Source organism: Equus asinus, unplaced genomic scaffold (genome assembly GCF_041296235.1).
Source record: "Equus asinus isolate D_3611 breed Donkey unplaced genomic scaffold, EquAss-T2T_v2 contig_583, whole genome shotgun sequence".
NCBI classification, from domain to species: Eukaryota; Metazoa; Chordata; class Mammalia; order Perissodactyla; family Equidae; genus Equus; species Equus asinus.
In genome coordinates, this window is record NW_027225275.1 from 246,950 (window position 1) to 391,128 (window position 144,179).

At 38.9% G+C, this 144,179-nt stretch overlaps 2 pseudogenes; both read right to left on the reverse strand.

Moving 5' to 3' along the window:
- Positions 1 to 885: 885 nt before the first annotated feature.
- Positions 886 to 33,393, reverse strand: LOC139044076 (dehydrogenase/reductase SDR family member 6-like; annotated as a pseudogene).
- A 3,720-nt stretch (positions 33,394 to 37,113) lies between these two features.
- LOC139044071 (centromere-associated protein E-like) lies at positions 37,114 to 116,883 on the reverse strand (annotated as a pseudogene).
- Positions 116,884 to 144,179: the final 27,296 nt, after the last annotated feature.

Here is a 144,179-nt window from a genome sequence, read left to right on the forward strand (position 1 = left end):
GTCCCCTCGGCCGCGTGTTGGCTCGAGCCTCCCGCTGGCCCGCGTGGATGCTGCGGTGCCGGCGGCAGCCCGCGTCCCTCCCCTCCCCTCCCCTCCCTTCTGCTTCAGGTCTGCCTTCCCTGATCGACCCCGCCACCCGAGTGTGAGCCTGGGCGCGCGCCCCTTCCGGGGCATTTCCATGTCCTTCAGAAATAAAGAATTTCTTACCTGTTTTTTACTCCTTTAAGCAACTGCCAGTTTTAATCACCGCTGTTCAGGCGAGACAGACAGTGTCCAGGACCGTCCCCAGCAGACAGGAGCCGCTCCTCCTCGTCTCTCAGGTGCTCCTTTGTGGACAGGATGGAGGAACCCAAGTCCCGTCCCATGACCTGGCTCAGGCCGTCTACAATGGTTATTTTCCTACACTGACTCTTCCTCCCTAAAGCTTGAAAGGCTTCTGGTGACATCCAGCTTCCTCTTACCACAGGAGTGAAATGTATTTTTCCTTTTCTTTCAGTCATATGCTCCTCATTGATCCATCAACCTGATTAATTAACCTTACTTTAGAGAACATGAACTTTTGGGCTCCAGTTTACTTTTATTGTTGACACTGTTTTATAGTTCACAGTTAGCTCTGAGAGAACTGACCCTGAGGGTCATGTGTTAATGTTAGAATCCACTGCAATTATTATAACAAAATGTTATCCTTTCATTGTCCATTAAAAATTTCCTTGTTAATATTAATTAACATTCTAAGAGAAAAGACTGCTCATTTATTATCTATATGTGCATCATACCATTTGGTCTTTTGAGGTAGCTACAAATAAAAAACAAACACAAAACGCTAAAACTAAAAGAACAAGAAAAAACTTCCTAGTACTCTCTCATACATGAATTTACTTGAACTTTTTCTTGGAACTTTTATTTTCTTTAGTTTTGTTTCCTGTTATATGATTCATTTATATTTATTTATCCAGAGACTATTTCTAAGTTTTATATCCTCCTGTCTGTTATCCTGGAATTTGGTGAAGAAATCTATACTTAATCTAAAAAATATCCCTCAAACTGATGATACTGCTGATGCAGATCAAGGCTGCCCGCTGGAGAGAAGCCCAAGGCGTCCTGGCCTACATACCCATCTACATCATCCTCCGGGAAGCACAGGACATCCTGACCTCATTGATCTGATTCTTACCCAAAGTTCTAGGACCACCCAATAACCAGAGCCACCTGCAAAGACACCATTTTAACATTTTTTTCATGATCTTTCCTTTGTCTTGTAAAGAAATAACTCACATACCTATGCCTTATAAATTTAGCCCTACCGTCAACCCATTGCAGCCCTTCACCTCCCCTGGGTCCTGTCCCCATGCTGCAGCTCTTCACCGCCCCTGGGTCCTGTCCCCATGCCTGCAGCTCTTCACTGTCCATGGGTCCTGTCCCCATGCTACTCCATGCTATTCTCTTAATAAAAGAGCACTACTGCCAGACCTCGAGAGTCCAAGAAATCTTTCTTTTGACTCCTCGGCTCGCCAAGACTGCATCACTGCGTTAGTTAACTATTATGTTTCTTAGGCTCATGTCAAATGTCATTGTTTATTTTAATAAAGATCTTTTAGTTAGACTAAGAAAATAGTACTTAATTACAAGTGATAACATCCATTAAGTATAAACACCTGATGATTATTTTTATTTTATATAACAGACCAACATATAGTTCTGAATAGTCTATAGTTCTTTTAACATAAGTTAGTGAAGCCAAACTCCTTCCTACCTTTGCTGTTCATTTATAACGGTGTAAAAATTTTAAATTAGTATCCACATACAGACCAATGCAGACCTGAACAAAAACATCTGAATATTGGGAAATAGAAATGAATACACTTTTCTTTTAAAAAACTTACTTTTTTCCTTCATATTTTAATTTTATATGCTTACAAATTGAGGCTTATTTTAAAAACTATTCTTTTGCTGTGATGTTATTAAGCTACAATGATTTCAAAAGAGATTAATATATTTAAAGAATCAAATTCTTGTGAACAATGACATCCTTAAAAAGGGCTTGTTTTCATTAATATTCCATTAATACGAAAGAGATGATGAGTGAGTTTTCTTCATAGCCGGGTTTACAGTGTATAGGAAGGGCCTGCCTTCCCAGCAAGGAGATCCTGAATCACAAGCTCCAGCCTCCATCAATGATGACAGGATTACCTGTGATGTAGGCAGACTGTAGTGATAAACACAAGGAGACCCAACAATTAGCCAGGTTTAACACAGGTTGTGTTTCTTCAATTTTTGTATGACTGAGATAACTAAACAATTTACTCTCCTGGTAACAGGAAACTTCACTTAACAAACAGAATTTAGGAAAATTAGAATTAAGTTTCGGGTGATTTAAAACTTCTGAGTGTTCTTGTGATCCAGAGCTAAGTGGCCTCTAGCTGGTGTTTGAGCATGTATCACATTCTACGCAGGGGCTATTAGGTATTTGGTCTCAGAATCAGAAAATTAAGCAGTTTGGTGATATATACCCATTCTCCAAATTAGGATAAAGTCGAGGCTAAAATAGTACACTTTAATTTTGAGACTCAGAACTATTCTAAACTAGCTGAGTTTTATGCCACTAATAAACTTTTGAACATAATCAAGTGTGTCAGTCATAAAGTGGTGGTGTCAATTTACAAATAGAATTGTTTTAAAAGATGGTGTATATTTAGTTGGTCAACATACACAGGTAATTCCACGAACTGGAGCATGCTAAATGTGTTTTTAAAATTTATGTGAATACTAATAATTATCTATTGAACTACAAAAAAATATTCTATACTAACTTCAGACATCTAAATCTGTGTAAAACTAAAGGAGTTAAAAATATTACTGTTTTTTCCCCACAGAATTTTTCATTTTCTAAATAATTCAAGGTGAAGTGATCCTTGTGGTAGAGGTTTAACAGTCTTTTAACTTAAACATGGATAATAAAGACTCTAATTTGTGTTCTTAGTTTTAAACTCATCTAAAGCCTGAGACAATGGAAGAGGCAAGAAGGAAAGACATCATAATAGAAGAACAGAAATTTTTTTTTTTTAGGAAGAGTAGCCCTGTGCTAAGATCTACTGCCAATCGTCCTCTTTTTTTTTTTTTTTTTTTGCTGAGGAAGACTGGCCCTGAGCTAACATCCATGCCCATCTTCTTCTACTTTATATGTGGGATGCCTGCCATAGCATGGCTTGACAAGCGGTGCATAGGTCCACACCTGGGATCCAAACCAGTGAACCCCTAGCCACCAAAGTGCAGACTGCAAACTTAACTGCTGCGCCACCAGGCTGGCCCCAAGTTCAATATATGAAAACGGATCATATAAAGCAGATAAATCAGTTTATCAAGAAACAACCCCAATTCCCTCAAGTTTTTTTAAAAAGGCAAGTTCTCTGTTTTATATATGGACTCCTCTGGTCTCCTCTAAAAGGCCAATGGTCCTTTTGTTGCACATTTCAAGCCAGAACATTTCTAAATATTTGGTAACTTAAGTTCTGGCTAAACAAGGACAATTTAGCTTATCAGCAGTACCTCAAAATCAAGTGAGCTCTTCTGAAGATATAGATTCAGAGAAATCACAAAAGCCAATGTATGCTCCATTAATCAAATGCCTAGCAATTTCCCCAGCTATTAATTAACAGCTGTTGTAATAGTTCTGACAAGTAGTAACTGCTCTGTCACTAAAACATTTCAACCCTTCTATCTGCCACATTCATCAACCACCTCATGTGCACCAAATCACTGTAAAGAGGAGCTAAGTGGCCAGTGACACACCTCTCTCCTGCCTGCTCCCTTTTCCTTCTTTCTGCTCACACGTTAGTTTCCAGGGCATGTAACATTTCAAGACATAACATAGGGGGATATTCTTGTGCTCTATTCCTTATAAATGTAGTTTCTGCCTTCACAGTTGTAAGCCATTTAAAAATATACAATAGCCATTAAGGAAGAAACTGGGGGGCTGGCCCAGTGGCGCAGTGGTTAAGTTCGCACATTCCGCTTCTCAGTGGCCCGGGATTCGCTGGTTTGAATCCTGGGTGTGGACATGGTACCGCTTGGCATGCCATGCTGTGGCAGGTGTCCCACATATATAAAGTAGAGGAAGATGGGCACGGATGTTAGCTCAGGGCCAGGCTTCCTCAGCAAAAAACAGAAGGACTGGCAGTAGTTAGCTCAGGGCTAATCTTCCTCAAAAAAAAAAAAAAAGGAAGAAACTGGTTACTAAATAGATGCAAAGTGGAAAGAGACAGAATTAGGAATTTCCATATATGATGACAAACAGTAAAAATTCATAGGAAAAGAGTCAGTGGGATTCTTCTAAATAAGTTTCCAGTAAAACTAAGAACACCAGATGCCAATTCTGTGTCTCCTGGACACAATTATATCTGGTTAACTCTCTCCCCATTTCACCTGAAGCTCTCATGATTTTGGAGGTTCGTTTGATTTACACTTAATCAAGGCTTCCCCAACTGTAATTTTTGAAAGTAACTGTTTCTCATAAAATTGAGTGATTTAATTTTTTTCCATCCTCCATTTTATTTGCTACAAGATTTGGTGACATATAAACTTGAATGAGGAAGAGTTAGTGGCTCAGATCAAAGTGGTCTTTCTTTGAGCAAATTAAATCAGAACTTATCCCTACCTCGTAAATGCAGCAACTTAACGATCATATGCTGTAACTCTGTAAAATGACATTACTTGATGAGCAAAAATAGCGGGCCAATGTGATTGAGAATAATGACCTCCCTGGGAAGAATAGCGCTTACTTCATCAGAAGCCAGGTACACGCAGAGCAGGGCTATTTCTTCTGCGGTTGCAAATCTTCCCGTCCTCTGTCTCTTCAGGAAGTCGCTCCGTGCCTGTGACCAGACACCACACCAGACATCAGTGGTGTGAGCTAAAGTATGAACTCACTGGCAGCTCCTTCAGGAGGCAAAGCAAGAGAGATCTACAGAGGCCACTGGCCTGCTGCCTCGATTATTCACGCATGATACATGAGAGTATCATTAATATTATTAACTGTGGGCCACGCAGGACTATGGTGACTCCTACGCTGCTCAAACTATTTGTGTTATACTAAAACCTACAGACACTGTGACAGATCAGGAAGTTAATCTTAAAGTAGAGGGTTTTTAAATTTTTCTGAAAATGTGGTGAAATATACATAATATAAAATTTATCATCTTAACCATTTTTAAGTGTACAGTTCAGTAGCATGAAGTGCATTCACACTGTTGTGCAACCAATCTCCAGAAGTCTCTTCATCTTGCAAAGCTGAAACTCTATGCCTACTAAACACTAACTCCCCAGGCCCCTCCCCCAGGCCCGGCTACTACCCTTCTACTTTCTGTCTCTATGCATTTGTCTACTCTGCGTAAGGAAGAGGGCATTTTTTTTAACTAAAAGATTTAAACACATTTAAAATAGGAGACATACCTCTTCAGGGTTTGGTCTGGCTTGTATTCTTTCTTGCAGAGATGGGGTATCAACGGTTCCTAAATCAAAGGGTGACATTCAGCTTGGTTACTTACTTAGACTGAAAAAGAAATTGGCAACTCAACTTTAAACTTCCTTTCCGTAGGATACAGGTACCAGAGAAATCCTGTCCATAACTTGGAACAGCAATTTCACCTCTTCTGCCTGCCCTTTTATTTCAACAGCATTTCCATGATTTTTAAAAGCACAGACTACAATTCACTATGACACTAGGCAGGGACTCTGAGTGAAACACCAGCATTTTAGTCGCATTACACTGACATGATACTTTATGGACTGTATGCAGTTTTACAGGTATTATCTCAGTAATCCTCACAACAACCCTGAGGGCTAGGTAATATCACACAATTCTTTACCAGTACAAGGACCCACATTGTCTCAATGATCTCAAAACCATTCTTTGCTGTCACGTTCACTCTGAATCCTCAGGGACAGCTCCATGCTTGTCACAGTCCTTGGTTCTAAATTTTCCTCATTATCTTGCCAGTTTTCATTGGCTTCAAATTCCTATTTTAACATTGTTTCATGTTTTTCATTGAAAAATATAATTTACAATATTTTACTTAAAAAAAGAAAAATAAGAATGACACTAAAATTTTTACAACCCCACTTAGTTCACCTTCCTACAGAGCAAGTTCCCCAGACTTTTTTTGTTAACGTATGTAACCTGTAAATTCTCAGGAAGCCTCTTTCTGACTGACAGTACTCCAGGAGGCCACACGGTCTTCCTACGGTCACGGAAAATGATCTGCAGTCATCCTTCAGGTCCATCTTTAGAGCGGGCTCCTCACAGCACTGCAGATTTGAGGTCTGCTCAGAAATAATTCCTTAATTTTATGACCATTTGCCATTTCTCTGGAGAGGCTGGGAAGCTTCAAAATTTGCACTTTCTGACACTTTTCTGTCTAAGAACCCTTTCTTTAGCTTCTTTCTCCTCTCACATTTTACTCGGAGGGGCGGCACTCTCCCCACTCTGGGAGGAAATTGCCTTCGCTACATTGCCTGGTTCATTAGAAACATTTTATACCTTCCATGTCACTGCAGCCAATAGTGCTGATAAAATTTCTGAAACCACATAACAAAGACCCCCTTGTATCCAGTTTCAGACAACATTTTTTTTTTTAAAGATTTTATTTTTTTCCTTTTTCTCCCCAAAGCCCCCCGGTACATAGTTGTATATTCTTCGTTGTGGGTCCTTCTAGTTGTGGTATGTGGGACGCTGCCTCAGCGTGGTCTGATGAGCAGTGCCATGTCCGTGCCCAGGATTCGAACCAACGAAACACTGGGCCGCCTGCAGCGGAGCTCGCGAACTTAACCACTCGGCCACGGGGCCAGCCCCTCAGACAACATTTTGCTTACTTCTCTCATCAACAGCCTCCTTAAAGTCCAAAATTTCACCAGCAGTGTGCTCAAGATGCCTTGAGCTTCTCTAACACTCTCCTCAAAATCCTTACAGCTTCTACAGCTTCCTCCCACTGAGGAAAATGAGCGTCACATCTTACATGTGGCCAGTATGAATGGCCATTAAATGAGAGCTGTGGATCAAGCCTATGCCTTCTGCTTCATTCCACTGTCACCTGACTCTGCTGTGTCCATGGCACAGGCTGACACACCATGCTACTGTCTACCCAAGTCGTGCTGACCAGCTGTGACTCTACAGCCATCAGCACCATCCCACACACACTCATTCCCCATCATGTTTCCTTCTGGGACTGGCTCAGTGAGTCACAGCTAGTTCCTTGTCCCAGAGAATTTGATAACATATTTTCCAATCTTCTGAAAAGGCTAGCTGCTAAAACAATCACATTTTCCAAATCATTTTGCCATTTATTCCACCGGGTAAATGGTACCAAGAACAGATAGGCTCAGGTATCACCAGTTTGTATGTTAAAACCAAGTGAAACTGTCTCTTCTGTATCCTCCTGTTTCTTAGTGCTACCGATGTTTACCTTTTTAGTCCAAGAAAAATTATACACAACACCTCCATAAGGGGAATGCTGTAGCTTGAAAGTGACAAGAAATTTTCACATATTGAGGTATATGGGGTAGCTATTTTGGTTTAAAACTGATTTGGCTTGAACTAAAGACACCTGACTTATAGCCTATCAAACATCTGCCTTAACCATTAAAGAGGGCATTATGCATTATCTCAAAGTAAAAGAAGGCACTCTTTGAAGATAAGGATGCACACTTCCCCTCCTGTGCCCACCACTATCAGAACTCTTTAAAGATAAGTTCCCCTTCCTGACATCAGGGTCATGTTGACCTGCTTGCTAATTTGCAACTGAGTATCTCTCTGAAACTTTGATGAATATGTATCCTGGGTGTGTTTTATGGATGTTCTGTGTTCTAAAAAGGTATAAAACTGTACTGAAAACCATGCCTCTCTGGAACGCTTTCTTCCTTTGTAGAGACTGCCTGATTCAAGTAAAACGCACCTTATCTTTCTTATCTATAAAATGGTTATTGGTTATTCTGTGTCAACAAAAGGTATATAGTCGTCTTCCCTCTTTAATAAATCAGTGGTTTTCAACCTGAGGGGAGACCAGGCTGGATTACATCAGAATCTCCTGTGGGGCTGTCCAGCCTATTCCCCGTCAACTCCCCCCCAGATCCTAGCATACCCTCCAGGTCGTGAAAGGTCCCACAGGGAACTGCAATGCTTCCCCTCCTCAATCCCCACACCAGCTGTGAACTACTGAGAAAAACCTGGATCCTGGATGTTCATTTCATTTCTTTCCAGAGAGGAAGTTAGTAATTCTTCTTAGGTAGCCTATATTCATTTTGGTCAGTGGAACCAGGTGAAAGGGCATATCTAATTAATAGACACACCTACAGATATTAAGAAAATGAGAAGTCATTCCTAAGAAATAGGTTATTGAATGCTTTAGTTTGGACACATTGAATGTCCTTGCTACTAATAAGTTCTGCTTTTCTCCTTTCTTTTATGAGCGGTCAGCACATTTGGGTGAAGAGCCAAACAGTAAATATTCTTGGTGTTAAGAACCATTTGTTTTCAACTCTGCTGTTGTAGGATGAAAGCAGTCATTGCCAATACAAGAAGCAAACTGGGTGTGGATGTGTTCCAATAAAACTATATTTACAAAATAGGCGGTGGGCTGGATTTGGCCTGCAGGCCATAGTTTGCTGACTCACTTTGTATAGCATCAAGGAAGGTATTAATCCCTCCTTTTTATCCCTGGGCCAACCCAGGTGATTTCCACGGCAGAGCCCCTGTGTTCTGGGAGGCTCCTCTTACTTTCTTCCGCTGTCCTGTGAGCATGGGCTACTTTTCATCTTCCCCCCGACACAGTCATCCCTGGTCTGCTTCCAAAACAGTAAGCCCTGGTGACTCATGTCTCTTAACCCAGTGGTTTAGAATTGCCGCCACGTGCATGAGCAGCATGTAAACTGTTTGCCTCAGTGGCTTATTCCTGATGACTTAGGATCTCTCTCCCAACTGACTGTTAGACTGTTACCTTAACAGGATGGGACTCTTTCCCTTTTGAACTTGTCCCAATGACAGGCCACAGTAACAGGTAGTAAACAAGCTTATGGAGATCTCTCTCACAGTGGCAAGTGGGATGTCACAAAGGACAATTTCATAGCCCTGTGGAGCCTAACTCACCTGGACACACACAGTTGCACCTGATCCCCTGCTGGATGAAGTCTGCAGCCACGGACTTTGTGAGGCCAATCACGGCTGCCTTGGTTGTGCTGTAGACACATCTGTTCACAACTCCTGAGGATGAAGAGAAGGTTCGACAAGTGAAGGAATGAAAAACACAGTCTCCTCTAGAAAGGGAACACAAATTAGTGTCCCCAGTAACCAGTGTCATGCTTCCTCTCACCCCACTGTTTTTTAAAAATTGATATCAGGTTTTCTCCCTTAATAGGGTGAGTTTCTGAATTTAGGAAAATAGTATCATTATCGGCACAACTCAACTGAGACTCAGGTGTTGAGATGCTGCACTTAAATGACAAGTGGTTTTAGTTTTTCATCATCAGCTGGGAGAAACCTTAGGCAGATTCCAAAAGAAAATTAGGAGTGACATCGGCATCATGGTGGAGTGAGCTGTTCCCTTTGTCTCTCCCTCTTCGAACTACAACTAAATGGTCATTCATTGATCAGCAGAAGATACCCACACAGCACCTCAGGATGCCTGAGAGACCTGCGCAGCTATACATTTGAAGGGGGATGGACTACCCCTGGAGAGGTGGTGGAGATAGGTGAGTACTCTTCTGGTCCCCCAGCAGACCTGTACACGCATGCAGCTGCTCTCCCAGCTGGAGGCCCATAGTACTGCTGCAGCCCCAAGGGTGGGAGCGTGCCTCGGCGTGACCACAGGAACAGGTGATGGCAGCCCTGAGCCCCCGCACGATCACTTTCTCGTCTGGTGGGAGAGCCCAGAGCCACTGCAGTCCCAGGGAATGGCTAGGCTCAGACCCAGTGGGGAGGCCCTGCCCACAAAGCACTAATGGCTGGTGTGACCTAGGAGCAGATGGCAGTGGAGCTGTGCACCCAGGCAAACAAATTCCCAGCTGCCTTGAATGCCCATAGTACCACTGCGGCCCCAAGGGGTGGACTGCAACTCAGTGGGACTGTGGGAGCAGGCAGCAGCCCTGAGCTCCTGCATAATCGCTTTCTTGTCTGGTGGGAGAGCCCACAGGGCCTCTGCAGTCCCAACAAGTGGCCCAGGCTCGGACAAGCAGGGCTGACAGGGATCACGGTGGGCTCAGATTACACAGGTGCTGCCCCCTCTCCAGTGGTGGCAGGTGGAATGTATGACCAGATACTATCAGTATGCAAATGCACAAATCCACCCCATTGAATGGTATGAAGTATATTAATACTCCTGACCAGAAGGAAAAAGACAAATACTCAGAAAGCAATCCTGAAGGCACAGAAGTCTACAATCTAAATGACAGAGAATTCAAAATGGCCATCATAAAAAACTCAATAAGTTATGAGAACTCAGAAAGACCGTTCAATGAAATCAGGAACAAAATTAATGAACGGAGAGAATTCTTCACAAAAGAGATTGAAACTATAAAGAAAAAAACGATCAGAAATGTTGGAGATGAAAACACAATAAATGAGATAAAGAAAAATTTGGAGACCTTGAATGACAGAGCTGATATTACGGAGGATAAAATTAGCAATTTAGTGAACAGAAATACAGGTATTCCAGAGGGAGAAGAGAAGGAGAATGGAGCACAAAACTTGTTCAAAGAAATAATAGCTGAAAACTTCCCAACCCTGGGGAAAGAGCTGGAATTAGAAGTAAAAGAAGCTAAGAGAACTCCTAATTGCATCAATGTAAAAAGACTTTCTCCAAGGCATGGATTAGTAAAACTGGCAAAACTTAATGGCACGGAAAAAATACTAAGGACAGTAAAGCAGAAGAAAATCACCTACAAAGGAAACCCCACCAGGCTTTAATTGGATTTCTCAGCAGAAACCTTACAGGCTAGGAGAGACTGGAATGATATATTAAAAATTCTGAAAGACAAAAACTCTAAGCCAAGAATACTCTATCCAGCAAACATATCCTTCAGATATCATGGAGAAATAAAATCTTTCCCAGATAAACAAAAGCTCAGGGAGTTCATTGCCACAAGGCCCCCTACAAGATTTGATCAAGAAGGCCTTCATACCTGAAAAGAAGAAGAAAGGGTTTACACAGCCTTCAGCAAGGAGATAAACAGGCAGACAAAATCAGAAAACTGCAACTCTTTATCAGAACAGATTAGCATAACATTAAAGATGAAGGGAAGGAAAATATCAAGAATAAATATAGTCTCATCATTTTAACCACAAACTCACAACACAAAATGGAACAAGTTGTGACAACAATAATGCAGAAGGCGAAGGGGAAAGGGATGGAAACTGCTTAGTCAAAAGAGATAAGAGTCTATCAGAAATGGACTATCTCATCTATGAGATCTTGTACACAAAGTGCAGGTTAACCACTAAAAAAATCACAACTGAGACACAAATGATAAATAAGCAGAAAACTGAGAAAACCATCATAGAGAGCCAACAAACTGAATCATCCGTCTGAAATACACGGGATAAGAAAAAGGGAAATACAGAACAACTGGGAAACAAGTGATAAAATGGCAGCATTAAGCCCTCATATATCAGTAATCACTCTAAATGCAAATGGATTAAATTCCCCAATCAAAAGACATAGAATAGCTGGATGAATTAGAAAACAAGACCCAACAATATGCTGCCTCCAGGAAACACGTCTCAGTTCTAAAGACAAACAAGCTTAGAGTAAAAGGATGGAAGACAATACTCCAAACCAATGGCAAACAAAAGAAAGCAGGTGTTGCCATATTTACAGCAGACAAAGTAGACTTCAAGATAAAAAAGACAATGAGATGGGGCCAGCCTGGTGATGTAGTGGTTAAGTTCACGTGCTCTGATTTGGAGGCCTAGGGTTCATGGGTTCAGATCTTGGGCGTGGACCTACACATTGCCCATCAAGCCATGATGTGGTGGCATCCCATATACAAAAGAGGAAGACTGGCATGGACATTAGCTCAGGGCCAATCTTCCTCACCCAAAAAAAAAAAAAAGGCAATGGGAGACAAAGAAGGGCAGTATATAACAACAAAAGGGACACTCCACCAAAAGGATTTAACACATATGTGTATGTAACCCAGGAGCACCAAAGTACATAAAGCACCTATTAACTGACCTAAAAGGAGACATTAACAGCAACACAGTAATAGCAGGTGATGTTAACACCCCACTTTCATCAATGGATAGACCATCCAGAGAGAAGCTCAACAAGGAAATAGTGGAACTAAATGAATTACAGACCAGACAGACTTAATAGATATATATAGAACACTCCACCCAAAAGCCAGCAGAATACACATTCTTCTCAGGTGCACGTGGAACATTCTCAAAGAAGGACCACATGTTGGGAAATAAGGCAAGCCTCAATAAATTTAAGAAGATCGAAATCATATCAAGCATCTTTTCCAACCATAATACTATAAAACTAGAAATCAACTACAAGAAAAAAGCTGGGAAAGAGATAAACATGCAGAGACTAAACAACAACCTACTGAGCAACCAATGGATCATTGAAGAAATTAAAGGAGAAATCAAAAAACAACTGGAGACAAATAAAAATGAAAATACACAATACCAACTCACATGGAATGCAGCAAAAGTGGTCCTGAGAGGGAAATTCATGGCAATATAGGCCCACCTTAACCAATAAGAAAAATCTCAAATAAGCAATCAAATTACGCCTAACAGAATTAGAAAAAGAAGAACAAAAAAGGCCCAAAGTCAGCAAAAGTAGGGAAATAATAAAAATTAGAGCAGAAATAAATGAATTGAAACCAAAAAAACAGTAGACAGGATCAATGAAACTAAGACCTAGTTCTTTGAGAAGAAAAACAAAATTGACAAACCCTTGGCCAGACTCACTAATTTAAAAAAAAGAGAGAAGGCTCAAATAAAATTAGAAGTGAAAGAGGAGAAATTACAATGGATACCACAGAAATACAAAGAATTATAAGAGAATACTATGAAAAACCATATGCCAACAAATTGGACAATCTGGAAGAAATGGATAAATTCTTAGACTCATACAACCTCCCAAACTGAACCAAGAAGAAACAGAGAATCTGAATATACCAATCACAAGTAAAGAGATTGAAACAGTAATCAAAAGTCTTCCAAAAAATAAAAGTCCAGGACCAGATGGCTTCTCTGGAGAATTCTACCAAACACTCAAAGAAGATTTAATACCTATCCTTCTCAAACTATTCCAAAAAATTGAAGATGATGAAATACTTCCTAACACATTTTATGAGGCCAATATCACCCTGATCCCAAAGCCAGACAAAGACAACACAAAGAAGGAAAATTACAGGCCAATATTGCTGATGAACATAGACGAAGAATCCTCAACAAAACATTGGTAAACCAAATACAGCATCACATTAAAAGGATAATACAACATGATCAAGTGGGATTTATTCCAGGGATGCAGGGATGGTTCAACACCTGCAAATCAATCAATATGATACACATTAACAAAATGAGGAATAAAAACCACATGATCATCTCAAGAGATGCAGAGAAAGCATTTAACTAGAGCCAACATCCATTTATGATAAAAACTCTCAATAAAATGGGTAGTGAAGGAAAGTACCTCAACATAATAAAGGCCATATATGACAAACCCACAGCCAACATCATACTCAATGGGGAAAAACTGAAAGACATTCCTCTGAGAACAGGAACGAGACAATGGTGCCCACTCTCACCACTCTTATTCCACGTAGTCCTGGAGGTTTTGGCCAGAGCAATTAGGCAAGAGAAAGAAAGAAAAGGAATCCAAATTGGCAAGGAAGAAGTCAAACTCTTGCTGTTTTCAGATGATATGATTTTATATATATAAAACCCTAAAGAATCCATAGGAAAACTATTAGAAACAAGCAACAACTACAGCAAAGTTGCAGGGTACAAAGTCAGCTTACAAAAGTCAGTTGCATTTCTATACTCTAATAACAAACTAACAGAAAGAGAACTTAAGAATACAATCCCATATACAATCCCAACAAAAAGAATAAAATATCTAGGAATAAATTTAACCAAGGAGGTGAAAGACTTACACAATGAAAACTTTAAGACGTTAAATGAAAGAAATTGATGATGACATAAAGAAATGGAAAGATATTCCAGGCTCATGGACTGGAAGAATAAACATAGTTAAAACTTGCATACTACCTAAAGCAACCTACAGATTCAATGCAATCCCAATCAGAATCCCAATGATGTGGAAATAGAACAAAGAATCCTAAAATTTACATGGGGCAACAAAAGGCCCCGAATAGCCAAAACAATCTTGAGAAAAAAGAATGAAGCTGGACACATCACAATCCCTGACTTCAAAATATACTACAAAGCTGTAGTAATCAAAACAACATGGTACTGGTACAAGAACAAGCACACAGATCAATGGAACAGCACTGAAAGCCCAGAAATAAACCCACACATCTACGGACAGTTAATCTTCGACAAAGGAGGCAAGAACATACAATGGAGAACGGAAAGTCTCTTCAATAAATGGTGCTGGGAAAACTGGACAGAAATATGCAAAAGAATGAAGTTAGACCATTATCTTTTGCCACACACAAAAATTAACTCAAAACAGATTAAAGACTTGAAGCTAAGATGTGAAACCATAAAACTCCCAGAAGAAAATATAAGCAGTACACTCTTGGATATCAGTCTTAGCAGTATCTTTTCGAATACCATTTTTACTTGGACAAGGGAAACAAAAGAAAAAAATAAACAAATGGGACTTCATTGGACTAAAGAGCTTCTGCAAGGCAAAGGAAACCAGGAACAAAACAAAAAGACAACCCACCAACTGAGAGAAAATATTTGCAAATCATAAATCCAACAAGGTGTTAATTTCCAAAATAGACAAAGAACTCATACATCTCAACAACAAACAAGCTGATCCAAAAATGGGCAGAGGACACGAACAGACATTTTTCCAAAGAAGATATATAGATGGCCAACAGGCACATGAAAAGATGTTCAACATCACTAATTATTAGGGAAATGCAAATCAAAAATACAATGAGATATCACCTTTTACCTGTTAAAATGGCTATAATTACCAAGAGAAAAACCAAAAAATGTTGCAGAGGATGTGGAGAAAAGGGAAGCCTCATCCACTGCTGGTGGGAATGCAAACTGGTGTAGCCACCATGGAAAACAGTATGGAGATTCCTCAGAAAGTTAAAAATAGAAATAACCATACCACCCACCTATTCCACTACTGAGTATTTATCCAAAGATCATGAAAACATGAATGTGTAAAGATATATGCACCCCTATGTTCACTGCAGCATTATTCACAATAGCCAAGATGTGGAAGCAACCCAAGAGTCCACCGACTGATGAATGGATAAAGATGTGGTATATATACAACGGAATACTACTCAGCCATAAAAAAGACAAAATTGTCCCATTCACCACAACATGGATGGACCTGGAGGGTAATATGCTAAGCAAAATAGGCCAGATAGAGAAAGACAAACACCATATGATTTCACTCATATGTGGAAGAAAAACTAACACATGGACAAAGAAAACAGTTTAGTGGTTACCAGGGGGAAGGGGGTTAGGGTGTGGGCACAAGGGGTGAAGAGGCACCATTTATAAGGTGCACAGAGTTCATTGACCTCCCCACCTTCCAAGGATACTGGGCCTGGGCCCTACACAAAGGAATGTGTCTGGGCTCAGGGCCACTTCGGCCCTGACTCTAAGGCACAAGTTACAAAGAATGAGTCCTGTGTCATGTTCCTTGTCTGGGCTGGCCACCCTGACGGGCACCTGACAGGACTTTAGAAACATCCTATCCATGGGAACGAAAAAGATAGAAGCACCCCATCTGTGGGAACAAGAAGAAATAACTCAAAATATCCAAATGTCTAAAACCCTGAGTCAGAACCCAGAGAAACCTTAGGGTAAAAGGGAGTCACAGGCATAGAACAATTGGGAGTCTCACTGAGGAAAGGACACCTTGCCTCAGACCCGGACAATCGGCACTCCCACCCGCCGTACAAACTATTGGGACTTCCCCAGCTGATTGTGGTGTGGATGTTGTAAGTACCGATTTGTTGTTCTCCCTTATGCCCACTCCTTGTTCTGTTTCCCTTTATCCAAAACCTTTGATTGCTGAAACAACCAAATAGCCTTGGCGGTGCCTGTCATTCCTTGCCCTTTGCGGCTGCGGGCAACATATGGTGACTGAAAAATAATAATGCACAACTGAAACTTCACAGTGTTATAAACTATTATGACCTCAATAAAATAAAAAAGATAAAAAAAGAAAACTGGCGCAGTGGTTAAGTTTGCACGTTCTGCTTTGGCAGCCTGGGGTTCGCCGGTTTGGATCCCGGGTGCGGACACAGCACCGCTTATCAAGCCATGCTGTGGCAGGTGTCCCACATATAAAGTAGAGGAAGATGGACATGGATGTTAGCTCAGGGCCAGCTTTCCTCAGCAAAAAGAGGAGGATTGGCGGCAGATGTTAGCTGAGGGCTAATCTTCCTCAAAAAAAAAAAAAGAAAGAAAAGAAAAGAAAATTAGGGTAAAGCAAAGCAAAACAAAAGACCAAGAAGCTTAGGCATTTCTTTGCATTTCTCTCTCATGCAGGCTTAATGTGTGTATCCTCGCAAAGAGAAGGAATGTTCTCTCAGCAGTGGCTATTTCTTTTTTTGTTTTTTTTTTGTAACAGAGCTTTGTATGAAGTGCTGTGACAATACGGGAAGTAACTCTGCCTGTGGGCTTGGGGGGGTGCTTCACAAAGACAGTTGATCTGGGCCCTAAACGAGAAGTCAAGTTGAAGGGCCAGGATTGCAGTGCAAGATGGAGATAAGGGCACAGTCTGGCACACATGGATTTTCAAGTTTAAAATGAAATAGCTGGGGCCAGCCTGGTGGCTCAGTGGTTAAGTGCGCGTGTTCCGCTTTAGTGGAACTATCACATGGTGGAAGACGTGTGTTTGCCTGAGCCTCTCCCCGCTCCCCGTTTTGGACTGTGAACTCTCTGGGGGCAGGGGCACACAGTAGGTGTTCAATACATTTTTGATTAATCAAATGAATAAATGTTTCCTTCTCCCACTTTGATCTCCACTGCCATATCCATTAGAAGAACTAAACGGGAGAGCACAAAAAACAAACTTTCATTTAATGTCACTGGATCACATGTAAGGTGAAAGGACTGGTAGACAAGGAACTTAATACTAATTTTAAAAGAGCAGTTTTGAAGTTATGGGTAAGTTTTATCATATCTGCTATGCTTGTTTCCAAAACCCTTAGCTTGTGAAGATTATGAGTATGTTCATCACAACCCCCAGAGGAAAACAGACTTACCTTTGATGCTGGAAGCCACAGAGGACATGTTGATAATATTGCCAGATTTGTGAGCAAGCATCTGCCAAAATAAAACAAATAATAAAAAAAAAAATGCCACTCTGCAGGCTAAAAATACTACCTCTTTAAAAGATCTGCATTTACTCTGGGTTTGCAGAACCATCTTATTAGCTGTTAACATGAAGTACTATTAAGCAGTCTTAACAACCTCCTCATCACTGCTGGGAACTGATGGCAGAGTACACTCTCACTGGCAAGAACATCTCCCAGGGGGACTACCACCTTCCCTGTCACAAGAGTATCAGCAAGACCGAGGATGAACTCTAAGCCAGTGCAAATGAATGTTCATATTTACTGTGTTCCTGATGTTAGAAAACTCTTACTCCAGTGAACACATTATTTGATGAATACCTACAGTGGCTGGGTATTGTGTAGGTCCAGGAGATTCAAAGATAAGTGACACAGTCCCTGCCTATGGAGAGCTGCCAGTCTGACTGGGTGGCTGACATAATCAGCATCCAGAGACAGCATGGGCCTTCACAGAGAACAGGTGGTGGGTGGTAGGAAGGGGCCAATCCACTGTTGGACACTCAGAGGAGGGCTCCTAGGAGGAAATATGTGGGTCGATTTTTGAAAACTAGAGTATTAGTGTAACCGTGGGCCCTCCAGGACCAGTTCAACTGACCCCGTCTTACCAACAGAGTAATAAGAGTGGGTTTTCAGGAACTGAGAGTCCCCCCTTGTCCAGTTCAGGCCAGGTAAGACCACCATTCCATCAAGTGGGCCTGCGCAAATGCCTGTTAAGTAATCTTTTTGACATCAAAGGGCTGAAAACTCCACCCTCAGATCATGCCAACATCACCATTCTGTGAATATGCGTCCTATGAAGAGCCATGGAGCTGACTGCACTTGCACAGATCATCACTCACCTCATTTCTCACCTCCAAGTATCCGTCTCCACCCTTCAGACCACCCTGCCCTTCATCCCATAAATTTTGCCCCAAGTCCTTGATCAGGGAGACAGATCTGAGAGAATACGCCTCCTGTCTCTTTGCAGATCAAGCTAGCAATAAAGCTTTTTTCTTTCCCCAAATCTGATGCTGTAATTAATTGTTTTTTTTTCCACGTGCATTGGGTAGGAGAACCCCATTTTTGTGGAGTAACAGTCAGAAAAACAAAAGAGAAGCGTGTTTTAAGGAATGAGAACCATAGGTATAAAGGTTCTATTATGGAACTGGGGGGAAGGGATGGGTCTGGCTGGAAGGCAGGCCCTGGGAGGAAAGAGGCCTTAGAGGCCAACAGGGACTAAATTTAGGAATTTGGGATTTCCCCTGAAGATAAGGCAGGCCTTAGTGCAGAGGAGGAGCGGTATGTCTAGATCCGGGGATTACAGGTTCCTCTGGCAGCCTATGCTGGAGACGACTGGAAGCTGCAGTAGTGGTTCGGGAAAGGAGTGGTAAAAGCAGACACAGCAGGCAGAGCTCAGTCCATGGCCACATGCACTGATGGCAGCCTCCTGTCAAGGGCAGTGTTTCCTAAAAATACGTCCTGCAGGATTTCCCCACTCAATTGTGAACTTTGAGAGAGGAGGGTCTGGGGCTGTGTTGTCCTCCTAGACAAGGGGCACAGTAGGCGGTCAATACGTTTTGATGAATTAAGATCTCCTGAGGTGCTAGTTTAAAGTGCAGATTACTGGGCCCTGCCCCAGACCTAAAAGAATATATAATGAAACAGGCTGCTATGACTTAAAAAATGTTTTGTTTTCAATGAACTTACACTTTATTAATTATAACATATACGTATGTTTTCAAGATAATATTATGTACATGCAAGGGCATGGGTACTCATAAACGTTTTGGAGGAAGAAGCAAGAGGTTGAGAGAATGGGCCTAATGGGCACTAACTTTTCATGGAAGTCAGAGGCTGGGAGGATGACTATAGAGAACAAGGGGAGATGGTGGCCACGAGAGAGTGGGGAAGAGTTCAAATAACTGCCGGGAGGAAAAGGGAGAATATCAACTAGAGAACAGAGGAAGGAAAACCAGGATATACTCTATCATGAAAATCAAGTGAAGTTTCTAAAAGAGCAGAGTCTTGAGAGGCAGTGTAAAGGGTCTAGAGAAAAAAGTCACTTCCGTTGGGGTGAGTTTCTCCAGTAGCTTTCAGACAGAGGCAGGAATGGAGACGGTGAATGATCGAATGGATCAGGGATGAGGCTGCCAAGATTATACATCTCTTTATGGTCATCTTCCTACTTTCCGTTTTGATACTTAGCTACCAATCATACTAAAAGCAGAGAGTCTGAAACCAGCCTATGGCATGGTGCTGGAGACAGCGAAGGACACCGGGAGAGGCTGAGGTGACCCACCAAGTCAAGGAAGATGGAGGGGAGAATATATTTAACTCAACTTGTGTGTCTATAAAATAAAGAGAATCATAATGAAATGGGGTCCTCATAAAAAACACTAGGAAAATTAGTAGAGTAGAATGGTGTTGAAAACTAAGCCTTAAAATTATTCTTTCTTATCCATTTTAGCAAATAACCCATTTTACTTTATTGTTCCAGTTTTATTGAAATATAATTAACATACATAATCCATTTTTAATACATACAGCCCAACTTAATATATAAAAATGGGCTATTAAGTGAGTTCAGTCTCCAATCTTCTGAAATGCAATAATCTCTCAGGCAAACTAGAATTTCGCGCCTAGAGATGCTACTGCTGCCCCAACACTGGTACCATACATTCGGCTGGGCCTGTCTGCTGATTCTCCAGCCCAAAGTCCTTGCCTCCCTCCATGCTGCCTTCCTACCCCCAGCTCAGAACCTGCTGTCCCGTGTGATGCTCCCTCTGCCTGCCAAGCAGCAGCCCTCTGTGGCCCATAAAGTGGAGTGTCTGTACATAGTAAGGCCACATAGGACTGATCTTCCAGAAGCTCAGGCAGGGCTACAAAGGTCTCTAAAGATCTCCTCTAGCTGTATCTAGTCAGTCCCACTCTGACTCAGCTCTTCTGTCCCCATCAACCAGAACTCAGCTCCTAAACTTGGCAGACCTTGGCTCCTTGGGTCTTCAGTGATTCCATGCCTGACCCCAACCTGGACTGATAACCTAGATTCACTTACTCATTCAACCAACATTTGCTAAGCACTTCCGTGTGCTAGGGACTCTTCTACAATACAGCAAAGGAGGAAAAATCCCCAAACATCCAAGCCCTCCCCAGATCCTTGTCGTAATGGATCTTCTTTTCTAGTGGACCTTGGATTCTGCACTGACCTCTTACAGAATCTTCAATTTGTCCTCTGCCTTTTGACCGATCTTTCAGTCTTGGAATGTCTATCCATGAACAGAAATTTCCTACAAGTGTTCCTATATTTTGACCACCTGACCTTGCAGATCTGCTTGGACTCCAAATCCTGGCTTCCTCTGGAAAGTTCTAACTGGGTATATGTGTGTCATGGTTAACGAACACAAGAGGATCCTAGACAATTACTGCTGGAAGGGATTGTGTAATCTATCACCCTCATTTTAAACAGAAGAAACATGGGGCTGGCCCTGCGGTTGAGTGGTTAAGTTTGCGCATTCCGCTTCGGTGGCCCAGGCTTTTGCTGGTTTGAATCCTGGGTGTGGACATGGCACTGCTCATCAAGTCACGCTGAGGTGGCATCCCACATGCCACAACTAGAAGGACCCACAACTAAAAGTACACAACTATGTACCGGGGGGCTTTGAGGAGAAAAAGTAAAAATAAAATCTTAGAAAAAAAAAAAAGTAAATAAATAAATAGAAGAAACACATGCTGAGAGAGCCTAAGTACCATCTCCTAGGGCACCTGGCGAATTAGGGGCAGAGCTCAGGCTGTGCCGAAGGTTTTTTGACACCAGAGTCTGACCTTGGGGTCAGGTTGGTTAGGGTCACCTTAACAAGTGGCACTGACTCCTTTTGATTCCCCATCCCACTGGTTAATATTTTGGGGGATTTTTTTCTTTTCGTTTTTTACAAACGAGTGTCATTGTTTCATATGGATTATTGTTAAGGTGCTTTAAATCACAGGCAAACTCACTAATTTGCAAGTTATTGTTCGATATTTTAAAAGTTAACACTTACAAGTGTAAATTTCAGCTCCACTGTGCCTCACACCTACGTTCCTCACTGATACTCGTGAAGCACTGCAGACACGAACAAGCTCATTTTACAAATGAGTCTCACACGTCTCACCAGCTGTGACGGACGCTCTCCCCTTTTACCACAGCCTTTGCTTCTCCCCAAATCCTGTGTTAAGGACCAGCCTTCAAAAAATGCATCCAAGTTCCAAATAACAGATTTTCATCACCTCCAGATAGGTAAAAAAGGCAATTTATATTTTTAAAAAATTTGCTAGTTCAACAATCTGTGGGCCCACCCAAAGATCCCTTCTAGGCACTAAACAAATAGATTAAAAACAAATTCCTTTGTTACTAAGTCAATTTCTCTAACTTTCCTTTTAGCATTCATCTGCATCCTTCTTGACATTAGGTTGAATGTTCAGAGCAAAGTATCAGTCCTGCTGCGCCATTAAAAAGCTCTTCTCCTGCCCCGCACAGGGCAGCATTCAGTACTCCAGTCATCTCATCCAGCAGGGATGGATGGAAAGAATGGCTCTTCTGCATTTCACTAGGATTTAATTTACAACCTTGAACTGAGCTGGTTCTGTACTCAGTCAACCCGTCCATTGTCTGAGCCCGTGCTGTCTGCCACTGCTGGCTTACAAGCTCATTTGAAGTCAACATTTTTCATATTTACACCTGTCTCCCCTAGAGCACCTGGTGTGGTGCTTTGTATCAAAAGGTACTTAAAGCTTATTTGTATAACAAAATGAAAAACATTGATGAGCTGTGTGAAGGCTGGAGAATTCAAGGGTGGCAGACTCAGGAGGAATACTCTCTCTTCAGCACATGCTGTCTCTCACCTCTCTGGAACTTCAGTGGCTCAGCTAAAGACAGGAGAGTAAGGAGGGTACTCAAGGTACAGAAAAGCAGTGGGGTACATCCATCCTGAGAGCGTGTGCCTAGTCTTAGCTCTAACCACTTGCTAGTTATGTGATTTGGGCAAGTTACTTAACCTCCTAGTTTCTTTCTCTGTACAGTGAATGGGACAAAGTAGTACCTACCTCATCGGATTGTTCTGGTCCCACAGGCCTCCTGCTGTCCCTCTCCCTGGAAGCTTCTCCCCAAACACCTGAATGGTTAGCTCCGTTGCTCCATTCGGCCTCTATGAAAATCTCACCTTATCAGTGAGGCCCTCTGGGACCTCTCTAATAACTGAGCTTTTTTTCTCTTCATAGTACTTATAACTACCTCACATGTTATATGTTTATTTGATTACATATTATCCTGTCTCACCTCTCCAAAATGGAAGTTCCCTGACAGAAGGGACTTTGTTTAGTTCTCTGATTTGTCTTCTGCACCTAGAATGGAGCCTGGCATGTAGAAAGTGCTTAATAAATATTCTTTGAATGGATGAACTGGAAGGTCAGACGAATTAATTTATACTAAATGCCTTGGTATTTATGTTCACTACATGTTAGTCATTACGTTAACTACCATTACTCTTCAGCACATGTGAGGATTCTTTCTGGATGCCCAGGATGGAGACCTGGAGACTAACGTGGTGGTCATCCTGGTGGTGGTCACCTTACTTTAGGAAGAAAGGCCTTGATCATCAGGTACATGCTGCGGACGTTAAGATTCATTGAGAAGTCCCAGTCTTTCTCCTCACAGTCCAGGATGGTTCCATGATGAACAAAACTGGAAGAGTAATTAAACAATGGGGAAAAATTATCATTAAAAACGATTTCTATTCCACTTCCTTTTCATTTTTATTTTCATTTATTGACTTAGACCATTGTCCCTTCCCTAACCAAGACTTTTAACAATTCAAACATAGTATCACTTGGTACATTAGGTAAGTAAGTGTCTCAACAACTTAAGGTAAAAAATTTGTTATTTGAAAACAAGATCCTTCTTTTAAAAGAAGGCGGCAAGTGTCTGGAGCCCCCAAACATAAGAAGCTCTATACCAAATGCACAGGAAATATCAACGCCATTACAAACAACTGAGGACACTTGCCCCAGTGGACTCTGATTTCAAGAGCAGCAGTGCCCTCAGGTGGCAAGAACTTATCATTCTCAAGGGAAATCAAAGTTGCAGGGAAAACAAGTATCTCACCATCTCAGGGCAGCAAAGTAATATCGCTACTGTACAGTTCTGACATACTGAGTAAACAAAGCAGAACAAAAGAAAACCCTCAAAATAGCCTTTGCTATTTTCCAAGTCACATTTCCTCAAGGAAGCTTTATAACAATGGGGTCCTAATTGATTTCACTGTCCCCTGGACCAAAATTATGTAATTACTTATAAAATATTGTCAGTTGTGATTCCCATGTACCACTGTACTTCCAGTTCAATCAAATGACAGCAAGAACCACATGCTATATTTCTATATCCCTTACTTTGCTGAAAATTTAATAGATGCTCAAAAAATAATTTTGCTAGTTGATTTTTTCATGGTTCTGAATATATTCTTCTATGAAAGATGAGCAGATTATTTATAAAATAGATAATCATAAATTGTTGCTTTAATTTCCATACATTGTAACACATGATAAACTATGAATAGACAGACTTTTTTCATACTGAAACATGATTAGGAAGAATCATAAAAATACATAAGAAGGCTCTAGGATTTTTCTATCAATGCCACAGTATAAACGTTAACACCACACAAGAAAAGTGGAACATCAGACTCTATCTACTTAGTCCTGCGTAAGCCTCAACTGTCCTCATCTCTACTGTCATGCCTGAAAAGGGAGAGTGAGCACAAGCACTAGCTGCTCCACATGGGGCTGCTCCAGCTCCAGTCTCTCATCCTTCAAGCATGGTTCAGCAAGTTTGGTACTACTCTATCAAGTTCAATTAAGCCATTCTCTTTGTGCTGTATATAAAGCAACAGAGTGAAACTTCTTTTGCTGGGATTAATTGCCCTAATAAGAAATGCTGCGCTTGGGAGGTAGAAAGAACTTGCCAGAATGTTGTGCCAACAAATGGGGAACATTCGCATTTCAATAAACTGAGTACTCAGTTTTTGGCAGATATACTTTGCCTTAAAGACACTCCTGGAAAACAGTTTTTAATTTTATTTTATAAGTCTTAGTGGAACATCAGTGACAAGTCCACTGGTGTGAGCCTGTCCCCAGCCTTAGGTAGATCAACAGCGTTGGATTGGTAGCAGTTGTCTTGAGTATCCTTAAGTGCCTTTAGGCCCCAAGCACATGTCAACTTCTATGGCTGTTTTACTTGCTGAATCTTACTTGTAACAAAAATTCTGTCCAAAATCCAGCTTTATTTCCTAAGGAATATATTAGGGTTCACAAAGAATAATTTGGCCATATTATCAAATTTCTTTTAATAAAAGACATAGAAAACTTTCTGTGAGGAGAATGAAATTAAAAAGTTATGAATTACCCAGCAACATTAAAGAGAATGTCAACTCTCTCAATTTCATTGGCAAACTCATCAATTTGTTTTTTTTTTTGTGACATCCAGGACTCGAGTCTGAATACCTGAAACATAAAACAAGGGAAACTATTTACTTATACCCATAAAAAATGTTTAGTCTTGTAGATGTAGCTGCTTTGAAGTACAAAGATTACAGTATCTGTCCATTTTGCCTTCATAGGATTGTTGACCATTGGTAGGGTCTTAAGAATCTTAAGAATCTCATTAATAAAAATCTTAAAATCCTCCCCATCCTGAACTCCCAATAACACACCTCTCTTTCCCTCCCTTTCTCTTCACTCTCTAAATTGAATACTAAAGGCCTTTTCTGAGAAAAGACTTTACAGTGAAGTATGAATGATCTATATTAGATGCTTCTCAGTGAGCCAGCAGTAATAACAGAGCGCAGGCTTGCTCTTTCCCCAGAGGCGAGTCACTGCCCCAGGAACACTGAATCCTATCTGAGTGAGGGGTAGGGAAGGGCAGGGCAGTGAGACAGGAGACTGTTTCCATTTGTGCACTTTACCTTCATGTCAATTCCATTATTTATTGGAAACAACTTTGTCAGTCAAGGGTATAATCACTTATTTCTGCACTAAATTGCAAGGAGAAGAAATGAGGGGCCAGGAGAAGGGATGAAACACTTGAAAGCTAGACATGAGAGATCCAGCATTGGATCTCAGAGACACACTGTAATAGTTACTAAAAAACCCCAAACATTCTCTAATAAAAGAAAGTCACTATTTTAATGTTTTTAAAAAAAATATGGTTTATTATTCTTTTATAGATATAGAAAGAAAAGATTATAAACATAGAAAAGGAGAGAAAGGGGAGAAAGTTTTGGGAGGACTTTCTTCCCTTAGTACTTTTTCAATACTTTTTCAGTACAACAGCGTTTTTCTGACTTGGAGTTAAAATTCCCTATTATTAAAATTAAATAATTTTCCAATAATAAATAAACAATCCAATAATTAAAATAGCATAGTCTAATTCCGTTCATGAATTCAATGTGCTAATTTGCATTTGATTATATAACCTGTTCTATTTTGCTGGAAGAATTAACTTTCAAATGAGCTGTCTGTTCTGATTTCTTTCAGAGGAACTCTAGTTGAAGTCCTTTGATGCTGGAGTTGAGTTCAGTGTGGTGCAGTAAGGGGTGATACACAGCGAAATAATTTGCATACTCTCTTAGGGTTTCTGATCATATGTGACTTTAGGGCTGAGCTGTCTCCAATATGGTAGCCACCAGGCACATGTGGCTACTAAGCACTTGAAATGCAGCTAGTCAGAACTGAAATGCGCTGTAAGTGTACAACACACGTGAATTTAAAAGATTTAGTATGAAAAAAGAATGTAAAATATTCCATAAATTTTTTTTATATTGAGTATGTTAAAATGGTATTTTAGATATATTTAGTTAAATAAAATACATTACTAAAATTAATTTTCATCTGTTTCTTTTTACTTTTTAAATGTAGCCACAGGAAATTTAAATCACACACGTGGTTCACATCATTTTCCTACTGGACAGCACTGTGCTGAGTAGGGCACAGAAGTGAAAGTTGTCATTAAAAGTTAACGCAACAACTGTTAAATTTCACATACAACTTTGTAATTAGGTACAAAATCCTTCAACATGCTGGATAAAAAAAATTTTAAGTATACAACTTTTATATATTTAAGTATACAGATTTTTGTCTGTAGGTTCACAGAATATAGATTTGATATCAAAGAATCAGGCTCTAAGAAGAAGGCCGGTGGAGCTGACCAGCCAAGTAATTTTCTTTCAGCAGACGAGTACTGTTTTTTATAATACCTTATGGACTCTGAATCCCAAGTTCAAGCTGCTGAGTTGCTTACCCGGGTACTTTTCCAGTTCTTGAAGTTTGGACTCATTGATATCTGTGGCTATGACTTGGGCACCTTCTCTTGCAAAAGCCTGGAAGACAACACACAAATGAATCCTTTGTTTACTTGGTTAAGCTGCTCTCATGAATAGAAAATCCTTTAGCCTTTTCTCCCTTTATCTTATTTTCATTGTTTTCCTTATACATGGGTGGAATTTCAAACTATCTAGTCTCACTTAGCCCTTCCCATTGTTATTTTTATCATTAATTAGTACAACATGACATACATTGTGCTTGTCATCTGACTTTGTCCCTTTTAGTAACATCAAATACAATAGTGTTTTTAAAAAACTAGGATTCTGTTATTAACACCTCTCAAAATACTACTATTCTGTGATTTGACAGCCTTTATTCCATTTCTGAGCAGGTGACTAAACCCCAAATAATGAGAAAAATGGGTTATTTCAACACTTTTCCTCCTAAGAGTATACTAGTGTTTTCACAAATATCAAACTAATCCTACCGTTACAGTTAAGCTGCATTATTAGCTCAAGTGAGGACTATAATGTGCAAGAAGCTGCTATAAATTACAAGGTAAAGGTAACCTGATAGTCTTAGAACTCTGGAGTCCTATGTCTGAACTGAGGTGATTTCAGAGGGCTATGTACTCCTTTAGGCCCGCTGTAACAAATTTATTACAGTGCAGAGAAACTGAGGCAAAGAAATAAGTTCTCAGCGTCAAAAGTTATGAAACGTCACATAATAAATATGTGAGGTAAGCCTTGCTTCATCTGCCTGGGATCAAGAGTAGCAACTTTTATTTTTGTAACTTAAGACAACAGAAGCACAAAAGCCAATAAAAAAAAGAAGTAGAGCAGAATTAAACAGCCATGGGATCTGTCCACGTGATTCAACACCTCCAAAGGCAGGAAGCAAACAGAGATAGTAACTTTCTATGGCAGTGGCCCGGCCGATCCCCTGAGCAGCAGCTGTCAGGACGATGACCTTCCCATCAAGTCGACCCATAACGGAACCTGCGGTTTAATCTACAGACACGTGTATTTAATGGCATGCACTGTAGACATGGTCCTATGCAGTAACATCTAGAATGAATGGTTCAATGTACTCCTTTAAGAACCTGAAGATGGCACCTCAGCACAAATATTCCCACCATGAGAATTCTCCAAGAGCGCCCACTCTAGATACCTAGCTTTGTACATCAAAACCATTTGGCACAGCCCACTCAACTGATACTCAGTAAGAGACAGACATTGGACTTGACCCACCTTTCGGTTTTTTGAGAACCCAATGCTGATCCAGAAGGGGTGGAGTCCTCCCCTCCCCATCCTCCCCGCTGTGCCCGCACGCACTGCTATGCCACTGGGCATGTCCTTCCTGCTTTCTGTCCTGTAAACTTCCGTTGGGTTTGCACCATCAATCATTTCTAGTTTGTTTATTTATATTCTTATTTTTGCAGGGGAAGATTCGCCCTAAGCTAACATTGAACCAGGAGGCTGAAGTGGAGTGCACCAAACTTTAACCACTAAGCCATCAGGGCTGGCTCTCATCTGTGGTTTTTCCTTGTCCCTTGGAAAGATTTCACCATCGGCCTCAGAAAGTCACTGAACAAAAGAACCGGAAAATCAAATCATGTCCAATACCCCCATTTTACAGATGAGGAAACTGATGTGGCCTGGTCCAGGTGAGAGAGACAGACGAAACGCAGGCCTCCCCATAACGCTGCCGATCCTCTTCTCAAGCTTAAGCCGGCGGGAGTTAACGCTTTAACAGCCACAGTCAGTCACTTCTGACAGGCAGGACTGAGACACTGTGACCGGGGGAAAGGTGGCGTGCATCAGGTCTGACCAGTGCCGACTGCAGGGCGCGCGGAACGGCTAGCGCTGAGGTCGGGGTGGCGAGGAGTCAAACGATGATCAAATGAGGTGGTCTTCAAGGAGCCAGGCTCTCTCCCCCATCCTGCTGTTCTCAACGTGTGCCTCTGACCTCGCGCCAAGTCACAACATGGCTGCTATGTCCCAAGGCACCATATCTGCATCCGCCCCAAAAAACACCAAGGGAAGGAGCAAAAGCCAAAGGTCTTTCTACCCAAGAAGGAAGGCCTGCTCAGAACCCCGGCCCACGGTTCACCCGCCAGCCCTAGCAGCCGCGGGGGCCGGCATGTGGGGGCGCCGTCTTCCCCCCTCAGGATGGGAAAGGCAGGGAAACGAGCTGGGAGGGCGTTGAGCGAACGCACTCAAGCAGCACGCGCGCACACACACCGCGCCCGAGAAGGCGCAGGCGGCTTCTCCGGCCTGGGCCCCTAAGCCCTTTCCTCCTGAGCCCCACTCCGTGCTCCTCAGCCACGCGCGGCTCCGCCCGCCGGGGGCGCTCACGCGGGCAGGCGTCAGGCAAGCGGGGGCGGGGGGTGTCAGGCAGGCGGGGGCGGGCGCGCCCGGGGGGGGGCGGGGCGGGGTGGGGGGGCGTCGGGCAGGCGGGGGCGGGCGCGCCGGGGGGCGTCAGGCAGGCGGGGGCGGGCGCGCCGGGGGAGGCGGGGCGCGGGGCGAAGGCCCGAGGTGTGGCCCGGTCTCGCGCGCTCCTTCCCGCGTCCCAGCCGGCGTCGCACCCGGGCCTCCCACCAGCCGGTCCAGCGGGCCTCGTGTCGCCCGGACCCCTGCCGTCCAGCCCTCGGCCGCCCGGGGCCCGCGGCGTCCACGCGCGGACAGGAGGCGGGCGTTCCAGGGGGTGCCCCGCCGTCCCCGCCCCTGCCCGGGCGCTCGCTCCCTCTGCTCCCAGCGCTGCCCCGAGCTGCCGGCGCCCGACTCCGGGACCAGCTCGCCGCTGCCCGAGGCGCTCTGACCGCGGCCGCCCTCGCCAGCCACCAAGAAGCCCAGCCACTCTGAGGCAACGAAATTTTCACTGGTTTTCCCCCTTCTTACACGAGAGGTTCATACTCACTTTAAACTTGGGGAGAGTTGAGATATTTTCAATATGTACTTTAGGAATGAGAGACTCCAGGAACCTTTACCCACCCCCAGTCCTGAGCGTGCGGATCAAACGCTGTGACTTGAGCCCGTGCGCCCTGCGGCTCTGGGCGCCGGGCTCCGGGCGGCCTCCCCGCCTTTCTGGGCCCGGAGTTTGGAGCCGAAGGTTTACTGTTAGGTCAACTGCACTGCCACGCTAAAACAGAGTTTTTGGGAAAATGAGTTGCAAACATGGCCTGAAATGGTAAATTCCAACATGAAAAGCAAACGTGATGGCTTTCTTACTGTAAACACTGGAATCAAAGTGTTAATTTTTCGTTATCAGAGGCAGAGCATTTTCGGGAATTCTGTCTTCATGAACCCGGAAGAAAAATGTTCACTGAAAAATCCTCTCTTCTTTGGTTATTTTGAAAAACTTAAGATACCAGACTTCCAAATGCACCCTAATCCTGATCTAACTGCTAAGATTTCCTGAAATAAGTAACGTGCAGAGCAAAGCAACACATAAAAATTAAACATTTCCTTTTCCCAGTCCATTTAAAGTTTCATTGAAAAAATACCAGGAAATCTTACTTTAGAGTAGCAGCAGGTGGATGGCGTCCTCCAGGTCACTGCGCGAGCGGCAAACGGAGACCGACCTTCGTGCAGACAAGTCAGGCGCTTAATGATGAATGCTGGGATGTGTAGTTCAGGTTTCTTCCGAGTTTGCTGGTTCTGTTTCCTTGAGTTTTTAAGGATTCGCACATTGGTATACTCAATGTGTGTACGTGCTGCCGTCTAGTGGAGCTCAGGTCGAACTGCTAACTCCGAGTAAACGGTGAAAAGCGGAAAAAGCCCCCGCAGCATGCTCAGGACTGGAAACCACTCCCTTGGCTTTGACCCCTCTCAGTCCCTGTCGTTTGTGTCTACTACGTGCCGTTCTGCGGTGTTCAAGATGGAATGAGGCAGAAGTCGCATGTGGAAGACGGCAGAGCCGCGAAACAGAAGGAGCCCAGGTCACTGAAGATACTAGAGCCTTCTCTCCTGGCCCTTGACATGATTGCTGAGAGGGCAGCACACGTTCTCTCGCGTTGAAGGTATGGTTGTGGTTCTCTTGTGACGCGCCGTCTCTTCTAACACTAATACACGCTTAGTGGCGGAATGCAGGCGTCCTGACTGCACTGGCGGTGGCGTCAGGGAGCAGGTTGAGCCTCAGTGGGAGTGTGGAGGCTTCAAGGAAAGAACATGCTGGGTAAGAGCAAAAAGCCAAGTCTGGCTGAAGAGAACAGAGACACAAGAAGGAAAAGAAAGGACTGGGTCACGTGAGCCCTCTACACTAGGCTTCGTAACTCCAACTTTCTCAGGCAGGTAACTGAGCAGAGTGAGTGTGTAGGTTGTTTGTGCACGTGCTGTTTAAGTGGGTTCACTCAGCACCCACCCAACTCACTTTCCCCTGCCTCCTACACTGTAAGGGTGATAAATAAGTGACAAGCAGTAGGCTATATTGGAGGATATGAGGAAGCCATTTGGTTTGAAACTAATTTGACCTGACCTTGTTTTTCCAGAAAGGTCTGTTGAGCATGCATTGTACATCTGCTTTAAACGCTTACAATGTCCCAAAGACAAGAACAATGCCCTTAAAGATAAGGAGGTAGCTTCCCCCCACATCGGCATTTCCTTTAATATGCATCTCTCCCTAAACTAAGGATTAATTATGGACCTGCTGTGCTCACTGTGTGACCACCCACCTTGTGACCACTGACCTACTGACCTCTGACCTGCTGGGCCAGCAAAGCATCTCACGATAATTGTAAAAGGGATATTCCTGCCATATATGATGGATGCTCTTTGTTCCAAGACTGTGTATAACCACTCGGTACACCCCACTTCTTTGGTGCCCTTCCTTCCTTGGGGGAGGAAGGCCCCAGGCTAGTCCTCAGACCTGACTCATAATAAATTCACCCCAATTTTGATTTGTAGATTGATGTGGATTATTTGTGTCAAGGGGCTGAAAACAAAACTCTCAAATTGCCAGCTTCCTTTGCTGCTAGGGTTGGCCAATGAAATGTGGGCTGGAGTTTCTGAGGAGGCCTTTCTTCTTGGATAGAAAGGCCTTTGGCTTTTGCTCCTTCCTTTTTTGGGGGGGGCAGTCCTGGAACGTGGATATGATGCCTTGGGACCTAGCAGCCATTTTGTGACTTGGTCTGAGGTCAGAGGCACACACTAAGGACAATAGGGAAGAAAAGGAACCTAGTTCCTTGAAGACAGGCTTAAGACAAAATCCCTAAAGTAACTCCTCTGGACTTCTTATGTGAGAAAAATAAACTTTAGTCACTTTTCAGGTTTTTTGTTCCTGGAGCTAAGTGTATCCGTAACAGTCACAGTGGTTAAGAACAGACTGTGGAGTCAGAAAGATGCAGGTAAGTCCCACATCTTTCCCTCACCAGCTAAGTGAGTAAGTTACCCAGCTGACCAAACCTGTTTCACATCTGTAAAATGAAGGTAGGCATAGCACCTACCTCAGGGATGTTGTGAGGAGGAAGGACTTGGCATGTACAATAGTTGTTACATTTGTACTTAAAAATGTGAATGATTATTAGAAATTCAATTATAATGGATGGTAAAAATTACCCTTAAAGATTTTTTAAAACCCTGCCCTAGTTTCTGCTTGTGTTCACATAAGGTCTTTGGTAAAACTGTCTCTCATTGCCCCACTGTAGCTTCTAACACTGGGTCTAATGACTGTAATCACACGCAGCTGTGCTCCTTGTGTTCCTAACAACATCTTTCCTTTCTTTTTTTTTTATGCTTTTTTTTTGGTGAGGAAGACTGGCCCTGAGTTAACATGTTACCAATCTTCCTTTTTTTTTTTTCCTCCCCAAAGCTCCAGTACATAGGTGTATATCCTAGTTGTAGGTCATTTTAGCTCTTCTATGTGAGACACTGCTACAGCATGGCTTGATGAGCGGTGGTAGGTCCACACTCAGGATCTGAACCAGTGAACCCCACGCCACCAAAGCAGAACATGCGAACTTAACCACTTGGCCATGGGGCCAGCGCCAATACCTTTCCTTTGACTTTTGAGGATTTTGGAATAGACTTTTTATGAATATGAGAGTTCCCTAATCAAGGCCAACTCAGGTACCTCTTTCTCGATGCAGCTGTCTTCAGCCTCCCTTTATTCACAGATCTTCAACAATTATGCTTACTCTACGACCGCCTAAGTCACATGGTATTGCAGATATTTGCTTACCCCTCTGTATAGTCAGTGGACTAAATTTGTTTAAGGTTAGGGACCATATCTTTTTCACCCTTACATTGTGATCAGCTCATATTAAAAGTATGAGTTATTTGTTTTCCAGCTACATGAGTCCCACAAAGTCAGTGCCTTTCGGTGCCTAGACCAGTGATCAGCACACAGTAGAAGGTAGTTAAATATTTGAGTATGAATGGCAGGCTCTCAATAAGTTTCCTGAACATGATTCTGCTAGGCTCTCAAGAAAATGTTTCCTATGAACAATACTGTATTTTGTCTTCTCTGGTCCTGACTTGACTTTTCAGATTTTAGCGTCGTCTGACCATCTTACTGCTTTTTAACATTCTCGCAAGTTTCCATTGCTAACTTTCATCATTGTTCCTTCACAATCTTTCATCATGACACTGAAACTCAGGTCATAAGAGTTAAGCAACATTCTGAGGGAGACATCAGCAAGATGGAGGAATACAAAGTCCCAGCTCTTCTTCCCTGACAGAGACACTGTCTTAACAGCAATACATGGACCAAAGTATCTTTGTGAGAACTTCAGAAGCCAGGTAAGAAGTTGCAGTCCCCTGGGTAAGGGCAAAGCTAACAACTTCCACCCTGAAACTAGGCAGAAGAGCCCTTTCATTTTCCCTGCGACCACCTCTCCCCCAAGCCAGCACAGCTCACCCCTGCTTACAGCTCCTCCATCGTGAGGAGCAGGGGAAAGAAAAGAGAGGAAAATTCATTCACAGTTCCGTCTTTTTGGAGAGCTGCCTGAAGGACTGGTTTCTGTCTCACTTGACCCGAACTGCTGATGGAACTGGCATGGTCTGGCACCAGACAGAGACTAGCGTGGCTCAGCACCATCAGGAGTAGGTGCCCAACTCGAAGCTTCATCCTCGGGAGGGAGGGAGGGAGGAGAACAGAGCGTGTGTCTTATGTGCCAGCGTTTTGGAGGGCTGCCATTGGGACTGGTTTCTATCTCACCTGATTTGGGGTGCTGATGGGAGCTGACGTAATTTGGATGCCTGGGGGCCAATGAGAACAAAGGAGAGTGGGGTGGCTTCCTGCTGCAGCACCAAAGAAGCTGCAGTACTACAGACAGATATTAGAGGGAGCAAGAGATTATGAGCTCCTGAAAAAGAAACTGGCAAACCTCTCTAATTGGCAAATCACACACACAAGCCTAGAGAGTCACATCTGCCCAAAAGCTTTCAGAGGGCCCACAATCTATAACTGGGCTGACTGATGAAGGTCTTCCCCTGTATGAAGCAGCCCATAAAGACTGGAAGAGGTGGCTATTTTTCAAATGCATAAAAGTCAGCAAAAAAATCAAAAGGCACACAAAGAAACAGAGAAACACGATGCAATCAAAGAAACAAACTAAATCTCCAGAAACCAACTCCAAAGAAATGGTGACCTATGAATACCTGACAAACACTTGAAAATAATAGTTTTAAGGAAGCTCAATGATCTACAAGAGAACACCAATAGACAGCTAAATGAAATCAGGAAAATGATGCACAAACAAAATGAGAATATTAAAGAGATGGAAACTATAAAAAAGGACCAAACAGAAATTCTGGAGCTGAAGAATACAAATAACTAAAATGAAAAATTCACAGAGGGGTTCAATAGCAGACTTGATCAAGCAGAAGAATCAATAAGTTGAAACCAGGTCATATGAAATTACTCAGTTAGAGAAGAAAAAAGAAAAAAGAATAAAGAAAAGTGAAGAGAGCCTAAGGTACTTATGGGACATCAGCAAGTGGACCAATATATGCATCATGGAACTTCCAGAAGGAAAGAGAAAGGGACAAAAGATTTATTTGAGGAAATAATGGCCAAAAACTTCCCAAATCTGAGGAATGAAAGATATCCAAATTCAAGAGTTAAGCAACATTCTACTAGACTGGATATCTGAAGACTGATCTTATATATATATATAATTTCTATTGAGTTCATAAGAGTTGACATCATTGTGAAATTTCAGTTGTACATTGTTTCTTGTCTGTCACCACGTAAGTGTTCTCCTTCACCCCCTATGCCCACCCCTCACCCCCCTTCCCCTGGTAACCACTGAACTGTTTTCTTTGTCCATGTGTTTGTTTATATTCCACATGTGAGTGAAATCATCTGGTGTTTGTCTTTTTCAGTCTTACTTCCCTAAGCATAATTCCCTCCAGGTCCTTCCATGTTGTTGCAAATGGGATGGATCCGTCTTCTTTTAATGGCTGAGTAGTATTCCATTGTATATATACCACATCATCTTTATCCAATCATTGGTCAATGGGCACTTGGGTTGCTTCCAGGTCTTGGCTATTGTGGATAGTGCTGCTATCAACACAGGGGTGCATATGTTCTTTGGATTATTGATTGCAAGTTGTTTAGGTAGATACCCAGTAATGGAATAACTGGATATGGTATTTCTATTTTTAGTTTTCTGAGGAACCTCCATCTTGTTTTCCATAGTGGCTATACCAGTTTGCAGTCCCACCAGCAGTGTATGAGGGTTCCCTTTTCTCCACACCCTCTCCAACTTTTGTTATTTTTAGTCTTAGTGATTATAGCCATTTAAACAGGTGTAAGGTGGTATCTTAGTGTAGTTTTGATTTGCATTTCCCTGATGATTAGTGATGTTGAACATCTTTTCATGTGTTTCTTGGCCATCTGTATATCTTCTTTGGAAAAATGTTCATATCCCCTGCTCATTTTTTGATTGTGCTGTCTTTTTGTTGTTCAGTTGTGTGAATTCCTTATATATTATGGAGATTAACTCCTTGTCAGATATATGATTTGCAAATATTTTCTCCCACTTGGTGGGCTGTCTTTTTGTTTTGATCCTAGTTTCTTTTGCCTTGCAGAAGCTCTTTAGTCTGATGAAGTCCCACTTTTTTTCTTCTGTTTCCCTTGTCTGAGAAGACCTGGTATTCAAAAAGATCCTTTTAAGTTTGATGTCAGTGAGTCTACTACCTATATTTTCTTCTAGGAGTTTTATGGTTTCAGGACTTATCTTCAAGTCATTGATCCATTTTATTTTTGTGTATGGCATGAGATAATGGTCTACTTTCATTCTTTTGCATGTGGCTGTCCAGTTTTCCCAACACCATTTGTTGAAAATACTTTCCTTTCTCCATTGTATGTTCCCAGCTCCTTTGTCAAAGATTAGCTGTCCATAGATGTGTGGTTTTCCTTCTGGGCTTTCAGTTCTGTTCCACTGATCTGTGTGTCTGTTTTTGTACCAGTACCATGTCATTTTGATCACTATGGCTTTGTAGTACACTTTGAAGTCAGGGATGGTGGTACCTCCAGCTTTGTTCTTTTTTCTCAGGATTGCTTTAGCAATTTGGGGTCTTTGGTTGCCCCATATGAATTTTAGGATTCTCTGTTCTGTTTCCATGAAGAATGTCATTGGGATTCTGATTGGGATTGCATTACATCTGTAGATTGCTTTGGGTAGTATGGACATTTTAACCGTGTTTATTCTTCCAATCCATGTGCGTGGAATCTCTTTCCATCTCTTTATGTCATCATCTATTTTTAAGACTGATTATATTTTTAATGGCCTTAAAGTCGTTTTATTACCCAGGTGAACATACCTACTACTTTGCAATACTCTTATTCAGTGGAGGAGTGAACATCGTAGAGAATCAACCTGCAGCTCTGTAATCATGTCTGGTTTGGGTGCAGAGGAGAAACCAAACTCCCAAGGGACAGGCCTGAGGGACAGCGTTATAGGAAGGCACAGTTTCACTTCACCCTAGTGAACCTGTGACAGTGTGTTAAGGTAAGGGAAATAACCAATTCATAGACTTTAACAGTGATGGCTATGATATAATTAATAATCTCTCCCTTTGAATGTCTTCTTACCAAAGAGCCAAGAATGCCTTGAAATCACTAACTCTGTTCTAAACCTTATGCAACTTGCTGTTTTATATGGTTTTTCAAAGTCATATGATATAAAAGTACTATCAGATACTCTCTAAAACCACAGTTCTTAACCTCTTATAGAGTAACAGACCTCTCAGAGAGTATGTTATAAGAAAGTAGGGACCCTAGTATCCTAGAAAACTGAATCCACACACAAAAGATAAAATTTCAGAGGTTTTACAGATTGTGTGAAGCCCATCCATAGATGCTTTATGTGTTGCGGGGAGCCCAGGTTTAGGAATTTTGTTAATTAAATGATGCTTTAATTTATGTATTATCTAAGTCACATGTGGATAACGAGATTAATGAAAATGTATACATTTTATGTATACACGGAAAGACTGGAAATTTCCTTCAATAACTTTATTCTTCACAAAATATATAAATAAATAAAACAATTCAACTTCTAAAGTATTATCACATTCAGGAAGAAGGCAGTCTATCACCATTCTAAATGACTGGAATGCCTCAATTTCTAATGGCAAAGTGCAAACTGAATTGAAATTAAGTTGGACTGTGACATCATTGCCAGGGATAGAAAAATAAAGTAACAAATACAGTCATTTCTAAATAAGGAACACTAGGCCCCTAGAAAAGTGACAGCAGAGTTTACTGAGTCTTGCACTCGGGCACAGCTTGTCCTGAGGAGGCGTGCCAAGGGCCTGGCTGAGGATCCACACTCTCTGCTCCAGCAGTTTGTTCTTCTGAGAAAAAAATAGAAAGCAAAAGTCATCTTATTAAAAAACACGTTTGGTTGCAACACAACATACAGCTTATATACAGTTTACCTTACAGCTGAGGTAATGTTTTCAAATTGATAACCCATTATGTTCTCCTGCTGTTCTTTAACATCTTTCAACGGCTTCCTCTAGCATGCTCCCAGGATGAAGTAAAAATTCCTCTCCACAACCCACAAAGTCCTGCGCATCTGGCTCTTCTCTCTCTGGCTTCACCGACTTCACCCAGAGGAACCTGTGTGCACTGCGCTCTGGCCACACGTGGTTTTCCAACCCTTCCCCTGGTTACGGTCTCTCCCAGCTGGGCCGACCCTGTTCCCTCTGCCTGAATCGCCTTCCCCTCCCCTCTTTGTTAAGCTAACTCACCTTAACCTGTTAGATCTCAGTCCCCTTCTTCAAGGAAGACTTCCTTATGTTCCTAAAACAACCTATTAAAAACTCATAGGCTTTTGAACTCTAGAACTGTACCTTTTTTGACTACTTGATCACCGTCTATACCCACTAGACTGTGAACTCCAGGAAGGCAGGGGCCATATCTGGTTTGGTTATCAATGTACCATCAGGGTGCAATATGTGACACATAGGTGGAGACCAAAAATTTCTGTTCATTGAATGAATATGTAAATGATATAAGTCTATGATCTGGCTTGTGTAAAATGAATATAATGCTACTGGAAATACTGGCCCATTGAATTGATAAGAAGGTCTTTTGCAGTAAAAGTAGTTATGTTTGTAGGATGGTGTCTCTCTGTGTCCTCGAGAGCTGCTTGTCTATCTGAGGGAAAAGTTGAAGGTTCAGGAGGCAGAATAAGACTTCCCTCGGGGTAAAAAGTGATTTCACTTCAGTGCTGTGCTTTGGAGAAACTTCTCACAGAGACAGCAAATGACATCTCTGCAGTGCAGCTTCTCCATGACATCTTCTCTTGTCTAAACTTGCCCTTTGGGGCCACAGGGGACAAATGAGTTCCAACCGTTATCCCCGATCCCCAAGTAACCAGTATATTTACCCACCTGGGCGGAGGCCTAGACTTGAGTTATCAAAATAGCGAACTGGGTGAGGTGCTGGGAAAGACTTTGATCGGCCATCAAAAAACCAAGATTTCGGTGAGTCCTTTGGCACAGGATCTTGTAAATTCCGTTCCTTGCATTGAGAAGGCGTATGCTGTCTCTCTTGAGAAGCTGGTCCGGTCGCTTTAGGAGACTTTGGAGAATTCTCACAAGTCACTTCTTTGTGAGCTTCTCTTTTAAGAGTTCTCTCCTTCCACATTTTGACCTCATTGGAAAGATGATGATTATTGCTTAAATGTGGGGAAAAATAAAAGAGACTGTAAGACTGCTCAATTCCAGAAATATATTCATATTTACATAAAATTTTTTTTCTTAATTGTGGTAAAATATATGTGACATATAATTTACCATTTTATCATATTTACATTTTAATTTCAACCTAATGCTTCCTAAGTTTGGATTATTTCCACAGTTCAGAAAATGAAATGAGGTCAATATAAATTGAAAAATTGTACTAAATCTCCGTGATCACAGAATCTTGAAAAGTATGATATTAGGTTTCAAATGAATCAGTGATGTCGTCCAGCATGGTTTATCTACTGATACTCTGTGGCAATAATTTGATAAGTTAGTCTTCTGGATGGATGAATCTTTAATGTACCTTTGTTATTTTAAAAGATATATTACACTGTGCTTTTCTGGATTACTTATAGTGTTGCTTCCCACAGGAAATGCTGCCTGCATTTATTCACTCCTTCAGAGAAGCCTGGGAAGCAATCCTAGGCCCTGCTCTCCTTTCTTTGATCAGTCAGCCAAGTGTGTTGATACAACCTCACACTTTTGGGTTCCCCCCCATTCTGCTCTAGCAGCTAGAGACGCCGTATGAGCTCATTAGGCCCCAGCTTAAAATCCTCCAGTGGTGGTAATCCTCCCGTTACATTTAGGAGACCACCCCAGCTGCCTCAGAATGACCTGCAATGTGTAATCTGGACCAGTGGCCTCTGGCATCGCATCTTGCACTTACTCTGCCTCATTCTGTATGCTCTGGCCACACTGCATGTCTTTCTGTTCCACTTTCCTCTTTGACTCAAAGCCTGTGCACATGCTGTTCCCTCAGCCTAGAAGGCTTAGCCATCTCTACTGTCATCAAGCCTAACTGCTACTCATTTTCAGATCTACTCTTACATATTAGTTTCTTGATCACCGCCCCTCCCCACATCTAGATAAGGTCTGATCCCTCTGTTGGACCCTTTCATAATGTCCTGTTTGCTTTTTTTGTTGTTTAATAGCCTCACACAGAACAGTAGCTATTTGCATATTTATTTAATGCCTATTTTTCTTCTATTGCATCATTAGTAAAGATTAGCACAAGATTCTAATCTTTGGTAGAAGCCAATTAATTAAATTTTTTACAACTGTTTATAAAGGTTAATGGGCTACAATAATGGACCTGAGGGATTCTCCTTTGAGTAAAGCCTCACTGACTTGGGCATATTTGTGGCATATTTAAGCTCCCCTCAAAGATCTTGGTTTACTTTTTGGTTCTTGGCTTAGTTAAAAACAGGCTTAGCTAAAATCAGTTGATGGGCCAGCCCTGTGGCCTAGTGGTTAAGTTCCGGGCACTCCACTTTGGCAGCCTGGGTTTGGTTCTCGAGTGTGGACCCACATCACTCTGTTAGTGGCCATGCTGTGCTGGCAGCCCACATACTAAAAATAGAGGAAGATTGGCATGTTAGCTCAGGGCGAATCTTCCTCAGGAAAAAAAAAAGGTCAGTTGATGGATAGCAAACCTCTGGAATGGTGCTACCATATTCTCATTCCTTTTCAAAAAGACACATTACATGAGCTCTAAAATTTACTTCCCCTATATGTGTGAGGGGTTGCCCACTGCAAAAAATATATATGCATGTGTAGGCATCATCCTCTCCCACACATACCACCATAAGCATAATTCCTGTATCAGGTAAGCAGATCTTACCTTAACATTTCATTCCTTTGCTTTGTTAACTGTTCATTTTGCTGCTTTAACTTAGAAATTTCCTTTTCTAGCCGTATATATTCACTTTTCAAAATAAGAGCTTTTGTGCTTTGTACAATGCCGCTGCCACCCCCACAGGTTAAGGGTTTCCTTGAAGGCTGAGAATCAGTATGTTCTGATATCACTGTGGGAGGCAAACACACAGACAGGTGATAATTTTAATTATCTCCAAAGTTCACAATAAAGGAAACATTAGTAAGTTCAATAAATCACTATAAAAAACAAAACATCTCAGCACCATCTCCCTGAACGTCACCCTTGACTTCCTCCTCTTCCCTCACCTCCTATGCCAATTCCATCATGGATTCTAAGTATCTGCGGAACCCCTGCTTCTCTCCACCCACTATCTCCACCACCACCACCTGCTAGGATCACTCACGGTGACGGCAGCAGTCGGAGCTGCCCTTCACTGTCTACTCTCGACGCCAGTGGGGTCCCCTGGAGGGCTGCTTCCACCACACAGCGTGTGTGGGGTCCACCCCAAGGCAGTCAATGTGCTCCCAATACTCAACACGTATTTGTTAACTAAATAAACCTTAGACTGCTATTAAAGAATATACTATCCAGTATTTTACACCATATGTGTACAAGTAATGTAAAGAACTGTTTTGTAAATTTTAGGTAAAATTGCATAAAAGTGTGAGGTGCTTAGAAAGTGGAATGATCCACTGGGTCACTGACTGTTTACAAGGGAGGGGCAAGATGAGTGTGGGGAAGACACTCAATGTCCATTTCCTTTTGAATTATTCTGAATTCAGGTACAACACGTACCTGAAAGTCACAAATTAGAAGGAATCATCCTGACCCTTCTCTAACAACAAAAGTTCTATTTTTACCCCTTGAAGTTTTCCAGGTAGGAGCTGCAATTATCCTGCAATGGACACTAGGGCAGTTCAAACTAAACAAGCACCAGACAATGCGTGGACAATAATACACACAAACATCATCTTGCATTTGCCTGACATTTAGAATTTTCAGTGTGCTTTCACACACAACTTTTAGCCTGATCCTTACAAGTCTATATCCAATCTAGAAGGTCAGGCGTTCTCCTCATGATTTCACAGGCTGTTAAGTGAGGGCAGTCAGCTTAGAGAACTGTTCGTGACGTTATTTCGATGCTGGACCCACTACACAAAGCTGCCCCAAGTACTGTTCAGCATTCTCTCTTTTCAAATGAAACATAAGAGACAGAAATATGGGAAAAGATACAGTTTGAGGAATGTATATGCAGAAATTTGATGATTAGATTTGAAAACTGTATCTAAGATAAGTTTCAAAGAGTTTGCCAGTAAGCATCAAGTCTGTATTTTCAGTACCAACAACAAGTAGGATAATATTTACTGTATACTGACTATGTTTTTACAGTGCACATGGTTAAAATCTATTAAGATATGCTTGTGTTTTATTGGGAAGGGTATGTCTACCTTGACAGGTAAGTCATTCTTGTATACTACTGAAGGTATCTTCACTAATATGTAAAGATCTGATAGCGCACAGGTTACATTCATAGTTTTTAAGAATCTATAATGGATAAATAGTTGAGATTACAGGAAACTTAAGGAGGTATCACAGGATAAATATGATCTCAATGAATTCATTTTAAAAATAGTTCTTTATAAATTAGTGATTAACAGGTTTATTCTTGACTGTCATATATATAGTAGCAGTCTTCAAAATGTGTAAGTATACTGAGAAGTAAGATGGAAAAAGATCTGGAAATATCAGCATTTTCTACTTACTTGAAGTATCTTGGGCCTGCTGATTTCGTCTAAGATTTTCTCTCAATAGCCTTATAACTTCTTTTTGATGTTCTACAGTGGCTTTTGTACAAGTAATTCTATTAAGAATAACAACAGAAATATGTAAAAGGCCAGCAACTAATTTTTAATGGAAGAATAAACAGAACTGCTGTCAAGAATTTTCTGATAAGATACATCACATTGATATGATATGCATAAGCAGCAGTAGGTAAGCCCTCACGATACCCCCTGGTATCATGCACTTTATAGCCATAAATAACACCATCAAATTGGAAGTGTTCTGTTTGGCTGCAGGGGCAATTTTTTTTTAACATTGAGAAACCAATTCTTTTAAAATTTCTGAAAGCCCAATAGGTATCATTAACTGGATATTGAGCAAAATTACATTCAGGGGCACCATAAAACAAATAATTGGGTTGTTATCATGAGGTCCTAGAAACCTCTTGAAGGTACAACAATTACCAAAGCGTAAAACCAAAAGCACCTTCCTGTATATACTGTAAGGAAAGCACACTCGACTGCAGCTCTGATCTGAGGTGACACAGTCAGAGGTCACAGTCTGCTCATTGCACCCAGGAGAAAAAGACATTCTGTTAATTATTTGCTTGAGTGTTAATTGGCAATGCTAAATTATGAGACTTTCTGCCTTTCTTAGAGACTGAAAGTATCTGCTGATTCTATTCTATATAAAATTGCTTTGCATTTATTTAAAAAAAATTTTTTCTTTTGAGGAAGATTAGCCCTGAGCTAACATCTGCCACCAATCCTCTTTTTGCTGAGGAGGACTGGCCCTGAGCTAACATCGGTGCCCATCTTCCTCTACTTTATATGTGGGATGCCTACCACAGCATGGCTTGACAGGTGATGTGTAGGTCCACACCTAGGATGGTGAACCCTGGGCCACCGAAGCGGAATGTGCAAACTTAACCACCGTGCCACTGGGCTGGCCACTAAAATTGCCTTTTTAATGATGCTCCACTAAAACCAACAGTCCTATCAATAGAAGGCTGGTTAGAATGCATGAAGATTCAGAGTGCGACTTTTTGGGCAAAATTAGATATCATCATTAAACATTTATTAAACATTTACAGGAAGAATAAAAAGTGTGAGGAGTCAGAGGTGACATATTAATAAGTGGCAACATTATATTTCTAATTCAGTTTCCTTGACTCTCTGTTTAATGTTCTTTTCATTATGCTATACCACAAAGAACTTTAGGCATGCTATTGTATATGGTACTATACATAAATAAATCAATAAAAAGGGAATATGCTCTTGGGCACTAAGTACTACAATTTAAAAGGAAATAAAACCTTACACAAAAATACAATAGGAAGAACAAATGAAATTAAGAGAACCAACAGAAACCTTAGACAAACTGCTAAAAACACACACACGTTCTTAATATTCACTTTCAAACAAAAAAGGCCATTTTTAAGCTGTTCCTATATGATTGAACAAGAAGTATCCAAAGACATAGTATGTCAGTAATTGATCAGAATTGTGCTTGTTTTCAAAACCTTTGCATACATAATGAGAATTTAATAACTTTAAAATCTGTAGATGTTTGTATTTATTTTATAAAAAGCAATAACAATATCTTAATATATTTTAAATTTATACAGTTTAGAAAGGAAGTTTAAGCTACTAAAGTCATATTCAATTAAGACAAAGACATACTCCTTTTCAAACTCCTTGGCATTTCTCATCTTCTCTAGGTCTATTTTCACCAGCTTTGTTTTGAGCTCTTCAATTTCTTCTTTATAGGGCTTAGCTCCTAAAGCAACTTTGTCCTAAAGGTTTTAGAGAAAAGAGAAATAAAGTAATTTTAGAGCAGTTTCAAAGACTTGTTAACTACCTAATATAGTAGGAACATTTTAAAACAGCAAACTCCAAACATATGAAAAGGAGGAAAGGCACAAATTTTAACCCTAAAATGAGTAACAAATAGATATTTGATGTGAAGTACATGTGAAGCTATTGGAAGCTAATGTGTAATTAGAAAACCTATGACTTCTATTTCTTAAAACAAATATTTTTCCCAATTAAAAAACAATATACTTAAACAAAATGAAACAGAAAGGTTGAAACGAATGAAATGGGTAGATAAAGGTAAATCAGGAAAATAAGACAAGAGATGAACAGTAATATAAATATCAAAGTAGAACTGAATTCAAGGCACAAAATATTATATAACATTATTGGGGATATTCTGTACTCAAGGTTGGTTCAATCTAGCCATACATCTACTTCGACTCAGAAAAAAAATCAGTCATATATACATACAAACATATACAAAAATCTTTTTTAATAAATAGGTTTAACTTTTTAGAGCAATTTTAGGTTTATAGACAAATTGAGCAGAGTACATAGAGTCCCGGTAATACCCGTGTCCTCCCCTAGTTTCTCCTATTATTAACATCTTAGTGTGGTATGATTGTTACAAATGATGAGCCAATATCGATACATTATTAACTGACGTTCACAGTTTACATTAGAGTCTATTGTTTGCATTGTATAGTCCATGGGTTTTGACAAATGTATGACACGTGTTCATCATCACTGTATCATGCAGAATAGTTTCACTGCCCTAAAAATCTCCTGTGCTCCACTTATCCATCCCTCCACCCTCCCCCAGAACCCTTAGTAATCATTGATCTTTTCCTGTTCGCCTAGTTTTGCCTCTTCCAGAATGTCATACAGTATGCAGTGTTTTTAGATGGGCTTTTTAAAATTAGCAATGTGCATTTAAGGTTCCTCCATGTCTTTTGTGGCTTGATGGCTCATTTCTTATTATTGCTGAATAAATCATTCATTTCTTTTATTGCTGTTACCACAGCCATACTATGGATTACTATTATATATTGAATACAAAAATAAACCATCTAAATAGGGACCCAGAGAGCTCTTCATTCCTCTAGGCGTTACCCCCAGTGCCTATAAAAACATTTGCACACACACGTAGTTAGCAAAGACTAAAAAGATGCAAGCTTCCATAGCTGAGATGCTCAGCTTAAGGAGGTTGCTGACTAGGTCAGATAAGCCCATTCTGGGAGGAGCCCAGTATTTGCTCAGTCATGGCACCAGTAAAATACCCTGGCTTTCTGGACCAGATGCTGATATCAGGGACTCCTTGAGCATATGACTGGCTGGAGTGGTGTCAGTTTTGTAAGAAACTGCCAAACTCTCTTCTAAAGTGGCTACTGTACCACTTGCATTCCCACCAGCAGTGAGCAAGAGCTCCTGGCCCCACTCCTTGCCAGCATTTAGTGTAGTCAGTGTTCCGGATTTTGGCCATTATATTTTGAGATACAGTGGATGTACAGTGGTATCTCATTGTTTTTTAATTTGCAATTTTCTAATGACATATGATGTGGAGCATCTTTTCATATGCTTATTTGCCATGTGTGTATCTTCTCTGGTGAAGTGTCTGTTCAGATCCATTGCCTATTTTTAAATCAGGCTGTTTGCTTTCTAATTATTGAGTTTTAAGAGTTCTTTGTATATTTTGGATAACAGTTCTTGAAAGATATGTGTTTTGCAAAGATTTTCTTCCAGTCTGTGGCTTGTCTTTCATAGGGCAAACATTTTTAATTTAAATGAAGTCCAGTTTATCAATTTTTTTCCTTCATAGATTATGCTTTTGGTGTTGTATGTAAAAAAATGTCAATGCCAAACCCAAGGTCACCTCGATTTTCTCCTACGTTATCTTCTAGGCATTTTCTAGTTTTGTGTTTTAGATTTAGGTTACAATCAATTGAGTTAATTTTTGTGAAAGGTGCCCAGTTGTTCAGCACCGCTAGTTGATAAGACTACCCTTTTCCATTGAATTGCCTTTGCTCTTTTGTCAAAGATGAACTGACTATATTTGTGTGTATATATTTCTGGGCTCTCTATTTTGTTCCATTGATCTATTTGTATACATTTTGATTTAAAAGTTCAAAGAACTCTAAAAATATTTATTCATTTATGACACCTAAAAGAAAATTTCAATATATTCTAAAAATGGAGAAATTGCAGTAATTTTTTTGCCACAATATAATGAAATAAATTAGTCATATATAACAGTTTTAAAACAATTCTTGAGTAAAAGAAATTGAAATTGGAAATACTCTCTTAGAAATGAAAGACAGTGAGAATTCCTTATTTCAAACACATGACGTGTGCCCAAGCTGCACTCAGAAGCGCTGACAGCCTTAAACATCCTCTAGCCGCCTGAGGAGTCTGAGCGCCTGTGTTCTCAGTGAACAGCACCTGCTCATCCTATTTTAGATGGAGTCTGCTGAGAAACTTTCTTTGCTCTACCAGAAAAAGAATTCCTTTGAGATTCTGATTTGAATTACATTAACTTTAGAAATTAATTTGGGAAAAACTGATGGTTGTACAGTATTTAGGTTACAACCTAGGAAATGGCATATTTCTTATTTTAAACCACATGCTCTCCTATATTTCCTTTTAGAGTTTTGTTGTTCTTTTCATATATGTTGCCTCATTTTTTGTTAAGGTTAGTCACTTGAGCATTTTATATTTTGTGCCAGTTATAAATAAGATCTTTTTTTCCCACTGTGCAGGATGTCCCTAAAGTACTAGCACAGTTTGAATTTTTAACAAATTTACTGCTACTTGATATAAATAATTTGTAAAGATACAACAGAGGAAATGTATCAAGATTTAAACAAAACTGTTAATGAGTCATTTGTTCAAATTACTTTCTTCTATATTCACTTAATAAACCCTACATTATATTGGACAGCTATATCCAGGTGAATTAAAATAGTGGTGAATAGGTTAAAAGTTAATATCTTTGCATTTTACTATGCCAAATCTCGAGTTAAATATACTGTTGCATTTTATAGAATATTTATATAAAATACAGAAACAGATTCTTAAAAATTCAAACTGTATAAAGATTTTATGGATACCCTATACTTTGCTTTCTTTCCTCATGGATGCTGTACAATGGCATACTCTATTATATTATCTAAATGGTTACTTTTAGTATGCAGGAAAGATATTCCTCTCTCCATAGACACCTGTACCAATCTATACTGAGTGTGGAGAAATTTGTCGCTTACTCCCTTTTTCTTGAAACACTAGCTTCACTTATATGAAGAAACTGGAACCACTCTGTTGCCCAGACCCCCTTTTCTTTTTCACTCACTGGCTGCTCCATCTCAGTATCATTTGGTTACTCCACATCTCCTCTCCATTATGCTTATGCCCTCGTCCAGTCTCATGATTTTTATACGCTGATGATTCCCCAAACTTAAACCTCTCGCCTATATCTTGCTCAGACTCAGATATTCAATTGCCTAAGTCATATCTCAACTTGGGTGTCCCCAGTGGGCATTTCCAATTCAGCATGTCCAAAACTGAACTTTCCTGGTTTCAAACTTCCTCTTCTGGCAGTCTTTCCCATTTCCGTATGTAGCAACTCTATCTTCTTGGCTGCTCAGGCCAAAAACTTTGGAATCATCTCTGACTCCAAGAAATACGAGAGGTACGTGTTTGGCTTTCTCTTTGATAAATTGAATCTAAATATTTTGCAAAAAAAAAGAAATATGAGAGGAAGAGACATGTGCCACTTCTGGGCCAGAGCCTTTATGAGTACAGATTTTAAGACAATTTTTAGCTTCTCCATCTTGTCCCTTTTCTGTGAGCCTGAGCACGGACAGCTTACAACTGGGCTTTAACCATGCAGATGAAAACAGCACCAAGGAAGTGCTGGAGAAACAAGATGGGAGAAACGGGGGCCTCTGAATGACCATGTGGAAAGGAGCCACTTGCCAAGCTGGAACCCACACTTTTACGTGTGAAATAAGCTTCTGTTTTGTTTGAGCCATTGCATTTTGTGGTTCCCTTTGTTGTAGGAGCTGGCACGTCACTAACAAACACGCCTTCCTGGATTCTATTTTCAAAGGGCAGCCTTTAAAAATTTAAGTCAGACTATATCATTTTGCCAAAATCCTCTGATGACTTCCCATCTCATCCAGAATAAAACCCAAAGTGCTTACAAATAGCTTTCAAGATGCTTTATGATTTGGCTCTCTGCTACTTCTCACCTATTTCCCCTTCTATCCTTGCCCACGCTGCTCAGGAGACGCTGGCTTTCTTGCTGTTTCCTTGAATACATCTCAACTACTTCTGTGTTGTGGCCTTCGCATTTGCTACTTCTTTTGCCTAGAAGGCCCTTCCCTACCAGACAGCTCACACCATCACTTCGTCATCTTAATTGTGCGGCTCTCCTCAACTCCCCTTACAAAATCACACTCCTACTCACACCCACTCTCACCCTGCACCTATATACCTCTGTCTGGCTTAATATTTTTCCATTGCACTTCTCACCGTTTAACAAACATATATACTTGTTTATTTTCTGACTTCATGAAGCAGAATGTAAGCCTCTTCAAGGAGGCTTTATTTTTTTTCCATTGTAGTACACATGGCATCTAGAACAATGACCAACACATAGTAGGTATTCAACAAATACTTGCTGAATGAATAAAAATGTGATCATTTAGTTATTTAAAGTATTAAAAAATTACTCTCAAGGATTTTAAAGCTTTACAGTTGATTTTCTTGGTTTTTAGCTATACTAACAATTTCTAAAAACAAAATTAAGATTATTTTCTCTTGCCTCTCTGTTTCATGTCTCATTGAAAGAACCAGAATTTTTAGAACAATGTTAAATAATGAAAAGAGTAGGCATTCTTGGCTTGTTTCTAATTTTTGAATGAAGAGAAGAGACACTGGAGCAGGAACAGTGAACAAAATGCCTATTAGGATCCGACCCAAGTAGCAGAAGAGTGAGAAGTAGCTGTGGCTCAGACGAGGAAGGAAGGCTGTGATGAAGGAGGGTGCGACTTGTGTAACGGCATTCAAGCTCAAAAACATTTCAACTCTGCTCTTTCTAGAGAAAACAGGTTAGATTAAGCCCATAGGCTACCAGGTGGGACTCAATAACAGGGGATTAAGTAGAAAAAAATATAATTTTAAAATGTACTTATCTAACAGAGTATTAAATATTTAGATAAGAAGCATATTTTTTTGAAAAATAAAAAGAAAGTCTCAACAAGAAAAAAACCAACAACTCAATTAAAAAGTGGGCAAAGGATCTGAACAGAGATTTCTGCAAAGAAGATATATGGATGGCCAACAGGCTCATGAAAAGATGTTCAACATCATTAGCTATCAGGGAAATGCAAATCAAAACTACAATGAGATATCACCTCCCTCTGGTCAGAATGGCTATAATTAACAAGACAGGAAACAACAAGTGTTGGAGAGGATGTGGAGAGAAAGGAACCCTCAAACATTGCTGGTGGGAGTGCAAAGTGGTGAAGCCACTATGGAAAACAGTATGGAGATGCCTCAGAAAATTAAGAATAGATCTACCATATGATCCAGCTATCCCACTGCTGGGTATTTATCCAAAGAACTTGAAAACACAAAGGCATAAAAGATATATGCACCCCTATGTTCATCACATCATTATTCACAATAGCCAAGGCTTGTAAACAACCTAGGTGCCCATCAAGGGACGAATGGAAGATGTGGTATATATACACAATGGAATACTACTCAGCCATAAGAAATGATGAAATCTGGCCATTTGTGACAACATAGATGGACCTTGAGTGTATTATGCTAAGTGAAATAAGTCAGAGGGAGAAAGTCAAATACCATATGATCTCACTCATAAGTAGAAGATAAAAATGACAAACAAACACAGAGCAAGAGAGACTGGATTGGTGGTTACCAGAAGGGAAGGGAGGAGGGGGAAGGGCAAAAGGGGTGATTAGACACACGTGTGGTGATGGATAATTGGTCTTTGTGGGGTGAACATGATGTAATCTACACAGAATTCGAAATATATTATGATGTACACCTGAAAGTTATATAATGTTATAATCCAATGTTACTGCAATAATAAAAAATTTAAAAAAAACATATTTATGAAAAAATGTTGCAATATACTACTAGAGATATACAAACATACATCCTCTACATTTTTGGCATTCAGAAATTAAAGTGAAAATAAAAAATTTCCTTACTTTGAAAAGTAAAAAAATTAAAAAAAATTAAAAAAATAAGATATATTTTAAACTGTCAAGAATATTTATGTTTTTTAAAAATAATTTTTACAGGAAGATGAAAACAATCATTATTTGGCATGAAAATAAACGTATGCATTTATTTATATTTATTATGCATAATTTATAAAATTATGCCTTTATTTATAAAATGAGTTTTAAGTTACCTGAAGTACTTGGATCATTTCTTTTGTTTTTTCAAGGCATTTATTTGATTCATTAACTTGTGATTGAAGTTTTGCTATTATATCATTAGTCATCTCAAGCTCTTTCTGTATCTTTATAATCTTGTCTTCCTTTTGCATGGCAGTTTCTTTAGCTTCACGTAGTGAAGTTTCCAGCTCTTGAATCTTCTATTAAAAAAAACACACATATATAAGGTGTGCCTTGAAGACAGAATCACAGTTTATATGAAACAAAGATCATATATAGGTATTAATCTTTCAGATTGCATCAACATAGGATAGATGGAGACTCCAAATGTCACTCAATTTATACATGTATTATTTTTTTCATTTAGAAGCTGATCATTTAGGACTAAAAGAGGCCCAGATTTTATATAAGGTTAGTACTTATTTTATTTACTAGTTAGCATGGTGCTAAGCATATTAAATAGGCACTTACATTTTAAATTAACACTAATTACAGAAAGTATATTTGTTAATTGACACTTTAGAGGAATACATGTAACATATCTTTCCCTTTATTTTTATTACCTAGTTTTTATGCTGAAAAATACAAGTATGTGGAAAAATCCAAAGGCATATAATTAAGATTAAGTTCCCCCATCTCAGAACCCCCACTGACTCTAAAGCGATGACTACTAAACTCTTTCAAGTGTATCCTTCTAGAAATTTTCTATATGTATCTACGCATGTGAATATACAGTTTACAAAAACAGTAAGTCACACACACAATAGTGTGTAAGAAGAAAGTTCACACAGAATAGCGTGAAAGAAGAAAGAGCCAAAGCAGGACTGCATTCAAACATGAAGAAGACAGATATGACTACAGAAGAACTATACAACTTTAATGTAGACCATGAAGACACTGAAATTGTTAAAGGTTTTGTTTCCCTTGGTTCAGTCATCAGTTTAAATGGAGACCGCAGCCAAGAAATCAAGAGAAGACTGTGACTCAGAAGGGCAGCGATGGAAGAATCAGGAAAGATCATCAACAGTAAGGGAGTATCATTAGAGACCAAGGCCAAGATTATCAACATCCTCGCATTCCCAATTACTATGTGTGGGTGCGAAAGCTGGACAGTGAAGAAGGCTGACAGGAAAAAATGGACTCATTTGAGATATGGTGTTGGAGGAGAGCTCTACAGATACCCTGGACTGCCAGAAAAATGAACAAGTGGGTCCAAGAGCAAATTAAGCCTGACCTATCTCTGGAGGCAAAAACTGTAAAACTGAGACTATCCTACCTTGGGGACATGATGAAAAGTAAAAGGCAGCAGGAAAAGAGGAAGACGAAATACGAGATGGAGTAATTCCAGAAAGGAAGCCATAGGCGTGAGTCTACAGGAGCTGAGTAGGGCTCTTGAGGACAGGATATTGGACATCACTCATTCATAGAGTTGCCAGGAATCAGAGCTGACTCTACAGCACATAACAACAATAAATATATACTTCTGGTTTTTTGTGGGTTTTTATTGCTGAGGAAGATGAGCCCTGAGCTAATATCTATGTCAATCTTCCTCCATTTTATATGTGGATTGCTGCCACATCATGGCTGCCAATGAGTGGTGTAGGTCCGTGCCTGGGATCTGAACCATGAACTGGGCCGCCAAAGTAGAGCATGCAAACTTAACCACTATGCCATGGGGCTAGCCTCCTGCTTTTTAAAAAATTAAAAATTTTATTTTCACTTGATAATATATTTTCCAGATCTTTTCATTATCAACACATAGATCTCTCGCATTTTTGTTTTCATGGGTAAATATATCCTATTTCATGGAGGTACTATAAACTAGTTAACCTGTCACCTACTAATGAACATTTAGGTTATTTCCAGTTTTTTATAAATACAAAAATATCTTAATTTGTTCATAATATAAGACTGTTCACATATACACACATGCAGGTTTTCCTGGAAAATGTTTCTTTTTGGTCCACCTGGAATTTACTTTTGTTTAATGAATGAGGTAGGAGTCCAGACTTATTCTTCTAAGATGGCTAGTTGGTTGTTCTGATTCAAACATTAAGCAGACTATCTTTCCCCCGAGTTGACTGCTCCTACTGTCATGCACTGAATTCTCCTACTTGTTTGGGTGGACTGCCCAACTCTCTGCCTGCCCCACTGCTCTACCTCCACATCACTGACCTGCTCTGTGCTACTCTGATTTGGCCTAATTATCAAACTAATAACATACGATTTATTATCTGATGGGGTATTTCCTGGGGTCATTGAAAATGGGATTTCCTTGTGCTTGTTTATCTTATTGCTTTGGAAGATGGGTTTCATATTTCCACTATTTTTACCTCTACAGCTGACTGAGGTCTGTAGTGATCAGCAAATCAATAAACTCTATATTAGTGATCTTCTAGTTTCCACTAGTAATAATTATTAAACTGGCAGTTGATGTTTTATTATAAATATTTATTTTGGTAAAAATGCTAAGTTGTAATTCACTCGGGTTCCCCACTAAGACGTGTGTGCTAACAAAATAAAACAGCATGTTTGCTGTACAGATTCCCAAGTAAGGGCAGTTAATACAGTTATTGGATTATTCAAATAATGTACTGATTCTTGGGCACAGGTTAATCTGTATAAGAAATTTATTATACTTTTAGCCTCTTCCATTTTTGTTTTGATCACATTAACCAATATTAAAGACACTGATGATAATTAGAGAAAAGCTAAATTGCTCTTTCTCTCTAAACTAGTTTGGTACTATAGACATAGATTATAATTTAATAGAAAGTCACATGATTTAGAAAACTTATAATGTATGGTAATAACACCTTAAGTGGTATACATACCTATTAATCAAATTAAGGCATGAGTTACTTCTATTTTATAATTCAAAGGTAAGATCTTATGTAACATGTAGCTTTATAATTAGTTGAGTGAGCGCCCCAATAGAACTATATTTAAAAAACAAGTCCATCATGCATGTTCCCTAATACCTTCAATACTGTGATTTTGCTCTGAAATGTTACATATGATACATCTTTAACTCTACAATGAAGCTGCAAATTGAAAAACATCTTATAAGAAATCTCATACCTCTGTGGTTAGTTGTGTAGCTCTTGATGTGACATGAAGATTCTTATCGCCTTGTGTAGTAGGATTAACAAGGGCACCAGATGTTCGAGAGATCTTCAAAGTTTGATAGTTTTTCAACAGTTTTTCATTTTTCTCTTTCACTGATTTCAGGTCATGTTCCCATTCTTTGGTGATGGTCACATTTCTTTCCTCAAACTCTGTTGATTCATTCATTATAGCCTATTGAGTAGTAAAGACAACACTATAGCTTCTAAAATGAATTACGTATTAAAAAAACCACTATGGAAAATACTAGAGTTCTAGGACAAGGCATATGTTGAAATTCATTATTCAGAACATTCTAGAATAGTACTTTAAAAGAATGTGAACATTCTTTGTGGCTTGCACCAGTTCCTGACATTTCAGAAGACGCTGGATATTGATTATGAGAATAAAAGAAGAAAAAGGACTAGAGAGGATTCATATTGATCTGCAAGATGATAATCTCATTCTATTAGATCAGCACTGACATATGAAGAGGAATCTGAAGAACTGGTCAGGTTAAAATCATTATGTATGTTATGACATATATAATGTCATATATAAACATTAACTGACATCTAATAGCAGAGCATACCCAGTAAACTTAATAACAATCTATTTTCCTCTTTCATTTCAAACCTCAGTGTTTATAAGGAAAAAAATTTACTGACTTTTCGTAATCTGAAAATCTTCTATTTCCGTGCAGGGAGTAACAGCCAATCCATACCCTCATTACATCAAAGGCTGACTCACTCTGAAATTGCTTCTATCATCTTTTTACTTCCTATTCCTATGGGATGTACTTTTTGCTCTCATCATGAATGCCTTCTTGGCCTTACCTGTATCTTTCTTTGTGGCTTTATGGTAGTTCTGTGAGATGCGGATCCTAAATTAGTTGTTCTTGCTGGCACCCTGGACTCTCCTTGGTTCTGGACTACTGACCCCACACCACACCAAGTTATCAATTGCTATGCTCAGATGGTGGAAGAAGCCACATATCCATGCTGATCCACAGAGCAGAAATCTCTACTTTCTAACCACAAGTGAGCCCTCAATATTATGAGAAAAACACTGAATTATATGGAAATTATCTTATCCCAAACACTGGTTTTATGCTTTTCTTCATTGATTGTGGACCATTTTTTTTTATTTTAAAAGCTCATTTACTGTTTTGCTAGCTTGGGGTATTCGACAAATGGGATTCACTATCCACAGGAAAACCTTTTTTTAAAAATGTTATCTACATTTCAATGTGATTTAAGTATAGTTTCCAGATGAAATTAAAGTGTCAGGAAAGAACTACCCAAACAAATGAAATATAAAACCAGTCTTAGGAGCTATAATATTAATCTAGCTCCCTTTGCTCCAACTGCCTATATAACAAGCAACTTTCTGATTAATGACAATTTTACCAGGTGTATGAGGTAGAGATTACTTCAGAAAGCCGAATGAATCTTCTCATCAGTGGAAAGTAAAACAAATTAATAAAACTGATCTCAAGCAATATTGGTTCATATGAATCTGTCCACAAGGGCTGGTCACCTTGGGAACAATGATACAAACCACATGTTTGAACCTCACAGTTGAAGGATCAGCACGTATGATAGCAACAGCACCGAGGTGAGAAGCACAAGGCCTCACTAATTAGTGGACTAGAGCTGTCTTTGGCTTGACCACAGGTGCTGCCCACAGCCCTGAAACAGGCTAGCATCTCACCTTGTTTGAGGATACTTGGGGGAAAAGGCTCAGGTCTTATGGAAGCGAGAAAGGACAGAGGAAAATGGCAAGATTTGAGGTTTCACCAGTGGAAATGGATTGTTATACTGCAACATTTTATTATCTTCTTTACAAGTTGATATATTTAATTACCTTAAGGAAGCAAAATGTGTTAGAGGAAGAACACATTTACAGTCACTCTTTTTCAAATAAAAAAATAAAGAAGCATATACAAATAAATGAAAGAAAATATACTTAAAATTAAGTTGCTCTAAGTCTTTTTAAGAATGAGGCAGAAAAATTAAAGCAAACAAAAAAAAAGAATGAGCACAAAAAAAGTACTACTTACAATTATCTTTTTATTATAAAAGATATTCACTTCACAAATCCTATCATTTTCTTTCTGGATGCCATTTTTAAGCTTTTCTATATCAAAATGAGTATTCAACCACTCTTCCAAAAACTGGGTCATTTCTTTCCTATTACTCAGTACTTGTTGAAATTCCATCTTTACGCTGTGGAAGTCACATTCCGAAAAATCTTTGAGAATTTCCTGTGTGAAAAATAAGCATTGAATCTCCTGAATCTTAGGAAAGTTTTTATCTAAATATCAGACAAATATCATAAAAAGGGGAAAATAACCTTACTGAACTTTCACTTCTAATATTTTGAAGTAAACATAATTCTAATTTATCCTCATTATATTAGAAATATAATTCTAATTTAAATAATAAAATTTTGGCAGTATAGGCTATGTAACAGAGGCACATCTACAAATTCTGCCTTTTGGCATTTTTAAAACCTGTTCGAAACAATGAATCTGTGACAGTGTCTGAAGTGCTTCTGGATGCAGCTTTTCTGTGCATACAGCAGGCCTTGCATGCATACTGGGAACTGCAGGGGCCTCACACTGCTGGGTGAGAGCAGGACACTCCATGTGGGGTTGCTACAATACAAATGTCTGTGACTCCCAGTCACAGATCTAGGAAGTTTTAGAAGGCATTTGGAAACTTATTCTGGCCTTCCAAGAAATCCTACTTGCTGATATTAAGTCTACTTTTCTATATCTGTGTAGTTCTGAAAGGAGGCTAGTCTATGACTTGGCACTCTTTACATCTGGCCAGCTGTCATTCTGCAACCTATTTTTTTTCTCCCCAAAGCCCCAGTAGTACATAGTTGTATATCCTAGTTCTAGGTCCTTCTGGTTCTTCTCTGTGGGACACTGCCACAGCATGGCCTGATGAGCAGTGCCAGGTCCACACCTAGGATCTGAATCAGCGAACCCCATGCTGCCAAAGCAGAGCACAGGAACCCACTTGCTACGCCACCAGGCTGGCCCCTCTGCAAGCTGTTTTTAATTTCATAAATGAAAATGACTCTAAGCACATGAAGAGGTACCTTTCTATTTGATAAAAAGACTTAAAATCTAATTAAATCCATTTTAAATAAATCATACCTCAATATGTAGATCCATTTTCTGGCTCAACTGGAGGTCCCCTAATTCTCTGGATGGTACATCATCATCTTGTTGAAGATGCTGCATTTTACTTAGCAGTTCATTTTGCTTTTCCACTTCATCAATAAAAACCATTTCAAGTTTACTGATGGATTCATGTTGTTCTTCCTTTATCTTTGTAACATGGCTTAACACATACTTGCAGGAAAACATGAAACAAATTGGGAAATGAAACTTTTATCACGTTTAGAGGAAGTTCTAAACTCTCAAGACTAAGAGGTGGGGCGGCTTGTCTTGTTTGTCTCTATCCTCTGAGGAGTGAGGAAGAAGGGAAGAACCTCTCTCTATTCCCAAGTTTCTACTCTCAGCGTCTTCAGAGAGTGACTTCCAGACCTCTAGTTTCTTATTTCTGACTTCCTTCTGGAGCTACCTCAGGGATGTCCTACAGTTACCTCAGATTCAATATGTTTACAATGTAACATGATGCCTTTCCCTATAAACCCACCTTTTTCTATTGCCTCCTTTTGGTTAATTATATCACGCAGTTTTCCCAGTGAGATTCATTTCAACATCCTCTCCTGCCTATGTCAGCTGGGTGGCCAACGTGAGTGTGCCCTGCCTCAGGACTTACCTGTCAAGTGTGGCTTAAAGGGGACAAGAATTTGAATGCCCTGGTTCTATGGACCTCATGAATAAGTTCTGGATATCTGATTGTTAGGCTTTTGAAGACTATTAGAGCCTGAGGGGCAATCTACCTAGGTAGGGAAGATACCGCTTCCTACTTCCTCAACTTCCACCATTCCTTAACAATTTACAATCTGGCCTCTTTCCTAACCACTCAACTAAAACTGCTCTGACAAAGGTCACCAGTAAGCTCTATTGTCAACAATTGAGGGGATCTCTTCATTCATGTTCTGGCTGTCTGAAGCATCTGACACTCTTGACCACTTCATCTTTGACACACTCTCCACCACTGACTTGACCAATGGCACTTTTGCTCAGTTCTCTCTTATCTCTCTGACTTTTCCAACCTCAAACTCATGTGTTGCTCTCTTTTCTGCTACTGCCTCTTGAGAACTGATCTTTTCCAGAGTTCTCTTTTATCTTCACTCTATTATACTTCTGGGTGGCCTCATTCACACCTGTTGTACTATCTATCACCAAATGCTGATGGATCCCACATCTTTATCTGTGGTCCTGATTTTTCTCCTGACAAACCTCAGATTCACAACTAAAAGCCTACTTGGTTTCTCTTCCTGGATGTTCCATTATAGGTATTTCTATCTCAAAACATCTCAAATTAAACACCAGATCTCTCCTCCTGCCTCACCTGCCTTCTCCCTTTCGTTTTTTCTTTCTATCAGTTAATGGCACCACTATCCACAAACCCGGCTAAGCCCAAATCCTGGGGCTCAGTCTGAACTTCCCTCCCCTCCCTCCACTGTCAAGCACATGGACCTACTATTGTAAACTGCCAAATATTTCTTTAACTTCTTTCATCCTTTCCATCCCTATGAATCCTTCCCCCATAGTACTGTCACCCATCACATCTCATCAGGACAATTGTAACTGCCTCTTGTCTCTTCTCTCTGCCACCAGGCTTATCATCCCCTGCAGACTCATTTCTTCTTTGTCTGTAGTGAAGTCTCTACAATGGCAACCCGATCACATTACTGCCACCACTTAAAATAACTGTCCAGTGACCCCTCCTCATCTCTAAAATGAACTCTAAGCTTTACTGCTTGAGCCCAGCTTCCAGTCCAGTCTTGTCCAACTTGTTCTCCAGGACATTGTCCACTACTGCACTTCTCACCTGTTCAAATGTCTGCCTCACCCACTGGACTAGGAGAGATTTAGCGCTTGCTCATCTCTGTCTCCCCAGCACCCTGACACATTGTTAAGGCCAAAGGCAGAGCTCAGGTTTTGTTGAATGAGCAGGTCCTAGATGCACTGAGGATCCTGCACATGCTATTCTCAGACCCATGCCATCTTTAATTCAGTAGCAAATGTACTAATTAGCAAATACACCAACTCCCAAAGCAGGACTTAAATATACTGGTTTGTAACTGAAATTAATGGCAATATTTACAAAGATATTACTAAAACAGGTGGTACCTTGAGTTTCTTCATGACTCTGTGGAACTCCATGGAACATCTCTGGTTGGCAGTGAGAAGTTTCTGAATCTGTCTGGTTTGTGGATGTGGAAGTGAGAGGTTTGCTTTTACTCTAATTGAAAGCTCTCTTTGGGTTTCAATTTCCCTCTCCAAGTCAAGACAGAGTCCATTTAAGCACTCATAATGACTATCCATCTCTGTGTATCTCTTCAGAAGCTCCTAAAGGCAGTGAGAATTCATTCAATTTAATAATTCATTCTACTTTAACAATAAGTAGTCCTAGCTCTGGAATTGTAACAAAATTTATGCTTTAACACTTTCTATAGGGCAGAAATAAATTGAGACATTTGTGTATAAAAAACAAAAAGAAAATGTTATTGTCGATTTTGGATTATAGAAATAATTATAATCATTGTGGAAATTTAAGAAGTTTAAACTGTAGGGGAGGAAGATATTTCCTCTACACGCTCTAGGTCCTTCTGGCTGGACAGCAAATTAAATTCACATGAGACAGAATAACAGGAGAAAATTAAACAAAGCTTTATAACATGTATACATGGGAGAGACCCAGGAAAACTGAGCAACTCACCAAAATGGCGGAAGCTCTCACCTTAAATATCATCTTCAGCTAAAGACAAAGGAGGATGTTGTGGGTAGGGGGAGTCAGTATGGGAGGTTACCAGACAAGTACAGTAAACAAGAGTAAGGTTATTATGCAGATTTAAGTCCTTGCCTTCCGCATTGATAAGAGTTTCTAGAGGTAAGGTCATCCCCCTTCTTCCTGGTACAGAGAGGGAGACATCTTTACAGATGGAGATTTCCCTTACAAATGGAAATGTCTCTTACAAAGGGTAACTTCTACTTTTCAGAGTTTCTCTCATGTCTGCAGTTTTTGAAAGTAACCAGCCCAAAATAATCTTCATGCCAAAGAGATATATCTTGGGGTGGCCAATTCTAATCCTCTATAAAACAGCTATAACAAAGAAAACCAGAAACAACCATTGTTATCATTTTGATACATTTTCTTTTAGTCTTCTAAACATCCATGATTTGAATGAACATTTACAAAGTTGGAAGAGAAATTTGCATGAATTCAATCTAGTATGTATTGTAGCTCAAGGCTGAATGCTAGCTTCTGTTGACAATAGGTGGTGTGAGTGAGCAGATAAAACTGATGAGGATCAAGGATGCCTCAGGGAGAAAAGCCCAAGGCTTCCTGGCCTACATACCAATCTATATCATCCTCACAGAAGCATGGGACATCCTGACCTCATTCAATCTGATTCTTACCCAAAGTTATAAGACCACCTGATAACCAGACTCCACCTGCACTGATACTTTTTTTACCTAATTTTTCCTTTGTCTTGTAAAGAAGCAACTCACATACTTATGCCTTATAAATTTAGCCCTACCCTCAACCCATGTTTGCAGCTCTTCACTGCCCATAGGTCCTGTCCCCATGCTACTCCATGCTACTTCCTGAATAAAAGAGCACTACTGCCAGACCTTGAGAGTCCAAGAAATGTTTCTTTCGACTCCTCAGCTCACTGAGCCAGCATCAAAACGAGTGACAACAAATCACATGACCTACGTTCTATTATCTGCCTAGAATCTGAGATTTCTCACCTTTTATCAGAGTTAGAGTTCAGGTTCTAGCCCTGTCACTTCCTGACTGGGGAAATCCTTGAGCCATTCTCCCAACTACAAAATGAAGAGTACAATAATTTCCACAAAGTTTTCTAGGGAATTAAGTAAAATGTTAGATAATATCTAAATATAACCTATAAAATACATACAGACACTATAAATTAAAGGAAATAAAATTACATTTGTAGAAATGCTTCTATACCCAAGTTTTAAACTTAGACTTGGTTTCAAATCCTAATTTTACCAATTTACCAGCTGTGTGACCTTGGGCAATGACTAAACTTCCTCCTGGGCCTCAATTTCTTTGTTTATAAATGGAACAATAAACTCTGTCTCATGAGGTAAAGCACCCAGTCTAGTGCCTTGTGTATGGCAGACACCCATTAGGCCTAGGCCCAGCAGCTCAACTTTCTAGAGACCAGACAGGTGACAAGCTGGTCAGGGCACAGGTGGAAGAACACTTTACATTCAATCGGGTATTAACATATTTAGTTCAGGGTGCTAAACAATAGAGTAAGGGGCTTCTGACAATAATGAGCTCTCCTTTTAATAATTTAAGGAAAACCTAGATAGATGTTCATTAATCTGGGATGTTGGAGAGGGGATTCTTGCCTTTGGTCTTAGGAGGAATCACCTTATGGTTGGAGCAGCACTGTCTAGTCATTCATTTGTACTTTTAATAAATACATATTGAAGGCTGACTTCTGTCAGGACTGTGCTAAGTGATGCAGCCATAAACAACACACAGAAGTCTTTAGGGATCTTGTGTTCTAATAGGGGTGACAGTAAATCCTGTTGGCTTTACCCTCACTACATGTTCAGAATCCACACACTTCTCACTGCTTCCACTACTACCTCTCTGGGCCAAGCCATCACCATCTTCGCATGATTACTGAAATTAGTCTTTCAAATAGTCTTCCTGCTATCACTTAATTTTCAACACAACAATCAGAGCTATCCCTTTAAAATGTAAGTCAGACCATGTCTCTCTTGTGGTCAAAACTCTCCAGTGGATCCACATCTCGTTCAGAGTAAAACCCAAAGTCTTTTAAAAGCCCCACAGCCTGCTTCCTCCTGTTAACTCTGACCTCGTTTCTCATTAGCTTTCCCCCTTGTTGATGTTGCTGGAGCCCACTAGGCAGCTTCTGCTTCAGGAGCTCTGTCCTTGCTGTTCTCCCTGCCTGTTCTGCTCTCCACCAGATACCTGTATGTCTCAACCATTGACTCCTTTCAGGTATCTGCTGAAATACCACCTTTCCAGTGAAGCCTCAAAATCATAAACCCTACTGTTTTTTTTCAAAGATTGGCACCTGAGCTAACATCTGTTGCCAATCTTTTTTCTTCTTCTCCCCAAAGCCTCCCCAGTACATAATTGTATATTCTAGTTGTGAGTGCCTCTGGTTTTGCTATGTGGGATGCTGCCTCAGCGTGGCCTGACAAGCGGTGCCATGTCTGTGCCCAGGATCTGAACTGGGGAAACCCTGGGCTGCCGAAGCGGGAGCAGAAACTTAACCACTTGGCCCCAGGGCCGGCCCCAAACCCCACTGTTTTGTTTGTGTATGTATGCATGTATGCACACACATATCTGTACTAGATTATGAAGTTTAGAAGAATACTGAGCATTATCTATTCATTCCATAGAGGTGCCTGTGACTCCTCAGGCCTTTGGAAGGGCCCCAATATTTATTTGTAATTTGAACAGGGGCACTTACTTTTATCCTAAAGCACTTTTCTCTCAGGCTTTCTGTAAGGTGCTGTTTTCCATCACATAGCAACATTTTTTCATATTTTAATACCTCTTTGATGTTCTGTTGGTCCTGCTTGGATGGAAAGAAATAAACAAGGCTTCAGCTATAACTCCATTCATATATAATGTCTAATCATTTACTTTTTCAATTACACATTGTACATTATTTCAATAATGGAATCAAATATTATACTTGTAACACAAAAAAATGTAAAAAATGGTCAGAAAATGAATAATAGTATCATGAAGTCTTTTAGTGAGTAACCTCAACTCATTGGGGAAAAAAGTGGGAGAACCACATATTTTTTGGAGACAGAATCTGTTCCTGTAACGTTCATAGCTGCAAATTAGGTTTTAGATTTATCTCTGGTTCCTACTCTTCCAGATCTCTGCAGTAGAATAATTATTGCCAACTAAACATGCTAGCACGACTGTCTGTACTGTCCATGGTGCTCCAAGCTCCATTCATATATTCTTCCCAGCACCTTGGACCAGAAAATTCATACCCTGCCTACATTTTGTATTTCTGACTACAAGTACAAAACAAAACATTTTCTCCCATTTGTTTATCTTATTTACTGCAGTACCCAGAAGACTAATTGTTCAATGAATATTTGTTGAATGAATTAAATCTCTTTATAAATTTAGTTAGGGTCCACATAAATATGATTCCCAAGTGTCTGATGTTTCTATTGAGATTGCAAATGATACTGTTTTCCACTTTATTCTTTCTTCACTATTGAAATATGAGAATGAAAAAGATTTTTATAGATTTCATAAACTTTCTTATTGATCTGAAGTTTACATTACTTTTTAGAGGATTCAGTTCAATTTCTTTTTTTGTATTCATCTTGCCTTCTTCCCTTCTAATGTCACTAACAAGAGCCCACGTCTAACCCTATCAGGTAGAGATAGAGAGATGGGCTATTTAATCTTTTGTAAATCGAATCCTTCAACTATTTCTCCATTGAGAATAATGCTATTTCTTGGTTTAAAAACTCTTTTAAAATTTCATTAAAGAAAATAGTCTGCTTATTTAACAAATTTTTTCTTAAAAATAAAGAATTAAAATGGTATTTTCTGAAATAGATTTTAGCTTCTTTTAAAACTGTACTTGCCTGTTTGTGTGAAAAGTTATAGTAATAGTTTTCCCATTATCCTCCGTTTGTAGAAATTTCCCGGAAAAAAAAAGTAAAAACATTGCTACCCTTTTCAAAAAAGCTTGTTTCTTATAAATAGTTACTAGATAGGGGTAGATTCTGAACTCGCTCTAGCTATCATTTTTCTTAAGGTTTCTCTGAATTGGTCTCTTTCCATTTTTGAGAGACTTTTATGCTCCTTAGCTCATCTCTCTCCTCAGCTACAATTCTTATTTCTTCAAGGCTTTCATAAAGTTTCTTAGTCAAGTGTAAGTTATCCATTTCCACATTTTGCATAGATAAATTTTGGGCCTCAAACTGCTTCTTCAATCCTTCCGTTTCATTCATTTTTTAATGAGTTTTACTGACATCTTCTTTCACTTTAAGAAGTTGAAGCTCTTTTTTCTGAAGTTCTCGGATCTTGAGATAATTATAAAACAAGTTAGAATGCAAACAGAACTCCTTCAAGGACGGAAAATAGTCTATTTGTTACATACAAGCACATATCTATGTCTATATATCTATTTCTATCTCCTTGCTGAGTCTACAAATAATTTTGGACACAACTACTCCCAAAAGAATAAAACAACAATACCTTTTCCTGTAATTCATCTTTTGCCTTATTTAAATCCTTTTGAATATTTGAAATCTGGGTTGTCTTTTCTGAAACTCTCTCTCTGAATTTATCAATAGTTTCCTGGTGTTCTTTCAAATGCATACGAGCAATTTTCAGTTCTTGTTGTGTTTCCAGATCCTTTATTATTAGAAGAAATTGAGAAATATGATAATATAAAGGCACATTATCTTTTCTTAATGATGAACTAGTTAAAGTAAAAAAATGCATTCTCACAGTTAAAAACCACCAACACACCACCCCCAAATCAGAACAGTATGGAAGGATAGAGAGTACAGACCCTGTCCCTCACCTCGCCCATCCTAGTCCTGCTCCTTGTTGAACTGGCTGCTTGCTCTTCTCCTTTCAGACCCCTTGGACACCCTTCTAGATCAACGTCACAGAAAAAGTGTCCCATTCTTATGCTTAGTGTTCCCTTATACAGACAAACCCCACTTAGCCAGTGCCTTATGGCGGACACTTGGATTGCTTTTAGCTTTTGTTTACCACAAACAATGCTGCAGTGAATGCTGTTGTATTTCTGCCCAAATGTGTGAATGTATTGGTTGGATAAATTCCTAGGAATGGAATTGCTGTAACAAACGTATATGCTGATAAATTTTTAATAAGATATTGTCAAACTGTCTCCCTAAAAGGCTCTAACATTTACTTTTTCACCAACAGTATCATTTATTTAAAAGAGAAGGAAGCTTCTTGTATTAAAAATATGTGTGCTGGACAGGAAGAAAGAGTATAACTCACTCTAGCTATGGTTTCTTGTAGGTTTGCCTTCAGTTGGTCTCTCTCCAGTTTGAGTGCCTCTTCCACTTTTCTTAGATTATCTCTTTCTTTCATTACAGATTTCATTTCTTCAAGATTTTCATGAAGTTTCTGAGCCAAGTTTAAGTTTTCCGTTTCTATTTTATCCAGAGTTAAACTTTGGGCCTTGAATTGTTTCTTCAATCGCTCTATCTCGGACATTTTTTTCTGTGTCTCACTGACATCTTCTTTTAACTTAAAAAGCTGATGTTCATTTGCCTTAAGTTCTTGGATCTTATCAAGATAATCATAAAATAACATGTCAGGATACAGATGGTTTTTAAGACAAGTATAAAGAATAGTTTCTAAATTGATTAAGACAATAGGCTTCTAATGTCACTCATTAATATTCTGCATAATTCCACACAGAAGTTATTTTCTTTTGAGATTATATACGTAAGTGTATATATATATACACACAAGTGTGTACATATGTACATATACACACAAGTGTACATATAGATACATATATATACTTGTGCATATATACACATGTATATAGATGCACTCATGTACATATACACATAAGTGCACTAATCTTAAGTGTATAGCTCAATTATTCTTGACATATGTTTACATCTATGTAATAACAACCCAGATTAAAATATAGAACATTTCTAGCACCCCAAAAAGTTCCTGTGTGCCCCCTTACTACAGCCAACCACTATCATGACCTTGGTCATCTTAGGTGACTTTGCCTATTTTTGAACTTATAAACCACAAGGTGTAAATCCATTCTCCCAGTGAAAGGCATCTGAGTTGTTTTCAGTTTTTCACTATTATGATTAGAGCTGCTATGAACATTCTTGTACATATCTTTATGTGGAAGTATGCGTTCTTTTCTCTCAGGTACATACCTATAATCGCTGGGCCACAGGCATGTACATGTTCAGTGTCAGTAAACACTGCCAACGTGTCTTCCAATGTGGCTAAACTATTTCATATCCCCAGAGGATTATAGGCACAAATAAGTCAGACAGCCAATCAAATAACCCTCCCCTCCCCCCATACCTTTTCTTGTAATTTAGTGTTTGAATTTTCTAAATCCATCTGCATATTTGATATTTCATCTGTCTTCTCAGAAACAATCCCTCTGAGTTTATCAATAATTTCCTGGTGCTCCTTCAGATGCATGTGAGCAATTCTTAGTTCCTCTTGTTTTTCCAGATTCTTCATCATTAGAGAAATTTTGAGAACAGTGACATATCTTAATGTTAAAATGTTAGTATTTTTTTAATGAAAATAACATATTTTCTTAGTAAAAATAATAAAACTATTACTTCTTACTCTGTATTTTTGTTGTTAGAAAGTGATAAGCTTTTCCTCCCTGTCCCCACCTCCCACAGCCTGCTTCCACTTTCCAGAGGCAAACATGTTATATGTGCACTATTCTACAGCTTGCTTTTCCTCCTAAGAGTCATTCTGGGCTTTCCATATTAGGACGGTCAAATCTATTCCATTTTTTTATTAGGTGTTGCATAGTATTCTGACATATTGCTCTTGTTTACCCAGTTTCCTTCTGATGGACATTCAGATTGTATCCCATTTTTTATTACAAATTGCTACAATGAACAACACTGTGGTGTATATATGTGTATGTATATATATATATATTTCTTTATCTTAACAATTGATTAAGTATACATGTAGGATAAAGTCTATGAAGAAAATATTGCTTACAGAATTTACAATTTTCAAGAACAATACCAAGTTACGTGCCTAAAAGTTTCTATCAGTTCACTCACACCAGCAGCACCATCATGTGAAAGCAGGGCTCACTGCTGTCAGCAAAGCCCACGCTTCCTCACGAGGGAGGGAAGGAGTATCGCTTACTGTAGCTTCCGTCTCTCGCAGGCTTTCCCTGAGCTGCTCTCGCTCCGTTCTGAGGGTTTCCTCCACTCTTCTGAGGCCATCTCTTTCCTTAGCAACAAGTTTTATTTCTTCAAGGTTCTCAAGATGTTTCTGAGTCAATTTGAACTTCTCTGTTTCTATAGTTTCCAGAGTTGAATTCTGGGCCTCTAATTGCTTCTTCAATTGCTCTGTTTGATGCATATTTTCCTTGAGATCATTTTTTGCCTTAAGAAGTTGATGTTCTTTCTCCTGAAGTTCTTGGATCTTGAGATAAGCATACAATAAATTATGATATAGATAGATTTGATAAAAAGCTAAATAATAGTTTCTAAATTAATAGGCAAATCTTTACTTGTCTCCAATTTTAGGCTAACTCATATCTTGTTTCTTTACACAAAAGACCTGATTCAAACTCTCAGCTACTCAGATAACAACTTTAAAAAAATACCTGTGCTTTTAAGGCAGTATTTGTGTTTTCTAAATGTATTTGCATATTTAATATTTCATCTGTCTTCTCTGAAACAACTTCTCTGAGTTTATCAATAGTTTCTTGGTGTTCTTTCAGATGCATGTGAGCAATTTTGAGTTCTTCTTTTGTTTCCAGACCCTTTATTAGCATGTGAAGTTTAAAGAATATTTTAACAACATCATCTCAACACTGCCCCCCTTCCCAATTGGCTCAGTTTTAAGGAAACACAACAGATGAAGAAAAGGGTCTAACTGACCTTAACTTCAATTCTTCTTATGTATTCTTTAAGTTTCTCTCTCTCTACTTCAAAGGACTCTTGTAATTTCTGTAGATCATTTCTTTCTTTGGTTATGGATTTTATGTCCTCATAATTTTCACGGAGTTTCTGAGCCAACTCTAGCCTCTCCATTTTCATACGTTCCAACGTTAATTCTCGGTTCCTTAATTCATTCTTTATATTCTCCACGTCATTCATCTTTTCCTGCATCTTACTCATCTCTTCTTGTACACTAAGAAGTTGTTGCTGTTTTTCTTGGAGTTGTTGGCTCTTAAGAAATAAAGTTTTTATTATTACCATTTTGCCATATTATCTTAAAATTCTTATGTAAAATGTACTTTGCCAAACTGAGAGAATCATTATCACAGCCCTGCACACTACCCTAGTGGAAACAGACAAGCAGCACTGAAAGTAAAGCAGCTTCTAGGCATAGTGTCTGTACTGGGCTGAAGAGGGTCCCACCCAAAATTCAAGTCTACCCAGAACCTCAATGTGATCCGATTTGGAAAGAGGGTTTTTGCAGATGTAATTAGTTAAGGATTGAGAAGATACCCTACTGGACTAGGGTTGGGCCCTAAATCCAATGAGAATGTCCTCATAAGAGACGGGAAAGGACGCACAGAGACACAGAGAAGATCCTGTGAAGATGGAGACAGAGATTGAAGTGATGCAGCTACAGAACAAGGACTATCGAGGACAGCGGGAGCCACGGATAGCACAAGGCAAGGAAGGACTCTTCTCTAGAGCCTTCAGAAGAAGCATGGTCCTCCGACACCATGATTTTGGAATTCGAGAATCTAGAAATGTGACAGAATAAATTTCCATTGTTTTTATGCCAGCAAGTTTATGATAATTTGACACAGAAGTCCTAAGAAACTAACATAGTGTCACTTGGTTAATCAAGGAGGCAAAGTAAAAATGCGAAAAATTTAAAAAGAAAAGAGACTGACTAAATATATAGATGTACCTGGCAAATAAACTGTAATTCCTCATCTCTTAAAACCTTTTTGGATAATTTATTTTTAGTTCCAATAAGGTCTTTAGGGGATGGCCCACACAAACACTGAGGCATTAACTTTTACATAAGCCTATTGATATCACCTCTTTGGGAGGAGTATGAAATAGACAGGAGGTTTTAGTAAATTCAATTAGGTTATAGTGAAAGGGATGAGAATTAAGAGAACATATATTAGGAAAAAAACATTCCACAGAAGCACAATGGAAACACTACGCTATTTATAATGCATGTAGCACTGTTCTTAGGATAAACAGAAAGATATCAGTGGGTCCATTTTAGAATTACTAGAGCAGTACAATTGTTCTAACAGTCTTAGCTCTTACACAATTATATTACAACAGCACCTTACTTCTAAAAAAGAAATAATTCAGGAACTTGCAAACATCTAAGAGATGGTAATAGTGACAAATCTTAGAGTTTAGAGAATGACTAATATAGCTCTATATAAGGGCAGGAGCTTTGTTTTACTGACTAATGTATATCAAGTGCCCAGAACAGTGCCTGGCCCACGGTAATGCTCAATAAATATTTGATGAATGAATGAATACATCATGAGTAGTTTAGATGAACCAAGGCCCCCTCTCATTGAAAGACTCTAGGATAATATAATACACACAAAAGAGGTTAGCTAAGATCCTAGTGTGAGTTCAAACTGTCCAAAATATTAGCATTGAGAGCTGTTCATTTGGGAGGTACATTCTATTTCTGGAATTTAGGTCTATTAGAACCAAAATTTATCACCAAAAAAAAAAAGTTTAGTCAGGAAATATGGCCAGGAAGATAACTTTAAAAATTCACCTTTTCCTTTAGCTTTTCTTCAACTTCTGCCAGTTTCTCACAGGTCCTAGAAAGCTCTTTCTCTTTCTTTATGGTACAGTTCTTTTCTTGTGCAACTATCTCTTGTTGCTTTTTAAGTTCACCTCTAAGAATTCTTAATTCTTCCTGGTTTTCAATGGTCTAGAATTTTTAAAAAGTTGAGATTAAATGACACTAGCTTACATTTAGGAAATCAGGTAAAAATCAGCATTTACCTCAGCCTGAAAATGGAGAAATCATGGCAAACTATATTGGAAAAGACTAACTTAAAAAGAAAGTGAGTCTATTTTGATCATGTAAATGCCAAGAATCTGCTTTCTTATGCTGTTTCTTTATTGCTCAACTTACATTCCTACCACGAGAATTAGAACTGGATTTAGTATTCCATCATAAGAGGTTTGCTTGTTTTCTACCCTGAAGCCAAAAGAGACTGTTTCTAAGCTTTCATCGATAGACGATGAGACTGCAGGTTATAGGCTTTTCATATGCTGGGATGGCTTTGATTTTGAGCAAGCTCAAAACAGCAGCCGTCCTTTGCTAGCATGAATTGGACTAATCTTAGTTATTATGCTTAAAGAGTGACATTCTCAAGTATCAAGACCAAAAAACATTACAAGACAGATACCGAGAAGAAAATACAACTTTTGTCTGTACTCTTATTTACATTCAGCTCTTTGACCAAACAGACAATCCTAAGAAACATGGAAAATTACACAAAAGGTCAGGGTCTACTGTGATCCATAGCAAACTTCTGAAAATATTAATTTCAATCTATTACACATTAGATTGCCCCCACATATAGAAACAAAAACTAAAGTAGGTTTGAAAATATTGGCAAACATTAACAACAATTAAACATGAAATTTAAGAAAAATTACAACAGCATAAATAAAATAGAAACACTTAGGAACCAATTAACAAAATATGTCCAAGATCTGTACATTGAAATCTATACAACACATCACTGAGAGAACAGTTTATAGAAAGATACACAATAAGCACATAAAAAGATGCTCAACATCTTTAGTCATTAGGGAAAGGCAAATCAAAACAAGGTTACACCCAATAGAAATGGCTAAAATTAAAAACACCAATAATATGAAGTGTTGGTGGGGATGTGGAGCCATCAGAATTCTCTTAATGTGCTGATGAGAATGTAAAACGGTGCAACTATACTTTGGAAATCAGCCTAGTAAATTCTTACCAAGCTAAACATACATCTCCCTATGACCCAGCTATTTCACTTAGATCCATACTCTAGAGAAATAAAAAATATATGTTCATAAAAACATTTGTATGAGAATGTTTATAGCAGCTTTATTCAAAATACCCAAATAGTAGAGATAACTCAAATTTCCATCAATATAGGAGAAAGGCTAAACAAATTGTGGCCTATTCATACACCGGAAGACTACCAAGCAGTAAAAAGGAGTGTAGAAAGAAGTGAGACAAAAGAGCACATGCAGTGTGATTCTATTTGTGTGAAGTTCTAGAAGAGACAGTGAGCTGAGGTGGAAAACATCAGGACAGTGACTATGTGGGGCAGAGGATGAGATCAGGATTGCCTGGGTGGAGGTGGGAGGGAACTTGCTGGGGTGGAGAGAACACAAGTAGAGACATTTGTCAAAAGTCATCACACTGGACACTCACATCAGATACATTTATTGCATGTAAATTATACCTCAATAAAGTTGTAAAAATCTAAAACATACAAAGACAAAAACACATTGCTGAATCTCACCATTCCAATACTGTCCCTCAGGTCAGTCTTCAGTTGCTCCTTTTCTGCAGTAACCCTCTCTAACATTTGTCGCAGTGCTGTTTTCTCCTGTATTAAAGAAAATATCTTTCTCTGTTGTTCAGTTAGCTCATTATCAACATCTGCAATCAGCACTTGGGTTTTTTTGGCTTCCAAACTCTGCTTTTTATCTATGCCAACCATCTAAAATATTAATACATTAGAGAAGAATTTCTTAGTAACAGTTTTAATAATAAAAATAGCCAAACTTCTATTACTTATTATGTACCAGGCACTATTTTCACACAGTGACACATTTAATCTTCCCCATAACCTTACAAGGTAGGCACTATTACTATCTCCGTTTGACAGGCAAGGAAACTGAATCCCAGAGAGGGTAGGTCACTTGCCCAAGGTCACTCAGAGAAGTTATCAGACTTTGAATCCAAGTGGTCTGGTTCCAGAGCTCGTGCTCTTGTGCCTGTTCACTGGTAAGAGCTATGTGGACAGCTATAGATAATTCACAACTATCTTCATGTACGATGGGTTAACCTGGCTTTATGAAGGAGTAAGCCAGCTTAAACTCTCCCTCTTTATTTCTTTCCTTCAAAAGCTGGAAACCATAACTTATGCCCTACTACTAACAAATCTTTATTTTCAGAGTTTTATTATAGATAAGAGGGCAAAAGAGTTTTGTTAGAAACATATTTCATATTATAGTAGCATAATTCACCTTTTCATATTTTTCATATACTGCTTAAGAAAAGCATGTTATATAAATCCATTTATCCATAAATAAGTCTTAACCAAAGGTAACCTGATACATGGACTCCTTGGTAAAAGGAGACAAAGATTGATGTTACCAGTATGAAATTAGGGTATCACCATATAATCCTATACTAGCCCAGTAAAAACACTCAGCTGAATATTGGTCACAGATGTTTAAAAAGTTTTTATAATAATCTATATTTAATTAGAAAAAAAAGAAAAAGAAAAAAAATCATCCAATGACACCAACTTCACACAACCACTATTAGAATTTGGGAATATTTCCTTCCAGAGTTTCTTCTATTAAAAGAATTTTTTTAACATTGCAATTATGACTACTTTACATATAAGATCCTTTTTAGTTTTTCTTTCCCACTTAGATTAGATGATATGCATTTTCCCATGCTGTTACATAATCTCCAAATTATAATTTTTAGTAGTTGCTCAATTCTCTAGAGTGGATACAGACAAACCATATTTCATTTGGTTAGCCCCTTCTTTTTGGCAATCTGCATGAGCTTCTACAAGGATGAGCAGAGAGCTAACTACAACTACAGGAGAAATTAAGGCAGGAACACAGAGTCTTTGGGATTAGTCAGTCAGCTACTATAATTCAGAATCTTGCATCTTTACTCCTAAATATGGAAATGTACACAAAACAAAGCAGATTGAGACAAAGTGCAAAACTGAACTCAGCCTAGAAAGTATTCCAGCTACCATGGTTATGAGCAAATCTAATAGGTCTAATTATTAAATAAGGAAAAAAATTGTGTCCTTTATATGAGAATAAGCCTACTAATCACAAAGTTTAAAATTTCTGTTGAGACACACTAGAGAAACTCATTTCCAGAGAGAGACACATCAAGCAGGATTGAAAACGGGCACTCCTAGAGGCTTCATGATAGACCTACTAGGCTATCATAGGCTGCCCTCTGGTGCTCTGATAAACAGGTTTATCTGGAAATCCCTAGACCCACTGCTTTATCCTCATGGGTGATTCCAGCATGAACACGATTTCACAAGACCAAGCTCACCTCAGCATTGCATCCCAGATTTCAGAAACCCTGATGAACAGAATGGCCCAGGAGAATTTCCAGTTAGACCCTTTTATCAACACAGATGATTCCAGCATGAACTTAATACCACAGACTGGCTGGTCCGGTGAGTGTAACTCTCCTTTTCCCTCACTCCGCCTCTACTGCTCCTTCTCATGGGGCCCTGTGACTGCATTTTGCATTTGTTTAAAAGCGGCTACTGACTGTGCATTTATTTTCAAAAAACTATTGAAAAACCTTTCCCCTTATAAAAGTGGAAGTCATAAATTTTAAATCAAGGTCAAGTGCCTTTGGCCCATAGTTGACCCAAAATATAGATAAACTGAGAATACAAGATACAGAGCAAGTGAAAATGCTTTCTAGGAAAGAATGACTGAAGCATAGGGAGAGAGGAAGAGAAAGCTCCTTTTCCAAGGCAGGAATATTGTACCCCAGAGTAAATGGGAAAAAAGAAGCTCATTATATAGAGTAATAGTATATAAAGGTATATAGAGGTTTCTTTACATAAGTTGGATCTTACTGAATTGTTCTTTAGTATGTATCTGTTTTTATTTAATAATGTATCCTGGAAATTTTCCAATTGTAGATAATGTCTACTTTAAAGAAATTCCATGACTATACAAAACTCTATTACATTTCTATACATTAACAATAAACAATTAAAAAAGGAAATAGAGAAAACAATCCATTTACAAAAGCATCAAAAAGAATAAAATATTAAGGAATAAACTTAACCAAGATGGCAAAGGCTTGTACAATGAAAACTACAAAATGTATCTGAAATACATTAAAGACACAAATAAATGGAAAGACGTCTCATGTTCACAGATTGGAAGACTTAATATTGTTAAGAAGTCAATGCTACCCAAAGCGATCTACAAATTTAATGCAATCCCTATAAAATCCTAATAGTGTTTTGCAGAAATAGAAAAATCCACCCTGAAATTCATATGGAATCTCAAGGGACTCCAAACAGGCAAAACAATCTTGAAAAAAGAACAGAGCTGAGGGTCTCACACACCCTGATTTCAAAACTTACTACAAAGTTATAGTAATCAAAACAGCTCAGTACTGGCATAAAGACAGATATATAGACCAATGAAATAGAAAACAGAGCCCAGAAATAAACCTTTGCATATGGTCAAATGATCTTTAACAAGGATGTCAAGACCATTCAATCATAAAGGATGGTATCTTCAACAAATGGTGTTGGGAAAACTGGATATCTCATGCAGAAGAAAGAAGTTGGGCCCTTACTTTACATCATATAAAAAAGTTAACTCAAAGTAGATCAAAGACCTAACCATAAGAACTAAAACTGTAAGATGCTTAGAAGAAAACATGGGAGAAAAACTTCATAAAGTGGATCTTGCCAATGATTTCTTGGATATGACACCAAAAGCACAGACAACAAAAGCAAAAAGAGATAAACTGGACTACATAAAAACTACAAATTTCTGTGCACCAAAGGACACAATCAACAGAGTGAAAAGGCAACCTAGGAATGGGAGAAAATATATGCAAGTCACACAATTGATAAAGGGTTAATATCCAGACTATATAAAGAATGTCTAAAATTCAACAACAAAAACCAAACAATCCAATTTAAAAATGAGTAAAGACTTGAACAGACATTTCTGTAAAGATATACAAATAGCCTACAAGCACATGAAAAGATGCTCAACATTACTAGTCATTAGGGAAATGCAAATAAAAACCACAATGAGATATCATCTCACACTTATTAGGATAGCTACTGTGAAAAAAGGAGAAAATAATACGTGTTGGTGAGAACTTGGAGAAATTGGAACCCTTATGCACTGCTGGTGGGAATGTAAAATGGTACAGCCATGATGGAAAACAGTATGACAGTTCCTCAAAAGATAAAAAACATGATCCAGTAAATCTGACATCCAAAAGAATTGAAAGCAGGGACTCAGAGAGATATTTGTACACCATGTTCATAGCAGCATTATTCCCAACAGCAAAAAGGTGAAAGCAATCTTCACTGCCCATTAATGGGTGAATGGTTAAACAAAATGTAGTATATACATACAATGGAATATTATTCAGCCCTAAAAAGGAAGGAATTTCTGATGTATGCTGCAACATAGAGGAACCTTGAGGACGCTATGCTAAATGAAATAAGCCAGTCAAAAAAAGACAACATACTGCATGATTCCGCTTATGTGAGGTACCTAGAGTAGCCAAATTAAGAGAGATAGAAAGTGGAAAAGTGGTTGCTAGGGGCTAGAGGAGGGAGGGAATGAGGAATTGTTTAGTGGGTATAGAGTTTCAGCTTCACAAGATAAAAAGAATTCTGGAGATTGGTGGCACAACAACGTGAACGTACCTAACACTACTGAACTGTTTGCTTAAAAATGATAAAGATGGTAAATTTTATGCTATGTATATTTTACCACAATTAAAGATACAAAACAAACAAAAATAAATTTATACGTATATATATATATATATATATGAATGACTACTACTCCAAGCTATGGATGTATGAAAGATTATTTCACCATTCTCCTATTGGTGAACGTTTTAAATTCCCAGTAGTAATTATTCTGGATTAAATAGTATTAAGTATAATAACAATGAAAAATAGTATAAAAAATTCTGACATATAAAAGGCATTTTTGAAAAGTAGAAATGCATTGTAAATAAATCAGTTATATAAAATTACAGGCAATCCCGTTATGGACTGAATTATGTCCTCCCAAAATCCACATGTTGAAGCTCTAAGCCCCAAAATGACTGTATTTGGAGAGAGGGCCTTTAAGGAGAGTAATTAGGGTTAAATGAGATCATATGGCTGGGGCCCTAACCCCATAGAACTGGTGTCCACTCCAGAAGCAGAAGAGAACCAGAGCTCTCTCGGCTCACACACAGAAGGGCCATGTGAGGAGAGGTGCCATCTGCATGATAGGAAGAGGGCTCACAAGAAACTGAATTTTCTAGCTCCTTAACCTTGGACCTCTAGCTTCTACAACTGGGAAAAAGTAAATTTCTGTTGTTTAAGCTACTTAGTCTATGATATTTTGTGATGGCAGACTAATATACCTCCCTTTTAAAAAATCATCATTAGCATCCTAGCCTTTCTTGTATATAATTAAATAACAAAGCAGCTCTTCTCCCCAGGTTTCAGGACAAAACGAACCATGCTGCCTAGAATAAGCTGAGATTTAAGCACAGCACAGCTCTAGAAACAGACATGAACACGACACACACATCGATAGTGAACTCTCAACTAGTACACAAAATCTGATATAAAACAAATATTTTACCCATAAGTAATAATAAGCACTCAATCTTTCTTACATTCTTAGAATTCAGAGGGGCTTTTAAAGATGTTTAAAATACACCAGGCCTCGGAAAATATCAGCTCAAAGTTTGAACTAACATTTTTGCCTTTTCCTTTTCCAACTGATTGTAAGCAGTTATATCTGAAGTTATTTCAAAGACACTAGGGCTAATCTTGTAAACTGTTGTTAGTTATTCACTGTGAATAATCAATAAGATTGAGGTCACCATTATGTACTTAAGTGTCTGAAGTTAAGGAGAAAGCTCACATATAGTATATGAAAACTCGAACAGAAATACCCTTTACCTTTTCCTGAAATTCATCCGAATTTTCTCCTATGTTTTCCTCTATACGCAAATTCCTGGAAGTTTCCTCAGAAATTTTCATTTTCAGTGTGTTAACTGTTTCTTGGTGTTGTTTTAAAGACTCAAGAGCATTTTGTAATTGTTCTTGGGTATCTATGTTCTTTGTCAGAGAAAGGGAACACAATTTCAATTAGAATAATGTGAAACAATTAAAATAACTTTATAGTTACTGCTTGATCATAAATAATAACTGATGGCTCCTGAACGTCTTGAAGAGGCTCTGAGTTTTCAGTTTACTCTGTCAAAGCCTCACCATGGTCACGGTGTCCTGAATGTCACTTCTGAGCTGGTCCCTCTCAATCTGCAGGCTCTCTTGGAGCTGTTTCAGGCCATCTTTTTCTTGGGTTAAGGTTCTTACTTCTGCTAAGGTTTGTTGAAGTTTCTCAGTAATCAGTGCTTTCTCCCTTTCGACAGTTTGCAGCCTAGAATCTCTACTTTCTAATTGTTGCTTCAGCTCTTTCACTTCATTTAACCTTTCTTGACTCTCAGCTGTTTTCTGCTGAAGTTCCTGGGTTTTGTAAGAAAGCTTTAAAATAAGAAAAAGTTACTGTGAGAAGCAGAGCATTCTGTGGCATCTATATAGAAGCCAAACCCCAGAAAACTAAAGACCATTTCCATAGAGGGTGTGTTGTACCAACCTCCATGTTCAAAGCATCCAAGCTTAAACCAAGTGTTTGAGCTTCTTTAGAGAGATTTCCTATGTTCTGACTCATTCTTGCATTCTCCTCAAGGACCATCTTATACTTTTGCTCAGTTTCAACATGTTGATTTTTAAAATCTTGGAATTCTTGATCAGTTCTTTTATAATTCAACTGGCTAGCTGCTAGGTCACTTTTAGTTTTCCCAACTTCTTCAAGTAAATCTTGAATTCTACTCTCTTTATGAACTACTTCAGAAAACAATTTGTCTTTTTCTGATGTTATTTTACAGAGCTCTTCAGATTTGTCATTTATCTACGGAAAAGAAATAAAATTTAGCTATGTTAGCAATATAAGATCCACTACAGCAGTTATCAGGAAAAGAAAAGCTTTATCTGCAAAAAAGAAAAAAGACATTGAAATTAAGCACAGATTTGACTGAGGAAAGGTAATATTTTTATTGTCACATCTTTATAACAATATATTATCCTGCTTAACTTTACCATCAAAGTTTTGTTTGGGTTCTAGTAAGGATTGAGTGGAGAAGAAACACTTAATTAGGATGTCTTTATTTCCTTATCTATCATTCTAAAGTGTTTTCTAACTTTATGGTGTTTCAGGCATCTTATGGTTTTTCTTAGAATTTGACTTATTATTTTCTTTCTAAAGGCTTTGAATGCAGCTCAGATTTCCAAAAACTTAATCCATGAATAATTTAAATTTTAAATAACTTAAATTGAAACTATTATTTAAGTAATTAATTTAAACCAACAACATCCAGCTTATAAATAGTTTAATCATTGTGAAAGATAAAGGAGAAGGAAGTGGGAAAAAGAGAGGAGAGCCAAAGTTGAGACAAAGGAGAGGGAGCGAGACAGTAGAGCTCTTGTAACCACAGGCTCAGGGTAGGAGGCAGGTCTGTGTAACTCAGCTTTTAGATCCATAACTATGTGTTGGGCTAAAAAACAGCATGTACTTTAAAGAGTTTTTAGGATGACTAAATAACGTTGCTAAAGTTGTTTAGCATGATGCTCACCATGTAGTAAGTACTCAAATTCTTGTCCTTTTTATTTCTTTCAGAAAGGCAGAAAAAGGAAAGGCTGGCAGAAGGTTTCCGGAATTGCTCACTAGGCTGCAATATTTACGTCAACCTCTAAAACTTCATCAATGCCACCCTCTTTACCTCCTTACTCTCCTTTATTCAACATAGTGATATGACCACAGCAACAGCACCAAAAAAGATAAAGACTAAGGGTGGGCCATCAATCTCTGTTGAAAAGCACTACATCTGAGGACTATAGAAATGGCCCCTACATGGATCTCATTACTAAGTATACTGTTACATATTCTTTGAAAATGTTCCTAACAAGCAGGGTCAAATGTTTACAGTCTCTTCACTGTTACTTTAAAACAAACTATGGCAAAATATTTAAGGCAATATTGCAAGGGTTTTTATTTCAAAGTAAGAGTTATTTGCTTAAAAACATATTTACCTCTTTCCTTAGCATTTCTACTTCTGAGGGTAAAGATTTCAACTCTGAGAGCAAATTAACTTCTTTATGCAAAGCTTCATTTTCTTCAACTTCTTTATTCAGTTCTTTCTGGAGATCAGTAATCTTTCTTCCTGATTCCAAATTACAGAGCAAATCTAGGATATTTTTGGTAAATTAAACAGTTTGCAGTTATTGGGACAATTTAAATTACATACAAACTTAGATTACTTAATCAGATTATATAAAATTTATTAAAGAAAGAACCAGTGTTGGTCAACAGGTAATCCAATTGTTAAAAGTTCTTGAATCGCCTTTTTCAAGATCGGGTCCAATTCATTTGAAAAATAATTCTTAAACCTTTATAATTTGAAGTCCATGGAAACACTTATAAATACTGACACCAAATGATATTGAAATTTAATATTAGGCTACTTACAAACATCAGAGAACAATGGACTTTTAATCATTGGAATGGAGGTGCAAAATCCTTTAGGCAGTTGGATTTGCAAAGAGGTAAGTCTGAAATTATAAAATACCTTTTGGAACTTTTCCATCTATAAGGCAGGTGAGTTTTGCTATTTCATTAAAAGAAGATTGTAATTCTTTCTCCAGATCAACTTGCATTTTCTTCTTTGCCTCCAACTGCCTTTGATATAACTGAATATCATTTTCCATTTGCTTGCATGCACTTGCAAGTTCTTTCTATGAGAGAAACAATACAAATTCACAAAAATGTAGTGATCATTACAACTGCTTTATTATAAATATAACAAAAATCACTTACCATTTTCTCTTTCAGCTCCAGATTTTCACTCCTGAGACAGGCTGCTTCTCTCTTGGCATCGAGGGCTACAGCCTCAGCATCGAACAGAGTCTGTTTCATCTGTTTGAGGTCTTGAATGTTTTCCTATACACACAACAAAAAGGATTTCCTGAAAGCTAACTTTCTTAGAGTTGGAAAAGACTTTAGAGAACACACACACAGATGTCATTCCTAACAAATCAAAAATGGTGAAAATACGTTAATCACCAAATTTTTTTTAGGATAGATGAAAAGAAATGACATTTTCGAAAATAAAAATATTTTTAAAAATTCTGGTTATCTTTTTCCAAATTATAAAAGCACTATATATATAGAAGTACTGTAATTTAAGAAATCTGTTATTGTTTAAAAAAGATTAACACAATTGTTGCTCAGCTAGCCTGTTAAAGTTTCCTACGTATTTTTAAATTATTCTCTCCAAAACATGACAGGTGAGCAATTAATAGTTAAAATTAAGAATATTAAATCACAAACTGAAAAAAAAAAGACAAACAATCCAAAAGAAAAAGAGAGAAAAGATACGAACAGGCAACTCACAGAAGAGAAAATATAACTGATAAATACATAAAAAGATCCACTGTGTCATTTTTAAAGAGAAGTAGCATTTTAACATGACTTTAGCTGACATGAATTCAACCATATGTCCTTGGGAAAACATTAATGCATGAATGAATGAATGAATGAATAAAGAGAAAGAAATAAAGAACAACTTTTAAAAAGTGGGCAATTCTGCTTGCCACTCTGTCAGTAGACACTCGAAGATTATATGAAAGTACCTTTCTTCCCAGGGCCTCCAAACAGTAACAACACTTTTAAAAAGAATCATTTGTGATTAATAGAAGGTAACAAAAAGTACTCTGACAAGTTCAAATGAAAACAAAAGAACAACAGAAACTAAGATTAAAAAAATTCTAGCTAGTGGACAGCCCCGTGGCCGAGTGGTTAAGTTCACGAGCTCCGCTTCAGTGGCCCGGGGTTTTGCTGGTTCGGACCCTGGGTGCGGACATGGCATCACTCATCAGGCCATGCTGAGGCAGCATCACACATGCCACAGACAGAAGGACCCACAACTAGAACATACAACTATGTACTAGGGGGCTTTGGGGAGAAGAAGAAGAAAAAAAAAATGATGACGACGAGTGGCAACAGATGTGAGCTCAAGTGCCAATCTTTAAAAAAATAAAAAAATTCTAGCTAGAAACTGTTGCCTTTTAAAAAAGGGTGTTAAAAACTAGAATCAAACAGATACTTTCTTGAAGTAATCAGGTGGATTGAAAGCAAATAAAAAAATTTAACAATTTCACCATGAGATTCAAATGTTACTTAATGCCAAGATCTGATATCTTGGCTGAGATCAACTACATACTTCTTCATGCATTTGTATAAAACAATTGAAAAAAATTAAAATGTTTTTTGAATTACTGGTTTTTAATGGAAGCTCACTCCTAACTTACTTACATGCACTCAAAGAATGATGTCCTCAACTCTCTGAGCGATTCTTTATCTGTAGAATGGCAATGATACCAACAGTCCCTTTCCCATAGGGTTAGTGATAGGATTAAATAAAATACTAAATGTAAAACAACTACAACAATGCTCGGCACACAGTAGGCTCAACGTAAGCATTTGCTATGATGATGGTGATGGTACACTATAAATGCCAACATGATTACACAACAAAATAAACCTGATTTTTACCGATGAGTATGACAAGTCCATGTTCACATTTTCTGATTTTTGAGTGTCTATGTATTTCTGTAGCTTTTTAATCTGGTCTTCCTTTTCTCTAAGCAGCTCTACTTTTGAACTTAGTTCATTCTAAAAGAATCAAAGGAGAGTGAAACACAATTTAATTGGATCTAAATTCTAAGGGATTAAAAAGAATTTACATTTAATAGTTTAGACAGTAAAATTTAAAAGTTGATACTTAAATATAATTCCTTCTCTTTTCTGAAATCATGTTCAATTACATATGATGTATATTTTATAGCTCTAGTCCCTTATCAACAGAAATATCAACCTAAAAGCTCACCTCAAGATCTTGATTATACACTTCTGCATGCTTAACTAAATTCTTTATTTAAGTTGGAAATTTCATGAATTAGTTGCATCTGTAAGAGCATGTGAACAGGCAACAGAGCAAACCAATAGTTAAACAGAGCAAAAAAAAAAAAAAGACAGCATTCATTCACTGCTTCAGAATCACCTAACACAGTAAGAAGGGCTGAGAGATAACTGTTCAAGCTACTGCAGCAGAGCACCTCATTATTTAAAAATACAAAAACTCTCCCAAAAGACCAAACCCAACTAACCAAACGAAAAATCCCAAAACCCCACAAAACAAAGAAGAAAACCTCAGCATAACCCAAATAACAGTTACATCATCTGTTAATAAAGTTACAATAACATCAAAAGTACATTAGTAGGCATCACTTGGAGGAGATGAACTGTAATCAAACTTTTAAAAAACATTCTCTGAATAGATTTTTGTTTTGGGTAAGTTAAATGCATAAATGTATTTACCCCGTAAGATTTTTTCTTCCCATGAATTAGCCATTTAGCTTTACACTGGCGTGCTTGTTAATGCGTTGTGATCTGGAATGCAGGTTTGGATTAGGCTGGTTCCATGTGGTGCTCACCAAAGCTACAGAGGTATGCACAGCATTACCAACTATCTACCCTGTTGGTTTATTCCACAGGGAATATTGGAAAGATGATGTTATCGCTTTACATTGTCCAACTGTCTAAAAGTATAAGGAATACTTAAAGATATAAGTATTTCTATTAAAGTTTCCTTTCTATCAAAATAGCTATAGCATTAACTATCTCAGTACCATAAACTTTTGTGTTCAAAACAAGTAAACTACAATTTCCTAAGATAAACATATTTTTCCTTAGAATTATTTAATCTTAATAATCAGATGAGTCCTTAAAGAGTAAAAGCAAATTCTAGTAGAATGCAAGCGACTGGCTGTTTCCATCCTAAACTAGTTTCAGATTTCAGACTAGTGTTGACGTTCTTATTTTAGGGCAGTATCATCCAACAGAAATATAATGTGAGCCAAATTTGTAATTTAAAATTTACTAGTAGCCACATTAAAAAATAAAACAGGTAGAATTAATTTTAATAATACATTTTATTTAACCTAATATATCCAAAATATTGTCATTTCTTCATGTAATCAATATAAAAAAAATGAAATATTTTACATTCTTTTTTCATACTGAAGTCAATTCAGACTGGCCCCAATTCAAGTGCCCAGCTGCCACATGTGGTGAGTGGCTGCCCAATTGTTTGGCAAAGTTTTAGACATTTGTATAGGTTGTAATTTAAACTGGCTTCATCTTTTACCTCTTCTTCTCTGTTTCTAACTTTCGTGCAAGAAAGCTGCCTATTTCTAATTTTTGTGCAAGAAAAGCACATTTACCAAAAAGAAAGAACTAAATGATCATTCTTAATTTTGGAAAATATTTAGAAAATAAAGATTTAGAAGGAAAAATTCTCCCACTTCTCATTTGAAATAGCACTTCATTTGAAGTATTGGTTCTCATAAACAGAAAAAGATGAAGCAACTTTTGTAAAGATCTGAGTGTAACCTTCCAATAACATATTGTTTAAGATGCTGAGCATAAAGTGTACAATACGATCAAAAGTTAATCTGTTGCTGCTTAAGAAAACAATGTAGATTTCAGCTGTAATTTTCCGCAGGTGAAATGAAATACTTAAGTTCTTAAGACAAAAATCTCCAAGTTGTGAAAATTATAAAATTAAATAAATCAAGTTTTTGTCTTAAGAACTTAAGTATTTCATTTCACCTGCTGAAACTTAGAGCTGAAATCTGCATTGTTTTCTTAAGCAGCAGGACTGTAATTTCTCTTGTTCCCTGAGCTTGATGATACTGACCTTATTTCTCCCTCTAAAATCACTATTTAAACATCCTATATTATGATATTCCCACTTGAGAATTATCCACAGCTTTGGTGATTTTTGGTGAAACCCTTTGGCAAACCAGAGCAATGACATAGGTCCTAAAGCCATAATTTGACTTTTACTCTTTTTTGGTTAAACTTTTCCCCAAAATATATGTTTTGGAACATATTTTACTGCATACACATAAACTTACAATATTTTCAGTTTAAAATGGAATGGATATTGTAAAACTGTCTTTGAAAAGAATAAGTTTTTATTACTTAATCTTTTATGTTACCTTACAGAACCTAGAATTTCAATTTATGTCCAAGAAAAACTGAAGAGAATAGGATTATTTTCCCCTTTGACTGTGGTTAAAAAAGAAAAAAAAATCCAGATGTGAGATTCAAGTCATACATTCTGTTATTTTGTAATCTTTTTGAGTGTGACAATTCAGTGAGCTTCAGTTTTTACTAATTGAACATATAAATGACGTAATAAAAAATTAGAGAAATTACTGCTACACTTATGCCCGAAGTTAATTTTACATCATATTATTTATAATAAGAAATACACAAAAACTTAGATGAAATTTTGGAGTTCGAAGGGGCCTTGGCAAGCACCTGATCTAACCTCAGGGGTGGAGACACGCAGGAAGGAAGCCCTATGAAATTCGGTGCTTGCTCAAGGCCTTGTCAATAATGCGTGCCAGGCTTGAATCCGCAGTGAGGTCGGGAGCAGCAAAACTGGGGCTTAAATCCATGGAGTCTGGCCCCAGAGAACCTGTTCTTAACCACGACGCCAGACCACCTCCTCTCAATAAAATCCAGTTTTACTGACTGAAGTCCACTGTTTTTTTCATGACATTTTGCATTTTGTCAATATGAGAATATTAAAAAAGGTAAATGAAACTCTGGAGAACTTACAAACTTTTGCGTCTTAGGATATAATACCTATGAAATGTAGGATTAACTAATTTGTAGGTAGAATGGAAATAACATATTTGGCACAGGATTCTTTTTTTCCTTTTAAAAAGGAAAAGAGGGTGAGAAACTAAACAATGACACAGAGGAAAAATGATTGTGTCCCTTTGGGCTATTCATACAGAAATCTGAGAAGCAGCTGCAAATTAACTCATACTTTAACCACACCAAACACTGGCTCTTAATTTTGGAGGGAATCACAGATCACTTCACAAGTATGATAACAGCTATGGATTCTCGTTCCCAAAAAATGAGTGAGTTCAAAACTTCTGCAAAATAATTTCATCGTGTCTATAAACTCTAAGTTAACGACTCTCTGCACTAAGAAATCTCTTGAATCTTTTGGACAATTTCTGTCTCCAAAGTCTGATGATTTGGGGATTAGGTTCTCTTAACATGTAGCCTAACATTATACACTGAGAAAATTTAACTAATCTGTTTCATTTCTAAAAATTCCATTAAAACTACTTCATATTAGTTATACTAATTTTTACAATAACTCTCTTATGGAAAAAGAAACATGCAAAATCAGCTTTCCCAGCTATTCTAATAATGTTCTAACTACTTAGGTACATACTTTCTAAAGAAAATGAAGTCCATTAATATGTAGTATCCATACATAAAACATTCACTAGATATTAAAATTCATATTGGTCTCAGAAGGAAACAGCTATGCTCTAGGCAGCAATTCTGGTATACTCAATAAATTATTGATAACATACAAATTATCAGGAAATAATTTCTTCAAGATTAATTCATCAATAGGCAGATTCACCAAACCTGCTCAAAGATGTTTTTGATTCCTTCCTCTTCTTGCACACAAGCACAAGTGAAACAATTATGATTTAACTATTTTTAAAGCAATATAAATGAACTGATTATTTCTTAAATTCTCTAAATTGTGTGTACAAATGGAAAATGGTTGGGTTTTCAATATATCAACCTTAGAAATAAACATCTTTAAGAAAATGATACTTTTAAAAGTGTGGTTTTAGGGTCCAGCCTGGTGGTGTAGTGGTTAAGTTTGTGCACTCCATGGGTTTGGATGCCAGGTGCAGACCTACATAGCACTCATCAAGCCATGCTGTGATGGTGTCCCACATACAAAATAGAGGGAGACCAGCACAGATGTTAGCTCAGGGACAATCTTCCTCAAGCAAAAAAAAGAGGAAGATTAGCAGCAGATGTTAGCTCAGGGCCAATCTTCCTCACACACACACAAAGTGTAGTTTTAGTTTAGTTTTGTGTTTCCACATCTTTTCATCTTTTACCTCTTGATCTTTTTCCGCTTTTCTTTCTAGAGCCTCAAATTCATGCAAACCATTCTTTTCTTTTAATTTCGATTCCATTTCTTCATTTTCTCTTCTTAGTTGTTCATAGTCTAGTACCAGACTATCATAGTTAGCACGAAGTGAATTCAACTCACTTTCTAAGTTTTCCTATTATAAACAAAACCAGATTTTCAAGTCAGAGAGGATTCAAGTTCTTTGTTTTGTTAACTAAAATCTGGATTAGTCAAATAATTCATTTAACCTTGAATCATTTGGTAGTTTGGGCCATTCTCCAATATCTTCCCAATGGTCTAGCTTGATCCACAGCATAACAGAAGGTCTGCCTTTTGGTAAACTAGCTAACATAGAATAGAGGAAGACTATTTTCAAAGAGATAGAATTAAAAAAGAAAGAAAGAAAGAAAGAAAGAAAGAAAGAAAGAAAGAAAGATCATATAAACAAATGCTCTGCCTGTGCCTGACTTAAAATTCAGTCGGGAGTAGGAGTAGGGCACATAATGGGAAGTCATCTGACCACAGATCCTTAAGCTCCTTGGTAATAAAGCTAATAATGTAATTCTCCACCTGCTTGACTCCTGTTTAATTTCTCAGACAGCTCTGAATTTAGGAAGTGACATGGAGCCATTATTTATTGACTTCTAAAACTCCAACGGCTGCCAGGCCTCACCGTGCTGAGCAGAGGCCTGTTTCTGCTTTCTGTTCCATCATGAGGAAGAGTAAGCCATGAGTTAAAAGAAACTAAACCAACACTAGGGATTTGAAAAAAACAACAAACCTTCCAGAGTGTTTTAGGGACACAAAAGCATATAATTCCCCATAATAATTAATTATAAGAACCATTACAACTAATTATAATGGTTAGCTAATGATAATAACAATTCCCAAGAATCACTGCAATTTTATTTCAAAATTAAAATGAAATTTTCTTTAACAAATACATTTATATGACTATGTTATATTTCTTTGAATATTAGCAGCCTAGAAAGCAAACATGGAATCTAAACATACTAAAGTATTCACTACAGTATTCCTTATTTCTTAAAGTTTTCATAAGACTATATAATTTTATTTACTTTCATTTTTCAGCATTATTTGGCAATATTACCCTTCCCTGATACACCATTCTACTTTATGCCTGAGAATTTTGATACTTTTAAAATCAGCCCTTTTTACCTTCAAGGGATGGCCCAAGGCAAAACAGAAACTTACCAAAAAATCATAGATACCAAGATCTGCTGGTAAAAACTAGAAGCAAAGGTTTACCTATTACCATACTTTAGGAAATGTTTAGCCTCTCTCTGTATGCCACAGTTACCAACGAGGAGTGTAACAAGTTGGGGAAGCCTTAATAAGAACCTCAACTACTACTGAAACAGTCAGAGCTAGAAATGTGCCACAACAGCAAACATCAATAACAAATGAATTTAAAGAAGAGTAAAAGGATAATGTTCTGTAAAATACATTTAAGTTACCTGACTTAGTAGTTTTGTTGCTGGATTCCACTCTGTCTCAGTTAATGTATCAAGAGTGTTACTGAAAATATCAGACTCTGAATAGAGAGCTATAATTAGGGGGAAAAGAAATTTATCCATAAACATGTTATTAAGTTTCCTAAAACTCAAATTAAAGATTAAAAAAATTCTGATCTGAGGTAATAAGCTCAAATTAGTTAATATGTGCTCACAGTATGAATGCCAAGAATATATAAACAGATGTGATCATTTATATACTCGTGTGAATTAAGATCACTGGTTAGAATTAGTGATAAAATGTAGGATCCTTAGTACAACACATTCATGCACGGCATAAGGACGTTTCAGTCAAGGACGGACTGCATATACAACAGGCGTCCCACAAGATTAGTACCACAGAGCCCAGGTGTGTAGCAGGCTGTACCACCTAGGTTTGTGTAAGTGCACTCTGTGATGTTCACACAACAAAATTGCCTAAAGATGCACTTCTCAGAACACGTCCCATCATTAATCAACGTGCGACTGTATAGGTTAAAAGGACAAATTCTAAATTTGAGATTTAATCATTGTAAGCAGATTTTTAAATGCCCCTAAAAAATACTTATAATGTTAGAGACAAACTTTGCAACAGATTCCTGTGTAAATGCTACCCTTTCAAGATTAGCAAAGTTTAAGCCAGACATTATATGGGTACTAACTTAATGAGCAGTGATTAAAACAAAAACAAAAAATAAAAATATCTGTCTCAAATGTTTCAACTACAGCACATCATTCTTAAGAGATCTGGAAAAAATAGAGAACTTCATCAATGTTCACTTTCTTAAAATTACTTATTTTTATCATCGTAATCACATCTAAAATACATACATTTTATTTAACTGTGTTTATCACATTAACTGAGTTATAAATAAAGTCTCTCTTTATGGGGATACTTTTATAATTAAAAGTAGTTGAAGAAGAACTCACATTCATCAATTTCTCCTCCTAAAGTTAGAGCAGACTTATGTGTCTTTGTTGTTACATTCTCTGGTACATTAAACTCATTTACATAGTTTGAATCCTTCATTTTGTTAATTTTGCCAACACACCAAGTGACTCTTCGTTTTTTTTTAGCCTAAAGAAGAAGAAATCAAAATTACCTCACACACATCTGGCTCAAACATCATAAAACAAGGGAACTAGTTTCCATTTTTAACAACCATTGACTTGGTAGAATTCTTATTCAGCCTAGTTTAATATCTTATCAGTCTAAGGACATCCTGAGATAAGAAAACATATTCAAACTTTTCAAATTAGTGTTAACTTCATAATAAATTTGATGAAACTATTATTTAAATTTCATTTTGTATTTGAAGGCTTACTTACAAGAATTTCTGCAAATTTACTGAAAGGAATTAGTTAAGTATCAATCCTTCAAGTAATCTGGTGTTACAGAAGACAGCACAGCCACCAACATAGTGACCAAAAGCACTTCTGGGAACCCAGCCTTAACTGGGAAGGAACAGACAGGCAGCCCATTTGAACTTCCCTCAGCAAGTAAATCTTCCACAGGGCCATTCCCATGCCAATTCTTTGCCAGTTTATAAAGCTCACGATCCAACCAGCGCTCCTAATCTTGTTCCTTCCGTTCTCCCTTGGGACTCTGTTCCCTCAGGTATCTGTTCATCTGTCGTCTTCACTACCTTCTTCCACTGGGCTTTAAGAATGCTCAAGCCTCTGTTTTCTGCTTTTGATTTTTTCAAAAACAAACCCTTCACTCCTTCCTTCTCTCTAGCCAACATTTTCTTTTAGTTTCTATGTTCTCTTCTTCCTCGTCTCTCTACTTCTTCCTCATCCCTCCTGGGATACCTCTGTCTCCTGGTTCTTGTCCCACCCAGCTAGCTGTCCTCATCACTCACTTGGCTTTACTGCTTTCTCTTTCTCTGACCACCGCCTAAGTGTTTTTCCATATTTTACAGGTATATTCCTCTCTTGTCCCTTTACTAGAACAAGCATTATCTCATCTTTTTTGATCCTCTCAACAATCCTCTCTTACTACATCCACTTTATAGATGCCTGAGTGTCCAAAAAGTTTACATGAGTTGTGTACAGTCATACAGCCAATTGGTGGCTGAGCCCATGCTTGTAACTTCAGACCTTATCCACCACCCATTCCACTGCGTTGCCTGTCAAGATTATCTGTTGTCCCCAGAATATATGGCTTCTGCTTGAAATGGCCAGCCCTTTCCACAGCCTGCTCTGCAAAAGCACATTCATATATAAATCCTTGATTCCCATGACCTTCAGCTCAACTCCATTCGCTCCCAAAGCCACTGGACCCTGTCATCTGAAACTCATAAACCTAGAACTCCTTCCACCCCAGTGATTCAGTTAATCCCATTATAGCTAGTTAGCTTAAGAGGGACATCTAGTCTCTTGATCCACTGTTTTCTTTCTGCCAGCTACCTTTGGGCTCTCATCCCATCATCTTAGATTCTATAGATCACCAGTTCAATCACATTTTGGGGTCAATGGTCTCAAACTATTAGACCCATTCTGTGTTCCCCACACCTATCCTATCACAATGTACACTCAGATGAATTACACTGCCATCTGAGCTTTTATTAGCCTCCTGAACACTGTGTGGACAGCCAGAAGACTGGCTACCAACATCACCTGGGCCCTTAAGGCTGCCTGGCAAGACTCCTTGCCCCCTCGTTGGCTTTCTTTTCCATTCCCTACAAAGGCGAGACTATTTCAAACCCTTAGCAGGTCTACAAACTGTGTCTCTACCATCTCCAGCCACCACAGAAGAAAAATTAAACCTCCTATTTCACAAAGAAAATACAAGCCTAAACTTACAAAAGCATTACTTGCATTGATTCCTACCCTTTTCCTCTGTCCTTGTTATAATGAAGGAGTGTTTCTCCTTCTATCTAAGGCCAGACCCTTCTACTGTATTCAAGATCCTACGCCTTTGGGCCATCTCAGCCTACTGCAAGGTGGCTTTCATTCCCAATACATAACTCAAATTGTTTTTGCAAAGGAGCTTCTTGTTTCTAAATCCAAAAAGTTTTAGTCTATATTTGTCTTATTTAACTTCTCAGCAGAACGTGACATCACTGACATAGAATGTGACCTCTCTATGCAACATTCTCTTCTTTTAGTTTACCACGTTCACCTGGTTTCTTTCTTAACTCTAGAGCTAAACCTGGGCTCCTTTAGGCATTCCTCTTTTTTGCTTTTACCTAAAAAGTTGTTTGGGAGGATCTTATCTTTGGCCCTCTGTTCTTTTCATTCTCAACATGCTCCCAGAGCAAGCTCATCCATTCTCACGACTTTAATTTGGATTTGCAGTAGTTAATGCCCAAATTGATATCTCCATCCCAGATCTTTCACTTGATTTTCATATATTTGCATTTTCAACTGCCTGACACCTTAAACTAGAGCTGACCCAAATAAAACACTGGACAGCTCCACTGCTCTTCACTCAATGTTCCTTAACTCAACAAATACTGCTACCAGCTATCCAGCAAGCCCAGTAATGTGTGCATGTCATTCTAGATGCTTCCTTCTCCCTTTCCATGTCCCCATGTTGAAACAATCACAAAGTTCTGTCGAGTCTGTCTCCCAAATAGCTCTCCAATTTACCCATTTTTTTCCATCTCCAGAGCCACAAGCCTTGTGGAGGCCCAATCAATTGTAGGTACACAGTAGCCACATCTTTCTAAACAGCAATTCCAATCATGTTACCTACAAGGCTTTCCCATATCCTTAGCATAATGCAATGTTCGAATCCTACAATGTGGTTTAAATGCCCCTGCCACCAGAATATTTTAAGTCCAAGAAATATGTTTTCTCACGACTCCAAGCTTTTGTACATGTAGATGTCTAACCGGCATACTTTTCCCTACCCCTTTCCTTGGGCTGTTTCCTACTCATGGCTGAGCCAACAGATGGTTTTGATGCCTTCCATTTACCTGGTATGGTGGACTTAAAGGTAGCGTCTATTAATAATAATCTTAACAGCATACACTTATTGAGGATTTGCTGTATGGAGAGTATAGTGTTAAGCACATTCTATATATCACTTCACTTAATTGTCACATCAGTCCTATGAGGTGAGGATCAAGCTTTCTCACAGATAAGGAAACTGCAGCAAAAAGTATTTAAGAAAGGGCCCAAGGTCGAGAGTTAGGAATTGACAGAACTGGGATTCAAATCCAGAAAGTCCAGCTCCAGAGGCCATTCTCTTAACCATGACACTATCACTCCCCAAAACATCTGCTGGATAAATAAACCCCTACTCTGGTAAAAACAAAAGCACACAGACTGGAAGCCAGAATTTTGATTACTATGTTGATTTATAGTCTAGATAAATTTTCCTGAGATTACTATTTCTGTTTCATTAAATAGAAAATATTACCACATACTCTAGACACCTGTGGTTTCCAATCACCTAATCAATTTCATTAGAATTTCATAAGAAGTATAGTGCAAATAGATTCCTTGACTACATCCCAGACTTTCTGAATTAGGATCTCTTCATATGGGAATCAGGGTTAAGTATTTTTAATGAACGTTCTAGGTGTTGTTGAGGTATAGGCAAATACACAAAAGGTTCTTTCCTAAAATATACTGTATCAAAGGATAAGAAACACATAGCTATATAATAAGCATATAAGAATACCAATTCTATTCCCTATATATCAAGTTTAAGCTGTCATCTTTCATAAAAAAAATAAGACCCATATATGTGCTGCATACAAGAGATGCATTTCAGACTTAAAGACACTCACAAACTGAAAGAGAAGGAATGGAAAAAGATACTCCATGAAAATGGCAATGAAAAGAAAGCTGAGGTAGCAATATTCATATCAGAAAACATAGACTTTAAAATAAAAACTGTAACAACAGACAAAGCGCACTACATAATGATAAAGGGAATGATCCAACAAGAATATTTAACATTTACAAATATCTATGCACCCAACATAACAGCACCTCGACATATAAAGCAATTATTAACAGACATAAAAGGAGAAATAGCAACACAATAATAGTAGAGGACTTTAACAATCCACTTACACCAAAGGAGAGATCATCAAAACAAAAGATCAATAAGGAAACGTTGGCCTTAAATGACATATTAGACCAGATGGACTTAGTACACATGTATAGAACATTCCATCCCAAACCTGCAGAATACACATTCTTTTCAAACGGACATGGAACATTCTCCAGGACAGATCACATATTAGACCACAAAACAAGTCTCAATAAATTTAAGAAGACTGAAAAAATACCCAGCATCTTTTCTGACCACAATGGTATGAAACTAGAAATCAACTACAGGAAGAAAATCAGAAAAGCCACAAATGGATGGAGCTTAAACAAAATGCTATTGAACAACAATTGAGTCAAAGAAGAAATCAAATGAGAAATCAAGAATATCTGGAGACAAATGAAAATGAAACTACGACAGGCCAAAGTCTATGTGATACAGCAAAAGCGGTTTTAAGAGGGAAGTTTATATCAATACAGGCCTACCTCAACAAAGAAGAAAAATCCCAAATAAACAGTCTAACAGTGCACCTAAAGGAACTGGAAAAAGAAGAACAAAGCCCAAAATCAGTAGAAGGAAGGAAGTAATAAAAATCAGAGCAGAAATAAATGAAATAGAGACTAAAAAAAACCAGGAAAAAAAATCAATGAAACTCAGCGCTGATTCTTTGAAAAGATAAACAACATCGACGAACCTTTAGCTAGACTCACCAAGAAAAAAAGAGAAGGCTCAGATAAATAAAATCAGAAATCAAAGAGGAGAAATTACAACAGATACCTCAGAAATACAAAAGATTATAAAAGAATACTATGAAAAGCTATACGCTAACAAACTGGATAATCTAGAAGAAATGGATAAATTCTTAGACTAATACAACCTTCCAAAACTGAATCAAGAAGAAGTAGAGAATGTGAATAGACCGATCACCAGTAAGGAGATTGAAACAGTTATCAAAAACCTCCCAAAAGATAAAAGTCCAGGACCAGACGGCTTCCCTGGTGAATTATACCAAACATTCAAAGACTTAATCCTATCCTTCTCAAACTCTTCCAAAAAATTGAAGAAGAGAGGAAGCTTCCAAATTCATTTTACGAAGTCAACATCATCCTGATACCAAAAGCAGACAAGGACAACACAAAAGAAGAAAATTACAGGCTCATATCACTGATGAACATCGATGCAAAAATCCTCAACAAAATACTAGCAAATCAACTACAACAATACATTAAAAATTTCATACACCATGATCAAGTGGGATTTATTCCAGGGATGCAGGGATGGTTCAACATCTGCAAATCTATTAACGTGATACACCACATTAACAAAAATGAAAAATACAAATCCCATGATCATCTCAATAGATGCAGAGACAGCGTTTGACAAGATATAGCATCCATTTATGATAAAAACTCTAAATAAATTGGGTATAGAAGGAAAGTACCTCAACATAATAAAGCTGATATATGACAAACCCACAGCTAATATCATTCTCAATGGAGAAAAACTGAAAGCTATCCCTCTAAGAACAGAAACCAGACAAGGATGCCCACTGTCACCACTCTTATTTAACATAGTATTGGAAGTCCTAGCCAGAGCAATCAGGAAAGAAAACGAAATAAACAGCGGTCAGATTGGAAAGGAAGAAGTGAAACTGTCACTAGCTGCAGATGACATGATTTTATATATAGAAGACCCTTAAGAACCCACCAAAAACTTCTCGAACTAATAAACAAATACGGCAAAGTTTCAGGATGCAAAATCAACATACAAAAATCAGTTGCGTTTCTATACACTAACAAGGAAGTGGCAGAAAGAGAAATTAAGAATATAATCCCATTTACAGTTGCAACAAAAAAGAATAAAATATCTAGGAATAAACTTAACCAAGGAGGTGAAAGGTTTGTACACTGAAAACTATAAAACATTGTTGAAAGAAATTGAAGAAGATGTAAAGAAATGGAAGGCTATTCCATGCTCTTGGATTGGAAGAATAAACATAGTTAAAATGTCCATACTTCCTAAAGTAATCTACAGATTCAGTGCAATCCCAATCAAATTTCCAACAACATTTTTCACAGAAATAGAACAAAGAATCCTACAATTTATATGGAACAACAAAAGACGCAGAATAGCCAAAGGAACCCTGAGAAAAAAGAACAAAGCTGGAGGCGTCACACTCCCTGATTTCAAAATATACTACAAAGCTATAGTAACCAAAACAGCATGGTATGGCATAAAAACAGACACACAGATCAATGGAACAGAATCCAGAGTCCAGGAGTCCAGAAATCAACCCACACATCTATGGACAGCTAATTTTTGACAGGGGAGCCAAGAGCATACAATGGAGAAAGTAGAGTCTCTTCAATAAATGGTGTTGGGAAACCTGGACAGCCACATGCCCAAGAATGAAAGTAGACCATTACCTTACACCATGCACAAAAATCAACTCAAAATGGATTTAAGACTTGAATATAAGACCTGAAACCACGAAACTTCTAGTAGAAAACATAGGCAGTACACTCTTTGACATCGGTCTTAGCAGCATATTTTCAAATACCATGCCTGACTGGGCAAGAGAAACAATATAAAAAATAAACAAATGGGACTACATCAAACTAAAAAGCTTCTGCACAGCAAAGGAAGCCATCAAGAAAAGGAAAAGACAGCCTAACAATTGGGAGAAGATGTTTGTAAACCATATATCAAAAAAGGGGTGAATATCCAAAATATACAAAGAACTCATACATCTCAACAACAAAAAAACCAAAAACCCAGTTCAAAAATGTGCAAAAGATCTGAATGGAGATTTCTCCAAAGAAGATATACGGATGGCCAACAGGCACATGAAAAGATGTTCAACATCACTATCAGAGAAATGCAAATCAAAGCTATAATGAGATATCACCTCACTCTTGTCAGAATGGCTATAATTAACAAGACTGGAAACAATAAGTGTTGGAGAGGATGTAGAGAGAAGGGAACCCTCATACACTGCTGGTGGGAGTGCAAACTGGTGCAGTCACTATGGAAAACAGTATGGAGATGGCTCAAAAAATTAAGACTAGACCTACCATATGATCCAGCTATTCCACTCTTGGGTATTTATCCAAAGAACGTCAAAACGTGAATGCGTAAAGATACATGCACTCCTATGTTCACTGTAGGCTTATTCACAATAGCCAAGACTTGGAAGCAACTTAGGTGCCCGTCAAGGGATGAATGGATGAAGAAGATGTGGTATATATACACAAGGGAATACTACTCAGCCATAAAAAAGGATGAAATCTGGCTAATTGTGACAACAAGGATGGACCTTGAGGGTATTGCTGCTGAGAGTAAAAAGTCAGAGGGAGAAAGTCAAACATTGTATGATCTCACTCACAAATAGAAGATAAAAACAACAAAAGACAATCCCATAGCAACAGAGATTGGATTGGTGGTTACCAGAGGGGAAAGGGGGAGAGAAGAGGTTGAAAGGCATGATTAGGCACATGTGTGGTGATGGTAATTAGTCTTTTGGTGGTCAGCATGATATAATCTACATAGGAATTGAAATATAACGATATACACCTGAAATTTATATACTGTTATAAACCAAAGTTACTGCAATTAAAAAAAACAATAATAAAAAAGAAGAAGAAAAGAAGCTGTTGTCTTTTAAATTTTACTTTTAATTCCTGTTGTGATGTGAGGGAAGAAGAGGTCACTAGCATTCGTGTTAAGTTTTGAATTTTCTCAATCTGCACTTTTTGAAGCAAATCTTTTTCTTCCAAAAGTTGGGCCAATTGGTCTTTTTCCATTGCCTGGGCCCGAGTCTCTAAAGAAACCTAAAGAATGTAATATTGGGTTACATTAATAAATGTAGGTAGGTTTTAAAACCTTGAAAGTATAGTTTAAAAAAATATAAATTTGTATGTGAGTTTTGAGAATTTTTCTTTTCTTTTTTTTTTGCTGAGGAAGATTCACCTTGAGCTAACATCTGTACCTATCTTTCTCTTTCTGCTTGAAAGGGATTTGCCCTGAGCTAACATCTGTGCCTATCTTCCTCCATTTTGTACATGGGACAACAGGACAGCATGGCCGCCAAGTGGTGTAGGTCTGCGGATGGCAACTGAACCCGGGCTGCCAAAGTGGAGTGCAACAAACTTAACCACTAGGCCACAGGGCTGGCCTGAGAATTTTAATTTTATTGAAATAAAATATGCCCTACCTGCAGAACACCAATATGCAGTTACCATAATCAATAATTTCCCAAACTTATAATAGGGTAAAATATACATTTCTCCTCATGTCACTATTCTATATGCCATGTATAAGATTATATCAATGCTGTTAAAGCAATTCTATTAATTGACTAAAAATATATAAATAGGCAGAGAAATCATAAAGCAGAGACTTGAATACCTATAGCAAAGGAAGAGAGATCCTTCTAAGACCGCCATTTGACATTTTAGGTCATTTTTAAAAAGATCAGTAAAATGTAAGTTTTTTACAGACTGGGGACCATGATGGTTTAAACAAACAAATGGTAATGACAAGCAATTATGCTATCTTATTAGATTGCTATCTTAGGGCTAGAAGAGGAATTCAAGATAATGTAAAATGAAACAAAGTAGTTTTAAACACTATTCATCGTCTCTCTTTTTAACCTAATTCTCTGTATTTGTGACAGTTTTTATCTCTTAAAAAAACGTATCTCTACTTGGCCCATTTGAAAATCTCAAATTTTGCCCTTTGGAAATGAAAAACAAAATCTAAAATAATTTCAAGAAACCAAATCTTGCAGTTTATAGTAAAGTTTTTACGGGTTGATTTCTCCTTAGTTAAAAACTACTTGTTTTAAATTTAGATTGTAGAACTCAGATATTGAGGATTTAAGAGTCTCTGGGCATGTAGGCAGATCTCAATTCTAAATCCATCTCTATTCTTTACTGAAATACACAGTTCATACATACCTCCTCTAATTGTTTTTTAAGATCCATTATTTCTTTTCTATATCTTTTCAGGAGAGCTTCATCACTAGACACCTCATTGACATAAGGAGTATTCTTCATATATTTAGCAGTGCTGGCAAACTGGGAAAAAATACAAGAGTGTTAAACGTTGACACCAAAAGATTAGTTTAATTAATATTTAGGTTTCTTGTAATTTTCTTTTGTAAAGAAACATCAGTAAAAGCTTCCCAGGTGGCTTACAGCTTCTGAACACACAGCATTCTACGTCCCTGTAACAATGTCCATAACTTACCTTTGCCACTAGTCTTCAGGAGGGTCAGAGAAATATCTTGAAGACAGATGCCAACAGAGAGCCTACACACCCTGGCTCACTGGAATCCATCTACTCCTCAAAGTCCAGGGCAAATGCTCCCTCTGCGCTGAAGCTTCACTTCCAGTCAAAAGCACCTCTCCTTCCTTTGAACTCTGTCCTACTTATTAGCCACTTAACTTTTAATCCAAGGAAATCACGCTGGAAGACAGGTCTTATCTTCACTATAAGACTATAAATTCTGTGAAGCCAGGAACGCTATCTCCTACCTTTGTTTCTCTGACAGAACCTTGATCCAGCGCTCAATAGCTACTTAAAGTGATGTTTCTTAGAGCATGAGTGTCAAAAGTAACTTTAACTGGGTACGTGAGGGTGCCCATTAAATAACACTGAACCCTTCATTGAGACAGCTATTCTACTGACAGTTCTCATTCTTCTTTTCTTTTGAAAACAGAAAATACAGGCCTTAGGCTCAAGGCAAAGGCAGGCAACAATTTGTTAGCAGGAACTTAAGAATTATTTTGTTATAAACACGCACACCCATTTTTTGGGTCACCTTCTGTTTGTTCCAAGTGATAACCAGTTTTTCATTTATGGGACTGATAGAAAGTTTCCTTTTATAATAAGTTAAATTTAAAAAGTGAGTTATTTAAGAAAAAATCAAGTCAATTTCAATAAAATATTGTTGGATGTGGCAAAAATTGGGGAGGCAGGATATGAATGATTGAAGTTTGGGAAGATTAAGGAATGCTATTTAGTAGACACACCAATTTTATTTTAACAGGTATGTTATGTCAATTACAAAAAATTACACCTAATTTTAGTAGCTAATTTTTCCTTCTGAAAGATGATTTCCCCCATATTGATTCGAGATAAAAATCAAACTCACCTGGAGAGTAGTCAGGGTTTCATCCAAAGACACTGGAGTAATTGTGCAGATAATGCGTGTTTTTGCATTTCCTCCCAAGGAATTCTGGAGAATTCGTGTTAATTTGCTATCTCGATAATTTATGAAACCACTTAGTGAGAGATGAGTTTGGGGAGAAAAAGAGTAAAACTTTTTATATAACAAAAGTGGTTTATTTTTAACGCAGAACCTTAAATTTGCTACAGTTTAAAAAATTCATTCTTTACTGGTTACTTGAGGCAGAGCAAAACTACTAACTAGAAAATATTTAAAATATAAAGTAAATTTAGTAGGTCACGGTCATACATATAAGAAGCAACGCATGCTCATAGAATCACAGAAGCTTTTGAACATACAGGGGTATCAGTACATTTATTTGAGTGTCACTGAAATATCATAATTTTCAACCTAATGAAAAACGTAAGCATTAATAGGTAAATGTACAATGGGACAAACTTACCCAACTTGTCCATCACTAAGTTTCTTGATCACTTGTCGCAAAATAAATAAGCTACGATTTATATTACAGCCTTCCTTGAGTCGCACACCTGCATTTATTAAATAAATAAGAAAACAAATTGGTCCCTGTACTAGATGATGAACTTATTTATCAGTAATTTATGGGAGAAATTAGAAATTGCAGGGTCAGATGCTACAGTCTGTGCTTCAAATTAGATCTGCGCCCACCTTTCCTCCCACTGCTGACAGGCGCCCTTCCCTTCCTCCCACCCATCACGTGAAGCAGAAAGGCTCTCACCCAAGAGAAACAGCTCGAAAAAGACGACTAAGAAAAGAATAAGAATGCAGGAAAGCCCATGTCTGCACCACGTCCTAAAAGAGCTCCTCGAACTCCTCAATTCAAATCTATTTTTCCAAACCTCCAATACAGGCAACTAATGACGTGCAACCAAGTTAGTTCCTAGAGGTTCACAACCAAAAGTCCTTATTTTTAAACTGTTAATATGCTCACATGTCTTAAACGGAAGTCTACTGAAAAAGGTTTCTCTCACTTTATTCTCCTTTCAACCAGTTCCTATCGCTCTAACCAAGAACTATTATTAGTTTATTCTTCTAGAGATTTTTAGAAATACAAGTTCATACGTATTAATTTTTCCCCTTTCTTCTTTACATAAATAGTAACATACTATACACACTATTTTGCACTTTGCTTTTTTCACTTGGCAATATATCATCTATCTTATTGGTAAACATTGGTCTTTTTCACTCTTTTTTACAGCATAGAATTCCATTGTATGGATGTATCAGAATTTATTTACCTAGCACCCTGCTGAGGGACATGCAGGTGTTCAATCTGCCATGTACACAAAAAATACTGCAACAAATCCTTCTGAACAGCAGTTATTGCACAGGTGCGTTATTCAGCTATTGCTGGAATACTGCTGTTTAACAAGCCAGCTTAAAGCAACAGGCATTTATTTCTTGTTCACAGGTCTGAGGATCCACTGGTGTGGTGGGTACAGGCCACACTCAGCTGAGTGTCTCTATGTCAGGCTGCAGGAAACTAACACAGAGAGAGGCCTGACATCTTTATGGTTCTGAAACTTCCCATCTAAGTATGCGTTTTCATTTGTCTCAGTGTTTGGTTACCTCTTTCAGGTCTGTTTTAATGTTTTCCTTATTTTGGTCTTATACAATTTTTGTTGAGTTTCTTCCTAGGTATTATTCCTTTTAAGTCATTATTGCAAAGGGGGTCTTTTCGTACATTAAATATTCCAACCGGCTGTTGTGTTAGGAGGTGCTCATGTCTATAGATTAATTTTGTATCCTGCCACTTTTCTGAATTTCCTTACTGATTATGGTGTTCATGGGACTCTCAGGAGCTTTCCAACTATAAATCCTGTCAACGACAGAGTTTCATCTTTTTAACTAACGCTACAGCAGCACAAAGCAGATAATAAGCCAGATAAGGAAGCTGCTTTTTCTGTTAAAGACTTTTATCACAAAATTATCATTACTTTATTAGTCTCTAAAATGCATGGTGGCACTTTTACTCTGTTAAAGAACAGGAGGACTTTCAGACCAAAATATTTCATGAGTTTTCATTACCTTCAGCACCTGTTTGAGCAGCTCTTTCACTGCCTGCAAGATCAACCAAATTCTGCAGGAGATGAAAATAAACCTTTAGGAAGTGTAACTTGAAATAATAAAATCCAAAGTACTGGAAGAACATTTTTAACCCATGGTTTATCTGAACACCCCATCTGTTTCCTTGTTTCTCACCTCACTATTTAAGCCTTCCCTTGTCTGAGTCAAACTGAGCTCAACATCTTGTTCCTTCTTTATAATACCTCCTCCATAATGCTGCCAGAATAGGTTCACTTTCCTACACAAAGTTCGAAATCTTACCATGGTGAATACGATTCTTTATAATCCGGCACTTGTGTTGCTCTAGCCTCATTTCTGTCCATCAGTTACTCTTAACTCTGGCTGAACTACGGACTATGCCCTCCACACCATGCACAGCTACCCTTTGCCATTCCCTGTGTTTCGCTGATTCTGATGTTCTAGTCTGCCCCTACTCTTCCTTCACGACCAAAGGCAACTGCCACCTTCCCAGTGTAGCTTTGTCAACTTGATCCTTCCTTCCCTATACCGTGAATGAATTGACCTTTCAACGGTGTACCCAGAGGTCTTTATAGATATGACTGGTTATTATAGCACTTACTGTGTTGAGCTAGTTATTTGCGTCTCTGACCACACTGTAGCATCTTTAAAACCATGGGCCTCTCTTCCATTTCACAAATATTGTTGGAAAGAACTGACTGCCTGTCGTGCTGCAGGCAGCACGTTAGGTGCTAGGGATACGGCAGCGCAACAGGCAAATGAGGACCCTGCTCTCAGCTTATGTTCTGCACAGGGTGGGACTCGGGGAGGAGGAAGTTAGTGAGAGGAGAGAAAAAGACAAACAAATAAGAAACATAGCATGTTAAGCGTAATACAGACAATTTAAACAGAGTGTTAGAAGTGGGAAGAGGAAAGGACAGGACAGGCTCTTTGGGCAGGATGGCAGGGGAAGTCCCCCAATTCAGCTAAGATCTGGAAGGACGGAGAAGAGGGAGCCAGCCCTGCAAAGACCAAGGGAACCATACTCCAGATTAAAGAACAACCAGCACACCAGTCACAAAGCAGAAATGAGCTTGGTGTGTTCAAGAAATGGAAAGGGCAGTGTGGCAGAGTTGGTGAAGGAGAGATGGGACAAGATAGGGTACAGAAGCGGGTTTTTGGGATGCAATGGGAAGCCATTGGACGGCTTTGACAAGAGTGACATGCTTGACTGAACTTCCTCAAGGGTCACCTGGGCCCCTGGGGGGCAAACAGATTGGAGAGGGGCAAGACCGTAGCCAGGAGCCCAGTTAGGAGGCTGGGGCAGGAATGTGAATGGAGACAAGGCGGCCTGGACTAGGGAGGTTGCCATGGAGACAGTAAGTATGGAGGGATGTCTTCTTTACTCTTTTAATCTCAGAGCCCAGTCCTGGGCTCAGAACACTGTAAAGCCTCCGCAAATATTCTTAATGCATTAAAAGAAAGTCAAAGATTTAAATTATTTGTCTCTGTGGAGACCTCCAGTGATGAGCAGGTGATTACACACTTCTGCTTTGGAGTCCTGTCTCAGATACTTCTTTCTTTAAAACATTCAAAGAAGTCTCACCTTTCCTGTGTAGTATCTACCACAGATGGCCTAGATACATAATAAAGGGGTGAAGTGGTGGTGAAGGCAGCATGAACTTAGGTATAAAGATGGGAATAAGCATTAGTGTTCAAAGATACCAAGTGGCCCAACCTATCCTTAAGAGAGGAGTGCACATGGAGCAGAAGGACGTCAAGTTAGACTGGTTAAGAGTGGCCAGATCTTGTCCAAGGAAGTGACACGACACAAGCTTAGTGACATCAGAAATCTGCATAACAGACTGAAGAAGCAAAACCAGGTCATGGGGGCCAGGTCCAGGGGAATGATACAGTAATTCAAGAGATGAGGACTTGAGTATGACACCCATGGAATGCTAAAGGGTAGCATCAATAAAAAACGGGGATGACGGGACAAAAGAGAAGGCAGAAAAAGATGAGGTGAAACTGACTTGGGTTTCCAGCCTAGGTGACCAGGATAACACTGATAATACTGGAAAAAAGGAATATTCACCATGGTAGGAAGAAATAACTTGGTTTTAGACACACTAAAATTTGAGATATCAGTGAGACACACCATTATAACAATCTTTAGGAAGATATGAATTAGAACTCAGAGCTCTAGACAAAATAAATATATGGCTGTCATCAAAAGACAAATGTGAACCAAATGTCAGAGGGCAACGGGGAAGTAAGAAAGGCCACAGAACACGCCTGAGTTTTTGTTAGAAAGGTAGGGAAAAGAAGCCACAGAAGGGAACAGAGACGGAGCAGAGCTAAGAGAACCTGGATATTATTCTCCCAGAAAGGCCAGGAGACACTCAGAGACTCCCTCCAAAGAGCCAGAAAATGACTCTGGGGAAGACTTCTTTCCAAGAAGATACTTAGAGTGAGCGGGAGGCTGGAGGGCTGGACTTGATGATATCTAAGGTCGCCAGATAATAGAACATCAAAGAACACAAGAAAAGTCACCAAATGGATCACTGAATATGTCAAGAGTATTAAAGCTACATTATTAAGAGAAAAGTTAAAAATTGCAGTGAAATATCACAGGCCAGGTTTGGAAAACAAAACAGAAGTTAGGTTTTGTGGGGTTTTTTATTGTTAAACTGAAGAAAGAATAGGCTATTATAATAGACATTATACTGTGTAGTAAAATAACTGGGGTGAACTAGAATTAGATACTTGAGTGATTTTTCAAAATCTCAAAGTGAATAAACATATTATAGATTTACTCGTTTTTTCCCTGAAGTTTTCAAATAAAATAATCTTTATTTTTTAAAGATTGGCATCTGAGCTAACATCTGTTACCAATCTTCCCCCCCACTTCTTCTTTTCCCCAAAGCCCCCCAGCACACAGTTGTATATTCTAGTTGTAGTAGGTCCTTCTGGCTGTGCTATGTGGGACACCACCTCAGCGTGACCTGATGAGCAGTGCTGGGTCCGCACCCAGGATCCAAAGTGGCGAAACCCCAGGCCTCCAAAGCAGCATGAGAACTCAACCTCTTGGCCACGGGGCCAGCTCCCAAACAGAATAATCTTAAATCATATCCCACATCAAGCTAAAGAATTTAGGTCCTGAAGACAGAGAATAAAGTAATAATGGTAAGGAATAGGAAGGAAGCACAAAAACAGAGAGAATTGATACAGCGCAGCAAGAAGGAAATGGGAGGTTTACTTATGTGGTAAGGAGTGTTTGCATAATGCTTATGTTCACTCATTCAACAAACAGGTATTGAATATAAACTACATACGATGTGTTGGGGCTATAAAGATGAATTAGACATTACTCTTCCCTTCAAGCGATTTACAGTCTAAAACATTGTGCTCATGGACGGGGTGGGTGGAGCAAAATGGCGGGGTGAGGTGACCTGGGACTCGCTCCCCTCCAAACTACAACAAAGGACTGAAAAAAAACTGAATTTCAGCTAATAAACCTAATGCCAGGAGATCAGAGACCTAGAGTATCAAAAAGACGGAGGACAGAGACCCTGCTGCTGGCCTCAGAGGAGCTGGAACAGGGTAGGAGAGAACTTCGCTCCCTCCCCTAGAGTCTGGGATCACTGCCGCAGGTGAGGGAAGGAGTCGGGGAGGGGCCACGTGACCGGGGGATTGCCCAGGACTCCTGCCGCCGGTATAGTGGAAACCCGCTGATGGGGGAAAGCTTCCGTGTGTGGGGACCCCATAAACCCAGGGCCTCAGGAGACCAGAAAACAGAACTGATCCAAATCCAGATCGGCGAGCCAGAAAAACAGCCCCTCCCCCTGGCAAACAATGCTGGGTGCTGCCATCTTGTCCGAAGGCGGAGAGCTCAAAACACGTGGCTCTCAACCCCCATATAGTGGCAACAGGCTGTAACTGCAACTCAATTCTACCACCATGTGAAAAAACCGCTCCTCTACCATCCAGCAATTTATAAAAGCTCCAGACCAGAAGGAAAACAATAAAAACACAGAATTAAGTCCTGAGAACTTAGAAATAGGTAAACTAAGTGAAAATGAGTTCAGAGCAGCTATAATCAAAAAACCCAATGAGATAGAGAGAAAGATAGAGAAACAAGCCAACGAGTTCTGGAGTTACTTCACAAAAGAGATTGAAATTATAAAGAAGAATCAAACAGAATAACTAGAGATGAAAAACACAATGGACCAGATAAAACAGAATACGGACTCCCTGAATGCCTGTGTAGACACCAGAGAGGAGCAAATTAGCATAATTGAAGATATACAGGCCGAATGGCTCCAGACAGAGGAAGAAAGAGAACTAAGAGTTAAAAAAAATGAGGAAAATCTCTGAGAGATAGCGGATTCAATGAGAAGAAAGAATTTATGGATAATAGGAATTCCCAAGAACGTGGAAAAGGAAAATGGAGCAGAAAGTGTTCTTAATGAAATTATAGAAGAGAACTACCCAAATCTAGGGATTGAGGGAGAAATGTGTGTAGAGGAAGCTTTCAGATCTCCTAGATTTGTCAATGTGAAAAGACCTACTGCAAGGCATATAGTAGTACAAATGGCAAAAATGAAAGACAAAGAAAGAATACTCAGGGCAGCAAGACAGAAGTAAATAACCTACAAAGGAACTCCTATCAGACTTTCAGCAGATTTCTCTGCAGAAACTTTACAAGCTAGGAGAGAATGGAGTGACATATTCAAAACTTTAAAAGATAAAAATCTTTAGCCAAGAATACTCTATCCAGCAAGAATATCCTTCAGATGTGAGGGAGAAATTAAATCTTTTCCAGACAAACAAAAGTTAAGGGAATTTGTAACCAAAAGTCCTCCACTACAAGAAATCCTCAAGAAGGCTCTCATACCTGAAAAAAGAAAAAAGGGAGAAAGGGGACACAATCCACAGAGTAGGGAGACAGATAAATAGAACCAGAATAGGATAGCAAATATTCACCTATAGCATTAGGACAAAGGTAAGGAAACTACCAAAGCAAAGTGGATCTTATCACTCTAACTACAAACTCATAACACGAGTTGGAATAAGAAATGAAAATAACGGGGCTGGCCCTATGGCCAAGTGGTTAAGTTCGCGTGCTCTGCTGCAGGCGGCCCAGTGTTTTGTTGGTTCAAATTCTGGGCGCAGACATGGCACTGCTCATCAAATCACGCTGAGGCAGCGTCCCACATGCCACAACTAGAAGGACCCACAACGAAGAATATACAACTATGTACTGGGGGGCTTTGGGGAGAAAAAGGAAAAAAATAAAATCTTAAAAAAAAAAAGAAATGAAAATAATAATTTAGGAGGGGAAGAGCAAAGGGACTAAATTAGTCTAGGCCAAGTAAGTAAGAGACCACCAGAGAATAGACTATATTATACACGAGATTCAAAATACAAACTTCAGGGTAGACACTAAACTAAAAAACACAACAAAGCCACAAAACATAAATAAGGAAAAAGCTAAGAAACCCAGCATAAGAAAGTGCAGTATTAAATGGGTAGGCTAAAGCACACAGGAAGACAAACACAGGAAAACCAGATAACGAGCAACAGATTGACAGCATTAAGTCCACATGAATCAATAATCACTCTCAATGTAAATGGACTGAACTCTCCAATAAAAAGACACAGAGTGGCAAAATGAATTAAAGAACAAGATCCAACAATTTGTTGCCTCCAGGAAACACACCTCAGCCTCAAGGACAAACACAGGTTCAGAGTGAAAGGGTGGAGGACAATACTTCAAGCTAATAGCAAGCAAAAAAAAACCAGGTGTTGCAATTCCTATATCAGACAAAGCAGATTTCAAAATAAGACAGGTAAAGAGAGACACAGAGGGACAATATATAATGATCAAAGGGACACTTCATGAAGAAGAAATAACACTTATAAATATCTATGCACCCAACACAGGAGCACCAAGATTCATAAAGCAACTATTAACAGACCTAAAGGAAGATGTTAAAAACAACACAATAATAGTAGGGGACCTCAACACCCCACTCACATCAATGGACAGATCATCCAGACAGAAAATCAACAAGGAAATAGTGGAGCTAAATGAAAAAACAATTGGGCTTAATAGACATATATAGATCACTTCATCCTAAAACAGCAGAATACACATTCTTCTCAAGTGCAAATGGAATATTCTCAAGGATAGACCATATGTTGCCAAACAAGGCAAGCCTCTACAAATTTAAAAAAAATTGAAATAATAACAAGCATCTTCTCCGATCATAATGCTATAAGGCTAGAAATTAATTAGGAGAAAAAAGCTGAGAAAGGCACAAAGATGTGGAGCCTAAACAATACACTACTGAACAAGCAATGGATCGTTGAAGAAATTAAAGAAGAAAAAATACCTAGAAACAAATGAAAATGATAACATGCCATACAAACTCATATGGGATACAGCAAAAGCTGTGTTAAGAGGAAAATTCACTGCAATACAGGCACATCTTAACAAACAAGAAAAATCCCAAATAAGCAATCTTAAACTACACCTAACTGAACTAGAGAAAGAAGAACAAACAAAGCCCAAAGTCAGCAGAAGGAGAGAAATAATAAAAATCAGAGCAGAAATAAATACTATTGAAACAAAAAAGGCAGTAGAAAGGATCAACGAAACAAAGAGTTGGTTCTTTGAGAAGATAAATAAAATTGACAAACCCCTAGCCAGACTTACAAATAAAAAACGGGAGAAAGCTCAAATAAACAAAAGCAGAAATGAAAGAGGAGAAATAACAACAGACTCTGCAGAAATACAACGGATTATAAGAGAATACTATGAAAAACTCTATGCTAACAGAATGGATAACCTAGAGGAAATGGATAAATTCTTAGACTCCTACAATCTCCCAAAGCTCACTCAAGAAGAAGCAGACAATTTGAACAGACCAATCACAAGGCAAGAGATTGAAACAGCAATCAAAAACATCCCAAAGAATAAAACCCCAGGACCAGATGGCTTTCCTGGGGAATTCTACCAAACTTTCAGAGAGGATTTAATACCTATCCTTTTCAAGCTATTCCAAAAAATTAGGGAGGATGGAACACTTCCTAACACATTCTATGAGGCCAATATCACGCTGATACCAAAGCCTGACAAGGACACCACGAAAAAAGAGAACTGCAGGCCAATATCACTGATGAACATAGATGCAAAAATTCTAAACAAAATTTTGGCAACCCGAATTCAGCAATTCATCAAAAGGATCATACATCATGATCAGGTGGGATTCATACCAGGGACACAGGGATGGTTCAACATCCGCAAATCAATCAACGTGATACACCACATCAACAAACTGAGGAATAAAAACCACATGATCATCTCAATAGATGCAGAGAAGGCATTTGACAAGATCCAACAGCCATTTATGATAAAAACTCTGAACAAAATGGGCATAGAAGGGAACTATCTCAACATAATAAAGGCCATATATGACAAACCCACAGCCAACATCATACTCAATGGGCAAAAACTGAGCACCATCCCCATGAAAACAGGACGAGACATGTATCATCACTTATTTAACACAGTACTGTACACACTTATTTAACACAGTACTGGAAGTCCTGGCCAGAGCAATCAGGCAAGACAAAGGAATAAAAGGAATCCAAATAGGGAGGGAAGAAGTGAAACTCTCGCTGTTTGCAGATGACATGATCTTATATATAGAAAACCCCAAAGAATCCATTGGAAAACTCTTAGAAGTAATCAACAACTACAGCAAAGTTGCAGGGTATAAAACCAATTTGCATAAATCAGTAGCATTTCCATATTCTAACAACGAACTAACAGAAAAAGAACTCAAGAACACAATACCATTCACAAAAGCAACAAAAAGAATAAAATACCTTAGGGTAAATTTAACTAAGGAAGTGAAGGACCTATATAATGAAAATTACAAGGCCTTTTTGAGAGAATTGGATGACGACATAAGGAGATGGAAAGACATTCCATGTACATGGATTGGAAGAATAAACATCGTTAGAATGTCCGTTCTACCTAAAGCAATCTACAGATTCAACACCATCCCAATCAGAATCCCAATGACATTCTTTACAGAATTAGAACAAAGAATCCTAAAATTTATATGGGGCAACAAAAGACCCCAAATTGCTCAAGCAATCCTGAGAAAAAAGAACAAAACGGGAGGCATTACAATCCCTGACTTCAAAACTTACCACAAAGCTACAGTAATCAAAACAGCATGGTACTGGTACAAAAACAGGTGCACAGATCAATGGAACAGAATTGAAAGCCCAGAAATAAAACCATACACCTATGGACAGCTTATCTTCGACAAAGGAGCAGAGTGCATACAATGGAGAAAAGAAAGTCTTTTCAACAAATGGTGCTGGGAAAACTGGAAAGCCATATGTAAAAGAATGAAAATTGACCATTCTTTTTCACCATTCACCAAAATAAACTCAAAATGGATCAAAGACCTAAAGGTGACACCTGAAACCAGAAGGCTTCTGGAAGAAAACGTAGGCAGTACGCTCTTTGACATCAGTATTAAAAGGATCTTTTCGGACACCATGTCTACTCAGAGAAGGGAAACAATAGAAAGAATAAACAAATGGGACTTCATTAGACTAAAGAGCTTCTTCAAGGCAAATGAAAACAGGATTGAAACAAAAAAACAACCCACTAACTGGGAAAAAATATTTGCAAGTCATATACCTGACAAAGGCTTAATATCCATAATATATAAAGAACTCTCACAACTCAACAACAAAAAATCAAACAACCCGATCAAAAAATGGGCTGGAGACATGAACAGACATTTCTCCAAAGAAGATATACGGATGGCCAATAGGCACATGAAAAGATGCTCATCATCACTGATCATCAGGGAAATGCAAATCAAAACTACACTAAGATATCACCTTACACCCATTAGAATGACAAAAATATCTAAATCTAATATTAACAAATGTTGGAGAGGTTGTGGAGAGAATGGAACCCTCATACACTGCTGGTGGGAATGCAAACTAGTGCAGCCACTATGGAAAACAGTATGGAGATTCCTCAAAAAATTAAAAATAGAACTACCATACGATCCAGCCATTCCACTACTGGATATCTATCCAAAGAGCTTGAAGTCAGCAATTCCAAAAGTCCTATGCACCCCAATGTTCACTGCAGCATTATTTACAATAGCCAAGATATGGAAGCAACCTAAGTGCCCATCAACAGATGAATGGATAAAGAAGATGTGGTATATATATATACAATGGAATACTACTCAGATGCAAAACAGAACAAAATCATCCCATTTGCAACAACATGGATGGACCTTGAGGGAATTATGTTAAGTGAAATAAGCCAGTTAGAGAAGGATAATCTCTGATTCACTCCACTCACATGAGGAATTTAAAAATGTAGACAAAGAGACCAGATTAGTGGCCACCAGGGGAAAGGTGGGGTGGGGGGTGGGCACAAAGGCTGAAGTGGTGCACCTACAACACGAATGACAAACAGTAATGTACAACTGAAATTTCACAAGATTGTAACCTATCATTAACTCAATAAAAAATAAATAAATAAATAAATAAATTCAACCCACCATTTGGGAGAAAAATTGCAATTAAGGGGGAACAAAAAGTCCCAGTATCTACGGACTGTTAAAATTAAATGATAAGAAAGACCACAATGGTTTCTCCTGTTGCAATAAATTCTTCAGATCTGTAGAATGCCGCAAACCCCCTCAATTCATTTTAATTTGCTTTCACTGACACGCATGTCCAACAGAACAGTAAGAAAAAAGAAAAAGAAAGAAAGAAACTACCTTGGGGGAAAAATAAAGTTTATTGGAAGAAACACTCCATTTGAAAACAAAAAGAAACTCTGGGTGAATCAGCATATGATCCAACACAACTTGGAGGATGCATGGGAAGGCCTGTGCTGTAAACCAAAGAGAGTGCCATCTACAGAATGCATACTTTGAATACATCGTCAACAGTGGCAACATTTCCATCGGTTAAATAAATGTAATTTTTTTTCATTAAAAAAAATAAAAACCATAAAACATTGTGCTCATAATATAAAACGTATTTTTTTATTGTACTTAAGAACGAACTTGAATATGTGATTTATTTTTTAACCATCCCATCTAGGTTTCTGTTGATCTCACAAGTCTCAATTCTACTGGCTGAGACTAAGTTAAAAAAAAATCACCAAATTCCAAGATTACTTTAAGTTTTAAATGTAGATTGGAAAAAAAAACCCAAATCCTCTTTCGTTACTGGTTAGGAAAGGCCTCAACTCCTACAACCATTACATCTAAATTTTAGGAGATGGCAGCCATAACATAACAGGAAGAAAGACCCCCGAATTTTTCCTATATTTTAACTAGTTATCTCATGCTACCGATAAGAATAAACTACCAATTTATAGATGTTTTTCCCTATTTAGTTAACAGTTCTTATGAAACCAAACATCCAGCAGCTGAATTAAATTTTGCTTTGGCCCATAGAGTACATTAGCAGGGTTTACCAATACTCACCAAATGGGACACCTTGACAGATCCTTCACAATTAGAGGGTTCACCTTTCTCTCTACTTTCCAAAATCTAGACAGAAAAGGCAACTTGTAGAAAAATTAGTGTCTTCTTAATTGGAAAGACCAAGTAGAGAGAGAATTACCCACCATCCTAAAAATGGTATGAGAACGACTGCTCCTTTGATTCATCTTTGTGATTCCATAGTGTCTGTTCTCTGTAAAAATGAGTCATATTTCAGCGGCATATATTAAAATCCAAAGAAAAACATTAACTTTTACTGTAGCTTAAAAGTGAAAAGTGTGATTTGAAGCCTAAATACATTCAAGTGAATAGTTTTTACTATTCTACAAGTGTTTTGAGGAAATACAGCATAAAGTCTTACTTTCTCCCTTTGTGATCCACTTCAAAGCCATTTCTGGTGTATAAACAACTTCTTCTGTGAGATCAGCCACATATACATTCCTCTGAAACAAGGTTAATGATGGGAAGAGTAGAGAAATAGAAGTCACTTAAAAGTGTGCATCTCAAGAGAAGGTGCAAACTATTACAGAATTAATTTGTAGAAGTTAAAAGTAGAAAATGGAGAATATTACTCTGTATAAAAATAAGAAGTAAATCTATGATATTTACAATTTATATCCTATACCAAAGCACACCAAATTCTAACCTGATACTTCCATCTTGTTCTTTTGAGGCCCTTACACAAAAATATTACAACTGTCAACATTTCAAAATGATACACATCACTTAAAAGATGATCTCATAAACATTTAAGAAAGAAAACAAAAAACAAATCACAGAAACAGGAGACATTTTAAAAAATAATGGAAAGTAAAGGTTAATGTTCATGAACTATAATCCCAATAAGTAACTGTATTGTTTGAGCCACTGTTACTCACATTGAAGTCTTCCCGAATTATCAAAGGCTTCATTTTTTGAGTGTCACAGAGTAAGTCTGTAATGGTTTCATTGTATATCTCCATGTAGGACACACGTAAGAGAAATTCCCTATCAGGAAACTAGGGGAAAACATATGTAAAAACATCAGAGATCACCCAGTTATGAAAACCTAATACTGAATGTTGATGTGCTCATAATAAACATTAAAATATTCTTTGAGAAGTTATCTTTGTAAAACAAACAAAAAAAATCCTATGGTTCTATATTGACAAAAGTAAACACAAAAATATAAAAGCATTGGGGCTGGCCCCGTGGCTGAGTGGTTAAGTTCGCGTGCTCCGCTGCAGGCGGCCCAGTGTTTCGTTAGTTCGAATCCTGGGCGCGGACATGGCACTGCTCATCAGACCACGCTGAGGCAGCATCCCACATGCCACAACTAGAAGAACCCACAACGAAGAATACACAACTATGTACCGGGGGGCTTTGGGGAGAAAAAGGAAAAAATAAAATCTTTAAAAAAAAAAAAAGAAATATAAAAGCATTGTTTCAGAAATAATGAAAAGTATGGCATCATAAAATTCGAAGAAGAGGGTGCCCAGTCCAACTCTCTAAGCTTAAAATAAAACCCTACAAACAGATGTTCAATTCAAATAAGAACATTAAAAATCATTAAAACAGTAAGGAAAAAACAAATTGAAAACCCGCCTTAACTGATTAGGTTGCCTATCCTGGTCTTCTCACCACATCTACCCTCTCCTGCTCCTGAACGATCACGGACAGCTCCTCAAAGGCAGGGTTAAGATTTCTTGTTCCTCAATGCCTGCTTTGTGACAGGAGCAGCACTGCTTCAGGATTCAAGGGAAAGAATGAAAGGACTCTAAGCTCTAAAGCAAGGCTGTGGGGAAAGCAAATGTACGCTATGCCTTTCTTCCTTCCCCGTGGATAATCGAAAGAGAACTGTAAACCTGCTTCCTTCCACCATGACAAGAGGTGACTGCTTTTACCCGTATGTACCGGAAATTTGGCTATTTACCTTCTTAATTTTTTGGAAAATGTCATGAATTGCCCTGGGTATTACTCCCAAATAATCTTTTGAACCCATCATGGTATATGTTTTTCCTGAAGCAGTCTGCCCATAGGCAAATACAGTACCTGGGGACACAAAAACACACACACACAAAGATTGAAAAAGCATCGAGAGTATGTAAAACTATCAATACTGTTGAACACACACCCAAGACTAAATAAAACGTTTCTGCAGTGGATACAAACCATTGTAGCCTTGTATGGCAGAATCTATGATTGGTACTGCGATTTCCTCATACACATTTTTAGTAGATTCATCACTGTCAAAGACACGATCTAAAAAAAAAACCACACAAGTTAAACTAAACAAATCAACTGTGTTTTCACTTTGAATTAGTAGCTGCCCAAAGAAATAAAATTGTCAGGATATGGTATGATAAAATATTTAACTCACAATATTTTCTTCAACTTATTGGTCCTCTGAAAATACACTTCTCTATAAAGTAAAATGTGCTGGTTCTCACACAAAAAAACACAAGTCAGCTATCTTATGTGCTTTCAAGAGGCAGTGAGGCATAGTGGCTGAACCTGGGGATCTGGAATCAGACTGCCTGCAAATCCTGGTTCTGTCACTTACAAGCTATGTGACCTCGGGCAACGTGGATGATGTCTCTGTGCCTCACTTCCCTAACCTGTAAAGTGAATATATATTATCTTCCTTAGAGAATTACTGTGAACATATGGTTAATACTTAGGAAATGCAAACTATTACTATTCTTTGAGAAATTTTAGTGTTTATAACATATCTAGCAAGAAGGCCTGGCTCAAACTAAACCAAGAAACACAGACAATTGGAAGAAAAGCACCGAGCCAAGCTGAAGTGTTACAGAGAACAGCTGGTTGGCTGGCTGCTGAGGGCTGGGGTTAGGTAGCACTTGCCATGATGAATCCACCAGTCCAGGATGTGGTCTCTCCTTTGTTGGTGCATCAAAAATGGACCACTCTCTCAGTGATGGGCTCACATTAGAAAGCCCCCAAGAAATGGATTTGTCAGTCAGGAGGGAAATGTATCAACTGTCTTGAGAAATTCAGTGCTCACACGGCTTGCACCATGACCAACATCTGCACTTGCAGGTAGAACCCTATGGGAAACCAAAGTGCCATCTGAATGCTGCCAGGGGTCAGGAGTTCAGGGCAAGGAGAGATGGCAGGATGATTCAAATCTTAATACCAGCTGCTTCAGACAGGTAGGTGAGTCCAAACCCCTTGTGAGCATACACAGCTACTGAGAACCTGCAGCACTTGAGTCAGAATGCCTGTGTATCCCTTGTTCTTGGTTTTATCATCTCTGGAACATACTGTTCTACCTTTTAAAAATTTATGTTGATACTATCAAATAGTCCTTTACCAGGAATCATTTTCTATTCTATACATCTTTACTCTAAAGGCTTAGATATTGGCTTTCTAGCATAACACTAAGTCAACAACCTAATCACTCTCACTCCTAAGGTTGTTGAGGGGACCTTACTGTGCTTTGTGGTGCCTACGTGGCAGCATGGCAGTGTGGCTGGAACACAGATCTGACTCCTCCATTTGCTGGCTGTGTGATTTGCGTTTCAGTTCCTCATTAAAATGGGAAGGTACCTATCACATGGGCTTGTTAGGAGGATTAAATGAGTTAATATATATGAGGTGCTTAGAACAGTGTCCGGCACATGGTCAGCACTATACAGAATGTGCTAAATCAATACACAAATCAGCCTGGCCAACCTTGAGGGCCTCCAAGTCCTTTTGCCCTAGCTAGCTCTCGCTCATCCTACAGGTGCCGGGTACCTAAGCTAGTTAGATCCCCTGCTAGAAACTCCCACAAAGCCATGTCATCATAAGTGTAATTAGTAGTCTAAAGTCTTTCTTCCCACCATATGACAAGCTCCACAAAAGGGGCAGTAGGTACCCGCTGTATTCTAGCCAAGAAGGAATATCTTCACTATTTATTCTTTAAAGAGTTTTCTTGAAAATAATTGTGGAAAGAATATACCTAACTGAAAGATCTTAAAGATGACTTGACATTAAGCAACATATTTTGGGCTTACGGAGTCTTAGGCCACAAATACACTAATGAATAAGAGGAAAAATGTTAGTTTCAGTCATAAGGCATTATGACTGTAACTGTGTTTTAAACATCAATTCATTATCTTACTTATCATAAAGGATGGATGAGCAATTTTTCAAATCTTCCACTGAAGCAGTTTACAGACGGCTTAGTCTTATCTTTAATGTCAAATCCAGTATTCTGGATAAGCCTTTTGTACTCTTAAAAGGAAAAGGATAATATGTTTACTTTTGATGCTATTATAAGCTTACCAAAATTGAAGGATTTACTTCCATCAACTTGATAAATAGCATTATTGTCAGTTTTCCAGTAAACTTGCGTATCTTCTCCAAGAGCTTCTTCTCTAAAAGAATAAAAACAGTGCATTTTATAACTAGTTTTGAAGTCTGTTATATGAAAGATAATTTAAAAGATTTCGTCTTCTGAAGAATATTTTAAAGGATGGTAATGACCTATACTATAATTGGGAGAAATGTGGAAAGTCCACCTTTAAGGGGTCACCACTCTTCAATGGGGCTTCCCTGACCTCCTGCCCTCTCACCGGAGCGTCCCTGGGAAGGTCTTCACGCCCTTCCCCCACCCAGCACTGTATGCTGAAAAGATACATTCAAACGCAACTCCGATTATCCTTCTTGCTTAACATCTTTCAAAACCATCCGAAATCCTCAACACACGGCACGTGAGACTTCGATCATGTTTATTTCTCTCTTCAACCTTTGCTTCCTCTGACTTCCTATATACACCCTAACTCAAGACAAATCAACTATCTGAAGGTTCCCCCAAGAGAAGAGATTTAATCCCTCTGTGCCTGGAATACCCCGACTTCCGTTTCCATCAAGTAACGTAACTATTCTTTCTCCCTGAAAAGTGTCAGGACTTTCCTGACACCAGCCCTGCCCGTCTCCCACGCCGTCATCTCGCTGTGGGGCTAATGACCCCTCCGGCACACTCCCCACCTGCCCGTCACAGCACCTGTCACAGTGTCGTGATGGTTTTGTTCCGGAGCTGTCTTCTAACGCATTAGATAATGAGCTCCTAGACAAGAGGGAAGTCCTCGTCTTGATATTCCCCTTTATTTAACACAGTAACATTTAACACATATTTCTCAAATGCAAAAATGTGTTAGTATTCTGAGGGAGGGGCAGAGACTAGAGAAGCAAACAGACATCATTTCTTGCCCTTCCTGCTCTCTCTATAGGGTTCATGACCTCTGTGTCTCCTCCTCTAGAATGTAAGATCCACGGGGCAACGACGGTAGTGTCTACACTGTACCAAAAGGAAAGAATTCCAAATGGGCGAATATCAGGCTCGCAGCGTCCTGAACGCTGAGCCAGCCGCCGCCGGAGCGAAGCCTGGGCGCAGCGAGCAGCCTGGGCCTCGCGCCCCGGGACACCGGGCGGCCGGGCCAGCGGCCAGCGCGCAGGGAGCCGGCTGCGCAGCGTCGAGAGAAGCCCCGGCCGACCCGTCTCTCGCCCGGGCCGGGACCGCGCACCAAGGGCGAGCGGCCGAGCTGCCGACGGCCTACCTGCTGTTGAGCGGCCGCAGGCGCACGCACACGGCCACCGCCGCCTCCTCCTCCATCCCGCCGAGCGCCGGCCGGCTCGACGCCGGCGCAGCCTTAAAGGTCAAAATTTCCGCGACGCCGCGTCTGATTGGGCGGCGGCCCCGTGGCGTCACGCGTCGTCCCCTGCGTCCCCGGACGCTCGCCGCGGGGGAGGCGCGTTTCCAGCGTCTGGAGCAGAGGCGGCCACGGGGCGCGGAGGGCGGCTGTCCTGGCGGCAGCGGAGACGACGGCCGTCTGCTGGAAGCCTCTGGAGGGCGGGCAGCCGGTACGAACGCCGTCCGTCGCCCATCCTTGAAGACTTCGCAATCGGTGGGAAAACACGGCAGAGAAATTTTTTTCCACAATCAAAAGAGAATTACCACCTTTAAGCAGTCATACTTTTTCCTGTTTTAATCTAAAACCCTTAAAACGACAAGAGTTGAAAGTTACTACCCAGCCCAGAAACAAAAGAATCTTGTGCTCCTTAGAAACTGTGAGTTTTAGGTTTTTCCTCTTTCTTTTTGTTTGAACTCCTGTTCCCATTGGCTGTAAGTTCCTAAAAGGTTGACTTAGGAAAAGAATTATTGAAGAGTGGAAAAACTCACTTAGTAATGAGCTCAAACTTTTATTAGCGAAAGTGGAAAAGTGATTCTGAATTCTTTCCCAGAAATAGTGCTTGGTTTTCCTTTGTTTTAAATATGTATCCCAGTAAAGTATTAACATTTTCTTTAGGCAATTTCATTTCCTTTCAGTCCTTTTCTTAGTTGATTTAAGAAGCATCAAGAATTATCTCCTTTCTCTCACCAAAAACATGACCTGCAGTTGCTAATAATTGTTCGTTGTTTAGGAGTAGAAAACACTATTGATTTAATAAAACTATTTTGGAAGGTAATTCGGCAATATCAAAAATTGGAAGGCGCATGTACCCTTTATGCGAGCAATTCTGCTTTTAAGAATGTATACATATATTTGAATGACTGTGCAAGGACATGTATATCAGGCTATCAGTTACAGCATTGTTGACAGTAGCAAATGACTGAAAACACATTAAATGCCAATAAATATGTTAAGTGGTTGACATTGTCAAGGAAAATAATCCATAATCAATCTATAAATGAAAATTTGGGTGAGTTTATTCTGAGCTTAAATCTGAGGATTATAACCCAGGGCCTTTCTTCCCAAAGGAAGAAAGGGCACCAAAGAAGTGGGGTGCACAGAGTGGTTATATACCCCCAGAGAGGATGTTTCACATAGGATTGAAATGTCCCTTTTACCGTAGTCGCGAGACTGCTCTGTCCGCACAGCGATTGATGGAAACAGCAGGTAGGTCTTCTGTCTCAGTGAACGCAGCAGGGTGGCAGTCTGTTGTCTCCAGCTGAGTGGTCACAGGTGAGCTGGGTGGTCAAAGGTGAGTGCAGCAATCAGTTCCTAGCCTAAGGAAAGATGCTTATCCCTAAGGAAATGCCAATGTGGGGGGAAGTTGCACCTTTATCTCGAGGGCCTTTGTTCTTGCCACAGGAAATGTCTAAGCAGATATGCAATGCGTGCTCAACAGCCACAGTCAGGCCCTTTTGGAAAAAACAAGGTCAGGCCGAATTAGGTTTATACCAAATGGCTTGCTCATATACTCCAATATATCCTATTGCTTGCCATTTTTATTTGTCAAACACAAGCTGGGAATGTAGTCTCGCTTTCTGGTTGGAAAGAGGAGAGTGGATTTTGGTGGACTGCCATCAGCCTCTGCAACACTCTGACTACCTTAGATTTTCTCTGTAACCTAGGTTGCTTTTCCCTTCCTCTCATACATCTGTATTCTATTTGACACTCATCCATACTCAATTTTAGCAAGTTTCTTTTTTTATGAAGATGTCATAGACTTATTGAAGCTGAAAGGAACCTTAGAAATATTCTCATACAATTTTCTCATTTTGTGGATGGGACAATGGTGAATTACAAGATAAATGATTTTCTAGTGTGGCATAGCTTATAAATGGTGGAGTTGGACTGACCCAAGCCAGTACAGTTTCCATCTGCCACTGAACTCCTGTGTAACCATGACTAAAAGGAAAGGGACACTATGTGTGTAATCATTGCAGATAATTGTTGCAAGATTAAAGACTTGTGCTTTTGAAATTAAACACTGTTTATCTATTAAACAAAAATTACTCCTGTTGAAGGGGATGGAATGATATAAATATACATTGCAATTAATTTTATATGAAATTCATAAAGTAAGTGAGCACAGGTAAGTATTTCAAATTCATGTATATTTGTAATACCAGGAGCTCTCTGACCCCTAAAATTTGCACCATAATCAAGAACTGCCAAACACTATGTGAGGCCATGCCTCCCTCTGGAAGGACCACGGTGCCCTCTGCAGCTTTAGCAGAAATGAATACAGTTTGGGGGAAAAAATAATGAGAACACCAACATGCAAGTATGTGCAATTAACATGCCTCAGAAATTCACTTTACCTTCTTGAATTGAATGAAGATATTTATGTAAAGATCATATTTTAAGCAAAGTATACTACAGCCTGTATAGCAGGTACCTATTTATATAAAAAGATATGCAATACAGAAAAAGATACATATAGGTCCATATCTACAGATTAATTTGAGGGTAACACTCTAGGAAATGGCACAGTTGCCTTTGGCGAGACAAACTGGCACTCAGGGATCAGATGTGGGAATATTTACTTTTCACTGTGCTTCTTCTTGTACTACTTAAATTTTTTATCATATGCATGTATTAATCTTTCAGGCAAGAAAAAAGTTAATCAACAAAAATTTTAATTACCACTTAGAGCAATAGCTTGCATCCAAACTTCAAGCCTCCCTCTCCAGAAGTTCCATAACTGAAGTTCTTTAATCTGTTCAAAACAAGACAACAGGCCCAAAATGGAGTCACTTATACTAAGCCCCACGTCATCAAACCAAGACTTAACTTAATTACAGGTTCAGCTTTCCCAGAGAAGGAACTTTACACCAGTCAACCAGGAATCACCCCACCAGCACTAGTTAGGTAATCTGCCTGATAGGCCCCTTCCATCCTCTAAAGGAAAGTGACTTTTCAATAACTAATTTGCTTGCCTAGTATAACTTCCTTGTCCCCACTCCCTTCAGCCTATAAAGGTTTTTCATCTTGTACAGCCCCTCGGGGCTCCTTTCTATGTGCTACATTGGATGCTGCCCAATTCAAATTGATTTTTGCTCAAATAAACTCTTAAAATTTTTAAGTATCCCTAAGTTTGTCTTTTAACAGTTCTGTACCTGTTGACAGTCCTGGTGTTAAATGAGGGAACTGAGGGAGACCCTGAAGGTGCCTGCCCCCGAGAAATGAGCAACCAGGTGGGTGTGTGTGGAGCCCCTTGAGCTCACTGCTTTCTCGCTGCCTCTGGATGTGGTTGTTAAGTCCTTCTGGGATCCTAGCTCTGCAGCTCTTGCATTATGAGTTTTCAAACTTTATTTGAACATTTCTTTTTCCAGACTGGGTCTGGAAACTTACGGGAGTCAGATTGGGTCCGACTTACAAGCTGGGCGGTACAGGGGCGGGGGAGGGGGTGGCTGGCCCTGTTGTCCAGTGGTTGGGTTCACGCCTCCGCTTTGGCAGCCCAGGGTTTCTCGGTTCTGATCCTGGGCACGGCGGTGGCACTGCTGGTAGGGCCATGCTGAGGTGGCGTCCCACATGCCACAGCTGGAGGGACCTGCAGCTGAAGGTATACAAGTATGTACCGGGGGGCTTTGGGAAGAAAAAGGGAAAATAAAATCTAAAAAAAAAAAAACCTGGGCTGGGTCTGGGTCTGGACTGGACGTGACTTAAGCTGGACTGGGTCCAGTGTGAGGCCTTGAGTGGATAAAATTTTCTTTCAAGGATGGGCAAGTAAGTTAACCTTGCCAAAGACAGTCTTGAATTATAGTGGCCATGGTGGAGAACTTTTAACCTAGCTAAGATTATCCATTTAGAAGATGCCCTGGTGAAAAAGGGGTCTCAGCCAAACACAAAACACGAAGAGGGAAAATTATTTTTCCTCCTCTACTGTGTCTGGTACCAGGATGAGGCCTGCTGGGACACCCCACTCGCTCCAGAGCCTGCAGACAGGATCCAGGAAAACTGGTAGAAGCTGCCAAAGGGTGAGAATTCTTACCAAAGTCACCCTCCAGATCTCTATCTGTGGTGCCTGGTTGAGAGAGGAAGGTAAAATTTCACATTATTCCTTCTATTCCAAACTCAGATTGGCAGGACAAAACATTTGTAAGAATTAGATCTTGACTGAAAGTATGAATCTGCTTTCAGGTACCCATTGGTTGTTGATCCTTTCCCTCCTAGGGATAACTATTGCCTTATTGTTTGTCTCCTTTAGTGGCCAGAGAAATTGGCCTGGCAATCATCGGGTTGTGGACCCCTACAATAAGGCAAGACAGAAATGTAGGTTGCACTCCATCTGCAGCTAGATATGGCTGGATAGAAATATGGGTTGCACCCCATCTGCAGCTAGATATGGCTGGACAGAAATGTGGGTTGCACCCCATCTGCAGCTGGACATGGCTGGACAGAAATGTGGGTTGCACTCCACTTGCAGCTGGGATTCTACCCACTGTTGCCAGCTCTCAGGGGAATTATTTCTTTCTTGCTTTGATTATCTTGGAGAGTGGCTCTGGATCCTGAGAAGGTAGTATCTTTTTTTCCTCTTTGAGGACACCTCTTGTGTCCATGGAGTTGTTCAGTACTGCCAGGAATATTTACTATTTGCCCTGGCTGAAATCTGACAAGATATTCAAAAGGATTTTTTTAAGTATCTCTATGGTCAAAAGTTGGCCCAATAAGAAGCTGATATTTAGAGCCTGATAGAAAACAATTTTTTTAGGCCTTCTCCCCTAAGCTAGAATGAAACTATATACCCAGAGGGAAAGAAGAACATTCTGAAATCTTTGTGGAAGAATTTACTAAAATATTCCAAAGACACACAGCTCTAACTCTAGAACATAGGGATCTTTTGTTTTCCATCTTAGTTGATGATCTTCTCCCTGATATAAAGAAGCAAACTGAGGATAATGTGCTTGGTAGATGGGGTCCCTCCTTGATATTAATCTGGTTGCAATCCCATTCTCTGAGAAATTAAAAACAACCATACTTGTCTTACAAATTGAGTCTTTACAAGAACAGAAATGTGGATCTAGAAACAATTCAAAGCCCATCTCTCTTTTTTACCAATCCAAAACCTCCGATATTCATCTCAGAAGGCTTGCAGATATTCTAAAGGATCTGGGCTTCAGAAACAAAAGTCCTTCTAAGTGGAACTTGTATTCTTTCTCTGTGCCTTTTGAAATGTAAATATTCTACCTGGTCTTCTCTAGGAACCAAGGTCATTCATATCAGAAGAAAGAAAAAGAAAAGGCAATTTTGAAAACTAGGCTTATTGAAAATCTCTTCCACAAATAATAGTAAAAAGCTTTAGCCATCTGAGCAGTTAATTTACTCCCTCTGCCAGAAACACAACTTGGATGAAACTGATTTTTTTATAAACTAGTGAGTCTTGCATTACCATACCTGTCTCTCAGCTAAAATTTTAAAATAAAAGCTAGGAGATCTTTGTTTGATCTGTTTGCGTGTTTATGTTTGTCTATGTATGTATGTTTTAAATCTGTATTTTTTTCTACCTCCAGATGGTATTAATGAGGGTTTTAGGCTGGTTAATTTTAAAACTGAAGATGAGAAGCAGGCTCCGAGGAGCAGGAGAGGAGTTTGCTTGCCCTTTGTTGGGAAACATTTACATTTGTAAGGGAAACCTCCATCTGTAAAGATGCCTCCTCTCTGTGTCAGGAAGAAGGCAGGATGGCCTTATCTCTGGGAACTCTTAATGGGGAAGGCAAGGACTTAAGTTGGTTACTGTTTGGCAACCTCATGTAACTGATTTAGGGTGGTGGCTTCTGGCCTTTACTGAATCCGATTTGATTCTTATCTAAAAGTTGTGGGACCACCCAATGGCCAGACCCCACCTGCACTGATAACATTTTAACTTTTTTACATGTTCTTTCCTTTGTCTTGTAAAGAGATGGCTCACATACCTATGCCTTAAATTTAGCCTTACTCTCCACCCATGTTTGTAGCAGAAGTGGCAGCAGCAGCTCCTCTTGCCCATGGGTCCTGTCCCCACACAGCAGCTCTGACTGCCCATGGATCCTGTCCCCATGCTATTCCACACTATTCTCTAAATAAAAGAACACTACTGCCAGACCTTGAGAATCCAAGAAATCTTTCTTTCGACTCCTCGGCTCACCAACCCCGCATCGGTATTGCCAAAATTAATTTGTAAAGAGCTCTATTTAGTTGGCTTAAAGGCAAACAAGAGTTTATATAAATCAAGTGTACTCTCAAAAATATAGAAACTAACCCAAATGTTTTTCAATTTCATGTGATCTAGAATAATCTTCAGTAAATAAAAGCTAGTTTAAGTTTTTTGGTTTAATTAAAACAGGCATTTCTTGAGAGTTATCAGCATTAAATATAAAACTTTTATTCTACCTAGGTTTAGCAAAAGTCAAATAAGCTCATGTGCTCTCTGTTACAGAATTTGTCAGCAAGAAAGATAACTTAAGATGATGATTAGCTGTGTAATATCTTGTGAAGTTTTAATGACTAATCTAAGCATAATTTTTAGGAAGCAAATGAATTAAATAAATGTAATAAGATAAAAGTTTATAAGTGAACTTTTCAACAATAATTATTCTTTATAGTATATCTATTTAAAAATAGTTTCCAAAATCTTTTTTGGTAACTTGAAACCTTAAAGTTATACTGAAATATGTTAAATAATGGGTATTAATTGAACGTCTAGATCATTTCCAAATGAAATAAAATACTGAAACATTAATTACTGAACATAGGTTTATCCACTTTTGGCTTCCTTTTACAAAGTAACTAAAGATATTGTGGTCTATTAGCAAGGAATGTGTCACAATGTTTTGTGCCACATTGAAAAATTCATTGTGAGAAAGATAAACTTCCAGAAATTATGAAATGTGTTTACAAATTTGCCGACTCACAGAATGCTTGTGTAATAGTCCACAATTGCTTACTTCTAAGTTATCACTAGGAATAAAGGATTCTAAGGGCCAAGAATTCTAATAAATACATTTAATTAAAACTATTTAGAAATAACAAGAGTGGAAGAAAACAATGCATATGAAAAGTAGGTAAGGAAAGCAAAATGACTGATTGTTCCAGAACGAGAAAGAGGAAACAGCATAGGATAAAATCTGAATGGATATCAAAAGCTATAGGTTTGTAGAAAAAGGAATCTTGGGAAAGAAATTTTATGTGTTCGGCATGGATTTATTTAAGTTTTTTAACAATGAATTTTAATATCAAAAGTGCACTGGTGCAAAACTAGAATTTGGTTTCACTCTGTTAAGAGAACAAAGTTTTCTTAGACTATGGTCTGCCCTTGATAAGAGGTTGTGAAAGTTTTTGTTTTTTGGGTTTTTTTTGTTTGTTTGTTTTACCTTTTGGTTAAATCTAACTGGAAAGCTTGAAAGCAAAGATTTTGTGTCTTACCAAAATGATTTACTGTGCTTCACATTGTCTTTATTAGGTTTTTGATTACTTAAGAAAACCCAATCTTCTCAATATTAAAAAAGCTAAGTTTTGTTTACAACTATGTAACCTTCTGTATTAGACTTTAAATTTTTCTATTGTCACTTTGGTTAAATGGATAATGAAGTGTTATTTCATAATGGTTTGTGATCCCAAGTCAATGGTTCAAACTTTTAGATGTTTTGACAACTTCCCCAAATCAGACTCTAAGTGGAATCTTTTTGAATGCAACATAACTTTGAAATTTCTCAGATGGCCCCTGGAAAAATCTCAAAAGATTTGTCTTTCACTTTGTAAAAGAGAGATATTAAACTAATAGGCTTATTTGGTATGTTAAATTACAGCAGAAGAGGGGCTGGCCCCATGGCCGAGTGGTTAAGTTCGCGCACTCTGCTGCAGGCAGCCCAGTGTTTCGTTGGTTCGAATCCTGGGCGCGGACATGGCACTGCTCATCAGACCACGCTGAGGCAGTGTCCCACATGCCACAACTAGAAGAACCCACAACGAAGAATATACAACTATGTACCGGGGGGCTTTGGGGAGAAAAAGGAAATAATAAAATCTTTAAAAAAAAAAAATTACAGCAGAAGCATTGTCAAATAACAGATGATAAACACTCAGATTATATTCGTATGACACATGTTATTAATATGTGTTCTAGAAGCCATATGAAATTCCTAAAAATCTGATATGTCCTGGTATAATGTTATCAGTTGTAATTCCACTAATTGTCTTAAAATGTCGTAGGTCACAGACATAACAAAATTTCCTTGTCAATTCCATTATAATGAACTCTGATCAGATCTTTAACCATGGGGATTTTTAAGTCTTTTGTCATTTCCAAACAGATATTATTTTACTCTAATGCTTTTGCAAAAGGAAGATTCATGGAAAGGACCCTACCAAGTACTCTTGGACCATGACTCTGCTGCCAAATTACAAAGTGTCAAAACTTGGGTGCACATTTCACAACCGAAGAAAGCTCCACCTGACATCTGGTCCTGTGCAAATGCTGGAGACATCGAAATCAAACTAAGTAGGAAGAGCAGTGGCCAACATCGAGGTAGATGCTTCCTCCCAAGATGTCAGATCGAGAACGTCTCTTTCCAGTCCTCCTCCCCTCTCTGACCTTCCTTTTCCTAATTTTTACACCATGAATGTCTTTATTTTTGTTGTTGCGGTTGTTCACATTTTGTCTTGCTCTGGCCTGGAAAAATAATATCATTGTTCACACATCTCAGGCCACTGCAGAGGAGGGTACTCCCACCTCAACATGGCTGTTGGATTTGCCACAGTGGTGTTGACCCTGCCCTCACAAACTTCTCCCTGATTTCCAATGCCTCCATTTCTCGGGACAATCTGACTCCTTTCTCTATCATGCCAGACTCTCCAAACCTGGGGGTCCATTTCCCCGCTTCTGGTTAACAGCTCCAAACCCAGGGGACCTTGCTTCTAGGCTCTGTACAAAGAAAGGGACACAAGATAAAGGCAACCAGAATAAAACCACCCATGCAGTCTACAGTCCCTTAAGTTTTACTCACCTCCATGGCTGTCAACTTTCCAGTCCTGAGCCACAGACAAAAATTGGAATTGCCAGGAGGCATCCATGATTTAAAAAGTTCACTTCCTTCAGCAGATCTCTACTCCCCTGGCTAGGAGTAAGTGCAAATGAGGCTATGTTCAGGAAGCTCTCCTTAACTCTTGAAGATATTGCAATCCAGTCTAAATTAGATGATGCTTGATTCAAATCAATTTTTGCACAAATAAACTAAAAAATGTTAATGTGCCTCAGTTTATCTTTTAACAAATATCTTTGCCTTCCCTGACCACTCAATTTAAATTAAAGTATAGCTTCCTGAACTCTGTATTATCTCATTAGATACAGCATAGTATCTTCGCAATTTAGCTATGAAAAATTTGTCTATATTAGCCCACAGCTGATTAACCAAAACAAAACAAACGACACAGAAACAAACTCTTAGAAGCAGACAACAGATTAGTGATTATCAGAGGGGAAGGATGTGGGGGCAAAATGGGCAAAGGGGGTCAATTATATGGTGATGAATGGAAACTACACTTTTGGTGGTGAGCACGCTGTAGTATATACAGATGTGAAATTATTATGTTGTACACCTGAAACCTATACAATGTTATAAACCAATGTTATCGCAATAAAAAAGAATAAAAGTGGTGAGAGTGGGCATCCTTGTCTTGTTCCTTTTCTTAAAAGGATATCTTTCAGTTTTCACCATTGGGTATGATGTTAGCTGTGGGTTTGTCATATATGGTCTTTATTATGTTGAGGTACTTCCTTCTGTACCCATTTTATTCAGAATTTTTTTTATCATAAATGGATGCTGAATCTTGTCAAATGTTTTCTCTGCATCTGTTGAGATGATCAAGGACTTTTATCCCTTAATTTATTAATGTGGTCTTTCATGTTGATTGATCTGCAGATTTTGAACCATCCCTGCATTCCTGGAATAAATCCCACTTGATTGAGCTGTATGATCCTTTTAATGTATTGTTGTATTCAGTTTGCTAATATTTTGGTAAGAATTTTTGCATGTATGTTCATCAGAGATACTGGCCTGTAATATTCTTTTTTGGTGGTGTCCCTGTCTGGTTTTGGTTTCAGGGTAATGTTGGCCTTTAAAATGAGTTAGGAAGCATTCCCTCCTCCTCAATTTTTTGGAAGAGTTTGAGAAGGATAAGCATTAAATCTTCCATGAATGTTTGGTAGAATTTACCAGTGAAGCCATCTGGTCCTGGACTTTTATTTTTTGTGAAGTTTTTCATTACCGTTTCAGTTTCCTTACTGGTGTTCTGTTTATTCAGATTTTCTATTTTTTTCATAGTTCAGTCACAGAAGGTTGTATGGTCCAAGAATTTATCCATTTCTTCTAGATTTTCTAATTTGTTGGTGTATAGCCATTTGTAGTAGTCTCTTATGATCACTTCTATTTCTGTGGTATCAGTTACGGCTTCTCTTATTTCTGTTTTTATGTATTTGAGTCTTCTTTTCTTCTTAGTGAGTCTAGCTAAAAGTTTGTCAGTTTAGTTTATATTTTCAGAGAACCAACTCTTAATTTCACTGATTTTTTTAGTCTCTATTTCATTTATTTCCCCTGTGATTGTTATTATTTCCTTCCTTCTGCTGATTTTGGACTTGACTTGTTCTTCTTTTTCTACTTCCTTTAGGTGTAAGGTTAGACTGTTTATTTGAGATTTTTCTTGTTTCTTGAGGTAGGTCCCTTTTTGCTGTAACCTACCCTCTTAGTACTGCTTTTGCTGCATCCCATAAATTTGGTATGTCTTATTTTCATTTTCACTTGTCTCTCTGTATTTTTTTATTTCTCCTTTGATTTCATCATTGACCCAATAGTTGTTCAGTAGGATGTTTGGTCTCCTCATTTTTGTGATTTTTTTCAGTTTTCTTCTTGTAGTTGATTTCTAGTTTCATACTGTTGTGGTCAGAAAAACTGTGGCTTGGTATTATTTCAATCTTTTAAAATTTATTGAGACTTGTTTTGTCTCCCAACATATGTTTTATCCTTGAGAATTTTCCATGTGCACTTGAGAAGGATGCATATTCTGTTCCTTTTGGATGCAATGTTCTGTATATATTTATTAAGTCTATCTGGTCCAATGTGTCATTTAAGGCCAATGTTTCCTTGTTGACTCGCTACCTGGATGACCTATCCATTGATGCTAGTGGGGTATTAAAGAACCCTACTATTATATTGCTTTCAATTTCTCCCTTTAGTTCTGTCAATAGTTGTTTTATATATTTTGGTGCTCTCCCATTGAGTGCATAAATATTAATTAACGTTATATCTTCTTGAAGGAGTCTCCTTTATCACTATGTAATGTCCATCTTTGTCTCTTGTTACCTTTTTTAGCTTCAAGTCTATTTTGTCTGAAATAAGTATGGCTACACCTGCTTTCTTTTGGTTGCAATTTGCTTGGAGTATCTTCTTCCATTCCTTCATTTTGAGTTTATGCTTGTCTTTAGAGCTGAGATGGGTCTCCTGGAGGCAGCATATTGTTGGGTCTTGTTTTTTAATCCATCTAGCCACTCTTTGCCTTTTGATTGTGAATTCAATCTATTTACATTTAGGGTGATTATTGTTATATGAGGACTTACTACTGCTATTTTATCTTTTGTGTTCTGGTTGTTCTATATTTCCATTGTTTCTTTTCCCTTATGTTTCTGCTTGCCATTTTAGTTTGGTGGTTTTTTTGTGATGTGTTTCTCAGTTTCTCCTTTTGTTTGTATTTGTGTTTCTGCTCTAGATTTTTGTTTTGTGGTTACCATGAGGTTGTATACAATGTCTCAGAGATAAAATAGTCTTTTATCTGTTGATAACATCATATCTTGATTTGCCTATACAGGTTTTCCTCCTCCCCTTTTATGTTTTTGTTGTCTCAAATTATCTCTTTTTATGTTGTGAGTTCATTACCATATTGAAGTAGCTTTAGTTATTTTTAATGGTTTTTTCTCCTTTAACTTTTATGCTACAATTAAGTGTTTAACACCCTATTCTGTAATAGCTTTGAAATTACCTGGTTCTCTCTATTTATCACCTTACTCAAAGTTTTACCTTTGCCTTTTCATTTCTGGTAGTAAAGCTCCTTTCAACAGTTCTTGTAAGGCAGGTCTAGTGGTGGTGAACTCTTTCAGCTTTCATTTGTCTGGGAAAGTCTTTATTTCTTCTTTATACCTGAAGGATAATTTTTCTGGATAGAGTATTCTTAGCTGACAGTTTTTATCTTTCAATATTTTGAATATATTGTTCCACTCTTTCTTGGCATGTAGAGTTTCTGCTGAGAAATCTGATAGCCTAATGGGGGTTCCTCTGTAGGTTACTGTCTTTTCCTTGGCTGTCTTTAAAATTCTTTCTTTGTCCCTGTCTTTTGATAGTTTTAATATAACATGTCTTGGAGACAGTCCTTTTGTGTTGAGATATTTAAGTGTTCTATTAGCTTCACATACTTATATATCCAGTTCTTTCCCTAGGTTTGGGAAGTTCTCAGCTATTACTTCTTTTTTTTTTTCAAAGGTTTTACTTTTTTTCCTTTTTCTCTCCAAAGCCACGTGGTACATAGTTGTGTATTTCTAGTTGTAGGTCCTTCCAGCTGTGGCATGTGGGATGTCGCCCCAGCGTGGCCCAATGTGTGGCACAATGTCCGTGCCCAGGATCCGAACCAGCAAAACCCCAGGTTGCTGAAGCAGAGTGCGTGAACACAACCACTCAGCCATGGGGCTGGCCCTTCAGCTATTATTTCTTTAAGTAGGCTTTCTGCTCCCTTCTCCCTCTCTTCTCCTTCTGGGATACCCCTTATCCTTATGTTGCTTTTTCTAATAGAGTTGGATATTTCTCATAGAATTTCTTCACTTTTAAAAAATCTTAGTTCTCTCTCCTCTTCTACCTGCATCATTTCTAAGTTCTATTTTCAACGTCTCTAATTTTCCCTTCCACATGGTCTGCTCTATTTCCAGTGTTGTCTATCTTTTTCATCTCATTTTTTGAGTTCTTCCACTCCAGAATTTCTGCTTGGTTCCTTTTTAGAATTTCAATCTCTTTGATGAAGTACTCCTTCTGTTTATTAATTTTATATCTGAGTTCATTGAACTGTCTTTCTGAGTTTTCTTCTAGTTCACTGAGTTTCTTTATGACAGCTATTCAGAATTCTCTGTTGGTTAAATTACAATCTTCCATAACTTCAAGTTTGCTTTCTGGAGAATTGTCATTTTCTTTTTGTAATAACATGTCACCATAATTTTTCATGGTGCTTGAGGAGTTTTTCCTCTGCTGGTGCATTTGTAATAGTGAGTATCTTGCTTATTCAGGTAATGCTTTGTTCACTTTGATTCTGAGCTGCTTCTGGTTGTATTTGAGAACCGGTACTTTCACCCTCCACTGCCTCTGTTAGCAGTGTCCTTGGTGCCCTTGTTGTGCTGCTTGTGCCTCCGATGTTGCTGGTGGCTTGCTGCTGCTGGTGTCTTAGCAGTAGCAGGCATCACCACCAAGGTCCAGGCTGGCGTGTCCCTCTGCTGCTTCCAGTGTTACCTGGTTTGTGGGTTCTCCCCTGCAATGGGGGCAGGGAGAGAATGAGGCAGGAGCTGGGGACATGGGCACTTCTGCCACATCTGAAGTTGTTGGGTCCAGAGGTGCTACTGCCACAGGTGAGGGGCCAGGGTTCAGGCACTGCTCTAGCTGGAGAGGACTGGAGTCACAGGCTCCACTGCCATTTCTACCTGGCTCTTTGCAGATTCATGTGCCACTGTGACTAGGGGGGCTGGAGTCACTCGTGCTGCCTCTACTGCTGTTCCTGGGTTTTCTAGGGGTGCTGGCACCACCACTACTGGGGGTTCTGGGTTTGCAGGCATCATCGCCACTTCAAGTGGGCTGGGGTCACAGGTGCCACCACCAAGGGTAGGTCTATTTTCTAACTCAGTCCTCCTCTCCAAAGGAAACTAGGTGTATTCTATGTATCTTTCCAGAAATTACATCAATACAAATTTATTGAGTGATTGAATAAGCAAAATTTTTAATTGAATGTTTACCATACCCCAAGAGTCTTTCTAAGTGCATGGAATAAGGAGTAAACAAAAACTATGTCTTTAACCTCATAGAGGTGACACTCTAGTGGGAGGAGACAGATAATATATACACAAATAAATACATAGATATTGTGTCTGAAAGTTATAATTTTTAAAAGAAAAAGAAGAGTAAAAAAACAGAAGTGGCAGACAAGAGAGTTGCTATTTTGTACTGAGTTCTGAGAAGGTGACATCTGAGTAGATACCAGAATTAAATGGAAGAAAAAAATTATGGCTATCTCAGGTAAGGGCCTAACAGGCAGAGAATAGCCAGTGCAAATCCTTTAATTAAGAGGGAGCCTGTCGGGCCAGCCCTGATGGCCTAGTGGTTAAAGTTCAGCATGCTCCACTTCAGCAGCCTGGGTTCGGTTCCTAGGTGTGGAACCACACCAGTCATCTGTCAGTGGCCATGTTTGGCGGTGGCTCATATAAAAAAAGAGGAAGATTGGCAACAGATGTTAGTTCAGGGTGAATCTTCCTCAGCAAAAAGAGAAGGAGACTGACTAGTATTCAAGAAAGTGCCAAGAGACCTGATGTGGCTGGAGTGGAGAGAACAAAAGGGAGAGTGGAGGTAAGGCCAGGGGGTAACAAGAGGCAGGGTTATGGTGAGGCTCGGGCGACAGTGAGACTGTGGGTTTATTCTGAGAAAAATTGGGATGGGTGGTCCTGGGCATCTTGAGAGAGGATTAACATGACCTAACTTTCATTGTTAAAGGATCATTCAAACTGGTGTGGTGAGAATAGACTGGCAGTGGGGGTGGGCAAAGATGGAAACATGGAGGTGAGTTCAGAGAGAGATGATGCTGTTTGAGATCAGATGGATAGCAGAAGTTGTGATAACTGGTCATATTCTGGAATATTCTCAAGGTAGCCACAACAGAATTCTCAGGTGCTTTGAAGGTGAACTTGGAGAGAAAGAAGTTAAGCAACAGGACTCCATCGTTTGTGGCCTGGGTAACCAGAAGGTTGGACTTGCCATCAATTAAGATGTAGAGAACTGTGGATTGAGCAGGGGAAAACTGTGGATTTGAGGGGAAGATCATGAATTTAGTATCAGACATTTTTAGTTCGCAGTATCTATTAGGTATCCAAGAAGGGAGAAATTAAGACCTGTTTGCTGATGTGACTGGTTTAATTGAACAGGGGAAATGATGATGCAAGAGAGAGAAGAGTATGCAGGAAGGGGTAGGATCCAGTGCACCGGTGGGGAGACTGTCAGAGTGGAAGACGGCTGTTCAACTTATTGCAAGCTAGAAGATGAGGGAAATGGGCACAGACAAGTGGGTGGGTAGACAGGCTGACAGGAGTCAGTGCAAAGTTTCTTCTGGCTGCTTCTACTTTCATAGTGAAATAGAAAGGAAAATCTTGTTGGAAGGAATTAGTGAATCCATTTTCACTCCCTTGCTTAAAATCTTCCATAGGCTTCCCTTCACCAATAGAATAACATACAAACATTTCATCATGGCCCACAAGGCCCCACAGGACCTGGCGCCATCTACCTCTCTCCACTGCCCAAAATGTTCCAGCTATGGGGGCCTTCTTCCTTCAGTGCCTCAGACACATGGCAAACTTACAAGCTTGGGTTCTTTGACTTACTTGTCCCTCTGTCTGGTAAGCCCTCTCTCCCACCTGCTAAGTTTGGCTAATTCTTATCATATAGGTCTCACCTCAAAGGTCCCCTCCCTCAGCCTTTCTTGAATACCCCATCTAAAGTGGCCTCTCTTCTCATCATGTTATTTTACTTACATGTTTATTCTGTATTGTCTGCTTCTTCCCACAAGAATGTGTTTCATAAGAAACTATCACCCTCACCCCACCTCCACCTTATCACTCTCTCTCTCCTCTGATCTGGCTTTTCCTCTTCTCACCACCACCTGATAGAGACAGAGATAGAGATAGGACTAGAGAGAGAGATTTGTGCACTATCCATCGCCCTCAGAGAATCATAGTTCTATGAGAGCAGGTGCTTTTCTATTCTATTGACCAGGTGCCTCCTGAGCCTAAAATCACATCTGGCACATAGTACGTGCTCATTAAATATTTCTTGATGAACATAATTGGAAAATTAAGTGAAAAAACATATGTAGAGCATATAACAGAGTGCCTGGCACATAGTAAATCTTCAGTAAACGTGAGTGGCTACAATGACAACATAGACAACCATGTCAACAACCATGAGCACAGTTGTGGAAGGCTGATCCTCCTCTGTGCTCTTGAACAGATTCCTTTCGGGTCATCAGAGACTTTCTTTCATTAACTGCACATCCCTTCCTCCTCTTCTCAGGCTGCTTCCTTTCAGCTAAGTATGTGCAAAGTTTTCCCACTATTTTTAAAAAACCAGTTAAAACACACTTTTTTTAACCTTATATTCTATTAGACATAGCCAAATATTTTCACAGTTTAGCAACTAAAATTGTAGTCCATACTAGCTCACAGTTTGTTAACCAAAACACTTCTTGAACAAGCAAACTCGTTTATATTTATTGTTTTTTTCTATTAACTAGTTTCTTTAAGTTGAATGAAACTACTTAATATTTGCATAGTTAAAATATTAATCATTATAAAATAGTATACTGTAGTCCCTCCTTATCTGCAGGGGACACATTCCAATACCTCCAGTGGATGCCTGAAATCACGGATGGTACCAAACCCTAAATATACTATGATTTTTCCCATACATACATACCTATGATAAAGTTTAATTTACAAGTTAGGCACAGTAAGAAATTAACAACAATAATTAATAATAAAATAGAATAATGATAACAACATATTGTAATGAAACTTACTATTGACCTTAGCAACCTCAGCATATGACTTTTTTTCTTATTAAGTAAAGAACTTTCACCTTTCCACTTAAAGGAAACAATTTATGGCTTCTCTTTGGCATTTCCAAATTGCCAGCATCATTACTCTTGCACTTTTTTGCTATTATTAAGCAAAATAAGGGTTACTTGAACACAAGCACTGCAATACTGACAGCTGATCTGATAACCAAGATTGCTAATGTGACTAGTGGGCAGGTGGTGGGTACAGTGTGGACCCGCTAGACAAAGGGATGGCTCATTTTCGGGGGGAGGGACAGAGCAGGATGGCGTGAGATTTCATCACAACACTCAGCATGGCATACAATTTAAGACTCATTAATTGTTTATTTCTGGAATTTTCCATTTAATATTTTCAGATCGTGAGAGACCTTAAGTAACTGAAATCACAGACAGCAAAACCATGGATAAGGGGAGACTGCTATACAATAAAAGATTGATCCATTATCAAACTCTCCAAAGTAACTAGGCATATTATGTGTATCTTTCCAGAAATCATGTATGCTTATCAAGACATATAAATGTCCTTTGAAAATATCAAATACGACCCTACCGTGCATACAATTCTGCACCTTGGGTTTCTTTCAGCTAATAAAACATCTGGGATGCTTTTCTAAAGTACACATAGGAGCTATATCACTCTTTTTACTGGCTACGTAGTGTTTCATTGTATTGATAAAATGTTGACAAATAAAAATGGCAAGCAATAGGATATATTGGAGTAAACGAGGAAGCCGTTTGGTATAAACCTAATTCGGCCTGACTTTGTTTTTTCCAAAAGGGCCTGACTGTGGCTGTTGAGCACGCATTGTATATCTGCTTGGAAGTCCCTTCACAGCTACATGGCTGCTGAGTTCAGCCAGTATATGATTTCGTGACAGGGGAGAGGCAGGCTGGGTGAAGGCCGTGAAGTGCAATGTGTGTAAAGGAGCGTACCAGGATGATCCTAAACAGCTACGGGTCAGAGCGTTTCTGCACACTGTGCTTTCCTTGAATGGATGTTATAGGTATTCACTCCCACCTCTGGTGAAATGTTTAAAAGCTCTCCTAGTAAAGTGTCCCTTCCAGCTCCTGGCAAGCTGAGCTCAGCAATAGTTTTCATTCATCACATGTCCTTGAGCCTGGGTGTAAACTGCTTGGCACTGAATTAAAAGTCACTTATCAAGAAAATCCTAAAGAGCCACAAGCAGGAGAGTTCCTTGACCATGTGACCTCATAGAATGAATATACAGATAATCTGTCTCAGCTGTAGTGAATGGTTTTAAACCTCTCCTTGGGAGTAGACTTTTCACAGCTACAGAAAGCTGAGTTCACCAGGAGCGTGCTTTCATGACAGAGGAGAGGGAGCCTGAGTGAAGCCCCTGTCCTTCCATGTGTGAGAAGGCACTTAACCAGGTGATCCAAAAAAGCTACAGGCCAGAGATTTTCTGCACAGTGTCCTTTCCTTGAATGGATATGATAGCTATTCTCTCCCAGCTGTAGTGAAACTTTTGGTAGCTCTCCTAGGAACATGTCAATCCCAGCTCCTGGCAAGCTGAGCTTCTCAACAGTTTTCCTTCACTACATACAAGTGACAGCCTGTGCGTAGACTGAACTGCAATGTGTTAGAAGTCACTTTTCAATAGATGTTAAGAAGCCACAAGCAGGAGATTTTCTCCACCACGTACCCTCATTGAATGAACAGACAGTTCATCTGTCCCAGGGGCAGTGAGTGCTTTTAAATCTCTCCTTGGAAGAAGTCCCCTCACAGCTACAGGCAACTGAGATCAGCAGGGAGATGCTTCCATGACATGGGAGAGCCTGAGTGAAAGCGGTGAACTGCACTGTGTGAGCCTTACCTAGGCGATCTGAAGCAGCTAGAAGCCATGGCGATTCTGCAGAGTGCACTTTCCTCTAATGGAGCTTATAGATATTCTCTCCCAGCTGTAGAGAAATGGTTAAAAACTCTCCTGGGAGCGCCAACCCCGCGGCCGAGTGGTTAAGTTCACGTGCTCTGCTACGGTGGCCCAGGGTTTTGTTGGTTCGGATCCTGGACGCAGACATGGCACTGCTAATCAGGCCACATTGAGGCGACGTCCCATGTGCCACAACTAGAAGGACCCACAACTAAAACATACAGCTATTTACTGGGAGGATTTGGGGAGAAAAAGCAGAAGAAAAAGAAAAGATTGGCAACTGACAAATAAAAATGGCAAGCAATAGGATATATTGGAGTATATGAGCAAGCCATTTGGTATAAACCTAATTCGGCCTGACCTTGTTTTTTCCAAAAGGGCCTGACTGTGGCTGTTGAGCACGCATTGCATATCTGCTTAGACATTTCCTGTGGCAAGAACAAAGGCCCTTGAGATAAAGGTGCAACTTCCCCTCACATTGGCATTTCCTTAGGGATAAGCATCTTTCCTTAGGCTAGGAACTGATTGCTGCACTCACCTTGGACCACCAGCTCACCTGTGACAACCCAGCTACAGACAACAGACTGTCACCCTGCTGCGTTCACTGAGACAGCAGACCTACCTGCTGTTTCCATCAATCGCTGTGCGGACAGAGCAGTCTCGCGACTACTGTAAAAGGGACATTTCAATCCTATGTGAAACATCCTCTCTGGGGGTATATAACCACTCTGTGCACCCCACTTCTTTGGTGCCCTTTCTTCCTTCGGGAAGAAAGGCCCCGGGCCATGGTCCTCAGATTTCAGCTCAGAATACACTGTGTCAAATTTTTACTTATAGATTGGTTATGGATTATTTTTGTCAACACAACAGCTGTTAGCTCAGGTGCCAATCTTTAAAAAGAAAAAACTCTCCTGGGAAATTTCACTTCCTGCTCCTGGCAGGCTGAGTTCAGCAATAGTCTTTCTTCCTCACATAAAAATGAGAGCCTGTGTGTAAACTTGAACAGGAACTTATCAAAAGTCACTATGAGATCATCCTAAAGAACTATAAGCAGGAGTTTTTTCTCAGCACTGTACTGGATGTTACAGATAATGTGTCCCAGCTGTAGTGGCAATTTTAAAAGAAAATTTTAAATCTCTTCTAGAAACAAAACCTTTAACACCTACCAGGAATCAGAGTTCAGCAGGAACATTCTTCTCTTTTTTTTATTTTTTATTTATTTATTTATTTTATTGTGGTAACAGTGGTTTATAGCATCATACATATTTCAGGTGTACGTTGTTATATATTTTTATTTCTGTGTAGATTACATCATGTTCACCACCCAAAGAGTAATTACAATTCATCACCACACACATGTGTCTAATGACCCCACTTGCCTTTCTCCTTCCCCACTTTCCCTCTGGTAACCACCAATCCAATCTCTGTCTCTATGCTTTTGTCTGTCGTTTTTTAAAATCTTGTACTTATAAGTGAGATCACATGGTATTTGAATTTCTCCCTCTGATATTTCACTCAGCATAATGCCCTCAAGGTCCATCCATGTTGTCACAAATGGCCGGACTTCATCATTTCTTATGGCTGAGTAGTATTCCATTCTGTATATATACCACCTCTTCTTTATCCATTCGTCCCTTGATGGGCAACTAGGTTTCTTCCAAATCTTGTCTGTTGTGTATAATTCTGTGATGAACGTAGGGGTGTGTGTATCTTTATGCCTTTGTATTTTCAAGTTTTTGGATAAATATCCAGCAGTGGAATAGCTGGATCATATAGTAGATATAGTTTTAATTTTTTGAGGCATCTCCATACTGTTTTCCATAGTGGCTGCACCAGTTTGCACTCCCACCAGCAGTGTATGAGGGTCCCCTTCTCTCCATATCTTCTTCAACACTTGTTTCCTGTCTTGTTAATTATAGCCATTCTGACAGGAGTAAGGTGATATCTTGTAGTTTTGATTTGCATTTCCCTGATAGCTAATGATATTGAACATCTTTTCATGTGCCTGTTGCCCATCTGTATATTTTCTTTGGAGAAATGTCTGTTCAGATCTTTTGCCCAGTTTTTAGTTGGGTTGATAGTTTTTTTGTTGTTCAGATGTACGAATTCTTTATATTTTTTGGATATTAACCCCTTATCAGATATATGGTTTGCAAATATCTTCTCCCAGTTGTTAGGTTGTCTTTTTGTTTGGTGATGGTCTTCTTTGCTTTTCAGAAGCTTTTTAGTTTGATGTAGTCCCATTTGTTCATTTTTTCTATTGTTTCCCTTGCCTGATCATGCATGATACTTGAAAATATGCTTCTAAGACCCATGTTGAAGAGCATACTGACTGTTTTTTTCCAGAATTTTAATATTTCCAGGTCTTATGTTCAAGTCTTTAGTCCATTTTGAGTTGATTTCTGTGTATGGTTTAAGATAGTGGTCTAGTTTCATTCTTTTGCATGTTTTCCCAACATCGTTTATTAGACTTTCCTTTCTCCATTGTAGGTTCTTGTCTCCCTTGTTGAAAATTAGCTGATATAATCCATAGATGTCTGGGTATATTTATGATCTCCTGATTCTGTTCCATTGATCTGTGTGTCTGTTTGTGCCAGTACCACGCTGTTTTGGTTACTAGAGCTTTGGAGTATACTTTGAAATCAGGGAGTGTGATATTTCCAGCTTCGTTCTTTTTTTTCTCAGGATTCCAATTGCTTTGGGGTCTTTTGTTGTTCCATATAACTTTTAGGATTCTTTGATCTATTTCTATGAAAAATGTTGCTGGAACTTTGATAGGGATTGTATTGAATCAGTAGATTGCTTTAGGAAGTATGGACATTTTAACTATATTAATTCTTCCAATTCAAGAGCATGGAATATCTTTCCGTTTCTTTGTGTCTTCTTCAACTTCTTTCAACAATGTTTTCTAGTTTTCAGTGTACAGATCATTCCCCTTTTTCTTAAATTTGTTCCTAGATATTTAATTCTTCTTGTCATAATTGTAAATGGGATTATATTCTTAATTTCTCTTTCTGCTACTTTATGGTTAGTGTATAGAATTGCAACCGATTTTTCTTTGTTGATTTTATATCCTGTAAATTATATTCATTTATTATTTCTGAAAGTTTTTTAGTGAGTGCTTTAGGGTTTTCTATATATAAAAATCATGTCACCAACAAATAGTGACAGTTTTACTTCTTCCTTTCCAATGTGGATCCCTTTGATTTCTTTTTCTTGCCTGATTGCCTTAGGTAAGTCTTCCAATATGATGTTAAGTAAGAGGGTGAAAGTGGACATCCTTGTCTGGTTCCTGTTCTTAGAGGGATAGATTTCAGCTTTTCTCTATTGAGAATGATATTAGCTGTGGGCTGGTCATACATGGCCTTTATTATATTGAAGTAGTTTCCTTTTATACCCATTTTATTCAAAGTTTTTATCATAAATGGATGTTGTAACTTGTCAAATGCATTCTCTGCGTCTATTGAGATGATCACATGATTTTTATTCATTTTGTTAAGCGTGGTGTATCACATTGACTTGCACATGTTGAACCATCCCTGCATCCCTGGACTAAATCCCACTTGATCATGGTGTATGATCTTTTTAATGTATTGCTGTATTTGATTTGCTAGTATTTTGTTGAGGATTTTTGCATCGATGCTCATCAGTGATAGTGTCCTGTAATTTTCTTTTTTTGTGTTGTCCTTGTCTGGTTTTGGTATCAGGGTGATGTTGGCTTCTTAGAATGAGTTGAGAAGGTTCCCCTCCTCTTCAATTTTTGGAAGAGTTTGAGAAGGATAGGTATTAGTTCTTCTTTAAATGTTTGGTAGAATTCACCAGGAAAGCCATGGAGTCCTTGACCTTTATTTCCTGGGAGGTTTTTCTTTTCTTTTTTTTTTTTTTGAGGCAGATCAGCCCTGAGCTAACTACTGCCAATTCTCCTCTTGTCGCTGAGGAAGACTGGCTCTGAGCTAACATCCATGCCCATCTTCCTCTACTTTATACATGGGACGCCTACCACAGCATGGCTTTTAGCTAAGTGGTGCCATGTCCGCACCTGGGATCTGAACTGGTGAGCCCTGGGCCGCTGAGAAGCGGAACGTGCACACTTAACCACTGCACCACCGGGCCGGCCCCATGGCAGGTTTTTGATTAATCTTTCAATCTCCTTACTAGTGATTTGTCTACTTAAATTCTCTGTTTCTTATCGAGTCAGTTTTGGAGGGTTATATGATTCTAAGAATTTGTCCATTTCTTCTACTTTATCCGATTTATTGACATATAGGTTTTCATAGTATTCTCTTATAATCTTTTGTATTTCTCAGGTGTCCATTGAAATTTCTCCTCTAGATTTCTGATTTTATTTATTTGAGCCTTCTCTGTATTTTTCTTGGTGAGTCTAGCTAAGGTTTGTCAATTTTGTTTATCTTTTCAAAGAACCGGCTCCTGGTTTCATTGATATTTTTTAGTCTCCATTTCGTTTATTTCTGCTCTGATTTTTATTATTTCCTTCCTTCTACTGATTTAGGATATTTTTGTTCTTCTTTTCCAGATCCTTTAGGTGCACTGTTAGATTGCTTATTTTATATTTTTCTTGTTTGTTGAGTTTCACCTGTATTGCTATAAACTTCCCTTTTGGAACGAATTTTGCTGTATCCCACAGGTTTTTGCATGTTTTATTTTCATTTTCATTTGTCTCCACGTATTTTTTGATTTCTCCTTTGATTTCTTCATTGACTCAATCATTCATCAGTAGGATTTTGTTTAATCTCACCTATTTGTGACTTTTCTGGTTTTCTTCCTGTAGTTGATTTCTAGTTTCATACTGTTGTGGTTAGAAAAGATGCTTGGTATTATTTCAAGCTTCTTAAATTTACTGATATTTGTTCTGTGGCCCAGTATGTAATCAATCCTGGAGAATGCTCCATGTGGATGTGAAAAGAATGTGTAGTCTTCAGTTTTTGGATGGAATGTTCTGTTTATATCTACTAAGTCCATCTGGTTTAATGTGTGGTTTAAAGCCAGTGTTTCCTTATTGATCTTCTGTTTGGCTGATCTGTCCATTGGTGTAAGTGGAGTGTTAAAATCTCCTACTTTATTGTGTTACTGCCTATTTCTCCTTTTATGTCTGTTAATAATTGCTTTATATATTTAGGTGCTCCTATGTTGGGTGCATAGATATTTACAAGTGTTATATTTTCTTGTTGGATTGTTCCCTTTATCATTATGTAGTGTCCTTCCTTGTCTCTTGTTACAGTTTTTGTTTTAAAGTCTATTTTGTCTGATATAAGTATTGCTACCCCTGTTTTCTTTTCTTTGCCATTTTCATGGAATATCTTTTTCTATCCCTTCAGTTTCAGTTTGTGAATGTCTTTAGGTCTGAAGTGTGTCTCTGGTATGCGGCGTATATGTGGGTCTTACTTTTTTATCCAATTGTCCACCCTATGCCTTTTAATTGGAGCATTAGTCCACTGACACTTAAAATAGCTATTGATAGATATGTACTTACTGCCATTTTGTTACTTTTTTATGGATGTTTTAGTGGTTCTTCTCTGTTCCTTTCTTCTTCTCTTACTCCCTTCCCTTGTGGTTCGATGACTTTCTTTAGTATTATGTTCGTTTCCCTTGTTTTAATTATGTGTGTATTTACTATAGTTTTCTGGTTTATGATTACCATGAGGTTCATACATAATAATCTATGTATATAGAAATCTATATTGAGTTGATGGTCTGTTTAGTTTGACGTCTTTATAAAAGCTCTTCTCTTTTATTCCTCTCTGCCCACGTTTTATGTTTTTGATCATATCTAACCTCTCATTTTGTGTGCATGTATCCATTATCCTCCTATCATTGAAACAGGGAATTTTAGCACTTTTTTTCTTAGATTGGCATCTGAGCTAACAACTGTTGCCAATCTTCTTTTTCTTTTCTTCCCAAAGCCCGCCAGTACACAGCTGTATATTCTAGTTGTGAGTGCCTCTGGTTGTGCTATGTAGGCCACTGCCTCAGCGTGGCCTGATGCATGCTGCCATGTCTGCACCCAGGATTTGAACCAGCGAAACCCTGGGCCACTGAAGTGGAGCACAAGAACTTAACCACTCGGCCGCGGGGCAGCCCCAGCACCTTTTCTTTAGACCTTCATATTCTCTTCATAGGTGGTATCTTCTAACTTTATTTTTGCCATTATCAGTTATTTTATTGCCTCTTTTTTTCTTTTGATAATTTTCTAATTCCTATTGGTGGTCTTCTCTTTCCCACTTAAATAAGTCTCTTTATCATTTCTCCTGAAGCTGGTTTCTTGATGATAAACTCCTTTAATATTGCTTGTCTGGGAAACTATCTCTCCTTCCATTCTGAATGATAACCTTGACAGGTAGAGTATTCTTGGCTGTAGAGTTTTTCCTTTCAGCACTTTAAATAGATATATCATGCCACTCCCTTCCATCCTGTAAGGTTTCTGCTGAAAAGTCAGCTGATAACCTTATGGGGTTTCCTTTGTATGCCACTTGTTGCCTTCTTGTGGCTTTTAGGATTCTCTTTCTCTTCAGCTTTGGACATTTTAATTCTAATATGTCTTGGTGTGGGCCTCTTTGGGTGTATATTGTTTGTGGCTCTCTGTGCTCTTGTACTTGGGTGTCTGTTTCCTTCCTTAAGTTAGGAAAGTTTTCAGCTATTATTTCTTCAAATAGATTCTCTGCCCCTTTGTCTCTCTCTTCTCCTTCTGGGACACCTATAATATGAATGTCATCAGTGTTAGTGCACTTCATGTTGTCCCAGAGTTCCCTTAAACTGTTATCATTCTTTATAATCTTTTTTCTTTTATCTGATTAGCATGGGTGATTTCCTCTAGTCTTTCATCCAGCTTACTGATCTGTTTTTCTGTATCATCTACTCTGTTATTAAATCCTCTAGTGATTTTTCATTTCCAGTATTGTATTCTTCTTTTCTGATTTGTTATTTTTTATATTTTACAATTCTTTGTTGATATTCTCACTGTATTCATCTATTCTTCTCCCAAGATTAGTGAGCATCCTTATGACTTTTTACTTGAACTCTTTGTTAGATAGATTGTTTATTTCTTTTCCATTTAGTTCTTTTTCTGGGGTTTTGTCCTGTTTCCTTGCTTGGAATATACTCCTTTGCCTCCTCACTTTGTCTCTTTCTCTGTGTATTAGGTGGGTCCACTACGTGTCTTGATCTTGTAGAGGTGGCCTTATGTAGGAGGCATCTTTGGAGACCCAGCAGTGTGCTTCCCTCTTGTCACCAGTTCCGAATGTTCCAGGAGTGACCGCTGTGTGGGCTATGTGTGTCCTCCTGTTGTGTCAGGATTGCTCTTGCCGTAGGTGCCCAGGGAGTCTAGGTTGTGCCCCTGGCTGACTGGTTGTAGTGCTCTGCTGCGTGTGGCGGATATGGACACTTAAGTCTGTTTATTGGCTTTGGGGAGCCTCAGTAGAGTTGAACAAAAGGTCTAATAGCACATTTCTGTTGCAGGTTTTCCGTTAAGCGGGTGGGTCCAGAACAGAGCTGATCATGAGGCTCAGGGGCTTACAATTGCTGCAGGACTTTGGCTTGCAAAAATGTTGTCAGCTCTCTCAGGATTGCAGCTGTGTGGGGCTGGCACCAGGCATGGGGGTATCCAGTTGTTCCAGGCTTTGGAAGGATGGGCCAATCCCCTATGTGGCTGTTTGAGAAGCACAGGCCTTCTGCCTCTGATAAGCCCCATGGCCCACAGGTCCACATCCACCCTCAACACAGTCCTGGCCCTGTGGACACTTCCCAACTCCCTGGAACAGACCCAGTCATTCCACTTTAGAGCCACCCACACACTCCACCAGTGCCCCACACTCTCCACCCACTTCTCATGCATGCCCTTCCCCACAGAGGCAGGGCCACTTGCCTGCCTGCAGAGGATGCATTTACAGAGTCTATGCAGGCTTAAAAGTTGCTTGAGGGCTTGCTGTGGGTGAGGCCAGTCTCTAGGGTGGGCTGTCTGCCCTGGCTGAGCTGGATTTATTCTACACTCTAGTGGGTGGGGCAGACTCTGAGCTAACAGGCCAGGGGAAGAACTCCAAGGGCATCTGCCAGCATCTGTGTCAGCACACCTGTACTAGGTCACGATAAAGGCTGCTGCCAATGTCTCAGTCCCTGAAGAGGTCTTACATCTCACTGAGATGCACCCAGAGCCTATCAGGTGAGTCTCTTTTTACCAAAGGACCTTGCACCTTTCTTTCTGGTAATTTTAGGTTGCTTTCCAAAACAGGGAAGTTTGTGTGTGGGCCTTTTGAGAGCTGGCTTTTTTCTGCTTTTGTCCAATAGCTTTCTAGGGATATTCCTCATTGTAGTTAATAGTCAGCAAAGCCAGGTATTATAACACTCATTTCAGTTGTACTGAGTCTGAAGGATGCTTATAGGGGCAGTGTTCCCCTGGTCAGGTACCCCACTCCTCTGGGGAAGACTGCACACCTTAGGGCTCCTCCCACCCAGTGTG